This window comes from Juglans microcarpa x Juglans regia, chromosome 2S (genome assembly GCF_004785595.1).
Source record: "Juglans microcarpa x Juglans regia isolate MS1-56 chromosome 2S, Jm3101_v1.0, whole genome shotgun sequence".
NCBI classification, from domain to species: Eukaryota; Viridiplantae; Streptophyta; class Magnoliopsida; order Fagales; family Juglandaceae; genus Juglans; species Juglans microcarpa x Juglans regia.
In genome coordinates, this window is record NC_054597.1 from 33,889,018 (window position 1) to 34,033,196 (window position 144,179).

General features: G+C 35.6%; 8 protein-coding genes, 5 long non-coding RNA genes and 1 pseudogene across 36 annotated transcripts in view; 7 read left to right on the forward strand and 7 right to left on the reverse strand.

Moving 5' to 3' along the window:
- Window positions 1-4,936: 4,936 nt before the first annotated feature.
- On the reverse strand, window positions 4,937-6,928 carry LOC121253209. The gene is made up of 3 exons (XR_005938376.1): window positions 6,673-6,928; window positions 6,411-6,466; window positions 4,937-5,074 (listed from the first exon to the last, which is right to left on the reverse strand). It is a non-coding gene; the product is annotated as an uncharacterized LOC121253209 (long non-coding RNA).
- Window positions 6,929-8,647: 1,719 nt separating this feature from the next.
- On the reverse strand, window positions 8,648-14,111 carry LOC121253210 (protein-tyrosine-phosphatase IBR5). The gene is made up of 6 exons (XM_041153165.1): window positions 13,739-14,111; window positions 13,303-13,578; window positions 11,629-11,728; window positions 10,417-10,474; window positions 10,082-10,188; window positions 8,648-9,208 (listed from the first exon to the last, which is right to left on the reverse strand). Exons 2-6 carry the CDS (start codon window positions 13,537-13,539, stop codon window positions 8,910-8,912), a joined length of 801 nt encoding a protein of 266 aa, XP_041009099.1. The 5' UTR covers window positions 13,540-13,578; window positions 13,739-14,111; the 3' UTR covers window positions 8,648-8,909.
- Window positions 14,112-15,664: 1,553 nt separating this feature from the next.
- LOC121253211 (3-oxoacyl-[acyl-carrier-protein] synthase, mitochondrial) lies at window positions 15,665-21,281 on the forward strand. Of its 3 annotated transcripts, none has more exons than XM_041153166.1 (14): window positions 15,666-15,978; window positions 16,304-16,533; window positions 17,144-17,251; window positions 17,340-17,411; window positions 17,563-17,649; window positions 17,836-17,987; window positions 18,283-18,363; window positions 18,458-18,491; window positions 18,616-18,682; window positions 18,760-18,836; window positions 19,397-19,457; window positions 19,570-19,652; window positions 20,283-20,354; window positions 20,741-21,281. In XM_041153166.1, the coding sequence occupies exons 1-14, from the start codon at window positions 15,825-15,827 to the stop codon at window positions 20,903-20,905; spliced, it is 1,443 nt and encodes a 480-aa protein (XP_041009100.1). In that variant the 5' UTR covers window positions 15,666-15,824; the 3' UTR covers window positions 20,906-21,281. The 3 variants fall into 3 exon arrangements, 2 of the variants coding, with proteins under 2 accessions (XP_041009100.1, XP_041009101.1); XM_041153167.1 differs by having other exon boundaries at window positions 15,837-15,978; window positions 16,239-16,533; XR_005938377.1 differs by lacking the exon at window positions 19,397-19,457 and having other exon boundaries at window positions 15,665-15,978; window positions 20,741-20,810.
- Window positions 21,282-22,815: 1,534 nt separating this feature from the next.
- Window positions 22,816-25,608, forward strand: LOC121253593 (annotated as a pseudogene).
- A 4,487-nt stretch (window positions 25,609-30,095) lies between these two features.
- Window positions 30,096-31,675, forward strand: LOC121253213 (eukaryotic translation initiation factor 1A-like). Its single transcript, XM_041153168.1, has 2 exons — window positions 30,096-30,245; window positions 31,020-31,675. The coding sequence occupies exon 2, from the start codon at window positions 31,037-31,039 to the stop codon at window positions 31,463-31,465; it is 429 nt and encodes a 142-aa protein (XP_041009102.1). The 5' UTR covers window positions 30,096-30,245; window positions 31,020-31,036; the 3' UTR covers window positions 31,466-31,675.
- Window positions 31,676-33,609: 1,934 nt separating this feature from the next.
- Window positions 33,610-85,112, reverse strand: LOC121253215 (putative receptor like protein 25). 7 transcript variants are annotated; one of them, XM_041153178.1, is made up of 3 exons: window positions 55,682-56,307; window positions 35,045-35,669; window positions 33,610-34,398 (listed from the first exon to the last, which is right to left on the reverse strand). In XM_041153178.1, the coding sequence occupies exon 3, from the start codon at window positions 34,373-34,375 to the stop codon at window positions 33,674-33,676; it is 702 nt and encodes a 233-aa protein (XP_041009112.1). In that variant the 5' UTR covers window positions 34,376-34,398; window positions 35,045-35,669; window positions 55,682-56,307; the 3' UTR covers window positions 33,610-33,673. The 7 variants fall into 7 exon arrangements, with proteins under 7 accessions (XP_041009112.1, XP_041009107.1, XP_041009113.1 ...); XM_041153173.1 differs by having other exon boundaries at window positions 35,045-35,664; window positions 55,667-56,307; XM_041153176.1 differs by lacking the exons at window positions 33,610-34,398; window positions 35,045-35,669 and adding exons at window positions 49,300-49,480; window positions 55,041-55,294 and having other exon boundaries at window positions 55,439-56,311.
- On the forward strand, window positions 46,970-62,815 carry LOC121251718. Its single transcript, XR_005938099.1, has 3 exons — window positions 46,970-47,165; window positions 55,324-55,326; window positions 62,781-62,815. It is a non-coding gene; the product is annotated as an uncharacterized LOC121251718 (long non-coding RNA).
- LOC121251716 lies at window positions 47,821-48,589 on the forward strand. The gene is made up of 3 exons (XR_005938097.1): window positions 47,821-48,061; window positions 48,156-48,235; window positions 48,335-48,589. It is a non-coding gene; the product is annotated as an uncharacterized LOC121251716 (long non-coding RNA).
- Window positions 50,997-51,842, reverse strand: LOC121253219. Its single transcript, XR_005938378.1, has 3 exons — window positions 51,751-51,842; window positions 51,513-51,674; window positions 50,997-51,247 (listed from the first exon to the last, which is right to left on the reverse strand). It is a non-coding gene; the product is annotated as an uncharacterized LOC121253219 (long non-coding RNA).
- Window positions 52,619-86,256, reverse strand: LOC121253214 (receptor-like protein 32). Of its 2 annotated transcripts, XM_041153170.1 has the most exons (4): window positions 83,946-86,256; window positions 75,144-75,432; window positions 59,618-59,720; window positions 52,619-52,686 (listed from the first exon to the last, which is right to left on the reverse strand). In XM_041153170.1, the coding sequence occupies exons 1-3, from the start codon at window positions 86,192-86,194 to the stop codon at window positions 59,706-59,708; spliced, it is 2,553 nt and encodes an 850-aa protein (XP_041009104.1). In that variant the 5' UTR covers window positions 86,195-86,256; the 3' UTR covers window positions 52,619-52,686; window positions 59,618-59,705. The 2 variants fall into 2 exon arrangements, with proteins under 2 accessions (XP_041009104.1, XP_041009103.1); XM_041153169.1 differs by lacking the exons at window positions 52,619-52,686; window positions 59,618-59,720 and having other exon boundaries at window positions 74,997-75,432; window positions 83,946-86,255.
- LOC121253218 (vesicle-associated protein 1-3-like) lies at window positions 78,899-82,768 on the reverse strand. Of its 6 annotated transcripts, XM_041153191.1 has the most exons (7): window positions 82,607-82,768; window positions 82,456-82,521; window positions 81,946-82,027; window positions 81,687-81,802; window positions 81,432-81,593; window positions 79,839-79,931; window positions 79,218-79,398 (listed from the first exon to the last, which is right to left on the reverse strand). In XM_041153191.1, the coding sequence occupies exons 1-5, from the start codon at window positions 82,625-82,627 to the stop codon at window positions 81,498-81,500; spliced, it is 381 nt and encodes a 126-aa protein (XP_041009125.1). In that variant the 5' UTR covers window positions 82,628-82,768; the 3' UTR covers window positions 79,218-79,398; window positions 79,839-79,931; window positions 81,432-81,497. The 6 variants fall into 6 exon arrangements, with proteins under 6 accessions (XP_041009124.1, XP_041009125.1, XP_041009126.1 ...); XM_041153192.1 differs by lacking the exon at window positions 79,839-79,931; XM_041153194.1 differs by lacking the exon at window positions 79,839-79,931 and having other exon boundaries at window positions 81,932-82,027.
- Window positions 86,257-90,095: 3,839 nt separating the features above from the next.
- LOC121251717 lies at window positions 90,096-114,385 on the reverse strand. Its single transcript, XR_005938098.1, has 4 exons — window positions 114,368-114,385; window positions 112,773-112,777; window positions 95,567-95,571; window positions 90,096-90,390 (listed from the first exon to the last, which is right to left on the reverse strand). It is a non-coding gene; the product is annotated as an uncharacterized LOC121251717 (long non-coding RNA).
- LOC121253216 (putative glycine-rich cell wall structural protein 1) lies at window positions 108,211-110,189 on the forward strand. 9 transcript variants are annotated; one of them, XM_041153183.1, is made up of 5 exons: window positions 108,220-108,400; window positions 108,756-108,923; window positions 109,321-109,470; window positions 109,522-109,658; window positions 109,728-110,189. In XM_041153183.1, the coding sequence occupies exons 1-5, from the start codon at window positions 108,301-108,303 to the stop codon at window positions 109,905-109,907; spliced, it is 735 nt and encodes a 244-aa protein (XP_041009117.1). In that variant the 5' UTR covers window positions 108,220-108,300; the 3' UTR covers window positions 109,908-110,189. The 9 variants fall into 9 exon arrangements, with proteins under 9 accessions (XP_041009115.1, XP_041009114.1, XP_041009116.1 ...); XM_041153184.1 differs by having other exon boundaries at window positions 109,755-110,189; XM_041153185.1 differs by having other exon boundaries at window positions 109,522-109,593; window positions 109,656-110,189.
- A 27,544-nt stretch (window positions 114,386-141,929) lies between the features above and the next one.
- Window positions 141,930-144,179, forward strand: part of LOC121251721 (growth hormone-regulated TBC protein 1-like) — a 5,436-nt gene continuing 3,186 nt past the window's right edge. Inside the window, exons 1-2 of one of the 2 annotated variants that reach the window (XM_041151056.1) lie at window positions 141,930-142,848; window positions 144,105-144,179. The exon at window positions 144,105-144,179 is cut by the window's right edge and continues 42 nt beyond it. In XM_041151056.1, coding sequence (XP_041006990.1) covers window positions 142,366-142,848; window positions 144,105-144,179 — 558 coding nt within the window. In that variant the 5' untranslated portion in view covers window positions 141,930-142,365. The remainder of the gene's footprint in view (window positions 142,849-144,104) is intronic. The other variant, XM_041151057.1, reaches the window with a different exon arrangement.

The following is a 144,179-nucleotide window of genomic DNA, read 5'->3' on the forward strand; positions in this document are numbered from 1 at the left end:
AGAAATTTAAATAATGAACAATAATTAAGAAAACACATTAAATCAACAGTTAAAAATTTTAAAATAATTCTACGTAAATCATCTAAAATTTAAAACAATAAAGCCCATAACCTTGAGAAATGCAATAATTCATTAGTCAAAATACACGTAAATACGGGGTATCACATATAAAATCTAGAAAATTCCATAAAATATTAATTCATTTACTCAACCAAAATATCTATATTCATTCATAGGGATAATAAAGAAATTCTCAATAACGTAAATTAAAAACTCTCCAAAGACTCAAAAATATCCTTAACTCATCAATTCAAAATAACGGAAAATAAATTAATTTACTAACTACGATTCTCAAATAAACACTTGTACCCTCAGTCACTTATTCCACTACGATCATCTAAAACTTTTTACTCTTAGTTTCTAGCTGAACCATCAAAATTATCTGAAAAATATTAGGAGATAAATGGTGAGTTATCAACAACTCAGTAAGTAGAAAACATATACTAGTGTGTAAACATGAGCATTTATCAGAATTCAGAATGCTGAACAAAATATTTTCTTTCAGAATGTAGAATCAAAATACTTATTTTCAGAATGCAAAATCATAACATATTACCAAAATATAAGAGCGAAACTTCCAGAAAACATTCTTATGCAAAATTTCATTTGGCAGAGTATAACTGAACATATTCATCTCATCTTATCATATCAAAACAAAGACCATGTTTAACTCTCATGGTAGGTTTGTGCAAACCCCAGTAGCTAACCGAGTAAAAACAGAATGTGAATCTTCCCATAATTCATTCTCGAAACCCCAAGTGTGCACATAGGAAAGATCACGTAGAAAACCACTTTGTTTCCAAAGTGGGTACACCAGAAACAGAAAAGTTGGTACCAACCCGAACAGATGCTACAGTTTTACATCAATGGTAAGGTCAGAACGGAACAGAGACAGAAACAGAATGTTATGTCAGAAGTTTTCAAAAATCACATCATATCATATCAGAGTACAAAACATTTTTAGAACAAAACAGAATCAGATCACAAAAACATAATTTATGCACAAAATTACATATTCTCTCTTTTCTGCACAGTTCAAAAAATAGAATGTCAAAAATAAGCTCATGTCTACACCAGTCATGCAAGAAAAATGTTTTATTCTTAAACAGAATCTCATGAGTAATGCAGAATAAATAACTGAGGCAATTCAAATTCTTTTCATAACAAAATATGCATACTTCTCAAAAATCAACCTCGGCCCATTTTATTTTTATGCAAAGTCTAGCTTACGAACCCCGCTTACCTAAACTTCTTAGCTTTTTTTCAGAATTTTCCTCAAAAATGCCAAACAATAATTAATCGTCACCTATAAAATAATCACGTACTTCTTGTAAATTTCCAATTAATCACGTATTTCGATATTTAAGCCTAAACTTCTAAAATAACCTATTTAATTCCTCAAAACCTAAAATTTCATAACTTAAAATTATATCATCACTTCCTAAAATCATGAATGTCCATTAAATAACTCCAACTATGATATAAAAATCTAATCTATTTACTATCAAAATCAAATTATAAAATTTAATACTAAATAATATAATTATAACAAAATATTTTAAATTATACATAAAAAATTTAATAAACTAGATCATAATAAAAACAATACACCATTATTGCTTACTTACCTTTGAAAGAAACAATTTAAATCACTTATAAAAATTTCTGTATTTAAGACTTTTTAGAAAATTATAAAATAAAAATGATGCTCACCTTTACATACTAAAAATTAAAACTGACTAACATGACTTGTAATTAAAAGGGTAACATTGCAATTATAACTCAAAATATTTACTAAACCTACGGAAGTTTATAGGAGCTTAACACTATACTAGAAACAAGGCAGCGTTGTTGTGGCTGGAGAGTAACGGAGGACTTATCGAGAGATGGGGAGCACGACGACAGCGAGCTGGGCGGTTGTCTACGGTGGTGAGAACGGTAGCAAGACACTAGTTAGAGAGAGAGTGATGAGAGAGAGAGAGAGAGGAACCTCACGTAGAAAAAGAGAGAGAGACGGAAAGAGATGAAGTGGAGAGTGGGTGAGTTCGGTGGTAGCTTACTGAGTGGAGAGCGACGGACTTAGATGGAGTGCAGCACCCGGCGATGCTCTTTGTGCGGTGGTAATGTCGTGGAAAAGGTTGGCGGCGTAGGGTAGCAGGTTGGTTGCACACAATGGGGAAGACTACTTCCTCTGTTTCAGGGGTAAAAAACAAAGTATTTTGTGGGTGTGTTTCCTTCAACAGTTGGGTGACAGTGGTGCTGGTCTGGGCAATGGTTTACGTGGGGTGAATGAACCGGAGTGACAAGGTGGTGCGACTGGGTGATCCGTGGCCGAGCTGGGGGGTGTTGCACTACTGGGCTTCGTGTGGGAAGGATGTTCCCAATGGCGAACGACTGTTGCTGCTGTTCTCCCATGGTGATTGAACGTGGAGGCTTGCCGAATGAGTGGTTTCTCGGGTGTGGTGGTGAAAGGCAGCGTTGTGGAGGATCTCAGCACTTTGGGGTGGTTTCCATTTGACTGAGTGCACACGGGCTTTGGTTTTTCTGATGCAGCAACGCCACAGAAAGTGACGCCAAGTTTCGTCTCGGGCTGGCTAGTTTGTGGCAGTGGAGTGGTGGTTGAGTTGCGGCAGCAAGTGCTTGGGTAGTTTCTACAAGCATGGGATAATATATGTGTGTATATATATGGGTGATGGAAACCCTAAGGGAAACACTGAGATGAAGAAACGTGCATGCCAAGAACGTGAGGAATAACTCTAGGGGAGAAAATAGACGGAAAAAGAAACGTGCGCGGAAAGGGCTGAAAAGAGAGGGAAAAAAAAAACTTCTCACGAATTAGGCTTTTTCCGTGAATTATTGGTCCCGACTCAAAAAAAAATACTACAACTTTTCTTATAAATTTTCTTAGCACATAAAAACTCGATATCCACCAAAAATGAATTCTAGGCCCGTACTCTCTTCTAAAAAAGTTTTATTCATGATTCCGAATGGGCTTTTCATGTCTATACCCCCCAAAAATTTTAAAAAGCAAGCCTAGTTGGAACGGGTGTTACAGAAAGTCCAAGTGTATGCATGGTGGGTCGTTCATTGATACTATCATCGTCATGATCATTTCCCCAAAAATTAACTAGTAAATCATTCTAATGAGGTCGATCGGTGTTCATGATGTAACTTCTAAAGTAAAAATTTGTTCAATTGGTAATATGCGTTGGGAATTTTCCTATATTTGCACCATTCTAGCATACTACAACAAATAATGATTTTTTCCAAGAGTGATAGTTATGGGAAAAAGTATATCTTTAGTGGAAAAAAAATTTTTCCCACCAATTTGTTCCGTGGGAGACTCGTGGCATATAATAGGTAGAGAAAGAGTTTTCTTCTACCAAACCACAAGTTCATGGGAAAAACTTTCTTTTTCCCACGACATTTGTGCCTGTTAAAACTTTTTTTCTTCGTGACAAATAAAGTCTCATCTGGTATAATATGGTGGGAAATAACATCATTTTTCATGGGAAAGAGGTTGTGGCAAAAACTTTTTACCCATGACATATCTTCATGGAAAAATTTGTCTTTAGTATTTCCGATAAATACTTTCTTGGGAAATATATATTTTCCACAAAGTATTTCGTTAGAAATACTTATTTACGAGGAATTCTTATCGTGGGAAATAATCACTTCCCGCAAAAAAAAAAAAAAAAACGTATTTGCCACGAGTTTCATTCGCAGCAAATGCTAAAAGATTTCAGAAAAAAAAATTAAAAATTGTAAATTAAGGAAATGATCTTAACAAAGTCTAATATATGCTAAAATAAATATATCCGAACCTTGGAGATCCAAATTCACACTTATAATAATTTTTTAAAAAAATGTAACATTGTGCTAACATTTACAAAAAAAATTTCTAATGAGAACCCAAGAGAGGAAACTGCCCATACAAGTTATACACATACACCACACATACAACACACAACCTTAAAACATTGTAAGTTAAAATTCATGACTCCACAAAACCACAACCATACAATCTATTCAAACTTTATAAGATCAATATACAATCCATTCAAAACACTCATTTGTTTTTACAAGCTTCATCCATATCCAGAACATTTAATATACACAAATTTGTCTATTAAACCAACATCATCATCATACTTTACAAACTCACTACAACTCCATCACTTAATCCCAACACTTCAAAACAATTCATTTTCATCCCAACTTCATTCCATGCTCAAACATCAACACACGTAAAGCCACTCCATTCCATCCACTCCATTGCAATCCAAATAGGCTATCGCCCAACTAACAAAAAAAAATCCACTTTAGAACCAACGACATATTATAACTAACCAAAATAACTACATTTAATTAAAATGTGTTTATAATTAAACTATCTTTACTTTAATTAATCAATGAAAAAATGCATAAAAGTTCTAAACTAAGCCCCAAATCAAAGTGATATATCTAGTTTCCAGGTTAAAATGATGGTAAAAATGAGAGTTTTCAGTAGTTGTGTCAACAATGGGACAGAATGCAATCTTTGTGGTCAAGATAGTGTTGCCAGATCTTGTAAACATCAAAGCAGCTTGCAGTAAAATAATTAAAAAAGATCCTAAAGGTAGAATGAGATACGACAAGATGAATAAAATACTGAATTATAAATATAGTATTGACCTTAACCCTTTAAGTAGTGAACCGATGACTTAAGCCTTTATTGAAACTTGAAAGACACAATGATTATACTTATTTAGATCACCAGACATCAGATCAGGTATTTAGCTGTAACTTAAGAAACATAAAAGTTCCACAAACCCACCCTCCCCCCCCGGCGCAAAAAAAAAAAAAAAACCACCCCCAAAAAATAAAAACAAAAACAAATAAAAGATACAAAAACCTTACAGAAGTGGGATTACAGGAAAAAAAAGGGTAGAAAACATACAGTTTGAAATACAGAACATGGAACTGCAGCATAAAACTGCTTGTCCGCAATTAGCTTTGCAATATGAGCTGGAACCTAAGCCAAAGTTTCAAGTACAGAACATGGAAATTTTTTAGAATCACCAAACTGTGAAATCCAGAAAAATTAAAAGAGAATAATTGTAGTGCTAGTTTATAAATGATGAAGTCATAGTACAAGTACTTTTGTTTCCATTTTCTAAGAAAAGGTTGGAACAAGTGAGTAAGGGCACATCATAGCATGCAAAAATGTGTGCATACCAATACATCTACTTATATATACATGCCTACATCTAGATATGAATAAGAAGGGCAACTATAACTCAAGTGCAAAAAGATCCAAGCACAAAGGTGTAGGCATAGCGTTTTAAAGCGTGGGATGGAAATTAGGTGATTGAAAATTTATAAGAATATGGTATTATCTGAAAGCTGAAAATAGGTATCGACAAATTTGATCTAAGAGGGAACAACTTGGTGACGCAACGTTACTGACTCAATCTCATCTTCACGATCTTTCGATGTCAAAATATGGACAACATGAGGTAATGAATCAAAGCATGCTGCAGCCCAACTCTCATCTATTCTTGCAAGCTCTTCCCTCAAATACTGCAATTTATTGTAATAGAAAACAAGGACAATGAGAAGAAGAAACAAGCAAATATGTCCAACACAACTTATATAAATAAGGTTCAACATTACACTTGGTCAGACAGTATCTAGCACATAATCCCTGAATTTCAAAATAGGACTGTCATACCAGTTGTTACAGTCGTTAAAACAAGACTACTATGCACCATAATCATAGAGATAGTATTAAGTTAAATCAAAACTAGAATTATGTCAGTGAAACATTCTCCACTTGACATTATTAGTGTTCCCAACATCAGTGTTCCCCATAAAAAAGGTTATAGCAATAATCATTTTAATTATTTACTATATAAGAACAAAATTATATGAGTAGGATATACATGAGTATATCGAAGTCATAACTATACAAAATTATATTACAAAGCTTTAAATGCAGGTATTAGATTACCTATGTGGTTGGCAGCTTGATGGATCTTCTAGTTCATTTTGCCTCTTGAACACCAACTCATTCATCTTTGTGGCTTTTAGAACACTCAATCGTTCAACTTCTAGCTCACCAAGAAATAGTATATAAAGCAACACTAAAAGTTCCATAGTATCGTCTTAATCTTACGCAATTTCATCAAAAGGGAAGTAAAGGACTGGACTGTTAAGGTGTTAGTAGTAAATATGGTAATCTAGAATTTGTTAGCAAATGAAAGTTATAAATTACTTTTATCATGGCAAAGTGCAAGCATCCAAAAGAAACAATGGCACTCTACACAAAACAGATATAATAAAGAACTAGAGAATCAGAGAACACATACCTCTGGAATGTTGTGCAGGGCAATGGCAAGGCCAAATTGACACCAACACGAAGACCCTGTAAAAGAAGCATGACAATGTTCATAAACACCCAATTCCTGTGAAACGACACAGCATTTTAACTCAATGGTTCAAGAGCACACATAAATATACATATTCTATCACCTAACACTTGAGTTCAATACAACCCATCACACAAAATTTAATCATCTAAACCTCATATTACATTCAATATGCATAAAATCTTAAAAATCTAACACTTACAAATACGTGGGAAAAATGTTGAGCAAGGGCTGTTTGGAGGGGCTGAGAGAGGCGTTAGGGTTGGGGGTGTCGAGTGCTCAGCATAGAAGAAAGGGAGTGGCGGAGAGGTGGGCTTTTGGCAGCGGATCTAGGTGGTGGAGACCCGTGAGAGAAAGAGGGAGTTATGAGGAAGGGAGAGATCGTGGGGGAGCTGGGGGATGAATGGAGGGAGCCTGGGAGAGGCTGTCAGTGTCGTCGACAATGAATGACAGTGGCTTGGGTGTGAATTGCAACAGCGATGTGGAGAAGCCAAGAGAGAAGGAGGCTCGTTTCGGGGGAGGAGGAGAGAGATAGAGAGGCGTAGTGGGGAGGCTGGGTTCGGTGAGCGGTGGTCGCTAGCGAGGTGGTGGTGGTGCGGCGCTACAATGGTGGCCGGAGGCTGGGCTGTGGCCAAAGGAGAAGAGAGGGAAGAAGGGAGGGATTCTGTCGATTGCAAGGGGGAGGGAGGAGAGAGGGAAAAGAGAAGTGAGGGGGGAAAGAGAGTGGGGTTTTAATTTAGGCGCTTTATCTTTGGTCTTCAAATTGGTATGACGGTGAAGATTAAACTAATTTGCAGCGATAAAATGTCGTTGTAAATTTCTCGCTGCAAAATCCTCCCCCCCCCAACAAATTACCCACCGTGTAATCTGATGGTAAAAGGTTTTTTTTTTTTTTTTTCCACGAACAATTTTCATGAGAAAAGACCATATTTAATTTTATTATTATTTTCGGCAGGTATTCATCGCCGCAAAATTAATAATGTCACTACAAATACTACTAACCCAAAATTAAAAAAACGTTTGGCAAGCAAGATTATTTTCGGCAATGCATTATTGTCGAAAATAGCTAACAATTTTGTCACAAAAAACGAATAACCCATGTTTCTGGAAAGTTTATTTGCGGCAATTTTTTATCACCGCAAAAAAAATTTATGTCGTGGCAAAAAGCTATTTCCCACAAAGTTTTACTTGCCGGAGTGATTTTGTGGCAAAAAGCTTGACGAACACTGCTGGTGTCATCAACATACTATTTGCCACGATCTTATATCTTGGGAAAAGAATTCGTGAGAAAAGCCTATATTTGTTATAGTGGCGCAGCTTAATTCCCAGCATTGCATTCATGAACATCAATCACCAATTACCCAAGCAGCTTGACGTCCACCACGCAATCTTTTATTTATATGCCACCGTAAAACCTAACTCATGTGATAACAAATGCCTAGCGCAATGGAAAGCTAAAGAACACATGCATGACAATTATTCTGAGAATTTAAAAGAACTCATTTTGAGAAATCTAGAGAAAGAAAGATAACACTTATTTCGTACAAAACAAATACCAAAGTATATAAAATATATATATATATATATATTGCATTTTTTTTCTTTTTTTCCACAAGCAAGATCATTCATTCTAACGAAGGTAGGTCTAGCAAGACCACTGGAATTCGAACTAGTTATGGGGATCTCACGAAGCTCTGTCGGAGTACTTTCCTTACGATACACTGCGATTTTTATGTTTTTCTTCCCTTCAGATATTGCTCTTGTTTTTACTCTAGCAGACCCCTAGCTCATCCGTTCGTCCCCCGTCCACAGCCCACTGCCCCACAGCCGGATGGAAAAAAGAATAAAAAAAAAAATCAAACAAAAGAAAAAACACAACAGAATACAAAATCACACAAAATGGGCCTCTTTTCCCACGAACTCAATAGCCAACTGGACGGCATTTGGAATACAGGCTTTGAAAATGGGCCTCTTTTCCCAGATGGAAAAGTCGTTCCCTTCACGCATGTAGCTCTCCACACGGATGACTGCAGGTGCCTTCTGCACTTGGAATATAGAAGCAGACCAGCATCCAGCCAAGCGGCTCACTCTGACTTATACGTACAAAAGAACAGGAAAAAAAATAAAAATATAGAAGCAAAATGAAAGAAATATAATTCGACATGGCACTATGGATATCAGGAGAAGATAGATATACCCTCTTGTATCACTTGTATAATATTAGCAATGAGATCAGATCATTGCAATTTTGAAAATTAGACTGGAGAAGACAAGGCATCCACAATTTGCGAACATGTCAAATCTTACAAACAAAAACATTCGCGTATTTTACTCCCACTTTACATCCACGTGTTAAGAAGAAACTCATATGTCAGGGCAGGCTGATTTAACTTCTGACCAAGCTTGGCTTCATCTCGCAAAGGATAGAAGAAAAGAAAATCAAGAACCATCCATTTGAATATCACTCCCGTTTGGGTTCAGTGTACTATCATTATTCTTTTGAATCTGGCTAGCTCCAAAAGTAAATTCGTGTGGAGGAATGTCTAAAGGAGGACGAGTAAAGATGGAGGTAGCACCAACATTGCTGAAAGCGGGAATGGCAACCGGATCGTTAATCTTTGGGAAGCCAAAGCTAAATGAAGGCAAACCGGCTGGTGCAAAGACTGATGGGACTGGGTTGCCAATACCAATTGATCCAAAGATCTTCTGCTCGTACTCCTGCAGTTGCTGGTATACAGCTACATTAAGAAACAAATAAATGAAAGTTAGAGATACAGAAGACAGCTCATTCATTCTCCCACCAAGCTTTACAGATTGAGATCTTTCAAGAACACTTCATCACAGCATCAGAAAAGAACAGCTACCCATGCAAGTGCAGCCTTGCACAATGAAATTATTGAGAAGTTAAACCTTTTTATATTTTATCTTTTTTATAAGTAAGATGATGCTCATTTCATACGAACTTGGTTAAAGTGGGATAATTTACACTCTGGATTAAAGGAAGAAAATGACAGCTTATTTACCGGAATGCAACCAAATTGGATATTACGGCCCATCCAGCAATTTCGTATGCTAAAACATTAACAATACATGGAATTTAATAGTGTGTCCTGTGATGGGGGCTATCCTCCAGTAAGTAACCACTTTGTTATTTTGGAGAACTTTAGTGACCACAAGAAAATCCCCTTCTAGGATAGAATGTGGTGATCATCCGAGGGTGCGGTGCATGGGACCGGGATTTACTCTGTAGGAGTAGGTCCAAAAGGCCCTACCTTGGAGAGGTTCCCCGACATCAAAAAAAAAAAAAAAAAAATGTGGTGATCCGCCTTTCTCCTTCTAAAAGTTGAAGCTTTTAAAATGTACTCAAGTTGCATGCTGATACAAATCCATGTAGGAACGAAAGAAAACAAGAAGCTTAAGAAAAGATGGAAAAAGAGAAAAATGGAAGTTGAAACTCTGGGTTTCAGGCTTCAACCCATCCACTTTGCGATATGCCAAACTGCTAAAATATTCCAATTTGATATTTCATTAAACAAATTATCTTCCAAATAAATCAATGTAGGTAAGCAACTTACTGAATATTCTGACAACACAGAAACAAATGTGCATACCTTCAGATAATTCAACAGATGGTCTCCGCTCTTTCACCCACTGATAACTTTGGGCAAGTCTCCATCCTTTGGACTTCATTAAGTAGGCTATTACAATAGCTGGTGACCTGTCAGAAAAAAGAATTGACACTCAGAAAAAAGTATTTCGAGAAATCTAAATCATCTCATATGGAGGCTCTGTGATGACATATTTGTAGCATTCTATATGCATTTATGGGTGGCTGGCAGGTGTTGCAATACGTGCTTTATGTATGTCAGCCTTTGACCTATGTGTGTGCCCGGGGCACCGGGGTGGGGAGAGAGAGAGATAGAGACCCAAAATTTTTTGCATCTACCTATTTTTTCCAGACATGCAATGCACCAAAACACGAGCTTTGTCCCTTTCACATTGCTCTGCAAAATCAACCATGTAAACTCAAACTGCAACTGAACTGAGGATATCAAAGGCATTTGTGGTATAATTGAAACAATCCAACAGCAGTTAACCTTCCATAAATCAGTCAGTCACTTAGTCTTATTAATTTAAGCTTGCTTAAATTTGCTTATCTAAACTCCACAGGTTAATCATACTAGACAACTCGATATAATCTCTTTACTTACAAAAAAAAACCGTAATAGACAACTCATTGTTTTTCAATACAGCTCTGTGCTATCAAGAACATTTGAGAACTGTAATCTCATTTTTACCAATCTAAGAGGTATAAGAATCGAAGGGCTTTTCTCTCTTATCAATCTAAGTACAAATGGCTCCAATGGAGGAAATAAATCACCAGGAGATATAACTTGGACGAGATGACCAACTTGATGGTAAGAAGAGAACTCGGCAAAGTGTGTACCTAACCCCCCAAAATGCATATAGTAGCCCAAATAAGAAAAAAAATCAATGATAGTGTTTTGAAGGTCGGAATAAAGGATGCATTGAATGTGACGTCTAGGATTACAATGGAATTGATAATGGCTTCATCATTTTTTTTGATTGACTAGCTTCATCAATTCATTTTGGCATCTGGCTCCAAGAACAGAGGGGAATGCTCTCAAGATTGAACAAGATATGAGGATCTTTTTCTCTTTTCTTCAGGGATAAATTAAACCTAAATTCTGGAAGATGCATAGAAAACAAGCAAAGCAAATGCCAGCTGCCAATGTATTTATGGTACCAAATCTAAAAACATTATAACAAGTGCACACCATTAAAAGCACTCATTAGGCATATCTGAGCAAAGCAAGGCCTCACAAATTAAGCTACAACCTGCTATTCATCATTTTTTGATAGGTACAACCTGCTATTTATTCTTACTTATTAATATTAAAAGGAAGCTTATAAAGCATTCATCTTTCTCATCTCCCCTAATTAGGTGTTTTCTCTAGTATATTTCCTTGGGTGCGCTACTATACGCTACAAAATTCTTACTTGCCAAAAAACTATATAAATAAAACAACTACCAGTGAAAAAAGCTCTAATTACAGCACAATAACAGACAACCGTCTAAAAACAGCAAGTGAACCAACAAATATATAGTCATCATGAACTAGAAAGCAAAACACACCTAAAAATTGAATTGCATTATCGAAAGGCAAAGTCTTGTCGTCCTGGAGGCAGTGATAGGTGAACGAGTTCTTGTAGAGATTTTGACAGGCAGGTACCGTCTGCATACATACAGAAAACAAAGGATAATATAAGAATCTCAGCCTTTTATTATACAAGATCACCTAGATAATAGTAGGCATCGCTCAAGTACATGGTCATACACAAGAGAAATGCCTAGTTAGAATTTGAAACCAATACAAGTCGAGGGTTAGTCCATTTAAATCTATAAGGATCGCCCAAAGGAACAAAGTTTCATAGAAGAAAGTTGAGTTCATCTAATGTTTTTTTTTTATAAGTTGAGTTCATCTAATGTTAGCTCACAATCTTCAGAGTTTCCATCGTTCCTTTTCCTCCAGATACATACTAGACAAATGAGAGCCATCTTCCACACGGCTACAATCTGTATAATATCATATAATCCTTTCCAGGTAGCACGGAGGTCTACCTAGAAAGGATTATGATTACCCTCCTAGGCATTACCCAAGCTAAAGCCAAAATTCCTACAAGAGATAAATTTAGTTCAGATTTTTTTTTAAACATCCAAACAAAAGTTAAAAAAAAAAAAAAAAAAAAGGAAATCCAACCTTCTCTAAGAGTCTATTTTGAGACACAACTCAACAGAAGTAATATGATATGCAATATATTAATTGTACTATTAATTTCTTCTCAAGTAGAAAATAACTATCTGTTGTGAAAATATCTAAGGACCTACTTATCCCAACCTCTTGAGTTTGAATAATAAATGATCATGTGACATTTAGTTCTAAGCAAAGCCAGATTTGTAGTAAATGTAGTTTAGGATAACCTCATTTAACTTCATTTAGCGGTCGCACAGTACCTGTAGCTCCCATACCATCTCAGTTGCTTCTCCAGTCTTGTCCTAAATTCGTGCTGTTATTTACTTCTTTATATATCACTTGTTCATCTAACATAAGGTCAGCCATCTCTGTACAATGGACATATTATTTCTTAGTCCACAAACTTTCATTATTACAACGCATGGATACCTAGTAGCTCTCTCAGAAACTTTTATTTGTCTTCATTAACTATGTGTGATCATGCGATACTCTCAACAGCATTTCTCAATACCATATGTCACTCTAGAATGATGATTGATGATTGATCAAACCCATGCATCCATCCCTCTACAACTCCACATATCTTTATCCCACAAATCTGGATGGAAACGGAAATCATAACACCAACAAACAACGGAAGCATTGGACCTCTCCCCTACACAATCATCCAGGGCACTACAAAGTGCACAAAACCACGCTACACTCAATGTCAAGGCTAAATCCATTCCATCATAAGTAATTTCCAGCATTATTTATGAAATTAGTGCACAATCTTGTTTGGAGCCCCACATTATGAAAGTCATTAAACACAATAAATATATTACAGAGAACATATTCAGAAGCCCTCCAACATTAAACGAGTCTCCCATTAAATTACAAAGCAGCTTCCTAGTGTGGGCGTGAAGACTACCAGAACCAAATTCAATCCCAAATCACAAATTCAATCAATTAAGTGATAATTATCCTACAACAATCAATAGACTACTATTACTAGCATTCAAAGCAACCAAAACATCATAATCATGATTGAAAATTTTAGAATACCAATAACTTACATTGAGAACACGAGAGATTCCCTGAGTCTTGAGAAGTTCGGACCTCGAGGCGTTGTCATAGCTACCTAAATACAGAAACTCGGGCAAGATCTCCGATGGAAAGGCGCTAACTTGAACCGAAGTTTTCTCTGAGGTAGCCGGAATCCGGTGGCCACAAACCCCACAGACCTCTCCTTCTTCATATTTATGATAATGGCCACAAACCCCACAAGGGTTCTCTCTCTCCCTCTTCCTCATAGCCCCACAAAAAGCAAAATTTGATTGAGGGAAAAGCTTCTAAATCACAAAACAAGAAACACCCAGATGAATAAAACGCTTCTAACTAAGAAAACAATGAATACACCGAGATCAAATAACAGATAACAAGGAATAAACCAATAAGGAACTGGATAAAGTGCGTAAAAAATTGAATAGGGTTTCATATATTGATGCTTGCCTAAGTTTGCAAACGGAGAGGCTCAAATAGAGGGGCCAGTAATGCGAAGCTGCTTCTTGTTCTCCTTCTCCAATCAGATTCTGCACTTGGATTTGTCTTCTTTTTTTTTTGGGTGGGGGGTTGAGGTGGAACTTACGAGCTAAGAGATCGAGCAAGTATTTATTTATCTTTCCTCGGTTGAAAGACGAGATTTATAAGAAGCTACAGAGTAAGGGCACAGATATAATATTCATCAGATGGATCAGAGCTCAACTGAGCTATATTTGCTATCAGAAACTTAAAAGATGGGTTTCCTTTGTTGGATTCTTTCGATGGGCACTGTGATAATGAACAGCGCAGGTTTCCTTGTCATGTCGTTGATCGCATAGGACTTGCTGTTTGCTACTTGGTAGTACCCTTTTATGTCTACACCCCCATAATTAGCCAATCATTGAGTGCCACACCGTAATACCATCCTATGACCTCCAGTCATATCCAGTCACAATAGGGCATGTGGCAATTCAAAAAACTTAGAAAGTAAATGGGCTAATTTCATAATTAATACATGGTTTTATGTTTTAGAAAATTTTTAAATTTTTTCCATATTAATTTATTAATCTTAAAGGGCTTGTAATTGAATACATTAATCTCCCGCTAGAAACCTCAAACCTTAATATGTCACATCAATCAATAAAAACCTTGATATGAGACATAATGATGCCATATGACAATTTTATAATTAGTTTTTTTAACAGCAGATTAATAAAGATATCAATTACGAGTATTTTAAAATTTATATATTAATGTTATGATAGTTTATAAAGATTATGGCCTTTATTTGTCAAAAAAAAAAAAAAGACATGATAACCCAAATCTGCTTTTATAATTAACCCAAAAATAAATTAACTTTAAAATAAATTTAAAAATAAACTCTTTATTGTTGTTGTGTTGTAGACTGTAGTAGTATTACGTATAGGAGCTTAAGTGGTAAGAGCCATATCGGTAATTGGCAAACATGGGACTTTCAATGGGGATTTGAATTTTAATATTTTTTTTTTTTAGTTGAAATTTATACATAATTTCATAATATTTTATGAGTTTTTCAATTAATATGAAATATTCAAAAAAACTGTATCAATTTATCTATTCTTTCTCTATATTATTAAAATATTTTTTGATCTCAATTTTTATTTATTTTAAATATTTTTTCCTAACTAAAGTTAAATTTGTAATATTTTCAAATCTCTTAAAATTTTTCATATTTCAATACGATTGCAATATCTCTTTGTTGTCAAAAGTAATATCATTTTATAAAAATATTTTTATTTTAAAACATAGTTATATAAATGACTATAAAATAGTTGTACGTATATCATTACTCTAAAACTAATTGTATCATCAATTTGCCATAAAATTATATTTAAAAATTTGAGTGTTAGTCCTTATAATATATAGTCTATATTATATTGATAGATAATTAATGACCTATCTCGTGTAAGAAAATATCTAATTATTTGATAATTCATAATAATTTGATATTAATGCTAAAATAATCTAAATAGTTAAACTTAAGGAGGAGTATATATACTTTATGCATTACATAGTATTATTTATAATATACACGTTGGATTAATACTCTTCCTTTTATTGTACATCATGTGTAGTAAGTACGTAGTGTAGAGTCAAAGTTGAAGAAGAACGAGTCAACATTAAATTAAAACATATAAGAAGAAGATGTAAGTTTGAAATTATTATTCATAGGTTTTGTAACAATTTTAATATAAATAAACATTTCAGGCCAAACGAGCACTGAATGCTTTTGTAACAGTTCTTTGCGTTTAATTTATTAGTGACAATGAAGCGGCGTCGTATATGTCGATGTCGACTTTTTTGGGAAATATTAAAACGACGACGGTTTAGAGGTAGACGCAGATGCTCTTAATTTTTCTCCATCATAGAGAGGAGAACAATCCAAAGCCGCAGCAGTTTCGCAGTTTCTGTCCTCCTCTCTCTCTCTCTCTCTCTGAAGTCAGTGACTCGGTGCTTGTGAAACAGAAGGTTTCGGTCTCATCAGTTTCGGATTGATATCTAAAGGTCTTCGGAAACCATGGCTGGCCCTTCTTCTCCTTGGCATAAACTTCTCATTCCTTCTCGTTTCCACTTCATTCGGCGCTTTTCTTCTTCTTCGTCTTCTTCTTCCGGTGGTCTCGGAGCTTTCGATTCCCCTCCTGTTGTTCATTCTCGGAGAGTGGTTGTTACCGGTAACCTCTCTCTCTCTCTCTCTCTCTCTCTCTCTCTCTCTCGCGCGCGCACACGCTAGATACTGAAGCTTGTAATTTGTATATGTATGTGTTTATACGTATATTCTACAAATGCATAGATACACTTACAGCGGCATATCTGCACTGCAGCCTTCAAGATTCTATCTTTGTTTTTGGTTTTTATGTTTTAATTTCTGCAGTTAATTTTTAAGTACTTATTGCACTCCAGTGTTAATTTTAGGTGCTTCTTGCATTCGCAGGTGTTTTCCATTTTTTGATAAGATAAAAATCAAAATTTAATAGCCGTGGGACCTGGTTTCTTCAGGTTTAGGCATGGTGACTCCGCTTGGATGTGGAGTGGAAACTACGTGGAAGAATCTGGTAGAGGGGGGTTGTGGAATAAGGGCAATAACACCTGAAGACATCAAGATGAATTCATTTGATAGGGAGACCCAGCTGCATACATTTGATCAGCTGACATCGAAAGTTGCCGCAATCGTGCCTTGTGGAAGTAACCCGGGTGAATTCATTGAGGATTTGTGGCTTAATCCTAAGGTAAATATTATCCTGTCATTTATATTGCCTTGTTCTTGTTGTTCAGTATTTGCTTTGTGTTACTTTTTCGGGGAATTTTTTCGATGTGGCGGTTTTTTTTTTTTAAAGCTTGTAGTGCTTGCTTAATTCATCAAGGAGGTGCAGAAATTAGGGAGTTCGTGCGATCTTTTGGAATGTAAATTTCTTCAATTTATGGTAGGCATGAAAAGAAAACGGTGTGATATTGGTGGTGCTAAATTCAAAGTGAAAACTTTTCTCTATTCTCAGTTTACTTTTGAGGGTGACATATGAGGGATCACATTGAAATCTCCGGGAGGATGCATCGTTTCTTGTGCTTTTGCCTAAAGTAGAGTTTTTTGCAATCAAATCTTGGGCGGGTTGTTGGGAAAGGGTGCATTTCTTTACTTTTGGCCGGTGGCTGACTAAACTCTTCTCTGTTCTATTACTTTGGAATGATCTGCTTTGAGTCACACTGATGTTGGATGTCTTTGGTTTGGTCATAAAAAATGACTACTAATTACTTGTCCCTTATTGTTTACCTATTCATGCTGGAATATCTAATCTATTCCATTTTAGAGACCTTTTGTATGATTATGACAATAATTCTCAGGAGCATCGATCAATCGCAAGGTTTATAGGCTATGCACTGTGTGCTGCTGATGAAGCCCTAAAAGATGCAAAATGGGTACCCTCTGAGCAGGAACAAAAGGAAAGAACGGTATGTACTCTTCATATGCACATAAAACATGACAGTTTTACTTCTTGCTTTGATGATATGCCCTTTTTTTTAACTTGAAGAACACCAGGGAGTCTCTATTGGTGGGGGAACTGGAAGCATCAGTGATGTATTGGATGCAGCACAAATGATTTGTGAAAAGGTTTGTTTCTTACTACACTTTCGTGATATTTAACTGCCCTTGGATAATGTTTGTCAGCCTTAGTTTCTCCTGATGTTCTCAATTGTAGGCTGGAAGTAGCCTAACCTTGCATGTTTTTTTTTTTTGGTTTTTTTTTTTCCTGTTAATGCAGCGCCTTCGTCGACTTAGTCCATTTTTCATCCCACGAATATTGATCAACATGGCATCTGGTCATGTGAGCATGAAATATGGATTCCAGGTGCGCAGACAACTTTGATAACAGAGATATATTTTTTCATCCCACGGATATCGATAAACATGGCATACTCTTGTCGTGTTGGTCCATTTCCACTTCTCCCCTCCAATTTCTCTAACCAGTGATATTCATGTTCTTCCACAACTGAATAAAAGATATAATTATATATGATCTTGTTTCTGAGTATAGGGACCAAACCATGCTGCAGTGACTGCTTGTGCCACTGGGGCACATTCTATTGGAGATGCTGCAAGGATGATTCAATTTGGAGATTCGGATGTTATGTTGGCTGGAGGCACAGAGTCTAGCATTGATGCTTTATCAATAGCGGGATTTTGCAGGTGATTCCTACATTAAATCTTATGTCTTACCTAAACCTACGCACCTTGGAAATTTCTTCGATGTTTGTGGTTTGGTTAGAATAATCAGGCTGCAGATGAAGACAGTAGATAAACCATCTACCCTTTTTTTTTTTTTTTTTTCCTTTACTTGACATGTGAGCCCCATGAATTTATATGAAAAGAAAATGAGGAAGGGCTTTATTCTAGCCTAGCAAGGACTGTTAATTCAGCTTTTTTTTTTTTTTTTGGCATTTAAGTAATACCATGTTATTTTAACTTTTCTTTTCAATTCCAGGTCAAGGGCTTTGACTACAAAGTACAATTCTGCCCCACAGGAAGCTTCACGACCTTTTGATTGTGGTCGAGATGGGTTTGTGTAAGCAGTTACACAGCAGACCTGATGTTCAAATATGTGCTTTTATTGTTTTATTGTTGTTGCATTTAGCTTTTAGCTGTCATATTGATCCCAGGATAGGAGAAGGATCTGGAGTCTTGGTGTTGGAAGTGAGTTGAAACATCTACTTTCCGTTTCTTTTCCCTTTCCCCTTTTTGTTTCTATCTTTATTGGCTGTACTTTTCACTGTATTTGTTATTGATTGGTACTACCCTCTTTTTTTCCTTAATGTAGGAACTTGAGCATGCAAAAAAGCGAGGAGCAAAAATTTATGCAGAGCTTCGTGGCTATGGGATGTCAGGTCGTTTACATGAACATGATAACTTGCAAATATATTATGTTAATACTTCATTGGTTTCTGAAGAAAATGATGTTTAGGTGATGCATATCACATAACACAACCGCATACTGATGGAAGAGGTGCCATTCTAGCCATGAATCGTGCCTTAAGACAGGTATCAAGATAATTAATTCCTTCTAAGGGTTTATCTATCCTACATTAACAATTAGCATGTATATGACATTCTTTTATATGAGTATTCTGTCATTAGCAGTTGTGCAAGTGATATCAGTGGATGAAAAATGGTGTACCTAGTAAAAACATTATGTCTGTTCCGCTCTTCATGACAGTAACACATCAAATGAACCAGTGATTTGAATCTAGGAATTAATTGTGTAACAGTTTTAACTGTCCAAATCTTGTGCAATAGATTTCACACGAGAACAGAAAATTAAGACAGTGGATGTTTGGTCATAATGGTGCAGGGCTGAATTATTTTGCATGCAACTTCATTGCTGTTTCACTATTTTCATTTTGTTGTCTTCTTAGTGTCACACTTGAAAATGGTTCTTTTGTGTGTTGATCTGGTAGATGTGCTCAACAATATGTTTTTTGTCAAGTTAATTTTTATGTGAGCATGCAATAAAAGATCATTTCTGTTTGTTACTGATTATATAAAAAAAAAAAAGATCATTGCTGTTTGTTATGATGTTCTTGCTTTTTGATTACTTGCAGTCCGGTCTTCATCCTAATCAAGTTGATTATTTAAATGCCCATGCTACATCTACACCTTTAGGTAAATAATTTGGACCTTAACCATTGCCTACATTCTAATTTGTGAAGCTGGCTTGAAATATTGGCTCAAACTGATGCATATGTGGCCCATTCACTGAAAATCTCTTATTCAGGTGATGCGGTTGAAGCCACTGCTATCAAGACCATATTCTCAGAACATGCAGGATCAGGTTATTTGGCCATATCCTCCACAAAGGTAAATTAGGTACTTCCAACCAGATTGATAATCCTGAAGATGAAGTAACATATTCTTACACAACTTATGAAGCTTCGGCTTACATTGCTGAATGTCATGGGAACAATTATACTTCATAACCCACACATGACATCCAATCATCCTGTCAGATTACTTATGTGTTCAGGAGGTTTGTCGGCCTTTGCTAGACGAGATTTATCCTGCCATATGTGTCCACAGAGGAAATGACATACTCTGGAGTCAGGAGATGATTATAGAAGTAGGAAACCTTCAGTGCTACATGAGTCTCTGCTTGCCATCCATCAAGGAATGGCCTTTCTAATAGTTTCTCACTTTCATGGAAGCTTTTGTGTTTAAGCTTGTGATGATTTTCTGTGTGGAACCTTTCTTTGCTAGATATACTTCTTTTGCAAATTTGGAACTTGTTAGCCTCTGACATCTTTACTTTTAAATTATCCTGAAATGAGAGAATATTTTTTCTGTTCATTATGGTGCTTTGTGTATCTATGCATAATATGTTCGTCTATTATTAATTGGTTATCTAACTTATCTTACTGACTGGCTTGCCCACCCCCCCCCCCCCCCCCCTCCTCCTTATGGTGGCTGACTGTCTGTGACTTTTAATTTCAGGGTGCCATAGGTCATCTCCTTGGAGCAGCTGGAGCTGTTGAAGCGATTTTTGCAGTTTTAGCCATACACCATGTGAGTAATTGCAGTTTTATTGCTTCCTGTAATTGAAGTGGAAATTCTATATCTATGACTATAATATGTTTGCCTCATTGATTGTATTGAGCTTTCTTCAAAACTGATGATGACTAGGCCATCATAAGGTTCCCTGCTTGAACATGAATTCAGAAGGAATCAAGACAATGTTTTTTTCCCCCAATCAAGCAATTCGAATTTTGTGGGGGCCAAATTCTCACAGAAGATATAATACTTGAATAAAAGAAAAAGAATTGTGGGGATTTCCTCAAAACAGCAGCTTAGAAATATTTAACTCTCAGAGCTTTCTTGACATGCAAGTTGGTTATCAGCTTTTGCTATAATTGTGTTTTCAGCCATGACTAAAAGGGTGTGTTCCATTGCAGGGAATGGCACCATTAACTCTTAATCTTACTAAACCAGATCCCATATTTAATGATGCTTTCATGCCTTTGACTTCTTCAAAGAAAATGCCAATTAGAGCAGCATTGTCAAACTCTTTTGGCTTTGGAGGAACAAATGCATCTCTGCTGTTCACTTCCGCAACATAGAACAACTTCAAACGTGTCTTTCTCCAAATGCATCCACACTTTCAGAAATTACCCAAGGGTTATCATGGCAGAGGTTTTCTTTTTCAGTAAGATTTTTGTGTCTCCCTTGACTTGTTACTGTTATTCTGTTCTATACGGTTCACATTTAGGAACCTGTAGTGATTTTGTAATGCCGATTGGTCTAGCTTGGTTGTAAACTTGTATGGCCTGGATGGGTTTGCAGAGAGAAGTATTAATTCTGGCATTTTGAGATACACCAATAGAGACTAGAGAGAGGGAGGGGGGGACCTTAATAAACATGTTGTTTTTTAGTTCCCTGAGAAGTAGGGGATCCAAAGCCGACCAATTATCAATGTGACATTCAGAAATTTTTCCATATTTGTCATGGAAGATAGCTGTCTTTCTCTGATGATGTTAGAACTTACAAGATAAAATGAGCAATTGCAAGTGAGATTTATATTTTTTTTACTTGCCCAAAAAATTAAAAAAAATATATTTTTTGGAAGAGAAAGAATAAGATCACTCTTGCAATTATCGCATCCAAAAAAAAAAAAATCTGTAATTAAGAGAGTATTATTATATTCAAAATTTAGGGTTTAGAGTCAAAAAAGAGAAACATACAAAATAACTCGTACGGTAATTATTGAGTACGACCAAAATGCCAGATGCTTAACCTCACTTGAAATAGAGAACAATTCTTCTACGTACAGGCGAGTTGGCGCATGAAATACGATGCGTCAACACCGGTTTTATTAAAAAATGAAAAGAAAGAATAAAAACACAATGAAGAAAGAAGATGTTCTGTACGCAGAACAACTAACTGGAGAAACCCGTAGTCTCCCTCTTTCAGTGATTGCAATGTGCAAAATCAAATACAGTGTTCGTGGTTTCTCTGTTCCTCTGTCAGTGTTCTTCATAGATCTTGAAAGTTGGACCACCTCCAACCAAAGTGTCAGATCCTTCTTTCCCAACCCAGATTTGAAGGTCAGCTGCTTTAATCAATTATGAACTGCATGCTTTAAAGTATAGGTTATGGATAGCATAGAAGAAAAAGTTTAAATTCAGACCATTTCGTGAAAACAAAATATGGAAAGAAAAATAAAAAGTATTAGACTCCTTTTTCTTCAACGGTCCAAAATATAATGCTCATTCCAAAATATTGATTCAGTCTAGATTGAGTCCTATACCCATTTTTTCAGTCTATACCCATTACATTTTTTGCCTTTTTCTTCAAATGAATTTTATAGATTTAGTCTAAATTCAATCCATTCATTTCCATTTTTTCTTTCTCATAGAATGCCCATTTGGAGAGTTTTACATTCATCACGTGAAAAATGAAAAGGATATGTTTGGATAAATGATTTAAAAGGAGTGTATCTTGACATCAGTTTCTGATTTAAAAGAATGGAACTATCATTCACTTGTAGAGTTGTTTGCTATTGTTGAAGAGGAGAGACGGGAAATTAGGATTAGGAATTGAAGGAGAAGGCTCCTATACAAATTTAAAATGCACTGTTTGGAAAATAATGAAACGAACCGTCTCATTTTAGTTTATCTCTCTCCGCGTTAACCCACGAATTCCTCTCCCGCCCATTCATTGAAACCCCGCGTTTAATTTTCCATTTCATGTCCATTTCATGATCAAATTGCAAAATTTATTTGAGCAGAGTGAGAATTGGCAGCGAAGAAGACAGTAAAAATGTACTCGTTGATGGGGCTAGCTGTTTGACGGAAATGAGAGAATTGTATAGCAAAAAGACGGAATTTCTCTTTCAAGTTTCAAGTGGGCACATCTTCTGATGGTGCTACACAATATAAGGGCGCGGATGCCACCGGACATGTGTAATGAATGCTAGCTTTTATTATTTTTGAGTGGTTTTAAGCAGCATTAAGATCAGCATTAAGATGGCATGCAAGGACTGGAAGTAGAGGAAGTGGATTCCAAGACAGTAGGAACTATTCGTAAGCTTCATGCAGTTTGTATCCCATCCCCATTTCAAAGCCACATAAAGGCCATGCTAAATTCACAAAGCCTCTCCATTTTAAAGCTTTTCACATAACCTTTGTGAAGACAGATCAGTTCAACCACCAGCATTTTCAGATATCTGGGGGTCCAAACTTCTTAGATGGCTTACCGGACTTTCAATTTGAAACCATTCCAGACGTCCTCCCTCCACCGTATTCCAACTCCACCCAAGACTCCTGTTCTCTCTGTGAGTCCACTACGAGAAACTTCTAATTGGCTCCATTTTCTGACTTGCTTGTGAAGCTCAACACTAATATCGCAACTACAAACAAGGCTAATAATCCTCCAGTAACCTGCCTTTCACTCATGTCACTGTTGCTCAAGTGCTCGGGATCCCAATCGTAATGCTCTTCACAATCTATGCTTGCAGCTTAATGGATGTTATGCAATTTACTGCTCTCAGGGACAATGGGTTTACACCACTCAAAGGTTCAACAAAAACCGCCGCGATCTACTGAAATATTCTTGCATTAGTTATTACGAAGATTGATAGTATGTCAAGTTCTCGAGCTAAAAACATTATTTTCTTTGTTGCAGATGAATGCTATCTCACAAATCGGTATCATCTGGACACAATTATTATTACGGAATGATATACCAATGGATCAAAACCTCAAACTTAGCAAAGATGATGGCGATCCTCTCTCAGATTCACTCCCTTATCGGCGCTTAGTTGGTAGACTCCTCTATCTCACCATCACTCGAGCCAATTTATGGCAGCACCTACGACGACACACCTACATGCTGCTCATCAAGTCTTACAGTACATTAAAAATGCTCCTAGGCAAGGCCTTCTTTTCTCTTCCCATTCTTCACTTATTCTTCGTGCATACTCAGACTTGGATTGGGCCTTTGGCCCAAACTCACGTCGCTCAGTTATAGGATTTTGTATATTTTTTGGACAATCACTCATCTCATGGCAATCAAAAAAACAGGCAGTCGTCTCTCACTCCTCCGCTGAGGCCGAGTATATGGCCATGGCAACAACTTCATGTGAATTGCAGTGGTTATCTTATATACTTCAAGATTTGCACCTCTCCATTTCTCTTCCAATAGATATATATGTACTTTGACAATCAAGTCGCGCTCCACATAGCCAAGAATCCGGTTTTTCACAAGCGCACCAAACATATCGAGATGCTTTGTCATCCCATCCGTGACAAAATACAAACTGGTTTCCTATGGACTTGCTCCATTCATTCTTCTTCTCAGCTTGCGGATATATTCACAAAAGCCCTTCCATCCTCACAATTTTTATTTTTGTTATCCAAGACAGGAATAGAAAATATCTATTCTCCAACTTGTAGGGGATATTATGGAATAATATACCAACTGCTACACTGCCAAACGCCCCAAAGAATATGCAACAGAATTCTCAACAAACTTTCAGCAAATAATTTGTTATTTGTATATTCGTTTAGGGATATTTCAATACTTTTTCATTACATAGCTTAGTCGATTCTTTCTATAAATTCATTACTGTACAACATAGAGAAGCAAATAATTAATACACAGAATTCATCATTCCCTTCCTTGCTCTGTTTCCTTTCCATTTACGCTGATCTCAGAACCGCTCAGCATCATTTTTGCCAATTCTGACAATTATAGACTGGATTCTGGGTATGAGAGACATATATTCGACTGAGGGATCTTCCAGCCACTTTTCGAACCACAGACCCAAACGATGTTGTCTTCAAAGAAGCAGTAGATAGAGATCGTGAAGCTTCAACAATCGTTATTCACACATTTGATGTGTTAGAGCAAAAAGTTTTGGGTGCTCTCTCCACTTATTTTTCTCATGTATATGCCATTGGCCTTCAACAACTTCTACTGATCAATTACTCACTCACTCACTCAATCAACCCCTAAGGTCAATTGGGAATAGTTTAGGGAAAGAAGAAACCGATTGTCTCCATTGGCTTAACTCTAAGGCTCTCGACTCAGTGGTGTATGTGAATTTTGGCAGCGTCACCGTTATGACATCGAAGCAGTTGACTGAGCTTGCTTGGGGGCATGCAAATAGCAAGCACATGTTCGTATGGATAATTAGGCCTAATTTACTTGTTGGTGAATAAACGATTAATTTAAAAGAGTGTCAAATAGCAAATTTGCAACCCGAGCCCTTGGCAGAAACAAAAGAAAGAGGCCTAATAGCTGGTTGGTGCCCACAAGAAGTGCTGAACCACCCCTCAGCTGGAGGGTTCTTGACACACTACGGCTGGAATTCATTGAAAGCATTTGTGCAAGAGTACCGATGCTTTGTTTGCCTTGCGATTTCGATCAGCAAACAAACTGCAAGTATATATACTTGTGATGAATGGGGCATTGGCATGGAGCTTGACAATGATATCAAGAGAGAGGCATTGGAGAAGCTTGTGAGAGAATTGATGGAGGGTGACAAGAGTCGGGAAATGAATAAAAAGGCAATGGAGTGGAAAAAATTGGCCGAGGCGTCCATTGATTCTGATCATCAAGGTTCTTCATCCATCTACTTCAACAGCGTAATTGGTGAATGAGTTGCTTTTATCAAAAGGCTAGATGTTTCAAGAAAGTGACCATAACAAAAGAGTGTCAAGGTTTAGTCTTCATCCATTCATATATGACTTTCTTCAAAACCTTGTGCACTTGTACTCCACAAGCCCTTTGCTGTAAAAACCAAGGTCGAAAATTAATGAGATCAAGGTGTTGAAAAATAATGCAATAATGTAATCAAAACCAAAGGAAATAGAATAATTACCCTCACAAAGGTTTGAAGGGTCTTTCTTGAAGGTTTGCTTTTCTGACATGTGGCGCTCCCGGCTCCTATTTACAGAAACTAGGCGATTGAGACGCCAGGATGATGACAACATGGTCACGCATCCCAGCGATAGTGCCAAGTGTGTGTACATGTAACAGTGTACAATAAACAACGCAGCAGATAAATTAAATAAGTTAACTAAGTACCAGAATATTTTTATACAAATTAACATAAGTAAAATGATTAAATAGAGTTATACAATTATTACAAATAAAAATATAATACAAAGCCAAATACGAATACGAGTGTTCCCAAATCATGCCTCAGGCGGAGCCGAATCCTCAGGGTCACCCTCAGCTTCAACTGCATCAAAATCTGCGTTACCATAAAATGGTACCGCAGGTAAGTATAAACCAAACAACCACGAGATAAAAATATATTAATGCAACCAACATGCATGCATATGATGAAATATGCGTCAGACCCAAAATATCATTTTCCTAGAAAATGGATTTTTTCCAACACATGCCAAAATCTCATTTTGGCCCAAAAATAATAATTCATCATTTTTCTAGAAAATGACTCACACAAAACCCTTTTATCCATAACACGTTATTTTTCCAGAAAATAGCCTATTAACCAATTTTACCTTATGCACCATGATCTCCCCTTAGGGATCATCCGCACACCCTGACTCTCATCGTCACACTATGGGTAACGACCATGCGAGTGACTTCATAACGAACGATGCCCAGTTCCGCGCCCAGCGCGTTCGTGGCCAAGCATCCTCTAACCCTAGCCAGCAGAGGGGCCACGGAGTCAACACGAAAGCGTTACCATCCCGTCCGATCCCGTTGTTGCCCAGCAACAACCCAGGGGACGTCACTCAGTATATTCCGCTCCCGAGTGACTAGAGGAGCTCCACCGAGATAATGCCCTATCTCGGCTTGGGGTCATGATACGTACGCACCCAAAAATCATTTAACACATGAAAACCCAATTTTTAATAAACATATGAACATGAATGCAATTAAACGAAAACTCAGTTTCATTTACAAACATGATGATGCTTGCAAATATGCCATGTACATGAAACGACGCCTTAACCAACAACCAACAACTCACAGCACAACCAAACACACAAATAACTCCATCCTCCAATCCATCCGACCTCCTTACTCCTCGGACTCAGTCTGGCATAACCAACCAGTTCACAATAAAATGAGTTAGTGCAAAAAATATATTTAAATCACGATAGTTTTTTAGAAAAATACTTACAGTGCTATATAATAATTTTCAAAAGATCACGGAGCTGCAAGAAGTGGCAACACAGCAACAAAACAGTGCCAAATGCACTGTGGCCGTGGGTCTCAAAACCCACTTTTGAACCGGGTCAAACTAAAACCCGATATTGATATGGTAGGGCTTAGGGATGTCAGTGAAGCTAATGGTGGTGGTGGTTGGCCGTGGGTGGCGGCGTAGAAGGCGATTGAAGGCTAAAATACCCAAAACGAAAATATTGATGGTGGGGCTTCACCGGTGGCGGATCAGGGCTGAGGATGGATGCATTAAGTTGCTATAAGGTCGAGGATGATATGGTAAAAAGATGGTAGCCGGAGGTGGCGCGACGGTGGCACGAGAACACAAGGAAGGCTGCAGCTTGATGCCTTGCGTGGAGGAGAATGGGGGAACGAGAGGAGCTAGAATTTGGGAGGTGGGGTCGCCGGCCGGTAGAGAAGCGAACGGTAGGGGCGGTGACGGACACGAGCGGCGCACGGCGGTGCTGTGGCTGGAGGAGAAAAACAGACGGGGGAGAGAAGAAAGGGGGTGACGCGCGCGAGGAGAGAGAAAGGAGAAAAAGAAATGGAGGAAAAAAGAAAAGGAGAAGAAAAGAAAAAGGGAAAAAGAAAAAGAGAAAGAAATGAGGTCCAATCCTCACATCTTGGGTAAAAAAAAAAAAGATCCAACGAAAAAAATTTCAAAACAGCAAGTTAAATAAAATAATTTAAACGTAGTGATTAAATTAAAATAATATAATTAAACCCAACAATAATGTAATTTAAAATAAAGAGAAATTTAAATGCATAACAATAATTAATATTAAGGAAACATATCAAATTAATTTTCACAAATTAAAAATCATAAAAATAAACCCACTAAAAAAATCCGACAAATTAGAAACAAGAGAATCAAATTTTAAATTAATAAAAATAATCCTTTAATTAAAAATACACTAAAATATGGGGTGTTACATGACAAGTGTTAAAACTTGGGATTGTGGAACGAGTTTGGCAAACGATACTGTGACTTTTGGAAAGTTTTTAGATATCAAAAATGCTATTTTACCCACTTAATTTATCCCCTCATTTTGACACCTCATATATTTTAATTTTTTTCTTTACTTAATAGTTAAGAAAGTGACTATTAGTGTATTGATATTTCTTTTCTATATTTTTTTAAAATATTTTAAAATGATAAAAAAATATAAATGAAAAAATGAAAAAGAAAAGAAAATGCCAAATTGGCTTAGTGGTCAAATAGAGTGGTGCTAATCAGGTGGCATAGTAGCACTGCTCTTTTAGATATATGAGTACTTGTCAAAAGCTATCCTTTTGAAAGGTTGAAAACTACCATGTTTTAAAGATCCCAATCTTAAAACAAAGCTCTCTATTGAGCTTACTTTGGACGGTACTAAAGCCTCATTTGGATTGAGATATGAGATAAGATGATTTATAAATAGTAGTGAGATTTGTGAGTTAAAATTTATAAATAGTAGTGAGATTAGATCATCTCTCAATCCAAACTAGCTCTAACTGTTCGGCCCTTCAAATTTGAAAATCCATGCATTCAAAGATCCGCATCTTAAACAGAAACAAATGTCTGCAACAAGACACTACCTCCCAAACAGCATTGGCTCAATTGTTAGGTAATTTGCTTAACGTTGCGTTTGAGTAGTGATCTTTGATATTCTATGAATAATAGTAAAAAAATAATGATAAAATATTAAAAAGTAGTGAATAGTAAAAAGTAATGATAAAATAATAAATAGTAGTAGATTGTTCTGAAAAGACTCCACTACCCAAATAAAGCCTAGCACCCACTACTCAAGGTCTCTTAAGAAAAAATATTAATGGCCTCTATTAAAGGTTAAAAGTCCTAAAATTTCTTAAGAAATTATATTGATTTTAAAATTATTTAGGAAATAATATTAGAAAGCCTCCAAGAAAGAGTTTTTCTAAAAAAGAAATTAGAAAGACTATTAAGAAATAAAAACTTCTAAGAAAACTATTTCTGATTATTGATTATACATAATTTATTAACTTTATTAGTTTATATAAGAGAAAATTGTTAGTTTAATTAAGAAAAACTAAATGAAGACAAACGGAAGCAATTACAATAGTTAGTATGTAATTGTTAAGAAAAAAAATAAAAATTTGTAGTATTTATATTTAACATAATAGTTGATTACCTTATTGTGTTGGAATTCAAAAAACATTCTAAAATTCTCTCCTTAAGCCTTAATTTAAATTGAGCTGCCCTTGCTCCCAAACTTCATACAAATGAGGCTAGTAGAATTCTTTTATATATATGTACTTTCAGAATAATTTTACTTATCATTCCCACACTTTCAGAATATTGTACTTTTAATTTTTTTTTTCATTTTTTCTATAACAATTATGTGGCATATAGATGATAAGTAGAACAACTCAATTAGTTTAACAATAATAAAATAATAAAAAATAATTTTAAAATATGTAAAATATGTGGTGTGGGATGATAAATAGAATCCCTCATATTTTCACACAAAATGTGATTCGTCAACTTTTCATCATTTTTCATTGAATGATTGAAGAATTATTGAATTATCTTTTAATATCACTTCAGATAATGATAAAAAAAAATGATAACTAAAAGGATTGAGAAAAGCATATCTCCTATATATAAATATAATATACTGTATAGGGAAAATAAAGTAATTTTAGGATTAAGGATTAAGTAATTTTAGGGAAAATAAATGCTGCCAATAGGTCAAGATTATATTTTTAATTAGTAAAATGAATGCTGTAGTTTTATTAACGATTTCGCATTAAGGCTTAAGCTCATGTTGAAGTTCTATCATCTTTTGATCACATAAAATTAGTTGACATGATCTCAACTTATCTCTCTATTATTTATTATTATTCATAAATTTTAAATCATAAATTTTATTATTATTTATAAATCATCTCATCTCATCTCATCTCATCTCATCTCATTTCTGAATCCAAATGAAACCTAATGGACTTTCTACGGCTCAGTGGCCCGGCATGAAACCGTATGGGCAAAAAACAATCAAACGGGTCAGTTTCAACTGTCAAGACGAGTAATCCAATCTTTGAGGCTCATGGCCCGATCTTATTTTGGGCAAACAAGCCTCAAATCTTTGTTCCGATTAGGGCTTATCTATCGCTGCATGGCCCAACCGACTTGACTCGACCTTTGTGGTACAAAAAGAAGCTAGGGTCTGAAGCACAGGGCATTCAGATTGATTTCGATCAACTTCCCTGATAATCACGAAGCATAGTCGTCATACAAAGGTACGCTCTTTTGCCTCCTCAATTATTGGTATTTTTCTTATTTTATTTTTATTTTATATAATTATTAAATTCTAAAATTCTAGGGTTAGTTTCTTGCGTAGCCTGCGTGGATGATTTTTGTTGAAATTTCGGGTTATTCTTTGTTTTTGTTCTCTTTTCGGTGTTATTTAATATTTATTGCTAGTTCTGGTTATTAGTTTGTACTGATGTTGTTTGATGAAGCTAGGTTGTTTGGTTGTCTGATTTTTCAGACGCGCTGTTATTAATTATTATTATTTGGATTACAGTTCTGGTTAGATGTGATTAGGGTTGTTTATGATTAAATTATCGGATTTTTTGCTGTGTGTCCCTGTGGGCTTTGGATTTTTGAGGTTTGGGAGCTTGATATAGTAATTTTGTTCTCAACTTTTCAGAAAAATAAATAGTTGATTTGTTCGGGTATTTCTTTCTTCTTCTTTTTTTTTTTTTTTTTTTTTTTTTTTTTTTTTTTTTTTTGTGTTGAAGAACACTGGAGCCACTTTGTATAAATTTTTTACTTTAAATTTTCTATTGAAGGAGTCTTTTTGGGTGGGTTCGTACTGATTCTGATTTTTCACTGGTAAATTCGTGTTATTCATTACTTTTGTATATCTGGTTTGTGCTAGTGTATGTCTATTTTATTATTTAATGTGGGAAAGATAAATATTAATCAATGAATATGCCAAAAAGATAAATATTCATATGTGATTGGTCGTATTTAGCCAGTTTGCATTACAAATTCTGCTCTGGTTGCAGCTACAGAGTCAGCAGCCATGCCGAAGAACAAGGGAAAGGGAGGAAAGAACAGGAAGAGGGGAAAGAATGAAGCAGATGATGAAAAGCGTGAGCTTGTGTTCAAGGAAGACGGGCAGGAGTATGCCCAAGTGCTTCGCATGCTGGGAAATGGCCGGTGTGAAGCTATGTGCATTGATGGCACGAAGCGTCTTTGCCATATCCGAGGCAAGATGCACAAGAAGGTCTGGATTGCAGCCGGTGATATAATCCTCGTTGGTCTTCGTGACTACCAGGATGACAAGGCTGATGTGATCCTCAAGTACATGCCTGATGAGGCTAGGCTCCTGAAGGCCTATGGTGAGCTTCCTGAGAACACACGTCTCAATGAAGGCATCATTGATGATGAGGATGATGGTGGTGGCGATGATTATATTGAGTTTGAGGACGAAGATATCGATAAAATATAGGGTTTCGGAATTACTTCTGTATGGATTTTATCTTTAGTTCTTGAGAGTTATTGTTATTGACTGTATTACATGACTATGAATTGCACTTTGTACTTGTAAAAAAAAAGAAAAAAATGAATTGCACTTTGTAAGTTTGGATTTTCAGGTGGTGAATCGGTTGCATTCCATTTAACACCTGTTATTACTAATGAATGGCTGTTATGTTTTCCTCTTCTGATGTACTGCTCTGTTGGCGTTGATGCTCCTTTTTGGTTTGAGTTCTTCTGAATGATTATGATGCTGCTTCTGCATGAGGGAGTGTATTCGATTCTTTTGATTAATATTTTTATAGAGTTAGCAACTTGGGATTTTGAACGTGCATTTGTCTTCTCAGGGTGCATCAGGCAGATATGTTGAGTTGTTCTGCTCTAGTTGCTGACAACTGCTCTCTCTGAAAGAAAACTCCTTTTAGCTATAGGCCAACCAAATCCTCGCCACTATACAAGGAAGGGAAAGCTGTGGCTCCCACTCCTTTGAGTGACTCGAATGTGTCCATCGTCGTCCTCTACACAAATGTCTAAAGAGCGAATTTTGGACAAGATAGGTAGGAGAGACAAGGTTAATAATCAATCTCGGAATACATGGGCTGTCCTCACTCAAATATGGAAGAATGACTTGGATTCTGGCAGTCTCTTGATACCGTCATTCCAACTCCTGAGATGTCTCTGTTCTTATGACCACGAGTACAGAGATTGGCACTGCTGTTGTTGCAGTTATGCAATACAAAAATTACACTTTGAAGGTTGCATTATAGAGATCTTAAGAACAAACCTTCTGTAAATTTGGATGAGTAGATTATATATGTGGTGGATGCATTTGGATATAATTAATGAAGTTAAAGGCCACCCTTTTTTATCTCCTCAAGATCAACATTCCCATTAGAAATATGATCAAAACTGCATGAATAGGAAATCGTAGGCACGAGTATCCTCATCTATCTAGATCAAGCTTCACGTTGATGCCAAAGTGGATCCACAAGGCGTGTACAATGTTGCCTTTACTTGTTTGTGCTTTCTCATCCCCCTAATATGCATTAAAACGATTTTCAGATGACCAGGGGAAGACTTTGCTTGCCTTTGTCAGATCAGGAGCGTATCGGTGACACCCGACGACAACAAAATTTAATCAATGGTTATTTGCTGCTTAATCAACTGTGTTAGTTGCTCGATTAAAGCATGATCCACATCTAGCTACTTGCTAATTGAGATAATGATTGTATCCACCATCACGATTTTGAAAATTTTCACCAATTAATAACTGTGAACATTGCTAACTACGTTCACACATTTTATTCCAATCTTGTCTGAGACTTGCGTGTATAGTTAAATTTATTAAATCAAAAATATTATATCTAATAAAGTTAGCATATCTTAGGCTATTGTAAAGACCTATAACCTTTAAAAGGATGCCAATGTTAAAATTTTGGAGAAATGATATTTGCAGTTGTGGAGTGCGCAAGTAACACGAAATCTCTTTGCAAAATATGAATAAATACGGGATCCACATAAAAAAAATTAATTTTTTAATAGTGGATCTCACTCTTTTTCAAAACAATTGTACTACAATTATGCATTCCACGACTGCATATAGCATTACTCAAAATTTTGATCTCCAAAATTTAGTTGAGTGTCTTGATTCTCTCATTCCTCCTAATGAGGAAAAAAAACCTTATAAACTTTGTTTTTTGATTATAAAGAAGCACCAAAACTCTATATAATGTAACAAAGTAATTCTAGCCACCGAGAGTAGCAATTTGTAGATTTTTCAAAAAATTATAAATAATGGGGCGAGAGAGTGGATGGCTCTTAAAAATTAGACCCTATTGCTGGTCTAAAATGAACAATACTACCCTTGCATAATCTTAATTTACTATTGAATATTCCAATAGATAGCAATACATTGCCAATGCAACAACTAAAAGGCATTGCGTAATTTCCTTTCATGTAATTGAAGGTTTAGCATCCTTAACTTATCTTTCTAGATTATCTGATAATAGAAAAACTTCTACTTGGAGAACATGAACTTTTGGATAAAGCAAATATGCAAAAATGTTGAGCTTTGTGTAGATTGACTGCCAATTCCATCCAATAAGATAACAATAATGCTAGAAAGCATAAATGATACATTTGTATCTTTTTGAAAACATATTACATGACTATGTTTTATTTACTACTTCCTACGATTCACCTGAAGATTCACCCGGCTTATTCGAGTTTGGCGTTGCTTCTTGCCAAAAATCTTGATGAGCCAATCTTGCTTTCTGGTTGTCACAATGTGCCCGATAACAACTCCAAATACGAATCCACATCCATATCCCAACACAACTACTTTCCAACCAAATTCAAAGAACAATTTTGGACTCCGATTCTCTTCAAAGGTTGAAGGTGGAGGTGTTGAAATGTCAGAATCTCCACAGCTCTTGGACAATGGCCTTCCACACAATCCTCGATTATCTTCGAATGAAGTATTTGGAAATGTTCCAAACTGTTGCCCCTGTGGTATAGGTCCAGTGAGGCAATTATGTGACACAGTAAAGTTTGAAAGGAAATTGAGCTGGACTAATTCAGGAGGTATCTTTCCAAACAACTTGTTTTGAGAAAGGTCTAATGATTCTAGCTGTGTCAAGTTCGCAAAGGATGATGGGATATGACCAGTGAAAGCATTATTGGAAAGGTTCAGCACACGAAGTCCTTCTAGATTCCCCAGTATTTCAGGAATATCTCCTTCAAATCTGTTGCATGAGAAATCTATGACTATGAGGCCATCTTGGATCTTCTTATACTCCAACTCCACACCTTTTATCGTTATTATAATTGAATAGTAGACCCTGTCACCCATGTATTGTAAATTCTTTGCACCAACGGACTTCATGGCATCCCATTGTGCGAAGTATCCCGCAGATAGATTCCCAGACAAATGGTTGTGAGAGAGGTCAATGATACACAAATTGGAGAATGTGTAATTTGTTTCCAGACTCCTTATTGCACCGTGGAAGCCATTAGAATGGAGATCAAGAATCTTCAAGTGTTGAAGAGTTCTCAACCAAAAGGGAGAGGTATCATTGATTTGATTGTCGCTAACACGAAGATACTCTAGCTCAGTACAGTTGGCCAAAGATCTTGGCAAACGACCCTGTAACTGGTTTTGACTTAAGTCAATCATATTTAACCTGCATCCTTTTGCCCATGTTTTTGGGATGGTGCTGCCGAAGTTGTTACTTCGTAGTCGTAGCACTGACAAAGATTGACTCAAGTTGCCTATACATGGATGAATCATGCCACTCAAATTGTTATAGGACAAATCAAGCACTTCAGGTGAACTCATATTGCAAATAAATGGTGAAATCCTTCCGATGAAAGAATTACTGCTGGCGAAATAAGCCACTAGGGATGGTGGTGGAATTGGGAGCGATCCATGCATCATGTTATTATCAAGGTAAAAAGATTCTAGAATTGCCCCTGGGATAATTGCCAGAGAATTTTCAAAGCCAGTGAGGAAATTGTCAGAAAGGGAGAAATATTGAAGAGATTCTTTACTTACATTATGCATCCATTTGGGTATCAAGCCTTGGAGATTGCTGCCTTCTAGATCAAGCGAAAACAATTTACTTTGGTTTCGTAATATATCTGGGAACTTGGTTAAGTACTTGAGATGAGCCAATCCTAAAAAATAAAATTGTGGAAGAATGTCGTTTGAACTAGCTCTGGTGAGCCACGACAAATCGTTGAATGAGTTTTGTGAAAGGTCTAGGTAAGTGAGTTGGGTAAGGTTACTGAACGAATTTGGGATGGTTCCTGAAAAATTACAATTGGAAATTGACAAGGTAGTTAAGGAATTAAGGTTTCCAATTGAAACTGGTAGATTACCAGAGAAATTTGTGCTGGCAAGAAATAAAGACTCGAGAGGAGAGTTTGTGTGAAATTCGGGCAAATGACCTGTGAGATCTTCGTTGGCTGAAACATATAGCTCCTGTAGGTGTGGTAGGTGAAATATTTTGGTTGGGAATTGCCCATACAGTCCGCAGTTAACCAGATAAAGAGTCTGTAAAGATGATATATTTGCCAGGCTTTCAGGTACAGTGGAAGATGTGTTGATACCATTAAACACAAGTGTTTCAAGGTTGGTTAAATTTTGCACTAAACTTGTCAGACTTTCGGTATATAAACTATAACCATCCAAATAAAATAGCATAAGAAAAGACAACTTGGATAGGTATTGAATTTCAGAGGGGATTTGTCCTGAAAAGTGGGAGTAGGAAAGGTCGAGATATGTTAGGCTTGAAAGATTACCAATCTCAGATGGGATTTGGGAGTGATTGAAGTCATTATCAGCAAGAGTAAGCTCTTGAAGATGAAGAAGGCGGAAGAGACTACTGTTGGAGGTGATAGAACCAAAGAGACAACTCCTACTAAGGTTGAGGGCGATGACATGACCCGTGTCTTGGTTGCATTCAACCCCATCCCAAGCACAACAATTGGTATTGTTTCCATCTATTCTCCATGAAGCAACCTTAGGATATTTGCAAAAAGAGTTGTTTTGTATGATAAAACTATCCTTGAATTGCATCAGAGCTACCCTCTCTTCTTGATGGCAAAGTGGAAGCTGGTTATAAGACAAAGAGAGAGGGAGTAAGCAGAGAAGGAGGCATGCGATCAAAGGGAAAAGCAGGCGCATGAATATGAAGTGATGATAGGAATAGATGTCCATAACTTTTTTAAAAATGTCTTGCACAATATATGTTTAGACAGATGAGGAAAGAGGGAGCGAGGGGCTTAACTTTATAGACCGACCCAATACAAGAAGACAAGATGCACGTGAATGACGACTACCATGATCTCTCAATTATTGTAGAAAAATATATAATGTGGAAATTAAATAAATATCAATGGTGACAATTAATTGCGATGTTGGATGAGATTGCAATCCTTGTTGTAAATATATCTATGAAAAAGCGAAATATATATATATAGTGTATGGCTCTAATTTTTATTGTTATTTATTAAAATTCTTGGCATTCCACGCGATGGATGTTTAAGTGAGAATTAATGGCCACCAAAATAATGACAGAAGAAGACAAATAGACATGCAAGCTACCAAAATATTGAATGGCTCTGTTTTTTTTCAACTGCAATGCTTTTTAAAATAAGAGTAATTCTTATTGTGGACTGCTCTTGCAGGCCTAAATGAAACGGCAGTGTTTCATTAAGTTTCGGTCCCCTTCTTCCTGGAGAGAGAAAAATCCTCCCTTCCTCAGATCACAGAAAGAAAACCCCATCGCCCCATCACGCTTGCCCTCCAAAGCATCAAGATCCAGGAGGAACTCACGCTCTCTCAAATCTTTCTCTCTCTGTGAGAATTCGAAATCCAGTTGAAGTGAAACTGCCATGGTAACTGCATGCTATGACTTTGTCGATGAATGGCTACAATCAAAAGTCTTTAATATGTTGGTGAAAAAGTTGGTATACATTCAGGGACTAACTTGTTGGTATACATCTTGTCGGTGAAAAACTCTTTAATTTGTCGAAAAACTTGTATGTGTAGGTTGAAACCAGAAGAACATCGTGTCAAATACAAGTAGAATACATTTAAATTGTTCCTTTACATGTGGTCAAGTTTTTTTCATTCTCTTTCTTTTGGCCGAGTCACAAATGCTTTACATAAGTCACAAATGAGTAAATGAGAAATCTGCACTCTACTTGTTTGTAAAAATTTGTGAATGGGTTCCATACGGTTATTTATTGGACTTGGAACAATACCACTAGCCACTATAGAGAAGTTCAACAAGATGGTAAGCTCTCATTTGTGTAGTTTCTTGTTGAGAGTAGTGATGGATTTTAGGGCCTCTCTCTTCAAAACTCTTTATATGTTTAATTTTCATCAGTTCCACTGTGTTGATTCTGCTGAAAACACTTTATATCTGAGTGTCAGCTCAAGATAGTGCAAGCTTTCCTTCTTATTTAAAGTGTATGCCTTTCTGTTTTTCTTCACCTCCTTAGTCAGGTGCTCCTCTGTCCCAAGTGGAGCATGAAACCCCAAGTTTTGGTGCATCAGAGATGACTCCAAACTTGGTTGTCTTGGCTGATTTTCTGGCCTTAACTTACTCTATCAACTATTACTTAGAGGGTAGCAGGAAGAGTCCTGTTATGTGACAAACTCATGCTAGGAAACTTTTGAGTCGGGTTTATTGCTTCGATCTCTAATTGCAGAGGAATGTTTGCCACTGATGGTAAGGTTGAAGATAGAATGCTAGGAGACTTGTAAAAAAAAGAATGCTAGGAGATGATATTCTGGATGGTTGAAGATTCAAGATAGTATAAATGCAAGAGGTAGGATTTAAAATCCAGGGAGAACTTGGGGATGTTTTTATCGGTTATATATATATATATATAAATATATATATAGGTAGTCAAGATTTTGTATTCATAGGAAAAGGAGGCATAGCCCAAGTACACGGGATGTTTTGATTAGGTTTTATCAACTATTCTTAAGCACAAATCATGGATTTATTCTTTTGACCAAATAAATGGCTATTGTCTACTTCAAGTTATATTGAATATTGAGACTTGCTCTGAAATGATCTCAGCATTCTATCGGTAGAGCTAAATCAGTCCTGAGCTTTAAGCTTATATACATGACGCCCTCGAATGTGTTGATAAAATTAGTCCTTTTCATGGAGGAGAAGATTGCCGCGACAGTGGGGCGATTGGCAGTGGGGGACCTAGATGCACGGCACAGAGAGGGAGAGGGAAATCCAAATGAGTTTTAAAAATATAAAAAAAAAATGTATAAAAAAAACCAAATGGCCTAATCAGAAAACTCTCTCAGGCTACTACGCCTGATCTATGGGGGTTGAAGTACCGTCGAAAAAATAATTATGGAAACCGGAAGTCAAGGAAACATTATATATTTGACTTGAAAGAAAGATTGGGACTAAATTTTCTTATAAATAAATTGGAAGTGTAAAGCATTATAAACTTTCTCATAAACATTATAAACCGCTGAATTTTTTTTTTTTTTTTTTTTTTTTTTTTAATCTTGGAATTGAGTATGAACTCATGATACGAATAGGTGTCCATAACTTTTTAAAATAATGACAATTAATGGCCACCAAAATAATGACAGAAGAAGACAAAAAACTCACCATAAATAATGGTACCAAATTAATTAGCCTATAAATGCATATAAAGAGATCTCCAACAATATCAATTGCCTTGCATGTCACCTTAAAATCATGTCCTCTCATCCTGCTAATTGTCCTAGCTAGCTAGATTACCATGTAGAAGAATCATCAGTTTTAGAGGGAGCCATATGATCACATATACACAACTAATAAAGCGTAATTATCAAGATATATTATACGCTCAATTAAATACGTTGCCATATATATGATCACATATAATTTTATTTGCATGTATAAGCACCATTAATGATGGAACTTGCAAAATTGGATAAATAGACACATCTTTTTGTTTCACCCACTTGAAAATCAACATGTAATGCATTCAAATTAGTTTTTTATTTTTATTTTGTTATTTATTCAAAATTGGATAAATAGACACGCGATCGATGGATGTTTAACTGACAATTAATGCCCACCAAAATAATGACAGAAGAAGACAAATAGACTTGCAAGCTACCAAAATATTGTATGGCTCTGTTTTTTTCAACTGCAATGTTTTTTAAAATAATTGAGAGCCCCTTAACTCAAACTTCTTTGCTTGAAAAGCAATTTTTATTTCTAATTTTTTTTATTCTTGCGAGATTAAAAAAAAAAAAGGAAAATGATTAGGCTATTAAGAGGTGATTTTGAGAATTTTTTTGTATCCCCACAGGGCCACATCATGTACATAATACATTCAGAGGCAGTCTCAAAATTAATGTGTAAAGCAAATTAGCTACCCAGTGTTTTTCTCTTTCTTTCTCGAGAAAAGAAATATATATTGTAAATTGTACAATTGTTGCGTAATCTCTTTGAAAAAAAGTGAATAAAATATGAGACCCACATGAAAATAATTAATTTTTTAATAATTGACTTCACTTTTTTTTAAAGTGATTATGCGACATTTACGCATTTTCAGTTATATATAAAATTACTCTTATTAAAAAGATCATATTCAAACCTATAACATACGTTCAAACCATCGCTTTAACTCTTTTCTTACGTGGATGACTCTATTATGGTTGACTTAAATATATATATCACGACTATTCTTGATTGAGTGTGATATATAGAAGACTTGAGGATTTAATTAGGTACGTGAATTTATAATCGGTGGGCTCTACCCTGCATATCAACTTATTGCTAGACTTTCTTGGTAGCATCTGTGGTAGAAAATTGCCACTCACGGTGAGGAAAAAGATTTTGAAAGCCAACGAATTAGTAGGCAAGAACCATCAGTCTTGGTACCCTACATCATGCACATTTAGGAGTGGCAATTTGAAAATCAACATGTAAAGCAAATTAGTTCAATCCATTTCTTTCTTTCACTTTGAAAATTGAATGCAACGTGTAATGCATTCAATTCTGGTATACTGTGTACTAAAAAGATATTCAAACACATACCATACGATCAAACCATCGCTCTTCTTTTCTTACGTGTATGACTATATATTATGGTAGACTCAAATTATATCAAGACTAATAATTCTTGATTGAGTGTGATATATAGAAGACTTAAAGATTTTTAAGTAGACTTCTTGCTCTTAATAACAAACGTCTCTATTTCTCTTTGATTTTTATTCATTTTTAATATATTATCATATTTACGTCACATTTTTATAAGTTTGACACTTTCTTATATTATCCTCGGATTATCTTTTTTTTAAAAAAAAAAAAAAATAAATTTAAAATTGATGAAAAATACTACCTTATCATAATAAGATAAAAATGAAAAATGATGATGTATTTTTTAGAATCTGATGAAGGAGGATCCTATTCAGCGAGTCAGATGATGCTGAGCTGTTAGATTCCACGTTGATGGTGCTGAATTACCTTTAGAGGGCAGATTAGCTCAAGTACAGCAGGAAACAATTATATTTCCTTGATTTAGGGAAATTTTGAGCGCGTGCCGGTATTTTGGCCATAACTTTGGTTATGGGTATCCGAATTGTGCATATGACCCAAATTCGTAGCACACACGTCATGGTCACCCAATTAAGTTTGGTGTGCATTATTTTCGAGGCCAAAATCAGTTGTTTTCCCCTTCAAATCTCAATTTTTAGATTTTTTTTGTCTTTTATGGTAATATTTTATTTATCGTTTATGAAGTGATTTTAAACCCCTTTTTGGTCGATTTTTGGCAGATTGCTTATTTATTTCCGTATTTATTTTTGGTGTGTTTATTGGGATTTTGCTATTTTTGGAAAAATTCTAATAGTTTCGAATTATAGCTATTACAGTTCAGCTTATGGGTGGATTTCGACATTCTTGAGTTTTGATAATTTTGAATAGAACATCAAAATTGTTTTCTCTGTGTTTATGAGAAAACTATCCTTGAAATGTGGTAGAAACGTGCCACTCACGGTCTGGAAAAATATCACTTTATAAAATCCAACAAATTAATGGCATAGGACTCAAAAAGTCGGCTTTGATACATTAGTTGGGGATAAAAGAACGGTTTAAATTAAATTATATAATAAGAGAAAGTGCAAAGTTAGCAGGGATCGCCCAATGAATGGAGAAACTCTAATAAGGAGGGATATTTTGGAGATCAGAGGGCCACATTTGCATGTACATATATAATACATTCAGAGGTAGTCTGAAAATCAATGTGTAAAGCAAATTGGCTATCCCCCGTTTTTCCCTTTCTTTCATGAGAAAAGATACTGTGCAATCGCCGTATAATCACTTTAAAAAAAGTAAATAAAATATGAGACGTACATGAAACAATTAATTTTTTTAATAATAGATCTCACTCTTTTTCAAAACGAGTACGCGGCATTTACGCACTTTATGATTGTATGTAAAATTACTATTCTTTCTTTTACTAATTCAATTTTCAACTTATACTATTTGACGGAATTTGTTATGCTAATTGGAATATTGGTGCTTCTAATTTTTCTTAGCAAGTTTGGCTAAAGGCTCTCTAACTGTCGTGGAATATTGTTAATATGCCAAGACAACAAAGAAAAATGAGAGATTGATATAATGCAAAAAAATCACCATAAATAGTGGTACCAAATTAATTAGCCTAAATGCATATAAAGAGATCTCCAACAATATCAATTGCCTTGCATGTCGCCTTAAAATCATGTCCTCTCATCCTGCTTGTCCTAGCTAGCTAGATTACCATGTAGAAGAATCATCAATATTAGATTATAATGATGTTTGCGATGACACTTTCTATTATCTTATAAATTTCATCATATATATATATTTTTTTATAAGTTTGACACTTTCTATTATATTTTAATAAATAAATAAATAAATACGAATTAACAATAATAATGAAATACAATTTGCCCATCAAATTAATGGCCGTTGTTCCTCCTTTGAGTAATGTGAAAATCATTACAAAAGAAGAGGATAATGATATTAATTGGGAATTTCTTGGTAGCATCTGAGGTAGAAAATTGCCACTCACGATGAGGAAAAAGACTTTGGAAGACAACGAATTAGTAGGCAAGACCCATCGGTCTTCGTACGTACTCCACATCATGCACATTTAGGAGAGGCAATTTGAAAATCAACATGTAAAGCAAATGGTCTTCGTTCAAACCATTTCTTTCTTTCACTTTGAAAATTGAATGCAACGTGTAATGCATTCAATTTTGGTATATCATGTACTAAAAGGATATTCTAACCCATACCGTACGTTCAAACCATTGCTCTTCTTTTCTTACGTGTATGACTAGAGATTCTGGTAGACTCAAATTATATCAAGACTATTAATTCTTGATTGAGTGTGATATATAGAAGACTTGAAGATTCTTAGATAGACTTCTCTCTCTTAATAACAAACGTCTCTATTTCTCTTTGATTTTTATTCACTACAAAAAAAATGGGTTTTTGTGGCGACACTAAATCGTAGGGAAAAACTTGAAAATCACCACAAATAAGTATTCCTGGAAACTTTTTTCAGTCATAGGATGACATCTGTTAAAGTGTATATATCACTGTATTATGACAGGTGCATTTGGTAATGAGATGAGATGAAGAATGATCAAAATCTTTCATAATTTTCTTGGGAAACATCACTTTAATATAAAAGACTAAAATTTTCAATTTTTTCATCTAATCATTACTTAATCATTATTCAAATACAAATCAATATAAATTTTATAAACTTCAAAATAAAACACAAAAATCAATACAACTTTTTCAAATTTCGAATCAATACATTTATTTTTCTTTAACGAGAAATATACACAAGAACTTATTTTCTCTTGCGTGGATGACTTTATTACAAAGAAGAAGGGGTCATACATTAATATATGTCTTTTGCATTTTCAATTAATATTTTATCTTTCTATCCTTCAGTCGAGGTATTGGTCTTTTGTAGTTGTGTTTGCTTTGAGAATGAGTAGGTCGGATTCAGTCCTTTTTAAACAAGCATTAATAATTAGTTTGGCCAAAGACGCATGCAGGGCTTCATAGCTGATCATGTCTTTTTGTCGTTGCTAATTATTCTAAACTCATCCATTTTTCTGTTCTTCTCATTACGTGGGTATTATATGCTTACCAATATGCTGCAATGTAATTATATATTTCAGAAACTATCAGATTGAGAGATGGAGAGGTAGAACGGCGTTTTACCTATGGAGTGGGCTTTATCGAATTGAAATTATTCAATCGCCATAGCATGTTCTATCTATGGAGAACATAATAATGAACAAGAAATAATAAAAATTGTTTCCATCCAATGATTCAAACCTTTGACTTGGGGAGGATAATTTCCAAGGCCAAGACCTTACCACTTGGGCCAACTCCTAAGAGTTCACAATATTACATGCATTATATATATTCACAGAAGTCCAAAAGAAAAAAGTTTATAATTAGTCGATTTTATAGGGAGTAAAGAATAGTTCACAATCTGCATTAAACTGACCATTCGTTTCATATTCATATATAAATCAGATGTTAGCATACATGTTTTCATGTACTATACCAAAAGGCAACATTCATTTCAACACAGTGGGAAAAAGAATGATATGATCCTAAGAATGAGATTGACTAATTAAAGATATCATTATTGATAATAGGTCCAATTTCAATGAGAGTAAACCATGTATTAACTGTGGTAGTCACAATCAGCAATCATCACAATTTTCCCATTGAATGAAGTGCCCCGCTCACAATTTTCATGAGGTTGTCAAAACCATATGACTCAGATGAAATTAGAAGACATAAATGTCCTACTAATATATGGACACCTAGTACCACCATTTACTACCTTTATAATTCTAGCTTCTTGCCACTTTGTCTCAACATCTGAGGACATTCTACAATGAACCTCGAGAAAGTATCAAGCAGACAACATGTCTGCCCTGGAGAATGATAGCTATCAACAAATGGTTATATATATATTAGCAATACCAATTAAGTGACAACCAACCACGTATTCAGAAGGAAACTACCTTGAATACCACGTATTTATCTGTTTTATTGGTCAATTGTATATAACACGAACTCTGTTTCTTCAATTCAACTTTGCCATCACGTGTCAACAAAAAAAGAAGACCCAAGTTTTAAGAATTTCTGAATTCTAAAAGCTGCATCTCCAAATAAAGTTTATAGAATCACACAACATACAACTCTGTGGGGATTTTTGTCAATTCCCTTTGTATCTTTAGTCAATAGAAGTGATTACAATTGAATGAGCATGCCACATTTTTTATTTGAAGCCAAAAATGCACTTAAGCACTACTTACATCTTAAGAAATGCTAGTTCATTCGTGCCTGCTGAGTTCTTGAGCAGCATCCTATATAATATGTAGCAGCAATCTGTTTAGAGAGTTCCACACCCTGATTACATGAAAACCATTACCATGAATGGAACCAAACATTACCATCAAGGTGTAGAGAGCAACTAATGGGGAAAAAAGCACACCTGTGCAGTTGTCACAGGCATCAATCCAGGGTGATGAGCCAAATAGTGCTTATCATCATCACGGAGATCAACTTGTGCATTATAAACCACATTAATTACAGAATTTAGTTAGTCAACATAACAATCAAAAGATGAATGCCACTACTAATGAGAAAGCTATTACAAAGGCATCTGCCCCTTTGTAGCTCAATGGTCTTAATCTATTGTAATCCTCTTGCCGTATGAATTTCAGTGAACACAGATAAAAAATTAACAAACTTGCCCAGTTTGCCAAACCTATTTAATAGTAAAAACAAATCTATATGTGCAAACTCAAGGATCAATTCAAGACACAAGAAAAAAAACACAGCAGATAAATGATGAAGCTAAATGCGCAATTATAGGCATCAAAAAAAATTTTTAATAGTGGATCTCACTCTTTTTCAAAACAATTGCGCTACATATGTGCATTCCACGATTGTATGTACTATTACTCAAAATTTTGATCTCCTAAATTTATTTGAGTGTCGTGATTCTCTCATTTCTCCTAGTGAGGAAAAAAACCATATAAACTTTGTTTGACTGTAGAGAAGCACCAAAACTATATAATGTAACAAAGTAATTCTAGCCACCAAGAGCAGCAACTTGTAGATTTTTCAAAAACTTAACAATACCCTTGCGGAATCTTAATTTACTAATGAATATTCCAATAGATAGCAATACATTGCCAATGCAACAACTAAAAGGCAATATTGTGTAATTTTCTTTCATGAAATTGAGGGTTTAGTATCCTTAACTTATCCTTCCAGATTATCTGATAATAGAAAAACTTCTACTTGGGGAAGATGAACTTTTGGATAAAGCAAATATGCAAAAATGTTGAGCTTTGTGTAGATTGACTGCCAATTCCATCCAATAAGATACAATAATGCTAGAAAGCATAAATGATACATTTATATCTTTTTGAAAACATATTACATGACTATGTTTCATTTACTACTTCCTACGGTTCACCCGACGATTCACCCGGCTTATTCGAGTTTGGTGTTGCTTCTTGCCAAAAATCTTGATGAGCCAATCTTGCTTTCTGGTTGTCCCAATGTGCCCGATAACAACTCCAAATTCGAATCCACATCCACATCCCATCACAACTACTTTCCAACGAAATTCAAAGAACAATTTTGGACCTTGATTCTCTTCAAAGGTTGAAGGTGGAGGTGTTGAAATGTCAGAATCTCCACAGATTTTGGACAATGGCCTTCCACACAGTCCTCGGTTATCTTCAAATGAGGTATTTGGAAATGTTCCAAAGTGTTTATAGGTCCAGTGAGGCAATTATGTGACACATTAAATTTTGAAAGGAAATTAAGCTGGACTAATTCAGGAGGTATCTTTCCGAACAACTTGTTTTGAGAAAAGTCTAATGATTCTAGCCAATAAATTAAATAAATGGTTTCAGATTTATATCCTATGGGAGATAAAAGAAAATTAATAGGGGACTGTGAGGTGAAGTATGGTGACTTATTCCACTTCTCATGGTGGCCTAAATCATAGTTCCACAAGTGACAAGTAACAAGAATAGAGGACAAGTAAAGATCACAGAAGATCAAGCTGAAATGAAGGCATGCATGTGACAAGTATGCAGCTGAGTTTTATGTTTTCCTTTGATGTTTCCCACTACCATTTGGTGAAACTATAAGCTTCTAATGTCTCTTGTTCTATCATGGCTAACAAATAAAGTGCTGATGATGAAAACTAAAGGAAATTAACAAGGCTGAAGTATAAAAAGTAGATCTGAAAGGTATAAAATGCTTAATGCAGCAAGCATTGATTCCCTCTGTTTTCACTTGCTTCTAATGTTAAAAGCTCTTAAATCTGCAGCTATAACTAAAGATTTATCATATAATATGCTTATTTTTAGCTAAGTGAAATAGGATCTTCACTTAATGCAATAAGAAAGAGTGAAGGGCTTAACTTTATAGACCCAATTAATGCAAGAAGAAGAAGATCAAGAGGAATCCTCCAGCTTCACCCGAGATCTACGTGAATGATGAGTACGTACGCCATGATCCTTTCAATTATTGTGAAAAATGATGAGTACCCGACATGCTGCTAAAGTGGTCGGCTAAATTGTCAATAGATGCAATAATAATGAAATACAAATGGTCATCCTTCCTCCTTTGATTGTGAAAATCATTAGCAAAGAAGAGGAAACTACATGCAAATTTATTGATAGCATCTATATATGTGGTAAAATCCTGCCACTCACGTCAGCGAGGAAAAAGATCACTTTGACATCCAATAAATTAATGGCATAGGACTAAAAAAGTCGGCTTTTTAGGTTATAATATTTATAAAAAAACGGTTTATTTTAAAAAATAAATAATAAAAGTTGATTAGAAATACTATCTCATCATAGTAGGATTAAAATGAAATGGTGATGTACTTTGTAATCTTTATATATATATATATATATATATATATATATAAACAGAGTACAAATTAACAATAATAATGAAATACAAATTTGCCCATCAAATTAATGGCCGTTGTTCCTCCTTTGAGTACTGTGAAAATCATTACAAAAGAAGAGGATCGTGATATTACTTGGGAATTTCTGTAAAGCATCTGTGGTGAAAATTGCCACTCACGGTGAGGAAAAAGACTTTGAAAGCCAACAAATTAGTAGGCAAGACCCATCGGTCTTCAATTAATATCTTCTAGTGTCGCAAACACCCATTTACTTTGTTAGTTTAGATGGCCTATATATGGGATTTTTGGCTATTCTGTTTTGCTTTGCAGTCTCAAGTTTTGGTATCATGGCTTTAATTTTTTTTTTTTTGTTAAAAACAAACCCAAACTTTCCATTTATGAATCAACCAATACAGAGTTTATCCTGTAATACAACACTGTGCATTTCTACTGAACCACTTTCTATCCAAACTCTTTCCTCCTTTACAGTAAAAGAAAACTTTGCACGAAAAATCAGCAACTTTGTTACTTTCCCTATATGTATGTTGTGCCATCCAATCTGGTCTACTGTAAAGAGCCCTTTTAATATCTTCTATCAACTGACCATGCATCCCATTTGGCTTTGACAAAGCTCTCCCTTGGTGCCTTCCATCTGGCTTCCCTTCTCACTACTGCATTGCCCTCAACCACACTTGTTGGATGGACCTGAGCTTGTTGGAACTCTTCTAAGCTTCCTTTTGCCAGCGTGAAAATCACATCAGGACCAAATAACTTCTTTTCAAAAACTAGTGCATTTTGCCTCAACCAAATTTGAACCTTATTGTATACGGTTCTTAACTTTGTAATCATTTAATGTTGTTTTTAGTCATATATGGAGGTCCAATTTTGGTATACAGAGTGAGTTCATGTTTATGTTGGGTAGAAGATGTAGCTTTCTTTTTGTCAATTTAATAAGCAAAAGAAGATGGCCATTGATATCCTCCTACTGATTTAGCATCTTATTTCAAAAGGTTTGGGCTAGTCTATTGCTGCAGTGATGGTCCATGATAACTTCCAGGTGAGTTACTCTCTTTTGCATCTTATCTTTTGCAAAATGGAACCGAATATGTGCATACTCATGTCTGAATAATATCTATCATTTATGTTGTCAGTTTAGATGGCCTTTAGACAAAATCTTTCTCGATCTGGGAAGATGGCATGCATCACTAGGTAATGGTTTTCATAAGAGTGAGTGAGTATCTTCGACTAGGACAATGATAAGTCTGGTTTGTAGGGCTCTTCATATTCATTACCTAAGTCTTCACAGTTGACTTATAATTTGTTTTTGCAGGGATACATTTTGAGCATTAAGGTAGCTGCATTCACAAGAGTTCCAGCATACTCCAGTTCTGTGATGGAAGGCAGTTGTTTCGTCATGGTTGAAATTGAAATGGCAACCACCAACAGAATACACCAAATATTACTGGACAGGAGCAAAAGATCCAGTGATGGTATATGTTACTTTCAGATAACTAGTGTTTATTACTTCAGTTCATAGCTCATGATGTTGTTATATGGAACTTGTGATAAAAGAGATAGCCTGTTTATAATATCAGCATTTTTTTGTTGACTGGTGTATACCAAGAATAATTACCTGGGATTGATAAAAGTCATTGATGTTGGTGGAAGATATCAGTCCCTTTTTGTTAAAAACACTTGACTGGTTGCATTTTTATAATTTTTTTCTTAATATGAAAATTTTACATCTTTATATCTTTTCGAGTAGAACCAAAAGGCGTTTAAAACGAAAAAGAATTAAAACGTCATGAACTTAAGTTGGTATGCTTACTGATGGTGCTTTTATGGAATATAAAGATGATTGGCTCAATGGTTTATTTTTTCCTGAGTTCTTGGATAAATTATCTATTGCAGCTTTATCCATATAGCTTGCTGGAGGATTTTTACCATATACATGATTGAGTTTGAAATATTGTAAATGCACAGTTAGTATTAAGGGAGATATATGTCAGGATTTCTTTACTTTGATTGCTGTCAATTGATTTGTTGTATTGGATAAGGCTACTGTTGCTGAGGCAAATGTTTGTGCTATCTTTTCAAGTCGTTATCAGCCCTCTGAAATGTGTTAAGTGTAGAGGATACCGTAGGAATTGTTCATCTGAGCAGGATCAGGTTGAGCTGTCTAATACGTGAATGCGAATGAAGCTATCTGGAGATTTAATTTGGAGCCAAGTCGTTATGAGCAGTTCAGTTCATTAGTAAAAGTGGCTCACCTGTCCTCGTCACCAACAAAATCGAAGGAGATAGAGCATTCTCTGCTAGTACTGAACTGCTCATAACTTTTTTATGCTCAGAAATTACACGCAGTGGTAAAATACAGCTCTGTCCTGAACTCTCACCCTCATTTCTTCCATTTTCTTGATCCACAGCTCTTGGACTACTCACAATAACATCATCCTCACAAACATCAAAACAACCTCTGCATCAAAAGAAACAGTTGCTTCAGTGAAGTATGAATTGCATCATGTGACAAAAATCAGACTGCTAAATTTATTATCCTCTAAAATAGGGGACTGTGGTGCTCAGCCCTAAAGAGTTACCCAGTTTGTTTGTGTATGACTCTGAAGTAGCATTAATCAAATGCTTAATAAATGTAGGATGGACACACTTTGTTTATCTGTCTTCAAATCTATACCCTAAGATCAACTCTAATTATTAATTTAAGATTCACATTCACCCATGATATTATTATTCCAATAATTAATGGTTTTCAAACAAAAGTGTTGTTTCTTGTCCGTGGGGTGATGAAGAAAGAAACAAATCATAAAAGCTAAGGCTTAATTCCCATTTGATTTGGGGAGAGACCTTAGGCAAAAATATTGCAAAGCAAATAATTTAAGAACAAATTAAGCTACTCACCAGAGAGATGGCATGAAATGAACACCATTCGGATTACTAAAATAGGGGACCGTGAGGTGGCGTATGGTGACTTATTCCACTTCTCATGGTGGCCTAAATCATAGTTCTACAAGTGACAAGTGACAAGAATAGAGGACAAGTAAAGATCATATAAGATCAATCTGAAATGAAGGTATGCATGTGACAAGTATGCAGCTGAGTTATATGTTTTCCTTTGACGTTTCCCACTGCCATTTGTTGAAACTATAAGCTTCTAATGTCACTTGTTCTATCATGGCTAACAAATAAAGTGATGATGATGAAAACTAAAGGAAATTAGCAAGGCTGAAGTATAAAAAGTAGATATAAAAGGTATAAAATGCTTACTGCAGCAAGCATTGATTCCCTCTGTTTTCACTTGCTTCTAATGTTAAAAGCTCTTAAATCTGCAGCTATAACTAAAGATTTATCATATAAAATGCTTATTTTTAGCTAAGTGAAATAGGATCTTCACTTAGCTAAAAAAATCCAATGAAGTGGATGACACCCAGAGAGACAGACCGGGCTACCGCCTTCAATATTTCACAGGAGATGCTTTTCCCAGCACAATTAAGACAAAAAGAGGCTGATTGAAGAAGTATAGTTTCCTAGAATAGCTCCTAACCACAATAAAAACTCTTTTACTAAAATGTCACCAAATCAATATCTGTTTGGTTGAAGGTTCCAACACCCACCTGCTAGGTCCTAAGTTCAAAAGCAAAATTTCTGTTTATGCTGGACCAGGCACAAATACAATGTTAAATGTGTTAGACCAACTGGAAATCCCACGCTTGTACCCGAGCTCCTCCACTTTCCAACTCTGTAGCAGCAGCACGATCACCTCCAGAACCAGCGTGATCTGCTTCCTTGATTTCCTCTTTTCCTTGTATCATGCAAAAAAGTCTTCCTTCCATCTTTGTATATTTCCATATTTATTCTTGTAAATCTGTAACCTCTCATAGACAGTATTATTTAAATCAAATGAAGATGAAGGAGAGCTTAAGTTGGCCTCTCTGTTTCCACCCATTTCAATTAAGTTTATAGATTCTCACAAAATGGTAGTCACAATCAGCAATCATCACAATTTTCCCTTCAAATGAAGTGCCCCACTCACAATTTTCATGAGGTTGTCAAAACCCTATGACTCAGATGAAATTAGAAGACATAAATGTCTTATTAATATAAGGACACCTAGTACGAACCACCATTTACTACCTTTATAATGCTAGCTTCTTGCCACTTTGTCTCAACATCTAAGGACATTCTACAATGAACCTCGAGAAAGTATCAAGCAGACAACATGTCTGCCCTGGAGAATGATAGCTATCAACAAATGGTTATATCTATATTGGCAATACCATTTAAGCGACAACCAACCATGGAGAAAGGAAAATATAAACTGAAGCGTTAACTGATCTTGATACCTAAGTTTACAACATATAAAAATATACCAAACCAAAAGAAGACCAAATTGGCTGTCAGTGTCTCCATCAAAACTTTTGGAACATTTTTGAAAAAAATGTAAAGGGAAACAAAAGGAATAAATTTCAATAAGGCAGACCGAAAACACTTACAGCATCAAACAATAACCGATTTTGATACCCATTCTCAAGCACTGATGATCTGGGAGGAGAACCTTCTTAAGATTCTTCAGGGACAGGTGATGGGGGATTTGCAGGAATGTAAATGACCCTTAACTTAAACTCTTCCACAACCTTACCATCCTCTTTGTTAAGCTAAAAAACCAGCACACTTCATCTGGGTCCAAACACAGAACATCCATAAAGAAAGGGAGCGAGGAAGCCTTCACACCATTTCCTGGGTAATGTCTTTTGCGGTTGCACCATCCAGTGCAACAACACTTTGAAGTAGAAATTTGTCCTTCCATTGCAAATCAGGGGGTGCCTCTTTTGGAGCTTGCATTGTAACTTCCAGAATACATGCCAACAAAATTAGATGGATAGAGATAATTTATAACTCTTAGAACCTAGCTATAAGAATAAGTTACAAGTAAGTATTTAAAAAAATGGCATAAAGAACCACTAACTAAAGTTACAATTAAGTATTTACCGGTAACATTGCGTGCGGTTCGAGGCAAAAGGACACCAACATTGGGACAAACACGATATTTTTTGGGTTGGTTGTTTTAACCTAATCAATAGCAGGAAGTAAATTAAACATAATGACTTGATGGTATATCATAGATAAACCAGATAAAATAAACAAAGTGATGAAAATTCAGAAGGAAACTACCTTGAATGCCACATATTTATCTGTTTTATTGGTCAATTGTAAAGAACACAAACTCTGTTTCTTCAATTCAACTTTGCCATCACATGTCAACAAAAAAAAAAAAAGAAGAACCAAGTTTTAAGAATTTCTATGTTCTAAAAGCTGCATCTCCAAATAAAGTTTATAGAATTACACAACTTACAACTCTGTGGGGATTTTAGTCAATTCCATTTGTATCTTTAGTCAATAGAAGTGATTACAATTGAATGAGCATGCCACATTTTTTATTTGAAGCCAAAAATGCACTTAAGCACTACTTACATCTTAATATGTAGCACCAATCAGTTTAGAGAGTTCCACACCCTGATTATATGAAAACCATTACCATGAATGGAACCAAACATTACCATCAAGGTGTAGAGAGCAACTAATGGGGAAAAAAGCACACCTGTGCAGTTGTCGCAGGCATCAATCCAGGGTGATCAGCCAAATAGTGCTTATCATCATCACGGAGATCTACTTGTGCATTATAAACCACATTAATTACAGAATTTAGTTAGTCAACATAACAATCAAAAGATGAATGCCACTATAAATGAGAAGGCTAATACAAAGATTTTCAGGGAATTTCAGATGAAAAATTAACAAACTTTCCCAGTTTGCCAAACCTATTTAATAGTAAAAACAAATCTATATGTGCAAACTCAAGGATCAATTCAAGACACAAGAAAAAAAACACAGCAGATAAATGATGAAGCTAAATGCACGATTATAGGCATCAAAGAAATTATACCAGTCGTGTCCCAGAGACCTAAGATGCAATAATAATGAAATACAATTTGCCTATCAAATGGTTGTCCTTCCTCCTTTGATTGTGAAAATCATTAGGAAAGAAGAGGAAACTACTTGGAAATTTCTTGATAGCATCTATGTGGTAGAAACGTGCCACTCTCGGTGAGGAAAAATATCACTTTCAAATCCCACAAATTAATGGCATAGGACTCAAAAAGTCGGCTTTGACACATTAGTTGGGGATTAAGTTTTTTAGGTTATAATGATCTATAATATTTATAAAAGAACGGTTCAAATTAAATTAGACCCTATTAAAAATTAGCTCTTTCTCTTTGGATGACTCTTAAAAATTAGACACTATTGCTAGCCTAAAATGAACAATACTACCCTTGCGGAATCTTAATTTACTAATGAATACTCCAATAGATAGCAATACATTGCCAATACAATAACTAAAAGGCATTGAGTAATTTCCTTTCATGTAATTGAAGGTTTAGCATCCTTAACTTATCTTTCCAGATTATCTGATAATAGAAAAACTTCTACTTGGAGAACATGAACTTTTGGATAAAGCAAATATGCAAAAATGTTGAGCTTTGTGTAGATTGACTGCCAATTCCATCCAATAAGATAACAATAATGCTAGAAAGCATAAATGATACATTTGTATCTTTTTGAAAACATATTACATGACTATGTTTTATTTACTACTTCCTACGATTCACCTGAAGATTCACCCGGCTTATTCGAGTTTGGCGTTGCTTCTTGCCAAAAATCTTGATGAGCCAATCTTGCTTTCTGGTTGTCACAATGTGCCCGATAACAACTCCAAATACGAATCCACATCCATATCCCAACACAACTACTTTCCAACCAAATTCAAAGAACAATTTTGGACTCCGATTCTCTTCAAAGGTTGAAGGTGGAGGTGTTGAAATGTCAGAATCTCCACAGATCTTGGACAATGGCCTTCCACACAATCCTCGATTATCTTCGAATGAAGTATTTGGAAATGTTCCAAACTGTTGCCCCTGTGGTATAGGTCCAGTGAGGCAATTATGTGACACAGTAAAGTTTGAAAGGAAATTGAGCTGGACTAATTCAGGAGGTATCTTTCCAAACAACTTGTTTTGAGAAAGGTCTAATGATTCTAGTTGTGTCAAGTTCGCAAATGATGATGGGATATGACCAGTGAAAGCATTATTGGAAAGGTTCAGCACACGAAGTCCTTCTAGATTCCCCAATATTTCAGGAATATCTCCTTCAAATTTGTTGCATGAGAAATCTATGACTATGAGGCCATCTTGGATCTTCTTATACTCCAACTCCACACCTTTTATCGTTATTATAATTGAATAGTAGACCATGCCACCCATGTATTGTAAATTCATTGCACCAACGGACTTCATGGCATCCCATTGTGCGAAGTATCCCGCAGATAGATTCCCAGACAAATGGTTGTGAGAGAGGTCAATGATACACAAACTGGAGAATATGTAATTTGTTTCCAGACTCCTTATTGCACCGTGGAAGCCATTAGAATGGAGATCAAGAATCTTCAAGTATTGAAGAGTTCCCAACCAAAAGGGAGAGGTATCATTGATTTGATTGTCGCTAACACGAAGATACTCAAGCTCAGTACAGTTGGCCAAAGATCTTGACAAACGACCCTGTAACTGGTTTTGACTTAAGTCAATCATATTTAAGCAGCATCCTTTTGCCCATGTTTTTGGGATGGTGCGGCCAAAGTTGTTACTTTGTAGTCGTAGCACTAACAAAGTTTGACTCAAGTTGCCTATACATGGATGAATCATGCCACTCAAATTGTTATAGGACAAATCAAGCAGCCAAGATGAACTCATATTGCAAATAAATGGTGAAATCTTTCCGGTGAATGAATTATTACTGACGGAATAAAACCTTAGGGATGGTGGTGGAATTGGAAGCGATCCATGCATCATGTTATTATCAAGGGAAAAATATTCTAGAATTGGCGATGGGATAATTGCCGGAGAATTTTCAAAGCCAGTGAGAAAGTTGTTTGAAAGGTAGAGCCATTGAAGAGATTCTTTACTTACATTATGCATCCATTTGGGTATCAAGCCTTGGAGATTGCTGCCTTCTAGATGTAGTTCTTCCAATTTACTTTGGTTTCGTAATATATCTGGGAACTTGGTTAAGTACTTGAGATGAGCCAATCCTAAATATTCAAATTGTGGAAGAATGTCGTTTGAACTAGCTCTGGTGAGCCACGAAAAATCGTTGAATGAGTTTTGTGAAAGGTCTAGGTAAGTGAGTTGGGTAAGGTTACTGAACGAATTTGGGATGGTTCCTGAAAAATTACAATTCCTAATTGACAAGGTAGTTAAGGAATTAAGGTTTCCAATTGACGCAGGTAGATGATTACCAGAGAAATTTGTGCCGTCAAGTATTAAATACTCGAGAGGAGAGTTTGTGTGAAATTCGGGCAAATGACCTGTGAGATCTTCCTTGGCCGAAACATATAGCTCCTGTAGGTGTGGTAGGTGAAATATTCTGGTTGGAAATTGCCCATACAATCCGCAGTTAACCAGATATAGACTCTGTAAAGAAGATAAATTTGCCAGGCTTTCAGGTACAGTGGAAGATATGTTGATATCAAGAAACCCAAGCACTTGAAGGTTTGTTAAATTTTGCAATAAACTTGTCAGACTTAATTTGGTATATAAATCATTATAACCATCAAAAGAAGAAGACAACCAAAGATAAGACAACTTGGATAGGTATTGAATTTCAGAGGGGATTTGTCCTGAAAAGTAGGAGTAGACGAGGTCTAGATGTGTTAGGCTTGAAAGATTACCAATCTCAGATGGGATTTGGGAGTGATTGAAGTCATTATAAGAAAGAGTAAGGTTTTGAAGATGAAGAAGGCGGAAGAGACTACTGTTGGAGGTGATAGAACCAAAGAGACAACTCATACTAAGGTTGAGGGCGATGACATGACCCGTGTCTTGGTTGCATTCAACCCCATCCCAAGCACAACAATTGGTATTGTTTCCATCTATTCTCCATGAAGCAACCTTAGGATAGTATCCATATAAAGGGTAGTTTTTTATGATAAAACTATCCTTGAATTGCATCAGAGCTACCCTCTCTTCTTGATGGCAAAGTGGAAGCTGATTATAAGACAAAGAGAGAGGGAGTAAGCAGAGAAGGAGGCATGCGATCAAAGGGAAAAGCAGGCGCATGAATATGAAGTGATGATAGGAATAGATGTCCATAACTTTTTTAAAAATGTCTTGCACAATATATGTTTAGACAGATGAGGAAAGAGGGAGCGAGGGGCTTAACTTTATAGACCGACCCAATACAAGAAGACAAGATGCACGTGAATGACGACTACCATGATCTCTCAATTATTGTAGAAAAATATATAATGTGGAAATTAAATAAATATCAATGGTGACAATTAATTGCGATGTTGGATGAGATTGCAATCCTTGTTGTAAATATATCTATGAAAAAGCGAAATATATATATATAGTGTATGGCTCTAATTTTTATTGTTATTTATTAAAATTCTTGGCATTCCACGCGATGGATGTTTAAGTGAGAATTAATGGCCACCAAAATAATGACAGAAGAAGACAAATAGACATGCAAGCTACCAAAATATTGAATGGCTCTGTTTTTTTTCAACTGCAATGCTTTTTAAAATAAGAGTAATTCTTATTGTGGACTGCTCTTGCAGGCCTAAATGAAACGGCAGTGTTTCATTAAGTTTCGGTCCCCTTCTTCCTGGAGAGAGAAAAATCCCTCCCTTCCTCAGATCACAGAAAGAAAAACCCCATCGCCCCATCACGCTTGCCCTCCAAAGCATCAAGATCCAGGAGGAACTCACGCTCTCTCAAATCTTTCTCTCTCTGTGAGAATTCGAAATCCAGTTGAAGTGAAACTGCCATGGCAACTGCATGCTATGACTTTGTCGATGAATGGCTACAATCAAAAGTCTTTAATATGTTGGTGAAAAAGTTGGTATACATTCAGGGACTAACTTGTTGGTATACATCTTGTCGGTGAAAAACTCTTTAATTTGTCGAAAAACTTGTATGTGTAGGTTGAAACCAGAAGAACATCGTGTCAAATACAAGTAGAATACATTTAAATTGTTCCTTTACATGTGGTCAAGTTTTTTTCATTCTCTTTCTTTTGGCCGAGTCACAAATGCTTTACATAAGTCACAAATGAGTAAATGAGAAATCTGCACTCTACTTGTTTGTAAAAATTTGTGAATGGGTTCCATACGGTTATTTATTGGACTTGGAACAATACCACTAGCCACTATAGAGAAGTTCAACAAGATGGTAAGCTCTCATTTGTGTAGTTTCTTGTTGAGAGTAGTGATGGATTTTAAGGCCTCTCTCTTCAAAACTCTTTATATGTTTAATTTTCATCTGTTCCACTGTGTTGATTCTGCTGAAAACACTTTATATCTGAGTGTCAGCTCAAGATAGTGCAAGCTTTCCTTCTTATTTAAAGTGTATGCCTTTCTGTTTTTCTTCACCTCCTTAGTCAGGTGCTCCTCTGTCCCAAGTGGAGCATGAAACCCCAAGTTTTGGTGCATCAGAGATGACTCCAAACTTGGTTGTCTTGGCTGATTTTCTGGCCTTAACTTACTCTATCAACTATTACTTAGAGGGTAGCAGGAAGAGTCCTGTTATGTGACAAACTCATGCTAGGAAACTTTTGAGTCGGGTTTATTGCTTCGATCTCTAATTGCAGAGGAATGTTTGCCACTGATGGTAAGGTTGAAGATAGAATGCTAGGAGACATGTAAAAAAAAGAATGCTAGGAGATGATATTCTGGATGGTTGAAGATTCAAGATAGTATAAATGCAAGAGGTAGGATTTAAAATCCAGGGAGAACTTGGGGATGTTTTTATCGGTTATATATATATATATATATATAAATATATATATAGGTAGTCAAGATTTTGTATTCATAGGAAAAGGAGGCATAGCCCAAGTACACGGGATGTTTTGATTAGGTTTTATCAACTATTCTTAAGCACAAATCATGGATTTATTCTTTTGACCAAATAAATGGCTATTGTCTACTTCTATTTATGCACGATACGCGTAAGTCTGGTTATCTGCTTACTTCAAGTTATATTGAATATTGAGACTTGCTCTGAAATGATCTCAGCATTCTATCGGTAGAGCTAAATCAGTCCTGAGCTTTAGCTTATATACATGACGCCCTAGATTGTGTTGATAAAATTAGCCCTTTTCATGGAGGAGAAGATTGCCGCGACAGTGGGCCAATTGACAGTGGAGATGCACGGCACAGAGAGGGAGAGGGAAATCCAAATGAGTTTTAAAAATATAAAAAACAATGTATAAAAAAAACCAAATGGCCTAATCAGAAAACTCTCTCAGGCTACTACGCCTGATCTATGGGGGTTGAAGTACCGTCGAAAAAATAATTATGCAAACCGGAAGTCAAGGAAACATTATATATTTGACTGAAAAGAAAGATTGGGACTAAATTTTCTTATAAATAAATTGGAAGTGTAAAGCATTATAAATTTTCTCATAAACATTATAAACCGCCGAATTTTTTTTTTTTTTTTTTTTTAATCTTGGAATTGAGTATGAACTCATGATACGAATAGGTGTCCATAACTTTTTAAAATGCCTTTATAGACCCAATTAATGCAAGAAGAAGAAGATCAAGAGGAATCCTCCAGCTTCACCCGAGATCTACGTGAATGATGAGTACGTACGTCATGATCCTTTCAATTATTGTGGAAAATGATGAGTACCCGACATGCTGCTAAAGTGGTCGGCTAAATTGTCAATAGATGCAATAATAATGAAATACAAATGGTCGTCCTTCCTCCTTTGATTGTGAAAATCATTAGGAAAGAAAGAAGAGGAAACTACTTGAAAATTTCTGTGTCATAGAAACAGATTAATGGCATGTACATATATAATACACATTAGTACTCAAAAAGTCGGCTTTGACACATTAGTTGGGGATTAAGTTTTTTAGGTTATGATCTATAGTATTTATAAAAGAACGGTTTAAATTAAATTTATATATAATAAAAAGAAAGTGTAAAGCTAGCAGGGATTGCCCAACGAATGGAGAAGCTCTAATAAGGAGGGATATTTTGGAGATCACAGAGAGGCGAGAACCATATTATTTAGCCTCCGTACCCCACAGGGCCACATTTGCATGTACATATATAATACATTCAGAGGTAGTCTGAAAATCAATGTGTAAAGCAAATTGGCTATCCTGCATTTTCCCATTTCTTTTTTGAGAAAAGATATTATGCAATCGCCATATAATCGCTTTAAAAAAAGTAAATAAAATATGAGACGTACATGAAAACAATTAATTTTTTTAATAATAGATCCCACTATTTTTCAAAGCGATTACGCGGCATTTACGCACTTCATCATTGTATGTAAAATTACTATTCTTTCTTTTACTAATTCAATTTTCAACTTATACTATTTGACGGAATTTGTTATGCTAATTGGAATATTGGTGCTTCTAATTTTTCTTAGCAAGTTTGGCTAAAGGCTCTCTAACTGTCGTGGAATATTGTTAATATGCCAAGACAACAAAGAAAACTGAGAGATTGATATAATGCAAAAAACTCACCATAAATAATGGTACCAAATTAATTAGCCTATAAATGCATATAAAGAGATCTCCAACAATATCAATTGCCTTGCATGTCACCTTAAAATCATGTCCTCTCATCCTGCTAATTGTCCTAGCTAGCTAGATTACCATGTAGAAGAATCATCAGTTTTAGAGGGAGCCATATGATCACATATACACAACTAATAAAGCGTAATTATCAAGATATATTATACGCTCAATTAAATACGTTGCCATATATATGATCACATATAATTTTATTTGCATGTATAAGCACCATTAATGATGGAACTTGCAAAATTGGATAAATAGACACATCTTTTTGTTTCACCCACTTGAAAATCAACATGTAATGCATTCAAATTAGTTTTTTATTTTTATTTTGTTATTTATTCAAAATTGGATAAATAGACACGCGATCGATGGATGTTTAACTGACAATTAATGGCCACCAAAATAATGACAGAAGAAGACAAATAGACTTGCAAGCTACCAAAATATTGTATGGCTCTGTTTTTCTCAACTGCAATGTTTTTTAAAATAATTGAGAGCCCCTTAACTCAAACTTCTTTGCTTGAAAAGCAATTTTTATTTCTAATTTTTTTTATTCTTGCGAGATTAAAAAAAAAAGGAAAATGATTAGGCTATTAAGAGGTGATTTTGAGAATTTTTTTGTATCCCCACAGGGCCACATCATGTACATAATACATTCAGAGGCAGTCTCAAAATCAATGTGTAAAGTAAATTAGCTACCCAGTGTTTTTCTCTTTCTTTTTTGAAAAAAAAATATTTATAATTGTGAATTGTACAACTGTCGCGTAATCTCTTTGAAAAAAAATAAATAAAATATAAAACTCACATGAAAATAATTAATTTTTTAATAATAGACTTCATTCTTTTCTAAAGCGATTATGCGGTGCTTATACACTTCACAGTTGTATATAAAATTACTCTTATTAAAAAAATCATATTCAAACCCCATACGATACGTTCAAACCATAGCTTTAACTCTTTTCTTACGTAAATGACTCTATTATGGTTGACTTAAATATATATATCACAACTATTCTTGATTGAGTGTGATATATAGAAGACTTGAAGATTTAATTAGGTGCGTGAATTTATAATCGGTAGGCTCTACCCTGCATATCAACTTATTGCTAGACTTTCTTGATAGCATCTGTGGTAGAAAATTGCCACTCACGGTGAGGAAAAAGACTTTGGAAGACAACGAATTAGTAGGCAAGAACCATCAGTCTTGGTACCCTACATCATGCACATTTAGGAGTGGCAATTTGAAAATCAACATGTAAAGCAAATTAGTTCAATCCATTTCTTTCTTTCACTTTGAAAATTGAATGCAACGTGTAATGCATTCAATTTTGGTATACCGTGTACTAAAAAGATATTCAAACACATACCATACGATCAAACCATCTCTCTTCTTTTCTTACGTGTATGACTATATATTATGGTAGACTCAAATTATATCAAGACTAATAATTCTTGATTGAGTGTGATATATAGAAGACTTAAAGATTTTTAAGTAGACTTCTCGCTCTTAATAACAAACGTCTCTATTTCTCTTTGATTTTTATTCACTACAAAAAAAAAGGGGTTTTTGTGGCGACACTAAATCGTAGGGAAAAACCTGAAAATCGCCACAAATAAATATTCTTGGAAAATTTTTTCAGTCATAGGATGGCATCTGTTAAAGTGTATATATCACTATATTATGACAGAGGTGCATTTGATAATGAGATGAGATGAAGAATGATCAAAATCTTTCATAATTTTCTTGGGACTCATCACTCTAATATAAAAGATTAAAATTTTTAATTTTTTCATCTAATCATTACTTAATCATTATCGAAATACAAATCAATATAAATTTTATAAACTTCAAAATAAAACACAAAAATCAATACAACTTTTTCAAATTTCAAATCAATACATTCATTTTTCTTTAAAGAGAAATATACACAAAAACTTATTTTCCTTTACTTCTTTGATCCTCTGTTTTCTCCCGATATTTTGCCCCAATTCATACACAATACCTCATATTCTTGGATTAAATTTTGATGAAGTTTAGCATCGATCATGAGGATAAGATCGATTTGGAAATTCAGTTTAGCATCATCCACATCTAGCTACTTGCTAACTGAAATGATTGCATTCACCATCATGATTTTGAAAACTTTCACCAAAGAATAACTCTAAACACTGCTAACTACGTCCACACATTTTATTCTAATATATATATTGTCCGACACCTGCATATAATATAGTTAAGTAACTTAAATTTAACAAGTGAAAAACATCATATCTAATTAATAAGGTTAGCATATCTTAGGACATTGAAAAGAAATAAAACCTCTTTAAAGAATGTCAATGTTAAAATTCTGATCTACAAAATTTATGTGGTAGAAACGCGTGCCACTCACGATGAGGAAAAAGATCACTTTATATATATATATATATATATATATATATATATATATATAAAGCAATTTTTTTCTAATTTTTTTTATTCTTGCGAGATTAAAAAAAAAGGAAAATGATTAGGCTATTAAGAGGTGATTTTGAGAAATTTTTTGTATCCCCACAGGGCCACATCATGTACATAATACGTTCAAAGGCAGTCTCAAAATCAATGTGTAAAACAAATTGACTACCCCGCATTTTCACTTTCTTTCTCGAGAAAAGAAATTTACATTGTAAATTGTATAACTGTTGCGTAATCGCTTTGAAAAAAAGTGAATAAAATATGAGACCTACATGAAAATAATTAATTTTTTAATAATTGACTTCACTTTTTTTTAAAGTGATTATGCGACATTTACGCACTTTACAGTTATATATAAAATTACTCTTATTAAAAAGATCATATTCAAACCCATACCATACGTTCAAACCATCGCTTTAACTCTTTTCTTACGTAGATGACTCTATTATGGTTGACTTAAATATATATATCACGACTATTCTTGATTGAGTGTGATATATAGAAGACTTGAGGATTTAATTAGGTACGTGAATTTATAATCGGTGGGCTCTACCCTGCATATCAACTTATTGCTAGACTTTCTTGGTAGCATCTGTGGTAGAAAATTGCCACTCACGGTGAGGAAAAAGACTTTGAAAGCCAACAAATAGGCAGGAACCATCAATCTTCGTACCCCACATCATGCACATTTAGGAGTACTGGCAATTTGAAAATCAACATGTAAAGCAAATAGGCTACCCCACGTCTTCCCCTTTCTTTCTTTCATTTTGAAAATTGAATGCAATGTATAATAATGCATTGAATTTTGGTATACCGTGTACTAAAATGATATTCAAACCCATACCATACGTTCAAACCACAGCTCTTCTTTTCTTACGTGTATGACTCTATTATGGTAGACTTAAGGGAAGGTTTTGATAGTGAGTTGAGATGAGATGAGATGAGATGAGTTGAGAATAAAGTTGAGAATAAAGTTGAAAGTTGAATAAAATATTATTAAAATATTAATATCATGACTATTAATTCTTGATTGATTGTGATATATAGATCAAGACTTGAAGATTTATATCGGAAGGTGGTCACTACCATGGATATATATATATTAACTAGTTGCTAGATTTCTCACTCTTAATAAACATCTTTGATCTTTCTCTTTGATTTTTATTAATGTTTAATATATATATATATATATATATATATTTATAGCTTGTCTTATAGCAAAGAAGAACGGGTATATAAACTTGTGTTATGTCATATTCATGAAAGCCATGAAAGTCCATTTACTTCATTTCATAAAATGGGAATAAAAATCCAATTTTTATCTAGGCAAGTAATATTCCTAGCTAATTAATGAGAGTAAAGAGAGATCAGTGAGATCGTTCCAAACAAATCGTTATAATTGGATTTAAAGCTGGGATTAATATTAGTGCTTCTAATTTTTCTTAATTAGCAAGTTTAGCTAATTAAAGGCTCTCTAATTGTACAAATCCTTTTCAGTTTTAAAGGTTTCAAATGATGCAGATGGGAAGAACCTGTGCAGGTGGATATCACCTCCTTCTAATTTTCTGAAACTCAAAGTTGACGGGACGGTCTTTCCAGAGTACAACAAGGCTGGAATTGGAATGGTTCTACGTGATAGCAAGGGCAAGGTGGTGATGGCAGCAACTGTCGTTGAATCTACAGTGAATGAACCATCTACCATTGAGTTACTTGCTATATTTCAGGGACTACAAATGTGCCTTCCATTAGGCATCTCAAAATTAATTGTTGAGTCTAACTGTTTGTTGATTGTGCAATAATTAAAAGTTGCCCAGGAGTCATTATCTTTTAATGGTAATTTGAGTATGGAGGTAAAGAGTCTAATGTGCCTTTTCCAGGAAGTAATAGTTCAGCATGTACATCGGGAAGGTAATGGAGTGGCTCATTGTTTAGCTAGGTACGTATGGAATATATTGAATGTTCAGATGTGGTGGGGTGCTATCCCTGAGTTTGCTGATCAGGCCATGTGGTTTGATCATGCTGTTATGTAAGGTTGCTTCATGTTATTGAAATGAAATTGTTCTGTTTATCAAAAAAAAAAAAAAATTGTTGTTGAATGTTGTGCCAAGACAATAAAGAAAAATGATATTTTCATTTTTGGTTTTTTGAGTACGTACCGATCACACTCTGATCTCTAATGGAGACTGCTGCATGTATATCTTCAACAAATGAAATTTGGGCAGGCCAGCCGCCTCCTTGCCCTATCACTAGCAATTAGTTTTCATAGATAATGAAAATACAACACTCAGATATCTGAGAATCTTGTTTGACTTTATAAGTAACTCAAATTAATTTATTAGTTCCTTTATTTTTCAAAAATCCCAAAATCAAAGATCAAAATCAGCTAGCTAAAACAATGAGAAAGACTATATATACAAGTATATATCCAATCCTAAGTAAAAGAAATTAAGATAATAAAAGCCATGAAAAAAAAAGAAAAAAAGAAAAATTAAACACCAATGTAATCATGGAATGGCTAAGACAAATCAACCACAAAATTTGCACGACGAAAAACCAAATTGGTGCATGACATATATGGTGCATGGTGTGGATAACTGGCAGGTTACTCATCACATATTTATAATTAGTTACTCATCACTTTTCAAGTCCTATAAATCGCCGCTATTGACTTTTCTCAACGATTTATACATCGCTGTATGTTCGACAGTATTATCCCTCCACTTCTGATCTACTCTAACGAAAGCCAAAAATAACAGCTAAAAGTTTATCTTTTCTGGTGATTTTTTTCACCACAAATTCCAAATAAAATGATGCAAATACCAATTTGGTTTGCCTATTAAATCACCAGAAAAACTTTTGCGGCGAATTATAGTCGTCACAAATACTCTAAAAATGGCCGGTAATTAGGAGGTCTATCCCAACGGCCTAATTGAATCGCTGAAAAAGACTATTTGAGTTTATGCGACAAAATAAATTTATTTGTGGAGAATTGTACTCGCCGAAAATACTTTTTAAGAAAATAAAAAAAATGCACAAAACAGAATACATGAAAAATATAATACACATCCAAATTATATTCACTATGAAATTTCTAGATGGCCACACAAAGCTCAAGCTAATTGCAATTTAGCATTTATATCAAACAATAATTAAGAACTACTACATAAAAAAAAAAAACACCCAAACAAGAGAGTGAAATTGGAGAATAAAATAAAAAGTACCTTGATTTAATATTCATAGCACTACTTTGCCGCTGCAAGACTGCAATGTGCCTGTAGTAATACTCTCAATTAGAGTTATGCAACTTCTTACAACTCCACGGAAAAAAGTAACATTCTTACAACATTCTTGGAAGCTATAAATGTTACCTTTAGAGAAAAGCACTAACATCAAGTAACAACAAGTTTGACTCAAAATCCAGGTGCCAAAGCCTTGGCTAGCATTTGCTGGTTAAGGTAGAAACAACATGAGTACACCAAAAAGCAAAATAAATTACGGATAAACAAAGAAGATGACAATCACCACATAAATACAAGCAGATCCAAAGAAAAAAAAAAGAAGAAGAAAGAAGCTGAAAGAAAAAAGAAACACCATGCCCATAGGCATGTTTAAATAGGCATTCCATGGTCCTCCATTTACAGCTCTCAAACCCATGAGAAACAGAAACTGATGGATAAAAGGGGTCCTCCATTTCGGTGCAAATTACATTGCTTTACCCAACAACAAATTCACAAACCAATAACACATTTTGACACCTATATCAAACCATTGAAGACAAACTTAATACAAATTGGAATAAGAATGGGCAAATTTTGCAGACAGTGTTGTTGTAGTTGATATCCATTGGATTACGAGTCTTTGTAGTGTTTCTTTAACAACTTTGAATGCATGAAAACTCAACAATAAAAGCACTTCCATAAAGGCTTGATGCAAATTAGTATTCCATTTTAGATGTTTATGTCAGTGGAGGGTTGTTAAGTTTGAAGTTTCTGCTATGGTACTTTACTGTTACACCCTGCAACTCTTCTTGCTAAATGACGTGGAACAAGATCAACCTAAAAATGATTGCAATTAGAAATGAAGTTTTCAAGGACAACAAATTACATCCAGCAGACAAGATCAACCAGTAAACCCCACCACGAGTTTGTGTTACCTCACCCTCATTTGCGTGAACCTCCATTCTCTCTACCTACATATAAAATTAGATCATACTGTAAATATATATTTTTTATTGGCAGACCATACTGTAAATAATTAAGCAGAAAATAAGTGCAGAAAACAAGCAAATACTCTATTCCCCTGCAATAGAATCAATACTTTCTACAAAACTTGGCTTTAAAATTGAAATAATTTAGATGTCACCCTGAACATGCACACATCAAGACAAGCTACAAATAATTATAAAATTTGAACATATAGATAGTCATTCAGGATCCATTTTAACGGTTTGAATCTAAAATAACGATGCATAAACATACATCCATCAAAATTCTATTCAATGAGTGGTGGAAAAGAAGAGCAAAAATTAGTTGCAACCCCAACTATTTTGGAATGCACTGCCCAAAATCGTCGACCACATGTAAACGTTTCAGCAAGAACGAAACACAACAATCAATAAGCAGAAAGTTAGGGTGAAAATTTGATAAGAACAAAGTTACTATGTCAACAATAATGTATAAGAGACATTGCTACACATAGGATCAGTACTAAATTTAAACTTCTTCTCATATCAGGCAAAAAACTATATACGTACTTTAGCCAACTCCAAAAGAGAATTCATGAGAGTAGAGACTAGATAGCTTAAAGCGATATTGGAAAACTTTCTCTCTCTTGTGTTTGGAGAAAAGATATGCTTCACTTTCAGATGCACGAAATTAATTCTCATTCCTGTACACATTGTGATAATTTTTCTCGTTGAAACTGATGATCTTGCTAGTGCAAGTTTGAGTTGGTTATGATGGGATTCTCTAAAGAGGTGAGGATTGAATCGAAATTATTCATTCTTAGCAATGAAGGTGGGTTATTTCATATAATAAAAAGGGGGTGGAGCAGGAAGCAGGAACTACTGGTGGAACATAGAACTATGCAATGGATGGTCAAGGCGTTGGAGGTCTGCTTCAGTGGGGAGAAGGAGTTTTACATCTCCATCAGAGAGGGTTATTGCAGTTATCTTGCACAGAGATGCTCCAATAGCCGAGGTTATTTTTTGAGGGTGGCAAAATATAAGGAGGGGGGAAGGAAAAACTTCATCATCATTCTGGAAGGGGAGAGGGGGAGAGGGTGGAAAAGGTTGAAGGAGGTGATGGGGGAGATGTTGCAGGTGAGGAGAGCAAAGGGTGCTCCTACTGTCGGTACTCAGGTGAGGTTGAAGGTGGCGATGGCATAGTCGTACAAGGAGGCACTTGCAGTGTATGGGTAGCGAGAAGGGGACTGGAACTCTGACAGACGCATGCCTCGAGCTCCACTAGGTGTACGTTTTGCAGATGGTGGCAAGGAGATGGAGAGGGATGTGCGCTGGGTGATGGACATCTTGCAGAGCCAAATATGGTATTTGCAGAAGGAACTTGGGGAGTTGAGGGTAATGGTCGGGTGTAATAAGGATAAAGGCATTCACAAGGAGATGGAGAATGAGGGGTCGGGCTTGTTATTGAATTCTCATCAGCCCAGCGTGAAGGGTTTGGCCCACTAGAGTAATAAAAATGTGGGTTCTATTTGGAGGAAGGTTGGGCCGAAAGGGAAGTTTACGAGCTCACAGCCTTTGGGCCTTCCAACTGTAGGGTTGGACAGAAATAAGGTTGGGCCCCAACACAGGGCCCGTTTGGCTAGAGAAAGCCCTAGGGCTTCACTCGTCGATAATGTCTGGTGAGCAGTTACCAGAGACCACGGCATGTCTGCCGCCATCACAGGAGGAGCCGTTGGGGTGTCAACAGAAAGTGCCGATGATGACGGTGGCACTCTCCGACGATGATCCTCAGGTCTGGGGTGCTCAGAATGAAGGCTTGGGTGTCGCGATGGTTGTTGCGACGTGTGGGGGTGGGTTTTCTCCATCGTTCGAGCAACAGATAGCGCCGATAAAAGAAGGGGAGGGGAGAGGGACACCGGCGAATCACTCTGAGGGTTTTCTTCTGGACTCCGAGGTGGACGTGAGGGATGAGGAGATTTTGGATTCTGAGATGGGTTTGTCCCAATATGATTATGTTGAAGGGGTGATTTCAGATAAGAAAATACACTAGCTTTGAGTGATCATTTAGGTTTGACAGAAACCTTGGCGGTGGAGGAGACTCGAGATTTTCTGGGGGTTAGCAAGGATCCGACCCCTTTGAATTTTCTGTTCCCATCCTAGTCCGAAGTCTCAAACTGGGTTTTTGATAAGGTTATAGAAATACAGAAAATTGTGGGAGTGGAATATGAAGGATACGAAGATCAATTTATGGCCTTGCTAACGGCCATCAAAGCGGGGCACAAACAACATCGAAAGAATGCTTTGAAAAAATAGCGGGAGCTTAAAAGGTTGACATGGTCTCTGAACACTAAGGGTAGCTCTAGTAGGGGCAAGCCGAAAGGGAAGCGGCTGGCCTTTTCTCCATAAAGCCCAAAATTGTGTCGTGGAATGTCCGTGGGCTCAAGGAGGCTAATAAACGTCTTTAGATAAGAAACTTGCTTCGTGAATAGAAGGCAGAAATTGTGTGTTTACAGGAGACTAAGTTGAAGTTGATCAATAGGGGAATTGTGAGAAGTTTGTGAAGTACACCTCATGTGGACTGGGTTTATTTAGCTTCTGATGGGGTGTCAGGAGGAGTGGTTGTGATGTGGGATCGAAGGGTGGTGGAGAAAATCGAGGAGTTTATAGGGAGATACAAGGTCGCATGCTCTTTTAAGAGTGTCAGATAATTTTTTATGGACTTTTGCAGGCATTTACGGTCCAAATCTAGACAACATCAGAGTAGGTTTGTGGGAAGAACTGGCCAGGATTCACAGTTGGTGGAACCTCCCATGGTGTATAGGGGAGATTTTAATGTCACTAGATTTCCAAGTGAGTCTTCCGGTAATAGAAGAGGGCGGCTAGCTATGATAGAGTTCTCTGAGTGCATCTCGGATTTGAGTTTGGTAGATTTGCCATTAGTTGGTGGCTTCCTCACGTGGGCTAATAATCAAACTTGGTCACGAATGGATCACTTTCTCATTTCTCCTGCGTGGGAGAGCCACTTTCCAGATGTTTGGCAAAAGAGTTTGCCACGTATTAGTTCGGACCATTGGCCTATCATGCTTGATTGTGGTGGTATCCAAGGCGGTCAAAGGTATTTTAAATTCAAAAATATGTGGTTAAAAGTTGAAGGCTTCGTTGAAAGAGTAAGACAGTGGTGATCTTCGTACCAGTTCCAGGGTTCTCCTAGTTTTGTCCTTGCAAGTAAATTGAAAGCACTAAAAAGAGATTTGAAACTATGGAATGTGCAATCTTTTGGTGATGTAGGGGCAAACAAGAGAGGTAAATTGAAGGAGATTCAGGAAATTGAGAGGATTCAAGAGGCTAGACCCCTTAACCAAGATGAAGTAGCTCGAAAGTCATTGTTGGGTGAGGAGCTTGAGAGAATTATCCTGCTAGAAAAGATTTCTTAGCGTAAAAAATTAAGAGCCTTGTGGCTCAAGGAAGGAGACCGAAGCACCAAGTTCTTTCATTGTGTTTCAAATTCTCATAGGAGGAACAATAATATTGAGATGCTGAAGATTGATAGTGTGGAGTGTAGAGAAGAACAAGTTATTCAAGATCACATAGTTAGTTTCTATGAGCAACTCCTAACTGAACCAATGTGTTGGCGGCTGTCCCTTGATGGTTTGGTTTTTGACGCCATTGGAACGAGTGATGTATCTCAGTTGAAGAGGGCTTTTGAGGAAGAGGAGGTGGGGGAAGTGGTGCGGAAAATGGCCAAGGATAAGGCGTCGGGGCCAGATGGCTTCTCCATGGGATTCTTCCAAGATTGTTGGGATGTTCACGGTCGAGCCCACGACCCACGCCGCATGCATACTCTGCTCGTAAGCCTCTCTAGTCTCTCCACTTCACTTGTTAAATTGTTAAGCCCCTTACATAGTAAATTACATATGTGACCCAGTGTTTATTAATAATGATGATATTTTTGTGATAATACTAAGAGAAATTAGATGTGTGGCTGTTGGAGATATTTTAAAGTTTAATCACATGATCATTTGGAGAAATTATGTAGAAATCAAAATATTTTGGGGAGAGTCGATATTTTTAGGGTTCTGAGAATTGTTAGACATTAAGGAAAAATATAGAATTTTATATCTCAAATTTTAATTACGAAGTATGTGTTTAATTGGAAATTTACGCAGGTTATGTGATTATTTTATAGGTGACGATTAATATTTGCTTGTCACTGTGGTGAGAAAGCTCTAAAAAGCTAAAGAGTTCAGGTAAGTGGAGTTCATATATATACTAAATTTCACATAAAAGAAATGAACTATGGTTTATTTTGAAAAATATGCATGTTTTGTTATGAAAAAAAATTTGAAATAATCTCAGTTATTCGTTCTGCATTACTCACGAAATTTGTATGAAAGATAAAAGTATTTGGGCCATAACTTTGGTTATGGGTATCCGAATTGTGCATATGCCCAAATTCGTAGCACACATGTCATGGTCACCCAATTAAGTTTGGTGTGCATTATTTTCGAGGCCAAAATCAGTTGTTTTCCCCTTCGAATCTCAATTTTTAGATATTTTTTGTCTTTTATGGTAATATTTCATTTATCGTTTAGGAAGTGATTTTAAACCCCTTTTTGGTCGATTTTTGGCAGATTGCTTATTTATTTCCGTATTTATTTTTGGTGTGTTTATTGGGATTTTGCTATTTTTGGAAAAATTCTAATATTTTCGAATTATAGCTATTACAGTTCAGCTTGTGGGTGGATTTCGACATTCTTGAGTTTTGATAATTTTGAATAGAACATCAAAATTGTTTTCTATGTGTTTATGAGAAAACTATCCTTGAAATGTGGTAGAAACGTGCCACTCACGGTGTGAAAAAATATCACTTTATAAAATCCAACAAATTAATGGCATAGGACTCAAAAAGTCGGCTTTGATACATTAGTTGGGGATAAAAGAACGGTTTAAATTAAATTATATAATAAGAGAAAGTGCAAAGTTAGCAGGGATCGCCCAATGAATGGAGAAACTCTAATAAGGAGGGATATTTTGGAGATCAGAGGGCCACATTTGCATGTACATATATAATACATTCAGAGGTAGTCTGAAAATCAATGTGTAAAGTAAATTGGCTATCCTGCGTTTTCCCATTTCTTTCATGAGAAAAGATACTGTGCAATCGTCATATAATCGCTTTAAAAAGGTAAATAAAATATGAGACGTACATGAAATAATTAATTTTTTTAATAATAGATCTCACTTTTTTTCAAAACGAGTACGCGGCATTTACGCACTTTATGATTGTATGTAAAATTACTATTCTTTCTTTTACTAATTCAATTTTCAACTTATACTATTTGACGGAATTTGTTATGCTAATTGGAATATTGGTGCTTCTAATTTTTCTTAGCAAGTTTGGCTAAAGGCTCTCTAACTGTCGTGGAATGTTAATATGCCAAGACAACAAAGAAAAATGAGAGATTGATATAATGCAAAAAACTCACCATAAATAGTATCTGAGGTAGAAAATTGCCACTCACGATGAGGAAAAAGACTTTGGAAGACAACGAATTAGTAGGCAAGACCCATCGGTCTTCGTACGTACTCCACATCATGCACATTTAGGAGAGGCAATTTGAAAATCAACATGTAAAGCAAATGGTCTTCGTTCAAACCATTTCTTTCTTTCACTTTGAAAATTGAATGCAACGTGTAATGCATTCAATTTTGGTATATCATGTACTAAAAAGATATTCTAACCCATTACGTACGTTCAAACCATTGCTCTTCTTTTCTTACGTGTATGACTAGAGATTCTGGTAGACTCAAATTATATCAAGACTATTAATTCTTGATTGAGTGTGATATATAGAAGACTTGAAGATTCTTAGGTAGACTTCTCTCTCTTAATAACAAACGTCTCTATTTCTCTTTGATTTTTATTCACTACAAAAAAAAGGGTTTTTTTGGCGACACTAAATCATAGGGAAAAACTTGAAAATCGCCACAAATAAGTATTCCTGAGAAATTTTTTCAGTCATAGGATGACATCTGTTAAAGTGTATATATCACTGTATTATGACAGAGGTGCGTTTGATAATGAGATGAGATGAAGAATGATCAAAATCTTTCATAATTTTCTTGGGAAACATCACTCTAATATAAAAGACTAAAATTTTTAATTTTTTCATCTAATCATTACTTAATCATTATCCAAATACAAATCAATATAAATTTTATAAACTTCAAAATAAAACACAAAAATCAATACAATTTTTTCAAATTTTAAATCAATACATTCATTTTTCTTTAAAGAGAAATATACACAAAAACTTATTTTCTCTTGCGTGGATGACTTTATTACAAAGAAGAAGGGGTCATACATTAATATATGTCTTTTGCATTTTCAATTAATATTTTATCTTTCTATCCTTCAGTCGAGGTATTGGTCTTTTGTAGTTGTGTTTGCTTTGAGAATGAGTAGGTCGGATTCAGTCCTTTTTAAACAAGCATTAATAATTAGTTTGGCCAAAGACGCATGCAGGGCTTCATAGCTGATCATGTCTTTTTGTCGTTGCTAATTATTCTAAACTCATCCATTTTTCTGTTCTTCTCATTACGTGGGTATTATATGCTTACCAATATGCTGCAATGTAATTATATATTTCAGAAACTATCAGATTGAGAGATGGAGAGGTAGAACGGCGTTTTACCTATGGAGTGGGCTTTATCGAATTGAAATTATTCAATCGCCATAGCATGTTCTATCTATGGAGAACATAATAATGAACAAGAAATAATAAATATTGTTTCCATCCAATGATTCAAACCTTTGACTTGGGGAGGATAATTTCCAAGGCCAAGACCTTACCACTTGGGCCAACTCCTAAGAGTTCACAATAATATTACATGCATTATATATATTCACAGAAGTCCAAGAGAAAAATAACTTCAAAATCCAAACATCTTTATAATTAGTCCATTTTATAGGGAGTAAAGAATAGTTCACAATCTGCATTAAACTGACCATTCGTTTCATATTCATATATAAATCAGATGTTAGCAGACATGTTTTCATGTACTATACCAAAAGGCAACATTCATTTCAACACAGTGGGGAAAAGAATGATATGATCCTAAGAATGAGATTGACTAATCAAAGATATCATTATTGATAATAGGTCCAATTTCAATGAGAGTAAACCATGTATTAACTGTGGTAGCCACTTTGTCTCAACATCTGAGGACATTCTACAATGAACCTCGAGAAAGTATCAAGCAGACAACATGTCTGCCCTGGAGAATGATAGCTATCAACAAATGGTTATATATATATTAGCAATACCAATTAAGTGACAACCAACCACGTATTCAGAAGGAAACTACCTTGAATACCACGTATTTATCTGTTTTATTGGTCAATTGTATAGAACACGAACTCTGTTTCTTCAATTCAACTTTGCCATCACGTGTCAACAAAAAAAGAAGACCCAAGTTTTAAGAATTTCTGAATTCTAAAAGCTGCATCTCCAAATAAAGTTTATAGAATCACACAACTTACAACTCTGGGGGGATTTTTGTCAATTCCCTTTGTATCTTTAGTCAATAGAAGTGATTACAATTGAATGAGCATGCCACATTTTTTATTTGAAGCCAAAAATGCACTTAAGCACTACTTACATCTTAAGAAATGCTAGTTCATTCGTGCCTGCTGAGTTCTTGAGCTGCATCCTATATAATATGTAGCAGCAATCTGTTTAGAGAGTTCCACACCCTGATTACATGAAAAACATTACCATGAATGGAACCAAACATTACCATCAAGGTGTAGAGAGCAACTAATGGGGAAAAAAGCACACCTGTGCAGTTGTCACAGGCATCAATCCAGGGTGATGAGCCAAATAGTGCTTATCATCATCACGGAGATCAACTTGTGCATTATAAACCACATTAATTACAGAATTTAGTTAGTCAACATAACAATCAAAAGATGAATGCCACTACTAATGAGAAAGCTATTACAAAGGCATCTGCCCCTTTGTAGCTCAATGGTCTTAATCTATTGTAATCCTCTTGCCGTATGAATTTCAGTGAACACAGATAAAAAATTAACAAACTTGCCCAGTTTGCCAAACCTATTTAATAGTAAAAACAAATCTATATGTGCAAACTCAAGGATCAATTCAAGACACAAGAAAAAAAACACAGCAGATAAATGATGAAACTAAATGCGCAATTATAGGCATCAAAAAAAATTTTTAATAGTGGATCTCTCTCTTTTTCAAAACAATTGCGCTACATATGTGCATTCCACGATTGTATGTACTATTACTCAAAATTTTGATCTCCTAAATTTATTTGAGTGTCGTGATTCTCTCATTTCTCCTAGTGAGGAAAAAAACCATATAAAATTTGTTTGACGGTAGAGAAGCACCAAAACTATATAATGTAACAAAGTAATTCTAGCCACCAAGAGCAGCAACTTGTAGATTTTTCAAAAACTTAACAATACCCTTGCGGAATCTTAATTTACTAATGAATATTCCAATAGATAGCAATACATGGCCAATGCAACAACTAAAAGGCAATATTGTGTAATTTTCTTTCATGAAATTGAGGGTTTAGTATCCTTAACTTATCCTTCCAGATTATCTGATAATAGAAAAACTTCTACTTGGGGAAGATGAACTTTTGGATAAAGCAAATATGCAAAAATGTTGAGCTTTGTGTAGATTGACTGCCAATTCCATCCAATAAGATACAATAATGCTAGAAAGCATAAATGATACATTTATATCTTTTTGAAAACATATTACATGACTATGTTTCATTTACTACTTCCTACGGTTCACCCGACGATTCACCCGGCTTATTCGAGTTTGGTGTTGCTTCTTGCCAAAAATCTTGATGAGCCAATCTTGCTTTCTGGTTGTCCCAATGTGCCCGATAACAACTCCAAATACGAATCCACATCCACATCCCATCACAACTACTTTCCAACGAAATTCAAAGAACAATTTTGGACCTTGATTCTCTTCAAAGGTTGAAGGTGGAGGTGTTGAAATGTCAGAATCTCCACAGATTTTGGACAATGGCCTTCCACACAGTCCTCGGTTATCTTCAAATGAGGTATTTGGAAATGTTCCAAAGTGTTTATAGGTCCAGTGAGGCAATTATGTGACACATTAAATTTTGAAAGGAAATTAAGCTGGGCTAATTCAGGAGGTATCTTTCCGAACAACTTGTTTTGAGAAAAGTCTAATGATTCTAGCCAATAAATTAAATAAATGGTTTCAGATTTATATCCTATGGGAGATAAAAGAAATTAATTGGGGACTGTGAGGTGAAGTATGGTGACTTATTCCACTTCTCATGGTGGCCTAAATCATAGTTCCACAAGTGACAAGTAACAAGAATAGAGGACAAGTAAAGATCACAGAAGATCAAGCTGAAATGAAGGCATGCACGTGACAAGTATGCAGCTGAGTTTTATGTTTTCCTTTGATGTTTCCCACTACCATTTGGTGAAACTATAAGCTTCTAATGTCTCTTGTTCTATCATGGCTAACAAATAAAGTGATGATGATGAAAACTAAAGGAAATTAGCAAGGCTGAAGTATAAAAAGTAGATCTGAAAGGTATAAAATGCTTAATGCAGCAAGCATTGATTCCCTCTGTTTTCACTTGCTTCTAATGTTAAAAGCTCTTAAATCTGCAGCTATAACTAAAGATTTATCATATAATATGCTTATTTTTAGCTAAGTGAAATAGGATCTTCACTTAATGCAATAAGAAAGAGTGAAGGGCTTAACTTTATAGACCCAATTAATGCAAGAAGAAGAAGAAGATCAAGAGGAATCCTCCAGCTTCACCCGAGATCTACGTGAATGATGAGTACGTACGCCATGATCCTTTCAATTATTGTGAAAAATGATGAGTACCCGACATGCTGCTAAAGTGGTCGGCTAAATTGTCAATAGATGCAATAATAATGAAATACAAATGGTCGTCCTTCCTCCTTTGATTGTGAAAATCATTAGCAAAGAAGAGGAAACTACATGCAAATTTATTGATAGCATCTATATATGTGGTAGAATCCTGCCACTCACGTCAGCGAGGAAAAAGATCACTTTGACATCCAATAAATTAATGGTATAGGACTCAAAAAGTCGGCTTTTTAGGTTATAATATTTATAAAAGAATGGTTTATTTTAAAAAATAAATAATAAAAGTTGATTAGAAATACTATCTCATCATAGTAGGATTAAAATGAAATGGTGATGTACTTTGTAATCTTTCTATATATATATATATATATATATATATATAAACAGAGTACAAATTAACAATAATAATGAAATACAAATTTGCCCATCAAATTAATGGCAATTGTTCCTCCTTTGAGTACTGTGAAAATCATTACAAAAGAAGAGGATCATGATATTACTTGGGAATTTCTGTAAAGCATCTGTGGTGAAAATTGCCACTCACGGTGAGGAAAAAGACTTTGAAAGCCAACAAATTAGTAGGCAAGACCCATCGGTCTTCAATTAATATCTTCTAGTGTCGCAAACACCCATTTACTTTGTTAGTTTAGATGGCCTATATATGGGATTTTTGGCTATTCTGTTTTGCTTTGCAGTCTCAAGTTTTGGTATCATGGCTTTAATTTTTTTTTTGTTAAAAACAAACCCAAACTTTCCATTTATGAATCAACCAATACAGAGTTTATCCTGTAATACAACACTCTGCATTTCTACTGAACCACTTTCTATCCAAACTCTTTCCTCCTTTACAGTAAAAGAAAACTTTGCAAGAAAAATCAGCAACTTTGTTACTTTCCCTATATGTATGTTGTGCCATCCAATCTGGTCTACTGTAAAGAGCCCTTTTAATATCTTCTATCAACTGACCATGCATCCCATTTGGCTTTGACAAAGCTCTACCTTGGTGCCTTCCATCTGGCTTCCCTTCTCACTACTGCATTGCCGTCAACCACACTTGATGGACCTGAGCTTGTTGGAACTCTTCTAAGCTTCCTTTTGCCAGCATGAAAATCACATCAGGACCAAATAACTTCTTTTCAAAAAATAGTGCATTTCGCCTCAACCAAATTTGAACCTCATTGCATACGGTCCTTAACTTTGTTATCATTTAATGTTGTTTCTAGTCATATATGGAGGTCCGATTTTGGTATACAGAGTGAGTTCATGTTTATGTTGGGTAGAAGATGTAGCTTTCTTTTTGTCAATTTAATAAGCAACAGAAGATGGCCATTGATATCCTCCTACTGATTTAGCATCTTATTTCAAAATGTTTGAGCTAGTCTACTGCTGCAGTGATGGTCCATGTTAACTTCCAGGTGAGTTACTCTCTTTTGCATCTTATCTTTTACAAAATGGAACCGAATATGTGCATACTCATGTCTGAATAATATCTATCATTTATGTTGTCAGTTTAGATGGCCTTTAGACAAAATCTTTCTCGATCTGGGAAGATGGCATGCATCACTAGGTAATGGTTTTCATAAGAGTGAGTGAGTATCTTCGACTAGGACAATGATAAGTCTGGTTTGTAGGGCTCTTCATATTCATTACCTAAGTCTTCACAGTTGACTTATAATTTGTTTTTGCAGGGATACGTTTTGAGCATTAAGGTAGCTGCATTCACAAGAGTTCCAACATACTCTAGTTCTGTGATGGAAGGCAATTGTTTCGTCATGGTTGAAATTGAAATGGCAACCACCAACAGAATACACCAAATATTACTAGACAGGAGCAAAAGATCCTGTGATGGTATATGTTACTTTCATATAACTAGTGTTTATTACTTGAGTTCATAGCTCATGATGTTGTTATATGGAACTTGTGATAAAAAAGATAGCCTGTTTATAATATCAGCATTTTTTTGTTGACTAGTGTATACCAAGAATAATTACCTGGGATTAATAAAAGTCACTGATGTTGGTGGAAGATATCAGTCCCTTTTTGTTAAAAACACTTGACTGGTTGCATTTTTATAATTTTTTTCTTAATATGAAAAGTTTACATCTTTATATCTTTTCGAGTAGAACCAAAAGGCGTTTGAAACGAAAAAGAATTAAAACGTCATGAACTTAAGTAATTATTTATTTCAATTTAAAATGAGGATTGTGCACCGTCAGTTGGTATGCTTACTGATGGTGCTTTTATGGAATATAAAGATGATTGGCTCAATGGTTTATTTTTTCCCGAGTTCTTGGATAAATTATCTATTGCAGCTTTATCCATATAGCTTGCTGGAGGATTTTACCATATACATGATTAATGAGTTTGAAATATTGTACATCCACAGTTAGTACTAAGGGAGATATATGTCAGGATTTCTTTACTTTAATTTGATCGCTGTCAATTGATTTGATGTATTGGATATGGCTACTGTTGCTGAGGCAAATGTTTGTGCTATCTTTTCAGGTCGTTATCAGCCCTCTGAAATGTGTTAAGAGTAGAGGATACCGTAGGAATTGTTCATCTAAGCAGATCAGGTTGAGTTGTCTAATACATGAATGCGAATGAAGCTATCTGGAGATTTAATTTGGAGCATATGCAGTAATACCAGATAAGTAATGTAGTATTAAAAGCTTCATAGCATCTTTGATTGCATATAGGGCTGAGTTAAATGCAAGAAAATTGCAACAATACAAAACGTAATTCAAGCATCTATACAGCTCCACACAACCCATCTATCAAGCAAGGAAAGTGAAAACATGAAGAGTTTGACAAAAAACGTAATTCATATAGCAACAATACAAAACCATACACAAAGATTGTAGTAACACTGCAGGTATATATTATGAACAGCAACAGAAGAAGAAGAGCAACGACAATAATATCAAAGTTCCAAGGTTTTAAAAGTGGCTCACCTGTCCTCGTCACCAACAAAATCGAAGGAGATAGAGCATTCTCTGCTAGTACTGAACTGCTCATAACTTTTTTATGCTCAGAAATTACACGCTGTGGTAAAATACAGCTCTGTCCTGAACTCTCACCCTCATTTCTTCCATTTTCTTGATCCACAGCTCTTGGACTACTCACAATAACATCATCCTCACAAACATCAAAACAACCTCTGCATCAAAAGAAACAGTTGCTTCAGTGAAGTATGAATTGCATCATGTGACAAAAATCAGACTGCTAAATTTATTATCCTCTAAAATAGGGGACTGTGGTGCTCAGCCCTTAAGAGTTACCCAGTTTGTTTGTGTATGACTCTGAAGTAGCATTAATCAAATGCTTAATAAATGTAGGATGGACACACTTTGTTTATCTGTCTTCAAATCTATACCCTAAGATCAACTCTAATTATTAATTTAAGATTCACATTCACCCATGATATTATTATTCCAATAATTAATGGTTTTCAAACAAAAGTGTTGTTTCTTGTCCGTGGGGTGATGAAGAAAGAAACAAATCATAAAAGCTAAGGCTTAATTCCCATTTGATTTGGGGAGAGACCTTAGGCAAAAATATTGCAAAGCAAATAATTTAAGAACAAATTAAGCTGCTCACCAGAGAGATGGCATGAAATGAACACCATTCGGATTACTAAAATAGGGGACCGTGAGGTGGCGTATGGTGACTTATTCCACTTCTCATGGTGGCCTAAATCATAGTTCTACAAGCGACAAGTGACAAGAATAGAGGACAAGTAAAGATCAAAGAAGATCAAGCTGAAATGAAGGTATGCGTGTGACAAGTATGCAGCTGAGTTTTATGTTTTCCTTTGACGTTTCCCACTACCATTTGGTGAAACTATAAGCTTCTAATGTCTCTTGTTCTATCATGGCTAACAAATAAAGTGATGATGATGAAAACTAAAGGAAATTAGCGAGGCTGAAGTATAAAAAGTAGATATAAAAGGTATAAAATGCTTACTGCAGCAAGCATTGATTCCCTCTGTTTTCACTTGCTTCTAATGTTAAAAGCTCTTAAATCTGCAGCTATAACTAAAGATTTATCATATAAAATGCTTATTTTTAGCTAAGTGAAATAGGATCTTCACTTAGCTAAAAAAATCCCATGAAGTGGATGACACCCAGAGAGACAGACCGGGCTACCGCCTTCAATATTTCACAGGAGATGCCTTTCCCAGCACAATTAAGACAAAAAGAGCCTGGTTGAAGAAGTATAGTTTCCTAGAATAGCTCCTAACCACAATAAAAACTCTTTTACTAAAATGTCACCAAATCAATATCTGTTTGGTTGAAGGTTCCAACACCCACCTGCTAGGTCCTAAGTTCAAAAGCAAAATTTCTGTTTATGCAGGACCAGGCACAAATGCAATGTTAAATGTGTTAGACCAACTGGAAATCCCACGCTTGTAGCCGAGACTCCTCCACTTTCCAACTCTGTAGCAGCAGCACGATCACCTCCAGAACCAGCGTGATCTGCTTCCTTGATTTCCTCTTTTCCTTGTATCATGCAAAAAAGTCTTCCTTCCATCTTTGTATATTTCCATATTTATTCTTGTAAAGCTGTAATCTCTCATAGACAGTATTATTTAAATCAAATGAAGATGAAGGAGAGCTTAAGTTGGCCTCTCTGTTTCCACCCATTTCAATTAAGTTTATAGATTCTCACAAAATGGTAGTCACAATCAGCAATCATCACAATTTTCCCTTCAAATGAAGTGCCCCATTCACAATTTTCATGAGGTTGTCAAAACCCTATGACTCAGAAGAAATTAGAAGACATAAATGTCTTATTAATATAAGGACACCTAGTACGTACCACCATTTACTACCTTTATAAAGCTAGCTTCTTGCCACTTTGTCTCAACATCTAAGGACATTCTACAATGAACCTCGAGAAAGTATCAAGCAGACAACATGTCTGCCCTGGAGAATGATAGCTATCAACAAATGGTTATATATATATTGGCAATACCATTTAAGCGACAACCAACCATGGAGAAAGGAAAATATAAACTGAAGCGTTAACTGATCTTGATACCTAAGTTTACAACATATAAAAATATACCAAACCAAAAGAAAACCAAATTGGCTGTCAGTGTCTCCATCAAAACTTTTGGAACATTTTTGAAAAAAATGTAAAGGGAAACAAAAGGAATAAATTTCAATAAGGCAGACCGAAAACACTTACAGCATCAAACAATAACTGATTTTGATGCCCATTCTCAAGCACTGATGATCTGGGAGGAGAACCTTCTTAAGATTCTTCAGGGACAGGTGATGGGGGATTTGCAGGAATGTAAATGACCCTTAACTTAAACTCTTCCACAACCTTACCATCCTCTTTGTTAAGCTAAAAAACCAGCACACTTCATCTGAGTCCATGAAAGAAAAAACTCGAAACACAGAACAGCCATAAAGAAGGGGAGCGAGGAAGCCTTCACACCGTTTCCTGGGTAATGTCTTTTGTGGTTGCACCATCCAGTGCAACAACACTTTGAAGTAGAAATTTGTCCTTCCACTGCAAATCAGGGGGTGCCTCTTTTGGAGCTTGCATTGTAACTTCCAGAATACATGCCAACAAAATTAGATGGATAGAGATAATTTATAACTCTTAGAACCTAGCTATAAGAATAAGTTACAAGTAAGTATTTAAAAAAAATGGCATAAAGAACCACTAACTAAAGTTACAATTAAGTATTTACCGGTAACATTGCGTGCGGTTCGAGGCAAAAGGACACCAACATTGGGACAGACACAATATTTTTTGGGGTTGGTTGTTTTAACCTAATCAATAGCAGGAAGTAAATTAAACATAATGACTTGATGGTATATCATAGATAAACCAGATAAAATAAACAAAGTGATGAAAATTCAGAAGGAAACTACCTTGAATGCCACATATTTATCTGTTTTATTGGTCAATTGTAAAGAACACAAACACTGTTTCTTCAATTCAACTTTGCCATCACATGTCAACAAAAAAAAGAAGAAGAACCAAGTTTTAAGAATTTCCGAGTTCTAAAAGCTGCATCTTCAAATAAAGTTTATAGAATCACACAACTTACAACTCTGTGGGGATTTTGGTCAATTCCCTTTGTATCTTTAGTCAGTAGAAGTGATTACAATTGAATGAGCATGCCACATTTTTTATTTGAAGCCAAAAATGCACTTAAGCACTACTTACATCTTAAGAAATGCTAGTTCATTCATACCTGCTGAGTTCTTGAGCTGCATTCTATATAATATGTAGCACCAATCTGTTTAGAGAGTTCCACACCCTGATTATATGAAAACCATTACCATGAATGGAACCAAACATTACCATCAAGGTGTAGAGAGCAACTAATGGGGAAAAAAGCACACTTGTGCAGTTGTCACAGGCATCAATCCAGGGTGATCAGCCAAATAGTGCTTATCATCATCACAGAGATCTACTTGTGCATTATAAACCACATTAATTACAGAATTTAGTTAGTCAACATAACAATCAAAAGATGAATGCCACTACTAATGAGAAGGCTAATACAAAGATTTTCAGGGAATTTCAGATGAAAAATTAACAAACTTTCCCAGTTTGCCAAACCTATTTAATAGTAAAAACAAATCTATATGTACAAACTCAAGTATCAATTCAAGACACAAGAAATAAAACACAGCAGATAAATGATGAAGCTAAATGCGCGATTATAGGCATCAAAGAAATTATACCAGTCGTGTCCCAGAGACCTAAGATGCAATAATAATGAAATACAATTTGCCTATCAAATGGTTGTCCTTCCTCCTTTGATTGTGAAAATCATTAGGAAAGAAGAGGAAACTACTTGGAAATTTCTTGATAGCATCTATGTGGTAGAAACGTGCCACTCACGGTGAGGAAAAATATCACTTTCAAATCCCACAAATTAATGGCATAGGACTCAAAAAGTCGGCTTTGACACATTAGTTGGGGATTAAGTTTTTTTAGGTTATAATGATCTATAATATTTATAAAAGAACGGTTTAAATTAAATTAGACCCTATTAAAAATTAGCTCTTTCTCTTTGGATGGCTCTTAAAAATTAGACACTATTGCTAGTCTAAAATGAACAATACTACCCTTGCGGAATCTTAATTTACTAATGAATATTCTAATAGATAGCAATACATTGCCAATACAATAACGAAAAGGCATTGTATAAGAGTTTAGTACCCTTAACTTATCGTTCCAAATTATCTGATAATAGAAAAACTTCTAGTTGGAGAACTTGAACTTTCGGATAAAGCAAATATGCAAAAATGTTGAGCTTTGTGTAGATTGACTTCCAATTCCATCCAATAAGATACAATAATGCTAGAAAGCATAAGTGATACATTTATATCTTTCTAAAAACATATTACATGACTATGTTTCATTTACTACTTCCTACGATTCACCCGACAATTAACCTGGCTTATTCGAGTTTGGTGTTGCTTCTTGCCAAAAATCTTGATGAGCCAATCTTGCTTTCTGGTTGTCACAATGTGCTCGATAACAACTCCAAATACGAATCCACATCCATATCCCATCACAACTACTTTCCAACCAAATTCAAAGAATAATTTTGGACTCTGATTCTTTTCAAAGGTTGAAGGTGGAGGTGTTGAAATGTCAGAATCTCCACAGATTTTGGACAATGGCCTTCCACACAATCCTCGATTATCTTCGAATGAAGTATTTAGAAATGTTCCAAACTGTTGCCCCTGTGGTATAGGTCCAGTGAGGCAATTATGTGACACATTAAATTTTGAAAGGAAATTGAGCTGGACTAATTCAGGAGGTATCTGTCCGAACAACTTGTTTTGAGAAAGGTCTAATGATTCTAGCTGTGTCAAGTTCGCAAAGGATGATGGGATATGACCAGTGAAAGCATTATTGGAAAGGTTCAGGGCATGAAGTCCTTCTAGATTCCCCAGTATTTCAGGAATATCTCCTTCAAATCTGTTGCATGAGAAATCTATGACTGTGAGGCCATCTTGGATCTTCTTATACTCCAACTCCACACCTTTTATCGTTATTATAATTGAATAGTCGACCGAGCTGATATCATCCAAGTATTTTAAATTCTTTGCCACAACAGATTTCATGGCATCCCATTGTGCGAAGTATCCCGCAGGCAGATTCCCAGAAAAATAGTTGTGAGAGACGTCAATGATACGCAAATTGGGGAATGTGTAATTTGTTTCCGGACTCCTTATTGCACCGTGGAAGCCATTAGAATGGAGAATAAGAATCTTTAGCTGTTGAAGAGTTTCCAACCAAAAGGGATCGGTATCATTGAATTGATTGCGCCCAACATGAAGATACTCAAGCTCAGTACAGTTGGCCAAAGATCTTGGCAAATGACCCTGTAACTGGTTTTCACTTAAATCAATCATGTTTATGCTGCATCCTTTTGCCCATGCTTTTGGGATGGTGTGGCCAAAGTTGTTGCTTCGCAGTACTAGCGCTGACAAAGATTTACTCAAGTTGCCTATACATGGATGAATCATGCCACTCAAATAGTTATGGGACAAATCAAGCACTTCAGGTAAACTCATATTGCAAATAAATGGTGAAATCCTTCCGGTGAAAGAATTACTGCAGACGAAATAAGCCACTAGGGATGGTGGTGGAATTGGGAGCGATCCATGCATCGTGTTATTCTTAAGGTCAAAATATACTAGATTTGGCCATGGGATAATTGCCGGAGAATTTTCAAAGCCAGTGAGAAAGTTGTTAGAAAGGTAGAAATATTGAAGAGATTCTTTACTTACATTATGCATCCATTTGGGTATCAAGCCTTGGAGATTGCTGCCTTCTAGATCTAGCCACCACAATTTACTTTGGTTTCGTAATATATCTGGGAACTTGGTTAAGTACTTGAGATGAGCCAATCCTAAATATTCAAATTGTGGAAGAATGTCGTTTGAACTAGCTCTGGTGAGCCACGACAAATCGTTGAATGAGTTTTGTGAAAGGTCTAGGTAAGTGAGTTGGGTAAGGTTACTGAACGAATTTGGGATGGTTCCTGAAAAATTACAATTTCCAATTGAGAAGTAAGTTAAGGAATTAAGGTTTCCAATTGAAGCAGGCAGATTACCAGAGAAATTTGTGTTGTCAAGTTCTAAACCTTCGAGAGGAGAGTTTGTGTGAAATTCGGGCAAATGACCTGTGAGATCTTCATTGTTTGAAATAGATAGGCCCTGTAGGTGTGGTAGCTGAAATATTCTGGTTGGGAATCGCCCATACAGTCCGCAGTCAGTCAGAACTAGAATCTGTAAAGAAGATAAATTTGCCAGGCTTTCAAGTACAGTGGAGGATATGTTGATACCATAAAACCCAAGCACTTTAAGGTTTGTTAAATTTTGTAATAAACTTGTCTGACTTAATTTGGTATATAAATCATTATAAGCATCAAAAGAAGAAGACAGCCGAAGATAAGACAACTTGGATAGGTATTGAATTTCAGAGGGGATTTGTCCTGAAAAGTGGGAGTGGAAGAGGTCGAGATGTGTTAGGCTTGAAAGATTACCAATCTCAGATGGGATTTGGGAGTGATTGAAGTCATTATAAGAAAGAGTAAGGTTTTGAAGATGAAGAAGGCGGAAGAGACTACTGTTGGAGGTGATAGAACCATAGAGACAACTCCTACTAAGGTTGAGGGCGATGACATGACCCGTGTCTTGGTTGCATTCAACCCCATCCCAAGCACAACAATGGGTATTGTTTCCATCTATTCCCCATGATGCAACCTTAGGATATTCCCCATAAAAAGAGTTGTTTTGTATGATAAAACTATCCTTGAATTGCATCAGAGCTACCCTCTCTTCTTGATGGCAAAGTGGAAGCTGATTATAAGACAAAGAGAGAGGGAGTAAGCAGAGAAGGAGGCATGCGATCAAAGGGAAAAGCAGGCGCATGAATATGAAGTGATGATAGGAATAGATGTCCATAACTTTTTTAAAAATGTCTTGCACAATATATGTTTAGACAGATGAGGAAAGAGGGAGTGAAGGGCTTAACTTTATAGACCCAATGCAAGAATTAGAAGATGAAGAATCCTCCTTCACCCGAGATCTACGTGAATGATGCGTACCAGACATGCTGCTAAAGTGGTCGGCCAAATTATCAAAAGATGCAATAATAGTGAAATACAATTTGCCTATCAAATGGTCGTCCTTCCTCCTTTGATTGTGAAAATCGTTAGGAAAGAGGAGGAAACTACTTGGAAATTTCTTGATAGCATCTATGTGGCAGAAACGTACCGCTCATGGTGTGGAAGAAGATCACTTTGAAATCCAACAAATTAATGGCATAGGACTCAAAACGTCGGCTTTCACACATTAGTTGGGGATTAAGTTTTTTAAGTTATAATTTTCTATAGTATTTATAAAAGAAGGGTTTAAATTAAATTATATAATGAAAAGAAAGTGCAAAGTTAGCAGCGATCGTCCAACGAATGGAGAAGCTCTAATAAGGAGGGATATTTTGGAGACCAGAGAGAGGCGAGAACCATATATAGCCTTCGTACCCCCACAGGGCCACATCATGTACATAATACGTTCAGAGGCAGTCTCAAAATCAATGTGTAAAACAAATTGACTACCCCGCATTTTCCCTTTCTTTCTCGAGAAAAGAAATTTACATTGTAAATTGTATAACTGTTGCGTAATCGCTTTGAAAAAAAGTGAATAAAATATGAGACCCACATAAAAATAATTAATTTTTTAATAATTGACTTCACTTTTTTTTAAAGTGATTATATGACATTTACGCACTTTACAATTATATATAAACTTACTCTTATTGAAAAGATCATATTCAAACCCATACCATACGTTCAAACCATCGCTTTAACTCTTTTCTTACGTGGATGACTCTATTATGGTTGACTTAAATATATATATATCACGACTATTCTTGATTGAGTGTGATATATAGAAGACTTGAGGATTTAATTAGGTACGTAAATTTATAATCGGTGGGCCCTACCCTGCATATCAACTTATTGCTAGACTTTCTTGGTAGCATCTGTGGTAGAAAATTGCCACTCACGGTGAGGAAAAAGACTTTGAAAGCCAGCAAATAGGCAGGAACCATCAATCTTCGTACCCCACATCATGCACATTTAGGAGTACTGGCAATTTGAAAATCAACATGTAAAGCAAATAGGCTACCCCACGTCTTCCCCTTTCTTTCTTTCATTTTGAAAATTGAATGCAATGTATAATAATGCATTGAATTTTGGTATACCGTGTACTAAAATGATATTCAAACCCATACCATACGTTCAAACCATAGCTCTTCTTTTCTTACGTGTATGACTCTATTATGGTAGACTTAAGGGAAGGTTTTGATAGTGAGTTAAGATGAGATGAGTTGAGAATAAAGTTGAGAATAAAATTAAAAGTTGAATAAAATATTATTAGAATATTAATATCAAGACTATTAATTCTTGATTGATTGTGATATATAGATCAAGACTTGAAGATTTATATCGGAAGGTGGTCACTACCATGGATATATATATATATATATATATATATTAACTTGTTGCTAGACTTCTCACTCTTAATAAACATCTTTGATCTTTCTCTTTGATTTTTATTAATGTTTAATATATATATATTTATAGCTTGTCTTATAGCAAAGAAGAACGGGTATATAAACTTGTGTTATGTCATATTCATGAAAGCCATGAAAGTCCATTTACTTCATTTCATAAAATGGGAATAAAAATCCAATTTTTATCTAGGCAAGTAATATTCCTAGCTAATTAATGAGAGTAAAGAGAGATCAGTGAGATCGTTCCAAACAAATCGTTATAATTGGATTTAAAGCTGGGATTAATATTGGTGCTTCTAATTTTTCTTAATTAGCAAGTTTAGCTAATTAAAGGCTCTCTAATTGTACAAATCCTTTTCAGTTTTAAAGGTTTCAAATGATGCAGATGGGAAGAACCTGTGCAGGTGGATATCACCTCCTTCTGATTTTCTGAAACTCAATGTTGACGGGACGGTCTTTCCAGAGTACAACAAGGCTGGAATTGGATTGGTTCTACGTGATAGCAAGGGCAAGGTGGTGATGGCAGCAACTATCGTTGAATCTACAGTGAATGAACCATCTACCATTGAGTTACTTGCTGTATTTCAGGGACTACAAATGTGCCTTCTATTAGGCATCCCAAAATTAATTGTTGAGTCTGACTGTTTGTTGATTGTGCAATAATTAAAAGTTGCCCAAGAGTCATTATCTTTTAATGGTAATTTGAGTATGGAGGTAAAGAGTCTTGTGCCTTTTCCAGGAAGTAATAGTTGAGCATGTACATCGGGAAGGTAATGGAGTGGCTCATTGTTTAGCTAGCTACGTATGGAATATATTGGATGTTCAGATGTGGTGGGGTGCTATCCCTGAGTTTGCTGATCAGGCCATGTGGTTTGATCATGCTGTTATTGAAATGAAATTGTTCTGTTTATCAAAAAAAAAAAAAAAATTGTTGAATGTTGTGCCAAGACAATAAAGAAAAATGATATTTTCATTTTTGGTTTTTTGAGTACGTACCGATCACACTCTGATCTCTAATGGAGACTGCTGCATGTAGATCTTCAACAAATGAAATTTGGGCAGGCCAGCCGCCTCCTTGCCCTATCACTAGCAATTAGTTTTCATAGATAATGAAAATACAACACTCAGATATCTGAGAATCTTGTTTGACATTATAAGTAACTCAAATTAATTTATTAGTTCCTTTATTTTTCAAAATTCCCAAAATCAAAGATCAAAATCAGCTAGCTAAAACAATGAGAAAGACTATATATACAAGTATATATCCAATCCTAAGTAAAAGAAATTAAGATAATAAAAGCCATGAAAAAAAAAGAAAAATTAAACACCAATGTAATCATGGAATGGCTAAGACAAATCAACCACAAAATTTGCACGACGAAAAACCAAATTGGTGCATGACATATATGGTGCATGGTGTGGATAACTGGCAGGTTACTAATCACATATTTATAATTAGTTACTCATCACTTTTCAAGTCCTATAAATCGTCGCTATTGACTTTTCTCAGCGATTTATATATCGCTGTATGTTCGACAGTATTATCCCTCCACTTCTGATCTACTCTAACGGAAGCCAAAAATAGCAGCTAAAAGTTTATCTTTTGTAGTGATATTTTTCACCACAAATTCCAAATAAAATGATGCAAATACCAATTTGGTTTGCCTATTAAATCACCAGAAAAACTTTTGCGGCGAATTATAGTCGTCACAAATACTCTAAAAATGGCCGATAATGAGGAGGTCTATCCCAACCGCCTAATTGAATCGCTAAAAAAGACTATTTGAGTTTATGCGACAAAATAAATTTATTTGTGGCGAATTGTACTCGCCGGAAATACTTTTTAAGAAAATAAAAAAAATGCACAAAACAGAATACATGAAAAATATAATACACATCCAAATTATATTCACTATGAAATTTCTGGATGGCCACACAAAGCTCAAGCTAATTGCAATTTAGCATTTATATCAAACAATAATTAAGAACTACTACATAAAAAAAAACACCCAAACAAGAGTGTGAAATTGGAGAATAAAATAAAAAGTACCTTGATTTAATATTCATAGCACTACTTTGCCGCTGCAAGACTGCAATGTGCCTGTAGTAATACTCTCAATTAGAGTTATGCAACTTCTTACAACTCCACGGAAAAAAGTAACATTCTTACAACATCCTTGAAAGCTATAAATGTTACCTTTAGAGAAAAGCACTAACATCAAGCAACAAGAAGTTTGACTCAAAATCCAAGTGCTAAAGCCTTGGCTAGCATTTGCTGGTTAAGGTAGAAACAACATGAGTACACCAAAAAGCAAAAGAAATTACGGATAAACAAAGAAGATGACAATCACCACATAAATACAAGCAGATCCAAAGAAAAAAATAAGAAGAAGAAAGAAGCTGAAAGAAAAAAGAAACACCCTGCCCATAGGCATATTTAAATAGGCATTCCATGGTCCTCCATTTACAGCTCTCAAACCCATGAGAAACAGAAACTGATGGATAAAAGGGCTCTTCCATTTCGGTGCAAATTACATTGCTTTACCCAACAACAAATTCACAAACCAATAACACATTTTGACACCTATATCAAACCATTGAAGACAAACTTAACACAAATTGGAATAAGAATAGGCAAATTTTGCAGACAGTGCTGTTGTAGTTGATATCCATTGGATTAAGAGTCTTTGTAGTGTTTCTTTAACAACTTTGAATGCATGAAAACTCAACAATAAAAGCACTTCCATAAAGGCTTGATGCAAATTAGTATTCCATTTTAGATGTTTATGTCAGTGGAGGGTTGTTAAGTTTGAAGTTTCTGCTATGGTACTTTACTGTTACACCCTTCAACTCTTCTTGCTAAATGACGTGGAACAAGATCAACCTAAAAATGATTGCAATTAGAAATGAAGTTTTCAAGGACAACAAATTACATCCAGCAGACAAGATCAACCAGTAAACCCCACCACGAGTTTGTGTTAGCCCACCCTCATTTGCGTGAACCTCCATTCTCTCTACCTGCATATAAAATTAGATCATACTGTAAATATATATTTTTTATTGGCAAACCATACTGTAAATAATTAAGCAGAAAATAAGTGCAGAAAACAAGCAAATACTCTATTCCCCTGCAATAGAATCAATACTTTCTACAAAACTTGGCTTTAAAATTGAAATAATTTAGATGTCACCCTGAACATGCACACATCAAGACAAGCTACAAATAATTATAAAATTTGAACATATAGATAGTCATTCAGGATCCATTTTAACGGTTTGAATCTAAAATAACGATGCATAAACATACATCCATCAAAATTCTATTCAATGAGTGGTGGAAAAGAAGAGCAAAAATTAGTTGCAACCCCAACTATTTTGGAATGCACTGCCCAAAATCGTCGACCACATGTAAACGATTCAGCAAGAACGAAACACAACAATCAATAAGCAGAAAGTTAGGGTGAAAATTTGATAAGAACAAAGTTACTATGTCAACAATAATGTATAAGAGACATTGCTACACATAGGATCAGTACTAAATTTAAACTTCTTCTCATATCAGGCAAAAAACTATATACGTACTTTAGCCAACTCCAAAAGAGAATTCATGAGAGTAGAGACTAGATAGCTTAAAGCGATATTGGAAAACTTTCTCTCTCTTGTGTTTGGAGAAAAGATATGCTTTACTTTCAGATGCACGAAATTAATTCTCATTCCTGTACACATTGTGATAATTTTTCTCGTTGAAACTGATGATCTTGCTAGTGCAAGTTTGAGTTGGTTATGATGGGATTCTTTAAAGAGGTGAGGATTGAATCGAAATTATTCATTCTTAGCAATGAAGGTGGGTTATTTCGTATAATAAAGAGGGGGTGGAGCAGGAAGCAGGAACTACTGGTGGAACATAGAACTGTGCAATGGCTGGTCAAGGCGTTGGAGGTCTGCTTCAGTGGGGAGAAGGAGTTTTACATCTCCATCAGAGAGGGTTATTACAGTTATCTTGCACAGAGATGCTCCAATAGCCGAGGTTATTTTTTTAGGGTGGCAAAATATAAGGAGGGGGGAAGGAAAAACTTCATCATCATTCTGGAAGGGGAGAGGGTGGAAAAGGTTGAAGGAGGCGTTGGGGGAGATGTTGCACGTGAGGAGAGCAAAGGGTGCTCCTACTGTCGGTACTCAGGTGACGCTGAAGGTGGCGACGACACAGTCGTACAAGGAGGCACTTGCAGCGTATGGGTAGCGAGAAGGGGACTGGAACTCTGACAGACGCATGCCTCGAGCTCCACTAGGTGTACGTTTTGCAGATGGTGGCAAGGAGATGGAGAGGGATGTGCGCTGGGTGATGGACATCTTGCAGAGCCAAATATGGTATTTGCAGAAGGAACTTGGGGAGTTGAAGGTAATGGTCGGGTGTAATAAGGATAAAGGCATTCACAAGGAGATGCAGAATGAGGGGTCGGGCTTGTTATTGAATTCTCATCAGCCCAGCGTGAAGGGTTTGGCCCACTAGAGTAATAAAAATGTGGGTTCTATTTGGAGGAAGGTTGGGCCGAAAGGGAAGTTTACGAGCTCATAGCCTTTGGGCCTTCCAACTGTAGGGTTAGACAGAACTAAGGTTGGGCCCCAGCACAGGGCCCGTTTGGCTAGAGAAAGCCCTAGGGCTTCACCCGTCGATGTGTCTGGTGAGCAGTTACCAGAGACCACGGCATGTTTGCCGCCATCGCAGGAGGAGCCGTCGGGGGGTCAACAGAAAGTGCCGCTGATTCGGTGGCACTCTCCGACGACGATCCTCAGGTCTGGGGTGCTCATAATGAAGGCTTGGGTGTCGCGATGGTTGTTGCGACGTGTGAGGGTGGGTTTTCTCCATCGTTCGAGCAACAGATAGCGCCGATAAAAGAAAGGGAGGGGAGAGGGACACCGGCGAATCACTCTGAGGGTTTTCTTGTGGACTCCGAGGTGGACGTGAGGGATGAGGAGATTTTGGATTCTGAGATGGGTTTGTCCCAATATGATTATGTTGAAGGGGTGATTTCAGATAAGAAAATACACTAGCTTTGAGTGATCATTTAGGTTTGACAGAAACCTCGGCGGTGGAGGAGACTCGAGATTTTCCAGGGGTTAGCAAGGATCCGATCCCTTTGAATTTTCTGTTCCCATCCTAGTCCGAAGTCTCAAACTGGGTTTTTGATAAGGTTATAGAAATACAGAAAAGTGTGGGAGTGGAATATGAAGGATACGAAGATCAATTTATGGCCTTGCTAACGGCCATCAAAGCGGGGCACAAACAACATCGACAGAATGCTTTGAAAAAACAGCGGGAGCTTAAAAGGTTGACATGGTCTCTGAACACTGAGGGTAGCTCTAGTAGGGGCAAGCCGAAAGGGAAGGGGCTGGCCTTTTCTCCATAAAGCCCAAAATTGTGTCGTGGAATGTCCGTGGGCTCAACGAGGCTAATAAACGTCTTCAGATAAGAAACTTGCTTTGTGAATAGAAGGCAGAAATTGTGTGTTTACAGGAGACTAAGTTGAAGTTGATCAATAGGGGAATTGTGAGAAGTTTTTGAAGTAGATCTCATGTGGACTGGGTTTATTTAGCTTCTGATGGGGTGTCAGGAGGAGTGGTTGTGATGTGGGATCGAAGGGTGGTGGAGAAAATCGAGGAGTTTATAGGGAGATACAAGGTCGCATGCTCTTTTAAGAGTGTCAGATAATTTTTTATGGGCTTTTGCAGGCGTTTACAGTCCAAATCTAGACAACATCAGAGTAGGTTTGTGGGAAGAACTGGCCGGGATTCACAGTTGGTGGAACCTCCCATGGTGTATAGGGGAGATTTTAATGCCACTAGATTTCCAAGTGAGTCTTCCGGTAATAGAAGAGGGCGGCTAGCTATGATAGAGTTCTCTGAGTGCATCTCGGGTTTGAGTTTGGTAGATTTGCCATTAGTTGGTGGCTTCCTCACGTGGGCTAATAATCAAACTTGGTCACGAATGGATCACTTTCTCATTTCTCCTGCGTGGGAGAGCCACTTTCCAGATGTTTGGCAAAAGCGTTTGCCACGTATTAGTTCGGACCATTGGCCTATCATGCTTGATTGTGGTGGTATCCAAGGCGGTCAAAGGTATTTTAAATTCAAAAATATGTGGTTAAAAGTTGAAGGCTTTATTGAAAGAGTAAGACAGTGGTGATCTTCGTACCAGTTCCAGGGTTCTCCTAGTTTTGTCCTTGCAAGTAAATTGAAAGCACTAAAAAGAGATTTGAAACTATGGAATGTGCAATCTTTTGGTGATGTAGGGGCAAACAAGAGAGGTAAATTGAAGGAGATTCAGGAAATTGAGAGGATTCAAGAGGCTAGACCCCTTAATCAAGATGAAGCAGCTCGAAAGTCATTGTTGGGTGAGGAGCTTGAGAGAATTATCCTGCTAGAAAAGATTTCTTGGTGTAAAAAATTAAGAGCCTTGTGGCTCAAGGAAGGAGACCGAAGCACCAAGTTCTTTCATTGTGTTGCATATTCTCATAGGAGGAACAATAACATTGAGATGCTGAAGATTGATAGTGTGGAGTGTAGAGAAGAACAAGTTATTCAAGATCACATAGTTAGTTTCTATGAGCAACTCCTAACTGAACCAATGTGTTGGCGGCTGTCCCTTAATGGTTTGGTTTTTGACGCCATTGGAACGAGTGATGTATCTCAGTTGGAGAGGGCTTTTGAGGAAGAGGAGGTGGGGGAAGTGGTGCGGAAAATGGCCAAGGATAAGGCGTCTGGGCCAGATGGCTTCTCCATGGGATTCTTCCAAGATTGTTGGGATGTTCACGGTCGAGCCCACGACTCACGCCGCATGCATACTCTGCTCTTAAGCCTCTCTAGTCTCTCCACTTCACTTGTTAAATTGTTAAGCCCCTTACATAGTAAATTACATATGTGACCCAGTGTTTATTAATAATGATGATATTTTTGTGATAATACTAAGAGAAATTAGATGTGTGGCTGTTGGAGATATTTTAAAGTTTAATCACATGATCATTTGGAGAAATTATGTAGAAATCAAAATATTTTGGGGAGAGTCGATATTTTTAGGGTTCCGAGAATTGTTAGACATTAAGGAAAAATATAGAATTTTATATCTCAAATTTTAATTACGAAGTATGTGTTTAATTGGAAATTTACACAGGTTATGTGATTATTTTATAGGTGACGATTAATATTTGCTTGTCATTGTGGTGAGAAAGCTCTAAAAAGCTAAAAAGTTCAGGTAAGTGGGGTTCATATATATATTAAATTTCACATAAAAGAAATGAACTAAGGTTTATTTTGAAAAATATGCATGTTTTGTTATGAAAAAAAATTTGAAATAACCTCAGTTATTTGTTCTGCATTACTCACGAAATTTGTATGAAAGATAAAAGTATTTTTTTATGACTGGTATAAGCATGAGCAAATTTTTGGCATTCTACTTCTGAACTATGTAAAAAGAGCGAATATGAAATTTATGAAAATTTGGGCATGCAATGCAAAGATGTTCTAAATCTATTTTTGAATATGTGAAATGATCTGAACCTGTTTCCGTACTCTATTTTGATATAATGTGGCATCTGAAAACCTTGGCATGAATTTCTGATTATGTATCTGAATATAATCTGGTTTCGATGTGCTTTTGTTCTGTTTCCGTTAAGGCCCTGTGTGGCGCCCTCGACCCCACATGTTATTTTTGTAGAGTTCGTGACACCGGGATGATGACCACACGGATCACGCACCCCAACGACCAATGCTCAAAGTGTGTACAACATACAATAAATGTACAGTATAATATTCACAGCGAAGAAAAATAAAAGGGTCTTTCTTTATTAAGTACCAGAATTGTTCAAAAAGCAGTAAAATAACTTTACAAAAATTTTACAGTCTTCCGTCAGATAATTTAAAGAAAACAAATAACATAAGGGAAACAAGTCCCAAAAAGCTGAACAACATAACAGCGACTTAAGCTTCTGGCGGAGTCGGTCCTTCAGGTTCATACTCGGGCTCTGCGTCAAACTCTACGACACCATAAAACGGAACCGTAGGGTAAACACCATTATGAGATTATGACATCTCAGCAAGTAATTAACCAAACATCTAAGAGATTTAAATCATATTTATACAAACACATGTTCCCATACGGACAGAATAACAACCCACATTCATTTTTCCCAAAAATACTATTTTTATACTTACACCAAAAAAATCCCATTTTTTTGTCCCAATCATATTTATTATGAAATTTACGAATGCACCACGGTCTCCCCTATGGACCGTCCGCACATCTTGGCTCACTTCGTCACATCACGGGTAACGTCCGTGCATGAGACTTCGTAACGAGCGATGCCCAGTTCCGCACCCAGCGCGTACATGGTCAAGCATTCTCTAACCTCGTCAGCCAAAGGTCACGGAATCAGTACGAGAGCGTTACCGTCTCGTCCGTTCCTGTCGTCGCCCTGCTACAACTCAGAGGACGTCACGTCAGTCTGTTATGCTCCCGAGTGACCAGAGGAGCTCCACCGAGATAATGCTCCATCTCGGCTTGGGGTCATGATACACATGCACCTACGCCATTAATAACAATAGTCTCAATTTTAACAGACAACGTGACATCACAGCACAATTTATTATAAACGATAAATATGCATTGCAACAGTTTATTGGAATAAATATTAAATATTTCATTTACAATAAAATAAACCTTCATTTATAATTATACAGTTTCACAAATACACGCGTAATCCCGTTCATTAATCCGGCCCAAGGCCCAAATCCAACAACTCCAATTTTAACAAACCCAACACTTCAACGGCTCAAGGCCCAATTTCTAACAAAACCAACAGTTCAATAATTTACAAAGAACAACAGTTATAAAGTCAATTTAAATCACTTGATTTACGATGGAAAATTACATACACACGATGATGGGTATTACTGAAAGATCACTCAAGGACGTTGCTCAAGGCGACGGCTCAACGGAACAGTGCCCAAAAATTGGGTTTTATCACACGGCAACAACAACCCAAGCGATCAATTTTTCCCTCAATTAAAACAAAACCAAGCACAACAACAAAAATCGAAGCTTTCGGATTTAATCATCCAAACTCACAAATTTCAGATTTGCAACTCTCGGATTCAATCATCCAAACTCACCAATTTCAGATTTGCAACTCTCGGATTCAATCACCCAAACTCACAAATTTCAGATTTGCAGCTCTCGGCAAACCATACAACACTCGGGTTCATCCCAAAAATTCACAGATCAACACACAAAGTAGAAAGAGGTGAAATGGCTTGAAAGAGAGAAAGAGGATGAGGATCTCGAAAATTAATCTGAGGAACCCGTGGACTATAAATAGACCAACAATGGCGGTTTTGAGGAGTTGTGTGTCGCACGGGTAGAGAAGATGAAAACGGCATCAAGCCGTGGAGGAGTGAGATGCATTCGCGCGGACATGTGGAGCAGCGGCAACAACAGCACATTCGGAGCCCATGCCCAGCGCCACCGAGATGCTTATGGAAGAATGAGGTGGTGGCGTGGGGATCGGCAGCAGCTGCGTGGAGGAAGGGAGAAGAAATTTGCAGAAGAAAGGAGAAGGAAGGAGGAGGACTCGCACGGTGCAAGGGAGAAAGGGATGAAACCCAAAGCCATCCCTCCAAAATGACGCCGTTTCAGAAAGTGAGAGCTTAGTCTCACGGGCCGCGCTTCGCACATGGTTTGGGCCCTTGCTGGGCTGGGCTGGAACCGGCTCACCAACACACACACCCATGGCCCACAGCAAAAATACACATACACACACAGCCCAAAATAATAATACTACAATAAAATTACACAAAAATTACTAACACATATATAAAATAATAAATAAAGAAATTAAAATCCCAACATACCAAAAATAATTAAAAATAATAAAATAACCCAATAATATAATTTAAATAATTTAAAACCCATAAAATAGGGATCTCACACCCTGTCACTGGTATAATAATGGTATATTGCCCCGCCACGGGTATAATGGTAGTTTATAATCCTACCACGTGGGTTAAAAATGGTATACAGATCTGCCACGGGTATAGTAGTGGTATACGGTCCCGCCACGGATATAATAGTGGTATACGGCTCTGTCATGGGTATAATAGTGGCACACTGCCCCCTCCATGAGTATAATGGTGGTTTATAACCCTACTACGGGACCTAAACATGGTATACGGCCCAGTCACGGGTATAATGATGGTTTATAACCTTACCACGGGGGTTAAATATAATCTCTGTGCCAATGCGATGCTTTGATCCGATATGAATATGACGTCTCAGTTTATGATATGCCAAAAGATTTTTGAATAATAATGTTTTTGAAAGTTTCGCTATGATATTTTGATAACATGTTTCGATTCTGCATTCTGAAAATAAATGTTTTGATTCTGCATTTTGAAAGTAAATATTTTGTTCTGCATTCTGAACTCTGTAAATGCTCATATTTACATACTAGCATATGTTCTCTGCTTACTGAATTATTAATAACTCACCCCTTATCTCCACAATTTTTTTTTCAGATAATTTGAATATTTTAGCTAAAGATCAAGATAATGGAGCATGGATGACATGATTTAAGCATAGTGGATTAAGTGTAGAAGGTTTCTATGAGTATTGACGAATTCTATTAAGTAATTTTGCCGTGTTTTGATTACTCGGTATTTTGGGAAGTTGATTATATTCAAGTAGTTGGTTTGAAATAATAATTTTTATATGGTATTGAGAATTTGGAGTCTATAAATATATTGTTGGAATGTGAGTTTAAGTGATAGGGAGTAACTCTCTGACCCCATCCGGGACCGGGGCTTTACAAATGATGTTGCTGCATATGAAGTAACATTTTATTTAAGTTCTTCACTTGCAAATTAATTACTTAATATTATATATACGCCATTTCAGTTAATATGATTAGAGATAATAAGATCTAAGAAATTTTATGTATTTCTTTTCAATTCTTTTGTCAGGATGCATGGGCTCTATATAATTCTTGTTTTATGATTGTGCGGAAGGAAGAGGCAAGTGAGAAAAGGCCCATATATATATATACACACTAGGTGGGAGCAACGTGCAAAGCACGTTTACCTAGTTTTAAGAAATGATTATTTCTAAAAATTAATATATATTTTATAAAAATGATTGATATCACTTAATAATTTAAGGTATAGTGGAGAAAATCTCAATCTTATTGCTTAAGTTACCAATATAATTATTGTTAACTTGGCGTTATCACCACCTTAAAATAATGATTTAAGCCTTGCAAATCTCAATGGCTGGTTGGATTACATGAATAATTTCGTCAATAAGTTAATTGGTGGGCCTATAATAATAGTATAGGTATATCTGATAGACTCCAATAATACATATATTAATATTTGTGAAGTCATGTTCCAGATGATCTCAAAACATTCTCACCTTCATTATGGCGATTGAATATAGAAAAAGCAGTTTCGTTAATTAACAGTCATCTTCACTTTTTAGGTAAAATTACATAGATCAGATAGCTCTCAAGGAATAGAAATCTCTTATTCAAACGTTGATCGGAAAATTGCCAGATAATTAAATTTGGTGCCTCTGAGCAAGAAGCTTGCATTGCAAAGTCATTGAAACAACTAATGACACATTGTTGAATCTCAAGCCTAATGCTTCTAAGGTATTCACTGTTGATAGCAGCAGCCCTGGCTTCCCTGCACAGCAAATCTCAATCCTTGTATCCAAATTCCCCCTCTCCACATCAAACTGCCAAGAGGCAACGCGTGGAATTACCACATTCAGACTTTTGGTAAGTAATTCATGTTTGACATCAATTTTGAGGATCTTGCTGAGTAAAGCGAGCAGAGTTCTTACCTTCGGTGAATTTCTAACCAAGACTTCATTTGGTTTTACATTCTTGAAAATGCCCGTAATGTTTGAACTCCCTTGATCAATTTCTAGCTGCAAACTGTTGATTTTCTCTAGGAGTTCTTTCATGTACTCTATAGTATCTCCAAGTATAGACGTCCTGTCCATCTTTCAATTCAAAATCCAAACAAAGCACATCAGATTCCATATAAATATGAACCGCATATTCTAAGAATGTTGTAATCCAAGTAATTAGAAACAGACTCCATGATTTCTTTCTTTTTTTGTAGACAATCGGCCAAGGCCCGAAAGTTTTGTCAGAATTTGTTTTAAGTAGTACTCAAAATGGTTTTGTTTGCTGCAATTTGAGCAAATTACCATATGGAATCTGAATTCAGCGAATGCCATATAGCAGCGTCGATCCGGCCAATTTAATTACCAGACTATCGTTTTCTTGCAGACTTGAGTAAAGGAGAACTGACAGTACGTAATTGTCTGAACATGCAATATGAAAAGACCAAAGACGATAAGGAAGAAATTAGAAGAAGACGAAGAAAATAAATGGATAAAACAGATAGAGTCGTCCAGTAGTATGCATGCATAATAATCGATGATCTCCTTGGAAATTATAGTTTTCCCCCTATGAAGCCAGACCAAAATATATATATATATATAATCATCGATGAAACATATATATATATATATATATATATATATATATATATATGAGAAACCATACAAGCTGCAATGATACCCTAAACTATCAATTTTCAGAATCACCTCCCAAGCAACCAAAAATCCTTGGAAATTATAGTTTTCCGCCTTACGAAGCTAGACCAAAATATATATATATTTATATTTAAATCGTTTTCCGTTAGCCTCAAACAAAGCACGAGCTAGTGAGCCTCTGTTTTAGGAGGCCAAAAACAGAGTCAACCGTTGCACCTCCGTTGCCAACGACTGAAGCTTCCCAGCCACTTGCCGTCATGCACCATAGCCCAGTCGTGAGACACTGCCCAAGTCGATCACCATTACACTGTCGTAAGCTTTTGTATCTTCCTCCCGTGTTCTCTCTTTCTCTCACTCTATTTCTGTAAACTTGTAAAAAAATTGTCTTTCAACTGGGTTTTTGTTAGAATCGACCTCGAATAATACACACAAAAAAAAACTTGCCTCAGTCCGTCTTTGTACCAAAAATTTATGATGATGAAAGAAAGAAACGGCAGGCATAGCAACCTTAACTTGAGACGACACGCAGACTTCTTATAAACAGTAAAAAAAACTTGCCTCAGTCCGTTTGTGTACCAAAAATTTATGATGATGAAAGAAATAAATGGCACGCATAGTAAACCTGGTGATTCTTGGCCACTTCGAAACCGTTGGTGGAGGAGACGTTTGGTCTTCCAACATGTTGCAGATCATCGGTGAAGTTGAAGGGTCAATATATCTGTGGTATATTCAACAGGCATTCCAGTAACTCTTCACACTGCTTTTAATTTTACTATACAAACGGGATTAAGGGGAGTTAATGAAATACAGGAAAAGTTAACAGAAAAACAAAGAAATCTGGTAGAACAAGTATTTCCGTTAGATAGCCACTTTATATATATATAAAAGAAGATATACATATATATATTATATATATATATATATGTCTTTCTTTTATCTAATGAAATTTGGGCCTCCTCCTTGCCAATCTACAACGTCCCGGCCTATTGAAAATACAAAACTCAAATGACGAATTAATAAATTAATAGACATTTAATAAATTAATAGACACATTATTATTTATTTATTAATTTTGATCTAATATTTCCGGAACCAATTAATTTACATAAAATTAATATGGCAAATAACAGTACTACTGCACATATATGAGCCAAACTAAAATACCTTTCCTTCTATGTTAATTAGATGACATTTTAACTCTTCTAATTTTTTATTTTTTATTTTTTTATCTTTTGGTCAACATGATAATTCCACTTCTACGCATGGAATATTGCGTACGTCTCAATGCATGAATATCCGCATGTACGTTAAAATGCATGACTAGTACTGTTCAAAGTAAATGCCGTCGATTAAGTGTAGCCACGTACACATGCAGTCTGAGCCGTGACAATTAATTCACATATAAATTATTACAGACTGATATGCACATGTAAGACTCGATCAGCAAGATGAATATATATATATATATAGGAAAAAACTATTCTTACAGAAGATTTTTATCCAAATCTTCTACCGAAATTTCTTTTAATTTTTTTTAACTTAATGATTAAGTAAATATTTTTAAATGAATAGGTGATTTTTTTTATTTTTAAAAAATATCTAAATACTTTAAAAAATGGTGAAAGAAAAAGTTAAAAAAATAAAAAAAAAATGTTGAACTGTTCGGTTAAAAATTTCGATAGAAATTTTATGTGGACGTAGCAACGTCATATATATATATATATATATATATATATATATATCAATATCCTTTCTTTATCTCCTGCTTATGAATTCTCATTAATTATTACCAGCTTGATGCAATTTAATATTGCTAGATCTAATATTATATAATTTTGTCCTTTCCTTAACGGGTAAGGTGCGAGTGCTTTCTTCTTGAAGGTAAGGCAGTGGAGGTAGGTTTGGATAGATAACAGAACAGATCTTTAGTTAACTATTTAGTAAACATGGCAGAAGAATTGTCAAGCTTGGGGGCAAACTTTAACCTAACAGAGGCTGAGAGGGAAGATGTTTTCTTTACTGAAGAAGAGACCAAACGTGCAGACCTGAAAGCACACAGATGCCTCCCGTTATTCATCCTAATGAAAAAGAACCTCAACAAAGAAGTTTTTAAAGCAACTATGACTAAGATATGGAATCTCGAAGGAAGTATAGTTTTTCATGAAGTGGAACACCATAGATACCTAGTGGAATTTCAGAAATCTGTGGACATAGAATGTGAATTAAAGGGTAGGCCTTAGTCCTTTGATAAGCACTTAATATGCATACAACCATTCGACAACAGCAACTCTCCCAGTGAAGTTCTTTTTACGCATGAACCATTTTGAATTCAATTATATTTTTTATCTCTTGCAGCTATGACAATAGAAGAGGGGAAAGAATTGGATCTTCATTAAGTGATAATTTAGCTGTGGATGTGGATGAGGAAGGAGTAGGATAGGGAAAATACCTTTGAATTAGGATGAACATGGTCATAACTCAACCTCTTCCAAGAGGGAAACTAATTCGAATTGATGGTAAACAAAACTGGATTGATTTCAAATATGAGAGGCTCCCTTTATTCTACTTTCAGTGTGGAGCAATTTAGCATGTTCATAAAGGTTGTTTAGTGGAAAAAAATAGATTGATAAACAAGGGAATTGTTACATCTCAATATGACCAATGGTTGAGAGCTACAACTTTTAATTTAATAGGTACGGGTGATAAAAGAGAACGGGAAAAGGGGAACAAAATTATAAAAGATCAACAAGGAAATATAGAGGGACCAAGTAGCAGGAGTCATATGTCAAAATAGATGACTCATGTACACACTGAGGATGTCCCTCTTGATTTCTCTTCTAAGCAACAACCTGAGAACCTATCCCAAGTTACTGAACCAACAAACAAGGGGAAACAAATTGAACAGATGGAGTTGATAGATCAAGAAAATCATGATGATATATAGAAGCAACTTCCTCAAGAGGATGATCACCAAAAAACAACCCTTTCTTCACATAAAGAAAACAATACCAATAATAACTTGGTGGAAAAGGTGATTAGCATCCAAGAATTTGGGTTGGAAAAGAAGGGCCAGAGCTATTAAACTGCCACAGGAGATGGATTGTGGAGAATCCAACCAAGCTGTTTTTAGCACAAGAAAGAGAGTTTATAACAAATAGATGAATGAAGACCAGCATAGAATTTCAAACAAGGCTAAAGAGGGGCTCAATCTTGAAAAGAGCATAAATTAGGAAAATGAGGTTGAGGTTGTTGTGCAGCCCCACCAACAGCTATGAAATGCATGTCATGGAACTGTAAAGGGTTTGGGAACCCTCGAACAGTTAATGAGGTTCAGTTTATGTTGAAGCAAAAGCTCCCACAAATCTTCTTTCTTATTTAAACTAAAAGCACAAGAGAGAGGATTGAGATCAAAAGGAATAAATTAAGATTTGATAGAAGTTTTGTCGTAGATAATAAAGGTACCAAAGGGGGATTGACAATGATGTGGAAGTCTAATCTTGACATTGAGGTGGAAAATTACACATGTTCTCATATCTTTGTCAAAATTTTACTTGCTCAGAGGGGAAAGATTTGGACACTTACAGGATTTTATGGAGATCTAGTTACTACCAAGGGAGAAGGGAGCTGGCAACTTTTGAGGATGTTACAACCAAAGGATAATGGACCATGGCTATGCATGGGAGATTTCAATGAACTTCTCTATTAGCATGAAAAGTATGGAGGAACAATAAGACCTTCATCTCAAATGGAAGCCTTCAGACAAGTTATGCAAGATACTGACTTGAACAACATGGGGTATACTGATACAAAATTTAAGTGGTCAAATAATAGAGAAGGTTCTGACTTTACAAAAGAAAGGCTTGACAGGGTTTTAGCTAACTCTACCTGCATAAAGATGTTTTAAACAATTTCAGTCTCAACATCAGCAACATGTTCTTCTGATCATAGTTCTCTGTTAACACAGTTGAACACACAAACAACACTTGTTAATAGAAGACATAGAATATTTAGATATGAGCTCAGTTGGGGCTTAACAATTCATGCAAGGATCAGATTAAAGAGGCATGGATAGTAAATGATACAGTTGACAAATCCATGACATCATTAACCCATAGGCTCAAAAGATGCAAAGACTGTTTGATAAACTGGAACAGAAATCAAGAGAGGAACATAAATCAAGACATTGAAATCCTTATGAGCAACATTAAACAAATGAAAGAGATGAATACAGGTGGTACCCAGGAAGAAATAAAACAGCTCCAGCAACAAGTAAATATGAAATTGAAGCAAGAGGAAGTCAAATGGAAATAAAGATTAAAACGGAAATGGCTGACAGAAAGAGATAGGAACACAAGATATTTTCACAGCTGTGCTACTCAAAGGAGAAAAAACAATGTCATAAACAAGTTCACTGATGAGGCAGGCATTTAACATGCTTCTCCAGATTGCATCAATAAGACATTTCAGGATTTCTTCTCTTTTTTATACACAACTTTTCAGCCATCAGGTCAACAGCAATGTTTGGCATCCATTCCATATATGATTTCAGATGAGATGAATCTCAACTTAATTAAAGACTTTGAGATTTCAGAAGTTCATGAAGCATTGCATCACATGAATCCCATGAGTTCACCAAGACCAAATGGTTTTTTAGCTGGATTTTATCAACAAAATTGGGAATCGACAAGTAAAGATCTTTGTGATTCTATCACACTGGCATTAAACACAAAACAAATGGGACAAAGTCATAAATGAGACTTTATAGTCTTAATCCCAAAAACAAAAAATCCCAAAAATGTTACACAATTTCGACCCATCAGCTTGTGTAATGTTTTATATAAAGTCATGGCAAAGGACCTAGACAACAGATTAAAGAAGATATTGCCTTACATTATTTCTCCAACACAAAGTGGATTTGTTTAAGGGAGGCTAATAGTAGACAATCTAATAGTAGCTTTTGAAGCCTTACACACTATGTAATGTAAAATGAAAGGAAAGTAAGGCTATATGGCCCTTAAGATGGATATGAGCAAGGCCTATGATAGGCTAGAGTGGAGTTTTATTGAAAGGGTGATGAAGAAAATGGGTTTTCAAAGGAGATGAACAGATCTTATTCTGAAATGTGTAACTTCAGTTTCATATTCTATTCTAATCAATGGAATAGCACAACCTAACTTTACTCCATCTCGAGGCATCAGACAAGGTGACTCTTTATCACCATACTTACTATGCTCAGAAGCACTAATTTAGATGCTTAACAAAGCAGCAAGTGAAGGTCAGATAACAGGTCTTCCATTAGCAAGGAACCAACTTCACTTAAATCATCTATTTTTTGCAGATGATAGTCTACTTTTTTGCAAGGCATCATCTCTGAATGGAGCAGGCTACTTCATCTCTTAGGCCTCTATGAATTAGCATCTGGCCAGAGATTGAATAAGGAGAAAACTTCTATATTTTTCAGCAAGAACACTGCAAGCTCAACCAAAGATAGCATTACTTGTGTAGCAGGGGTCAAAACTACAAATTCATGTGAAAAGTATCTTGGTCTACCTAATTTGATAGGGAAATCAAGGAATCAAGGTTTTAGAGAAATCTTAGACAAAGTTAGAGCTAAATTGAGTAATTGGCAGCTGAAATTGTTATCACAGGTAGGAAGGGAAGTCTTGATAAAATCAGTGCGACAAGCCGTACCAACTTATGCAATGGGAGTCTTCAAATTTCCAAAAGGATTGCTGCGACAACTTAACAGACTTCTGACAGGTTACTAATGGGGTCAAACCAATTAAGAGAGAAAGATAAGTTGGTTAAGTTGGTCTCAAATGGGAATGTCAAAATGTAGAGGGGGATTAGGATTCTGTGACTTTGAATGCTTTAATCTTGCATTGCTTGCAAAACAAGGTTGAAGGATTCTCAAATATCCTAATTCCCTAGTTTATAAGGTTTTGCAAACAAAATACTTTCCTAACTCAGAATTCTTGAAGGCAAAACTGGGCACTCCTCCTTCATTCATATAGAGGAGCATCTTATCTGCTGGAGACTTATTGCAACAAGGTTTAATTTGGAGAATTGGTAATGGTAGCTCAGTTAGAATCTGGTCAGACCCTTGGCTTCCTCAACCCAATTTGTTCAAGTCTCAAAGTGGCATAAATCTATTGGAAAAAGATGTAAAAGTGGAAACACTTATACATGAAGATACTAGAGAATGGAATGTCCCTTTAATCAAAGCAGTCTTTAACACTCAAGAAGTTGATCTAATCACCCAGATTCCTATTAGCTGTTGCAGACAACAAGACCAATTAATGTGGAGAGGAACAACATATGAGGATTTTACAGTAAGGAGTGCATATCATATTCAGATGGATTTGTAAGCTAGGAAGCAAGCTGAAACATCTTATAAACTATTCCCAAGTGACAGCTGGTCCAAACTGTGGAAACTTCCTATTCCACTAGCTTTTAAAAACTTTTTGTGGATGGCTTGCAGAAATATTTTGCCAACTAAAATTAACTTATGTAAAAGGAAAATTTTGAAAGATTTAACTTGTCCAATGTGCCTTCAACAACCAGAGACAGTAGAACACATTTTGTGGAACTGTGTATCAGCTGTAGTGCCTCATCCAGAAAGATATAGAAGAGTCAGACAACTCAAACTAATTTCAACCAATCATGCAAGAAATGCAGAACAAGCTCGACAAGGAAGAAATGATGGAGTTAATATTGACACTTTGGAACTTATGGTGGAGAAGGAATGAATTGATTTTTAGGAACATCTTCATTGAACCAAAACAAGTGATACGCAGAGTAAATCAAATGAGGACTGACTTAGAAGATTCAAATTTCAGAGATCGCAACCATATCATACCAGATAATACTAGCAAAATTATATGGGAATGTCCTCCACATGGTTATTGTAAGATAAACTGGGATGTTGCAATAGCCTCAAGCTCGTGTAAAATAGGTCTAGAAGCAGCTGTTAGGGATGAGCAAGGGAATTTTTTGGCAACACTGAGGAAGAAGATGACTTCCATCCAAGAACCCTTAATAGCAAAAGCAATGGCAACTCTTACGGCAGTCATTTTTGGTATTGAACTTGGCATGCCAAATGTTGTAATGGAACGAGATTCACAGTTAGTGGTTCAGGCAATACAAAAGAAGCATCAACAGAACAACTACTTTGGAATGCTCATTACATACATCAAAGTTTTAATCAATAGATTCAGTTCTTGTTACTTTAAGCATGTAAACATAGAAGCCAACTTCATTGCACATATGTTGGGGAAAATTGCTTTAACAGTGACAGAGAGTGTAATCAAATTGGAGAAAACTCCAATCTGTATTCAGCCCGTGTTTTAACACAGTTTATCAATGGATGAGTTCTTTTCAAAAAAAAAAAATATATTGCTAGATCTGTTTCAAGTTCCCGCGGTCTGAACAACACTAGAAGCTTAGGATGATCAGGACAATTAGATCGAGTTCAAAATTCAGTTTGTCTGACTCAAAAGAAAACCAAAAAAGATATGATCATTAGTAGTACTACATGCAGAACTCGCCAAACTGACTTGCCACTTGCCACCATTTCACCCTCTCGCTGAGCTCATCCTCAACACATGTCAATCAAGCTGGTGTTTCATGACTACTTATAATTAACAACATTAATGCAGCGACAGCCAACTAAGTTCTGCATGCATGGGTTCATGTTACGACACCACATTTATGCGTTGTGTCTTATACTCTTTACAGGTGCTGATCTATATATGTATGTCGTCTTTTAGTATTCCTCCAGCACTATAAGTAGTGGCCATGGAAAATGCTGCTTACTCTTCAAACTCCGGTCGGCAATTTCTGAGAACCATTAATTGATCCAACAAAAAAAATCCAGATAAAATGAATTCCAAAACTTGTATATTCTTCGGCTTTCTCCTTGCAGTTGTTCTTCTCATCTCTTCGGCTGTAGTGGCAGAGCCATCCAACGATGAGAACAAACGTTAGTATACCCATTGCCATCTTGTTTATTATCTTAGAATCTAAATTGATCGGTTTCTTGGAAATCTAAACATGCATGCCGGAGTTGAGCAATATGCAGCTATAATATTATTTACTTCCATCAAGGTAGGTCATGTGTAAACCTTCCAAAATGGGCGCATTTCATATGCTTTGATCAGAATTGCAAGAAACATTCTTATTATGTCGACATCTTTTAATATATATATATATATATATATATATATATATATATATATATATATATTGTTAAATATATATAACACATGGTAGGTGCATGTATATATGTTGGATTAGTCATCGGGGACAATTCACATATAATTTCTTAAAATCTGCAGTGGAGGCGGCGGCAGAGGGAACAAACCAAGTAGAAAATGCAAAGTACTATGGATGCAGAAAGTACTGTTATCGCTATGGCCACCATGGATATCCCATAAGATACTGTTGCTACCAGCCTGGCGACTCTCCTCACACCAAAACTACTGATGAAGCCATCTCTAAACAAGGTTCGTATTGGGATCCCATGTACATGATTTGTTCCTCTTTTTTCTTCGCTAAATATTGTTACCATTATTAATTTCATCCTAATTTACTCCCTTTGCTTGCCGAATTGGGTAATTATTTCATCTCGATGAGGCACTTCTTTTACGTATTTTAATTTATTGTTTCCTAGCTACTTTACATGGTTTCAAGAGGATTCCTTTTTTTTTTTTTTTTTTTTTTTGACATGCATGCCTTACGTTAATAACATTAATAAAGAACCGTGGTACGTAGGGGGAAAGCTTTTTGTTTTTCCTTTGAACTCCTGTACATAGAAATTAAAATCGCATTCAATTACCTGAATACAAAATTACAACCAGCTTGACTCGTACTTCTAATTGTGCACAATGCAATTTATTGCAGAAGAACCAAACCCGGTAGATGATACGATGGATGCCGGACATGGAGGAGGCCATAAAGGAGGCGGAACAGGGGGCAAGGGAGGCGGAGGCAGTGGAGGTGGAAAGGGAGGAGGTGGCAGCGGAGGTGGAAAGGGAGGCAGCAGCAGTGGAGGTGGCGGTGGGAGCAAGGGTGGAGGAGGTAGTGGCGGCGGCAAGGGTGGAGGTGGTAGTGGTAGTACCGGTGGCAAGGGAGGAAGTGGCAGTGGAGGTGGAAAGGGAGACAGCAGCGGTGGAGGTGGCGGTGGCGGTGGGGCAAGGGTGGAGGAGGTAGTGGCGGTGGCAAGGGTGGGGGTGGAGGTGGTAGTGGTAGTACTGGTGGCAAGGGAGGTGGGGGCAGCGGAGGTGGAAAGGGAGGCAGCAGCGGTGGAGGCGGTGGTGGCAAGGGTGGAGGAGGAGGTGGTAGTGGAAAAGGTGGAGGAGGTGGCAAGGGAGGAGGAGGAGGAGGAGGAGGAGGTGGTGGTGGATCAGGAAACAATATTAATTGAGTTAATAATAGTGGGACATGAAGTAGTAGTGGCTGTGGAGGCAAGTCATGAATCCAAGCCGTAAAAGTAGTAGAGCCTGAAAATATGCACCTAGCTATATATATGGCTCGAGTAAAAACGCGTATATATAAATTACATCATGTATATGCAGGAGTTTGAAGAGTTGATAAATAAATTGCATGCAGTACCCCCAACGGGTTTTATGTTACAAAACATGCATGCCTGCCTTCCTTCAGGCCGATCATGATCACCTAAAGTACTCAACATGAGTACTTGTACGTAGCATGTGTGAAAACTTGTAAAATCATGTCATGACAATGAATAATAATAAATTCTGTGTCTTCAACCGGCCGGAATCAAGCTGATCCCATATATGTCCCCCCAGCTAGCTCATGTACATGTGTTTCTTGAATTGACCTGGTTTTTATTCCTCTCATGTACGTATATGGAGTACGTACTTCAACAATAAAGCTAGCTCTGCATGGATTTCAGACGTTCCAAATGGTGTATATAATATATGAAATGAGTATAGGGCAAAGGGCAGGATCATATGATCTAGATCCATCGGTCCTTTATATATATATATATATATATATATAATCGAACTAATTTTCCATATTAATTTTGTTTCTAATTTTTGCTCGATCGGAAGCAAAAGTAGTTCTACTTAATTTAATTTTGGACTTTGGCTGTCGTATCGTTTGGATAGAAAGATAAAAGTCATGACTAATTTGTTTGTAGGTAAAATGTCTTGATGAGGACATGATTCGCTCTAACCACTCCATTTTTGGAAGATTATATTAATCAATCCTGATCTCGAATATCGATCTGTTTAATTAATTTCTCAACTTCATCAAGGTGGCATGCATGGGATATATCTATTCCAAGTAGGGGTGGGCAGCAGGGCCCCGCCCCCGCTGCCCCGCCCGGCTTCCGCCCCGCCCTCGTATGGGCGGGCGGGCTAACCCACTCCGCCCATGCGGGGGCGGGGTCCCCCGCCCCGCATAGAGAGGGTATAGCGGGGGCGGGGGGCGGGATGACCCCAGCGGGGCCCCGCCTCCACCCCACATTAAAAAAAAAATTTATTTATATATATTAAATAAATATATTGTATATAGATATACACAATTTATAAAAGACTTAAAATTATATTCAAGTCATTGGATTGTTTTGGCCTCCTAGGCCAATCTTTATATAGGAGGCCAAGGCAATACAATAGTCATCCTTAAGCAATGTGGGATGACTATTGTATTGCCTTGGCCTCCTATATAAAGATTGGCCTAGGAGGCCAAATCAATCCAAAATCTAACTCTAATGAGTTTAAATTTTTTTATATTTATAAATTTTAATTTATTATTTAAAATATATTATAATTTTGGTCTAAAAAAATATTTTTAGACCAAAAAAAAATTTTTTTTAACATAATGGCGGGGGGCCAGGCAGATGGGGGTTTTTCCCCCGCCCCCCGGCACCGGGGCGGGGGGGAAATCCCCAACCCCGCATGGTGCGGGGCGGGGTGCGGGGAAGGGCACCCCCGCCCCGCACCATGCGGGTAGCAGGCCTAATTCCAAGTTTGCAGTACTCTATATAAAATATTTATAAATAAATTCAAAGGGGGAAACGTACGGTCGATCGACTATTTTACCAATTAAGTTATAAGGTCAAATAACCTGCAATTAGGGTCCCAACTCCCAACCCCTCTCCTCCAAATTAAGCCCCATCAAAACAAGATCATTTTTCTCCATTGTTAAGATTCGAGTCGTGTCGTCGATCGTGATGATCTATCATCCAACTAGAAACCTTGTCGTTTTCGCCGTTTTATCATGCACTACATGAGTACTCATGTTGGTTACCCCACAGCTTGATGTTCCAATTAATAATTAGCCTCCATGCATCCACCTTAAAATTAATGTACTTTTTTCTTTTCTTTTCTGTATTCCTTGAAAGCACAAAAAATTTCGGTTACAATTTATTCCATCTTCGTCATCCGATTGATCATTATTATGTACATGATGATCAAACATCATCATCATGATTAGTACTATTATAATTATCACCAACATGACTTTAATGCATGCAACCACATGTACTCTTTATTTTTGCAACCAAACAATTGTAGATGGACTTCTTTCATCCAATTAATTAGAGGCCATAGAAGTGGTGGTGATTCAAACCCTAATCATCAACAAATTAATTAAGTACTACGTACTTTTTTTTGCACAAAATTTCAATTTATTGAGACATGATAAGGTTAAAACTTTGATTTGTCCTAGCTGCTCGTTATTTTCACGAACTATTAATTAAAGGACCCCGGCGGCCAACCACCAAAGCAGCGCGCATGGACAAATCAATCTACTATTACCAAGTATTTTGTCAACAATTATATATATAGGACCACATAATGTATAGCATTGTGCTAAACGGACTCATGTTGTCATGTTTTCTTAACTAATTAATCTGTTGAATGTGGTTTGATTCCTGTTAAAAAAGCATCACTCTAGGTTGTTCGCTCAAGCCAAGCACTTGGCACTCGAGCGAAGCAACAAACAGATTGTTGGATCCACATTTGCTCAACAGTCAACTTGAGCGGGACCTTTACAAATTGTTTGCTCGACTCTCGCTTGACACTTAGCTCAAGCGAGTTCCAACCCTAATGTTCACTCGAGCCTCACTCGACATTTCGCTTAAGCGAATGTTCATAAAATAGGGTTTCACGCCGTTTCAGTATAAATATATATTTATTTTCATTGTATTTTACTTTTGAGCAATCAGAAGTATTTATTTTCAGTAGTCATTGTATTTCTTTTGAATATAAATACATATTTATTTACTTTTGAGAGAAAAAAAAAATCATTTTGTGAGATTTCTGAGAGTTCATTAGGTGTATTGGGACTCTGGAATTGAGGATTTTATGATTGATCTCTTGTACTTCATCTTTGTTGATAGTGAATTCATTGAGATTGACCCTACTAGTGGACGTAGGCTACTCTAAGCCGAACCACTTAAATTTTGGCGTTCTGTGTTATGTGCGTGATTGTTGATTTTCTTTTATTTTGCTTCTTCTTTTATTCTTCAAATTAGCCATTGGTAACCAGTTAATTCCAACATAATCCATGAAAAGTACCTAAGATTTGACTTATCCATGGCATCATCATGGTATAAATAGTTTTTCAATGGAGCAATACCCCAAATACTAAGTATTGTTGTGGCTTAAATTCGTAGAATTGGATCATGATCATTATTTGTCAAAATTCAGTGATCGTGCCATGCACACCGATGAAAAGGGTGAGAATTAATTTAAGTCCCAAATCATGCATCAATAATTAAGTCCACATGAACTTTAACTCGATTGAATATTATTGTTCCATCAACTTAATTTGGTCTAAACTCAAATACGAATTAATCGAGCTCGATCGACGTTTATATTATTATGCGAGTAATTGAATTTCATGTGAATATGTAAGAATTAAACATATCATATATTAAAAAGATCCTCAATTGGAGGGTTCTTTTCAGATTCATGTGTACGTATAACTTAATCATGTCATACACTTCGACTAGGAGAAACGAGTGTACATACAAGTAATACTTTGTGACGCCCCGACCCTCACGTAGAAAATTCGGGAATCGAGACGCCTGGATAATGATAATACGGTCACGTATTTCAAAAATAAGTACCAGGTGTGTGTACATGCAATAGGGTACAACAAAATCGAAGTAGCAGATAATTTAAATAAGTCGACTAAGTAGCATAATTGTTTAATACAAATTCACTTAAAACAAAACGTTTTAAAGAGTCATACAATTATCCCATAAAAAACATAATAATTCCAAAAATACATAATTCAACAAGCGGGAAACAAATCCTAAACACGGGCGAGTGATCCCAAATCACTCCTCCAGCAGAGCAAAATCCTCAAGTTCATCATCAGCATCTGCAACAAAATCTGCGATACCATAAATTAAACAGTACCGCAGAGTATTGAATATCGTGAGATTATGAGTCTCAGCAAGTAATCAACCAAGCAGCCCAAGAGATAAAAATGAATTAATACAATCAACAATTATGCATGCATATGATGAAATATGCATTAGACTCGTAACATCATTTTCTCCGAAAATGAATATTTTCTAACACACGTCAAAATCTCATTTTGGCCTAAAAATATATCCAAAAAATCATTTCCCGCCATTTTCCCTGAAAATGGCCTAAAACCATAATCCATCATTTTCCCAAAAAATGATTCACACAAAATTACTTTATCCAACACACGTCATTTTTCCAGAAAATAGCCCAATAATTCATTTTAACCGTATGCACCATGATCTCCCCTAGGGACCATCCGCACACCCTGACTCCCTTCATCACACCACGGGTGACGACCGTGTGAGTGACTTCGTAACGAGCGACGCCCAGTTCCGAGCTCAGTGCATTCGTGGCCAAGCATCCTCTAAACCCCGCCAGCAAGAGGGGCCACTAAGTCGACACGAGAGCATTGTTATCCCGTCCAATCCCGTTTCGACCGACGACAACCGAGGGGACGTCACTCAGTATATTCCACTCCCGAATGACGAGAGGAGCACTACCGAGATGATGCCCTATCTCGACTTGAGGTTGTGATACACACGCACCTAAAAACTATTTCTCACATTAAAACTTAATTTTCAAATATACACATGAACATGCATGCAATTTTGTGAAATCTCAGTGTAACATCCCGTATTTTAGTGTATTTTTAATTGAATGATTATTTTTATTAATTTAAATATTGGTTCTCTTGTTTTAAATTTATCGGATTTTTAGTTGGTTTATTTTTATGATTTTTAATTTGTAAAAACTATTTTGATATGTTTTCTTAATATTAATTATTGTTATACATTTAAATTGCTCTTCATTTTAAATTAATTTATTGTTGGATTTAATTATGTTATTTTCATTTAATCACTAGGTTTAAATTGTTTTATTTGACTTGCTGTTTTGAAATATTTTTCGTTGGATCATTTGTGTGACCCAAGATGTGAAGATTGGACCTCATTTCTTTCCCTCTCTTTTTCTTTTTACTTTTTTCTTTTCCTCTTTTTCTTTTTTTCTTTTCTTTTTCTCCTCATTTTCTTTTCTCCTATCTCTCTCTCTTCTCTCCCTTGCGCGAGCCCCTCTCTTTTCCCAGTCCGTGCGCCATCCACCCTGCGCCGCCCATGTGCGTCACTGCCCCTCCCAACCTCTTCCCCTCTAGCCGGTGACCACCCCCCCTCTGTTCCCAGCCCCTCTCGCGCTGCCAATCTCCTCCATGCACAACTTCAAGTCGCGGCCACATTTCGTTCCAGCGTCGTTGTCGCACCACCATTGGCCGTCATCTTTTCACTACACCATTATCGATCTCCCAGCTACCTAACCCATTCATCCTCAGCTCCGATCCACCACCGGTGAAGTCCATCCAACTCCATTTTCGTTTTGGACTTCAACTGCCCTCTATGTCGCCACCCACAGCCAACCACCACCACCATTATCTTCACCGACATTCCTAAGTCATTCCCTAGTAATCTCAAGTCTTCGTTTGTCCTCGTTCAAAATCAAGTATTTTGAGACCAATGGCCATAGTGCATTTTGCACTGTTACGTTGCCGTGCCGCCACTTCTAGCACATTTGTGGTCCTTCAAAAATTATATTATAGCACTGTAAGTACTTTCCCAAAGAACTTTCCTGATTTAAATGTATTTTTACACTAACTCATTTTTACTGTGATTTTGTTGGTTGTGTCAGACTGAGTCCGAGGAGTAAGGGGGTCGGATGGATTGGAGGATGGAGTTGTTTGTGTGATTGGATCATGTTGTGATTTATTGGTCGTTGGATATTGTGTTGTTTCATGTACATTGCATATTTGTACGCATGTTTATGTTTATAAATGAAAACTGGGTTTTCGCATAATTGCAGACATGTTTATGTATATATTTGAAAACTGGATTTTCATGTGAGAAACGGTTTTTGGGTGCATGTGTATCACGACCCCAAGTCGAGATGAGGCATTATCTCGATGGAGCTCCTCTGGTCACTCTGGAGCGGAATATACTGAGTGACGTCGCCTGGGTTGTCGCTGGGCGACAACGGGATCGAACGGGATGGTAACGCTCTCGTGTCGACTCCGTAGCCCCTCTGCCAATAGGGGCTAAAGGATGCTTAGCCACGAACACGCTGGGCGCGGAACTAGGCATCGCTTGTTATGAAGTCACTCACACGGTCGTTACCCGTGGTGTGACGAAAGGAGCCAAGGTGTGCGGATGATCCCTAGGGGAGATCATGGTGCATACGGTTAAAAATGATTATTTGTTTTGGACCATTTCTTAGAAAAATAGTGGATTATTGATTTGGGTCATTTTCAAGAAAAATGGCTGGAAAATGTTTTAAGGAAATATTTTGGGCCAAATGAGATTTTGGCATGCGTTGGAGGAAAAATGTTATTTTGAGACTAATGTATATTTCATCATATGCATACATAATTGTTGGTTGCATTAATGCATTTTTATTCTCGAGGATTGTTTAGATTATACTTACCTACAGTACCGTTTTATGGTAACGCAGATTTCAATGCAGATGATACTAAGGGTGAGCCGGAGGATTCGGCTCCGCCCGAGGAATGATATGGGATCACTCGTTTTTATATTTTGAACTTGTATTATATTTTATTTTGGGATAACTGTATAACTATTTTTAAACGTTTTACTTATGTAAATTTGTATTAAAAAATTCTGGTACTTAATTGATTTATTTTAATTATCCACTGCGTTGTTTATTGTATATTGTTACATGTACACATACTTGGCACTATCTTTGGGATGCGTGACTATATTGTCATCATACAGACATCTCGATTCCCGAGTTTCAGTACATGGGGGTTGGGGGCGTCACACCCAGTTTTCATTTACAAGCATGAACATGCGTGCAATTATGCATTGTACATGACATGACACAAATATCCAATAACTAACAAATCCCGGCATAATCCAATCACACAACAACTCCATCCTCCAATCCAACCGACCCCCTTACTCCTCGAATTCAGTCCGATACAACCAAATTAGTTCACAATAAATATGAGTTAGCGTAAAAATACATTTAAATCTCAAAAGTTCTTTAAAAATATACTTATAGCCCTATAATATAATTTTTGAAGGATCACGAAGGTGCTATAAGTTGTGGCACAGCAATGCAACAGTGCAAAATGGACAAGGGCCGTGGGTCTCAAAAACCCAACTTTTGAATGGAGACAAACGAAGACTTGAGATGACTAGGTAAGGGCTTAGGGGTGTTGATGAAGCTATTGGTGGTGGTGGTGGTGGTTGGCCGTGGGTGGCGGCGTGGGCGACGGTTGGAGGCTAAAACACCAAAATCGAAAATGGGGATGGAGTGGCTTCAAGGGTGGCGGATTGGGGCAAAGGTTGGGTGGTTTAGGTAGCTAAAGGGTCGATGGTGGTGTGGTGAAAAAATGGTGGCCAATGGTGACGCAATGGCGGCGCTGGAACGAAAGATAGCCGCAGCTTGAAGCCATGCGTGGAGGCTAACGGCAGCAAAGGAGGAGCTAAAAATGGAGTGGGATGGTGATGGCCGGTGGGGAGGAGAATGGGAGGGGCGGTGATAGCGACAGATGGCGCACAGCAGTGCTGTGGGCAGACAAAAAAAAACAAACAGGGGAAATGGGAGGGTTGTCGCGCGTGGGAGGAGAAAGATGTAGTGGAAAAGAGAAAAAAGAAAATAATGAAAAAAAGAAGAGGAGAAAGAAAATTGGGAAAAGAAAAAGTGAGGGAAAGAAATTAGGTTCAATTCTCAAAACTTGGGTCACAAAATTAATCCAATGAAAAGAATTTCAAAACAATAGGTTGGATAAAATAACTTAAATGCAGTGACTAGCTAAAATAAAATAATAATAAAAATCCAACACAATAATTTTAAAGCCCACAAACAAACTAATTTAAATCAAAGAGCATCTTAAATGCAAAACAATAATTAATATTAAGAAAGCATATCAAAATAAATTTCACAATTTAAAATACTCATTCAATTAAAATACACTAAAATACGAGGTATCACGTACTCAATATTTAAGTCATGATCATCATGATCATATGTTGACCCCAAAATGCCCACATATTTTGGTACTTTATCCAATTTAATTTAAAATATCTATTATAAATTAAGCACCACCACAACACCATTTAATTTAATTTGTCCAGAAACCCAAGTGTGTGAGTTTGACACTATCGTGGTCAAAAAAAAATTAATCATCAGTGTCATGTCCAAATTATTAATTCTTCGATCCTGTCTATCTTTCCATTTTCAACATTTTCGTTAATTCTCAAATATTTCTTTTTTTTTCCTCAGCAAAAAAAAAAAAATGAGGCAGGGGCGATCAGCATAGCAACTCTCACTGGGCATGATCATAGGAGCTCTTATTTGCTATGAAATGTCTAGTTTGAGCCATAACTACTACCCCAAGGGCGAGCCTATCACCACAGCATTCCTAAAGCATCCAACTGGTTCAAAGTTCGGCCCATCCCATGACCCAAAGGTCAAGCTTTACTATTATAAGTGGTTTCAACTTATGTCCTGACTCGAACTCCTGATCTCAAAGCCATGAAATATCAACTCATACCAACTATGCTATCACCCTGATGGTTCTCAAATATTTCATTTACAAGAGAGTAAGATATCAATATTGACTTGACCTAACTTCAATATATTTATACCCTATAATTAATTAGTTCGAACAGAATACGTGTACATGAATGCTTAATTAGATGCTGAACAGTGAAATCATATATATGGCATGATCAAGCTGTAATTAACCACATGATGACTAGTTGCTCATCAATAAACGACCTAAATTATCAATATATATATATGGCCCCAGCATGCATGCATGCATGCCATCATTGACAGGGCCATTCTACTGTTCCACCATTATTATTCCCACCAATTATATATTCCCATCAAAATTTTAATTCAAAGTTAACATTGAATTATCGCAATTTTCAGGCCTGGGAGGTATATATCGCAATTTTCCCAATTAATATACAATATTAGGTATTACCCCCAACAATATTAAATATATATAAATATATATATATATATATATCTAAATATCAACTATATTTGTCCCATATATAATACATCCTAAAATTAATGTTGTTTTCTGATCAGAACTTGGCTTTACATTGTTGATCCCTAAATTAAGGCTACTGCATGGGTTAATATTAATTTGTTGAGGCAAAAATAAATAATAATAATAACACCAACAAACATTCACAGTGCTAAAGTCATTTTGGTCAATTTATTGGGCCCTAAAATCATTGACTGTTGTTGCTGGTTTTGGGGGGTGTGAAGACAAAGAGAACACCCCAACGTGTGAAACAAAAAGCAAGCCCTCTTGTTGTTGGCCCACCCACCCGTTGAGAAAATTAATCCCTCTTTTAAATACTACATTTAACGGGAAATCATGCTCGTCAATCATCTTCTTGGGAACACCTTTCATCTTCCTCCTCCCTCTCTCTCTCTCCCTTTTTATATTCTTCCTCTGTACTGAATCCTACACACACAGCACTCAGCAGATTCTATTCTATCACTTGTGGTCTGGTCTCTCTTTTCTTCTTCTTCGGTGTTGGAAGCAACGAGGAGCAGAAAGTTATGAAGATCAAGAAGAAGAAACATGGTGATCTTCCATACATGATGACATGGCCAAATTATAACATGATCTTCTGAGAGGTGTTTTAATTTGGAACTCGTTTGTTGGTTTCTCTCGTCAACACCCGTATGGGATTTGCTTATGAGGAGCTTGTTTCCGGTGAAGAATTCATCGGATGAAAATCCGGCGGCGTACATGGGAAAGCCAGGCATTTTGTTCTTGTTCTTGTTTTCTCGTTACTTTATTCTTAATTTACGTCTCCTTTTTTTTGGGTTTCAAATATGGAAATGGGGATAAAGAGAAAATAGTTATGGGAAAAAAAAACAGATCATGTGAAATGTTCAGCTTATAAGAACTTTGGTGGACATTAATTCACAGAAAAGAAATGGCTGGTTTTTCCAGGTCTATCTCAGATAGTTTCTGATGAATTTGTACTCTTCTTCCACTCTTTTAGCATCATAAATTTCATGAATATAATTTGCTGCCAAAGGAGAATATAACCTTAGCTCGTTAATTTACTTCGTCGAAGGAAAACAAATAAAACACCGGCCATCTCATGGCAATATAAATTTAGTACTTACTCATTTATTAATTTACGAGTTATATATATATATATATATATATATATATATATACATACACACACATACATATGTATATATATATATACATGATTCAATGATATAATTAAGGATATCTAGCTACAAAAAAACTACTTATTTATGATCAGTTATTTTCTACGAAAATAATTATTTTATTTTAAAATGAATTTATTTTCATTATAAATAATCATTTTTGTCGATCTCATATTCTAGAAGCATGCATGTTGTCAATTAGTACGTCTAGCATTAATAGTTATATATTAACCCTTAAACCATCATAATTTTATGTTTTTTGATTAATCTAAATTAAGCTTAATTTCAATCCGGAGTGTGTTTTCTTTTTTTTAACCCATGTCCTACATTATTGGTTGGTAACGTGTCTAATTAATTAACCAAATGACAATTTCAAACATCCACGTACATGTTTCAATTGATTTGTACCTGATCTACGTACCGGCCACCACCGTTGTAATTAATTGATTAGCATATATATTAATTAAAAGAGTAATAGAGTAATTTAATTAACGAACTTAATTGGTTGGTATTAGCGTAAGATCATTAATTATAAATGTGCCTAGCGAACTCTCCTGCCTTGTTTTTCTTAGTTAGTAGGTACGATCGATATATTTTCAAAGATCAGTTAGGTAGCTTGGAGCTCTTGAATTTGATAGAAGAGTTTTGTTATTTATCATTACTACATGCTATATACACACTATATTTATTTTGATTTTTTATTTTTTATTTTTTTATTTTTTTATTTTATTCTTTTTAAATTAATTGAATTATTCTACTTATCATCTATATACCACATATTTGATAAGAGAAAAAAATTAAAAAATTATGTTCGGCATATGGTATGAGGTTGATGAGTAGAATTTTTCATATATAATAATATTCATAGCATCTAATTAAAGCTTAATAAAACTAAAATAACTCCTTATAATCATGTACATATATATTCAACAAACCATATATAATTTGATTCCTTTTAATAGTACTTGAAAAAAACATGTGATCATCTTAATTCGTGAATGGGTTGAATAATCGATGAACATGTGAACATGACCCATTAATTATATAGATCTGCCAAAATGTAGTAGGTTCATTTTGAGGCAAAAGGATCAAATTTTCCATGAAAACAGAGTTGACATTATTTTCGTGTTTAGAAGTCCGATATCGTTTTGCGTCCCACCAAAAGTTTAGGTTGCCGGTGTCGTTTGCGCTTTTTGTTGTCTGCGTGTTGTCTACGCACGCACGCATGCATGCACCCTGGCTAGCTGTGACAGTTTATTGTAAGTACTTTTCCTTGCATGTGTAGTAATTATTAGGTTATATATAGATATAGATATAGATATAGATATAAATAGGGCAGCTTATAATCGGGAATAAACGATTTGTTTTGTAAACCGTGTCGGGAGATCAGACGCTAGCGCTCTTTCAAAATTACACGCCTTGCATTGCGCCCGAGGGTGAATTGCATGTTGACTTTCTTTCATTACTAGTGCTTTAATTAATTATCATGTCTTTCTTCCAACTCCTACTTTAATCTTCTTTCAGTTCTCTGCGTGTGTTTGGTTTTTTTTTTTTTTTTTTTCCTTTTATCATGTGCATGTTGTAATTTGTTGTTCTCTCTCTCTCTAGCTTCCTCTTGTAAATTAAAATGGATTAACATGCTCACTTCATAAATTCTATTGTTGGTGTTATTAATGCTTCCCATCATGACCTAAACTCTTCTATTTTTTGTTCTTTTTTGTTGAAAAGTACTGTTTGGTATTTAAAAAGAATTAAAAAAAATTTATAAAAAAAATTAACATAATATATATTAGATGATCATCCACTTTATATTTTAAAATAGAAAAGACATTTACAATCTGATGTATATATTAATATATTAAGCCCCATGATTAGTTTATAAACCAAATTTTTTTATAATCCTTTTTATAAATCAAACTTACTTTTGATCTCGTCTATATATAAGTTATTGCTGATACTGTAATAAATCAGAGAAATGGAGTTCTGGGTACTAGAAAACAGAGAAGCAAATGCCGATGAAGAAGAAGAAACAATCGGGTTTTCTCCAAAATTGTGTACTGTTCATTCAAGAAGATGTTGAAATATATATAGCAAAATAATATAACTGCCTAACAACTTGCTCTAATAATCTTATGACATGTGTAAAATGTAAATACAAAGGAAATGCAAGTGAAATGTAATTAAATACATGTAGTTGTGTCTAAACTACAAGTCATTTGTCCAGTGTCTTCTAACCCCCCCCCCCCCCCCGGCGCAAGATGGAGAGTAGAGATTGACTACTCCCATCTTGGAGAGATGTGAGTACAGCAAATAAGAAGGTAAAGCTTTTAGTAAAAATGTCAGCCAACTGAGTATTAGAAGACACATGAGCAGTAGAGATAATCCCAGCTTGAATTTGATCTCGAATAAGGTGGCAATCAAGCTCAATATGCTTAGTCCTTTCATGGAAGACCGGGTTGGCAGCAATGTGAAGCGCGGCTTGATTGTCACGGTGTAGAAGAGCAGCTTGAGTATGTGAAACACCAAGATCTTGAAGCAAATACCGAAGCCAAAGTAATTCAGAACAAGTAGTGGCCATGGACCTGTATTCAACTTCAGCTGAAGATCTGGAAACTACATTTTGTTTCTTGGATTTCCAAGAAATCAGTGAATTACCAAGAAAGATGCAATAACCTGTGGTTGACCTACGAGAATCCGGGCAAGAGGCCCAATCTGAATCACAATATGCACGAAGTTGAAAAGTGGATAATGAAGAAAGTAAAACTCCTTGTCCAGGCGCTGCTTTAATGTATCTTAAAACCTTGTAAGCTGCTGCCAAATGACTAGAGGAGGGTTTATCCATGAATTGACTCAACAACTGCTCAACAAAAGATAGGTCTGGCCGAGAGATAGTCAAGTATAAGAGCCGGCCAATCAATCTCCTACAAGTGCATGGTTCTTTGAGTGGAACTCCCTCTGTTTTGCTGAGTTTAAAATTTTGATCAAGAGGAAGTTTAAGTGGGGTACAACCAAGCATTCCTGAATCTGCCAAAATATCTAAGGCATATTTCTTTTGAGAAATGTGAATGCCTTTGGACGATCTAGCAATCTCTAAGCCAAAAAAGTATTGAAGACAGCCAAAGTCTTTAATTTTGAACTTATGATGAAGGAAAGTTCTAATGGAATCAATAGAAGCTTGAGAATCACTAGCAAGTAATATATCATCCACATAGACTAATAAGACAATGAAAGAAGGACCATCTTGCTTTGTGAATAAGCTATAATCAGCTTTTGATTGGATAAACCCATATTCAAGAAGGGATATGGTAAGTTTGAAATTCCATTGTCTCGATGCTTGTTTGAGGCCATAAAGGCTCTTAAGCAATTTACAAACTTGGTGTGGCTGCCCCTTAGTATATCCGGGTGGTTTCTTCATATAAATTTCTTCTTGCAAATCACCATTGAGGAAGGCATTGTTCACATCAAAATGATGCAAATGCCATCCTTCGATGGCAGCAATGGCAAAGAGATCTCTCACAGTGACGAGCTTAGCAACTGGGGAGAAGGTCTCATGAAAGTCTATGCCCTCTATTTGTGTGTACCCTTTGGCTACTAATCTAGCCTTAAGTCTCTCAACAGTTCCATCAGACTTAAATTTAATTTTGCAAACATACTTACAATCAATGGCTTCTTTTCCATGGGGTAACTCAGTGAGTGTCCAGGTCTGGTTATTTTCCAGTGCTTCAATCTCAGCTTCCATTGCCTTACACCAACCATGATCCTTCAAAGCTTGTTTGTAAGAGTGGGGCTCGGTTTGGACAAAAATAGAAGTAGTAAAGGCTAGAAAATTTGGACTGAATTTATGATAAGATAAGCAATTTGTTAAGGGAAAAGACTTACCACTAATAGCAGTTGCATCTCGAGAAACTGATTGTGCAGGGGGATCAAGCATGATTTGAGAACAGTGATAGTCCTTGAGGTACTGTGGTGTTGTTCGAATTCTAGTAGACCTCCTAAGTGTAGGAAGAGAATTATTTTGAGGGGTGGGTGAAGTGGAGGAACTAGTAGGGAGTGGTGGGGATGGGATTAGAGTATGGGATGATGTAGAAGGTGCAGGATGTAGAGGAGAAGATGAGAAAAAGAGTGGCTGTGGAAGGCGGGTCAGAAATAGGTGTAAAACAGTGGGGGTAAAAAATAGGTGAAGATGACTATGAAGGAGAAGTGGATGAGAGTTGTGATGTTTGGTGGAAAGGGAAAATTGACTCATGAAAATTTACATCTCTTGAAATGAAAATGGTGTGTGTGGATAGATCCAATAATTTGTAGCCTTTGGTGCCAAAATGGTAGCCTAGAAAAACACACCTACGGCCTCTAGGATCAAATTTTTTTCGAGCATGTAGGAGAGTGGCTGCAAAGTATAAGGAGCCAAAAACCTTCATGTGAGCATATTGGGGTTTTTTATTAAAAAACAAAATCTCAAATTGAGTCTTATTTTGTAAAATGGGAGTAGGAAGCCGATTTATGATATATGTGGCTGTTAAAATACAGTCACTCTAGTACGTAAGAGGCAAATTAGATTGGAACCGCAGTGCTCTAGCCACATTTAGCAAGTGTTGATGCTTCCTCTCAACAATGCCATTTTGTTGAGGGATTTGCACACAACTCTTATGATGAATTATGCCTTTTTCACTAAAAAAATTGGTCATACAGAACTCAGCACCATTGTCACTTCTTGAGATTTTAATTTTGAGTCCAAATTGTGTTTCCACCAAGTTATAGAAGGAAGTAATGCAGGTTTTGGTTTCAGCTTTGGAATTAAGTAAGTAAACCCAAGTGGATCGAGAGAAATCATCCACAATGGTTAAGAAATAACGTGAGCCATCATATGCAATAGTGGAATGTGGGTTCCATAAGTCACAATGGATTAATTCAAAAATCTTAGATGAAGTATGCTCACTATTGGGAAAAGATAATCTGTGGAACTTGGCAAATGGATAAACAGCACCAGGATTTTCATTAATATCAGTGAAATACTTGCTTACAATAGGATCAGAAATCATTCTTAACCTAGAAAGTAATAAATGGCCTAGGCGAAAATGCCATAGGTCAGGTTGTTTAACATTATTGATCATAGAGGTGTGTACAGTAAAAGGTGTGTGAATTGAAAGAGAGTGAGCTAGGGCTGAAGGAGAAATGTTTGAACAGATGAAATGGTATAAACCATGCTTGAGCTCACCCTTTCCAATCATTTTCCAAGAATGCAGGTCCTATATGAAGCAGTATTTAAAGAAAAACAGCAAGCAACAAGTTAGGCTATGAGTCAACTTAGTTGCAGAAATTAAATTGAAATAGAAAGATGGGATGCAGAGAACATCCTTTAAAATGATGGTATTGGTTAATTGAATATTACTAATATGTGTTACAGGAGCGAAGCTTCCATTTGGAAGTTTAATGGAGTAGGCAACAACGGAAGAAATGGTTGTAAAGAATGTAGTGCTGCAAACCATATGGTCTGTAGCACCTGTGTCCAATATCCAACTCGAGGAACAATGAATCGAGGTGCTCTGTGTGTGTGTAGAAAGACAAGAATATATACCAAACATTTGTGAAGCAGGAATAGAAGAGGAATGAGGATGAGATGGTGATGCCGAGTGGAAAACAGAGGCTGCTATTGAAGAATCCTTGGGTTGTAACAATGACATCAGCTACTGGTATTGATGTTTGGTCAAACCAATCCTGTCGTCACTAGAATCATTCACATCAGAAACAGCAGAGTATGAAGTCTGATTGGCAAGTATGACAGAAGAGGGCTGCTGCTTGGCGTGTAACTTATGGCCGGGTGGATAACCATTTAATTTGTAGCATTTCTCAACAGAATGGCCAGTAAGGTTACAGTGGGCGCAAACTGGAGCAACAACATTGCCAAGTTTAAAACAGTTTTCCATCAAGTGGCCAGAAATCTTACAATAAGTGCAATATGGCCAATCCTTCTTGGAGTTAGGGTTTTGTTTGGGCGGGTATTTGGATGAAGGAAAAGAACAGCAAGGGCCATGGTCTGAGTAGAAGGAACAACAGAGGTCAGTTGAGAATGTCGTTCTTGTTGTTGTATTAAGGAAAACACCTTGGTAACAGGTGGAGAGGATCCATTAACATGATTTGGTCTCTGATGGGGGAATATGATTCATTAAGTCCCATTAGAAACTGAAGAACACAGTCCCTCTGATGAAGATCCATAAGAGTTTTCGAAATACCACAAGTGCATATAGGAAAAGGATCGTAAATGGAAAGCTCATCTCATAGTGATTTCAACTTACCATAATAGATACTTACAGAATCATGTTCTTGAAGAAGACTGGCTAAATCCTTCTTCAACTGAAAAATTCGTAGACCGTTTTGCTGGAAAAAACGATCGGATAAGTCCTGCCAAATCTCCTTAGCATCATCAACAAAGACAACAAATGATTTATGAGAAGGGCTAATGGAGTTCTGGATCCAGGAAATTAGCATATCGTTGCACCTTTCCCAAAGATCAAGTAAAGGATCTGTAGGGGAGGTAGGTTTCAACAGGGTACCCGAAATGAAGTCAAGCTTACTCATTGCTCGAAGAGCACGGTGCATGGCTCTAGACCATGTGGCATAGTTGTCGGTGGTTAGAAGTTCAAGAACAAGGGTAATGGCCGAATTATCACCATGATCAAGACGGAAAGGGTTTGAAGGATCGGTGAGATTGAGATATGAGAGAAGTTTATTCGTGTTTAGGTGAGAATTAGGGTTTGTGAAAATTGGTGGAGGTTCAGGAGTCGGGGTTAGAGGTGTTGTGTTTTCCATCAGAAGTGCTTCTCAATAGCTACTGATACCATGTAACAAACCAGAGAAATGGAGTTCTGGGCACTAGAAAACAGAGAAGCAAATGCCGACAAAGAAGAAGAAACAATCGGGTTTTCCCCAAAATTGTGTATTGTTCATTCAAGAAGAGGTTGAAATATATACAGCAAAATAATATAATTGCCTAACAACTTGCTCTAATAATCTTATGACATGTGTAAAATGTAAATACAAAAGAAATGCAAGTGAAATGTAATTAAATACATGTAGTTGTGTCTAAACTACAAGTCGTTTGTTCAGTGTCTTCTAACAGATACCCACGGAGAAGGTTGATAATAGATTACGTGTACAAACTGAGTTTGGTTAATTAATGTGTTACTTTCACGTTGTAAGATCATGTACATATAAGATGCAAAAGAACAATGCCAACATATATATATATATATATATACACATACACACACATGATTGTGACTCAAGCTTTGAATGTACGTAGTGTGTGTACGTGTGTGTCTATATATATATATATATAATTTGATAGCTAATCAAATTAATAAGAAACTTACAAAAAACAAATGTGAGGTATTTATAAATAGTCATCGTGGAATATTCGTCCCGATCTATATAATCATAATTATTCCGTTTAGCTCAACTTATAATGAAATATATGAAATTAATTATAAAATTAATTAATATATATAGTGGAAAAGGATAAGCCCAAGATATGTGTGCTTCTTGTTTTTAGGTCTCAGCTGGTGCGCCCATGTGAGTGCAAAACAGAAACATTGAAACAGGGAAAGTGGAAGATGGAGAGTAATAAAGATTGAAACTAGCTTGTTTATTTCAACATAATTACCTGCATGCATGTTAACATCTTTAGTTCTGAGTCTAGCCAGACAAGTGATCTAGGATGAGCCTACTTTGCGAGGTAAAACGTACATACGTATGCATGCCTACAGGGACTCAGGCTGCAGGAGAGTTTATCTTTATCTGAGATATGCTTGCTGAAGACGAATGATCAAGTAGTATGTACTCTCACCAAGAACATAATTAAGCATTAATATTCTATGTCGATGGATAGAATAAATATCATGTGTAAACCTAGAAATGAAATCATGTAATATATATATATACATATATATATATATATGTATATAGTTCTACGTACAATTACAAGTGTGCACCAATTAGTGTCATTTTCTCGATCCCTTCGCTGTCATGCAGTCACTACATCAAATATCAGTTATTCCTGTGAGGGACAGTGGTTGAAACAAGTGTAAGTTAAGTGAGAACAAACTTTTTTCCATCAATTTTTGTGGTGGGACACTCGTGGTATATAATTCATGACAAATAATAATTTACCCACCAAAATATTATTTCATGGGAAAAGCTATCTTTTTGCCACGACACGCCATTAATGTGGCAATAACTGTTTTATTTCGTGGCAAATTTTGTTGCCAACCAGACTATTGTGGTGACAAATAGGCCATTTATCTATGGAACCGATAGTCAAAAAAACTCATTATCCATGAGCCGTTTTGTTGCAACTTTAGTGGCATAAAGTTTTTTTTCACATAATATTACGTCTTGACAAAAGAGTTTTTGGGTTTGTTACTGTAGCATTGCCCAAATATTATAGAGCTATTTTATAATAAGTATATGAAACTAGTTCAACTTGATCATGATTATTTACCATTAGTCATATTGACTTAATAGTACAATATTCTACATATGGGTTTATTCTAGGGATAATATAGTCATACATGCAGTAAAGCATGCAGTAAGTACCACATTTTATTCTTGAAGCTAATCATATGTGATAGTGTCATGTCATGAGGTGCCACCATTGTGGATAGTTTGAGAATGGTCAACTTTTCACTTTCACTTCCATGTACATAATTTTACTACCATTCTTTTTTTTATTACTATATATTTCAGTACCATAGCCTACTTTGCAATGGTCTTGCTCCTGCTTAATGGTACAACAATGACAACAATACTGTCACCTCAGTTTTCATACATTCATGCATTATTTGTCTGTTTTTTTTCAATAATTAAAAGATTCGAAAATGACTTTCATAGATGTTTACAAGACCATAAGACTTAGAAGTTTGTGTATCCAATCCAACAATTTTGCATTTAGGAAATGTTTTTTTTCAAATAATTATTTGTAATTATGTTATCGAATTGGATAGATCAACATACAGAGAGACAGACTTGATATTAAATGATCATGTCCGATCTACATTGCCTGAAAATTCCTACAAGCTAGGGTAATATTAAGCAAAAATCTAATCATCCCTATACAACACATATATTGTTTATTTTTTACCTTTTTATTTTTTTCCTTTAACAGGCAAGTGTGTGGAGTATAGATGATAAATAGAAGTATTTCTTTAATTTAGGAAGAATAAGGAAACATTTCTCATCAAATCTAGTGTGCGGAGTAGGCAATTGGATATAAGGGTTTTGCCTATCTTTATTAATAATATTATCGTTTACTTACCAAAAAACAAAAATTAAGGGCTCCGATATTAAATATTGTAGACTAGTACATCTAGTGTCTATTTCTCTAAAAAAAACAAATAGACCATTAAGAGTGGTTAAGCAATTCCTAAGTGTTTATTAATTTGAGTTGACATAACATGATTAGTTTCTTATCATCGTTAGAAACATTTTTCTAAAAGGATTACCAATCTCTTATCATCATTTTATTGTTGAAATAATTTATATTGTTGTTATGTTTTGGGATAACCTTAAGTGGATGGAAGCCATGTGGGTTTCCCCTATATATTGCCTTTTAGATTAAACTATTAGTAAAGCATTGTTGTTGTTTTCATCATTATAATTAGTATGGTGGTGTCTTGCATGACCTGTTTTATGGTGAATGACAATGAATATAAATCTGAGAATAATTTCATATTCTTGGATTTAAGACTGACGACACATTCCAAGAGTTAGGGGATTAATTTCTTGAGAAACCTTGGGGTTGGATGAGTTTGAAGGGACTAGATGCAACCTTTTATCTATAGAGATTGTGGTTACTAGGTTTCAATGATTCATACTAGGATTTGGAGTCCTAGTTTAGCCAAGAATTACTAATGGCTTAATTTCTCGAAGCTTTCTCGTTTAAATAGGATACATATGTTATTTGGAAAATTATGCAACTTGAAATCCTAAACCTGCTAGGATTCTGTGTTAAACTTTGTAATAATATAGGAGTATGTTTCTAACATTATGGGTCTTGTGGGCAAGCATGAGTTGGGAGTAAAAGTTTTGATGTTAAAGCAACAACTTGGCTACGGTTTTAGGAGCAAGGAGGTCGCCTCCTGTTTGGTGGCTTCATTAAGACTTAGAATTAAATCTCAGTTATATCTAAAATCTTCACAGTCCAGTAAATGTCCAAAGAGGTAATTGACGAAAAGAAATCTTTGGTCCTTCATGATTCAAACGTATTATTAAATCTTTAATCATCAGATTAGAGATTCATGCCCCTTGCCCACTAACATTACACAAACATACCATTAGAATAGATTGTCACAGATTTTACACAAAAATCTATATCCTAGCAAACATTACAAAAAGTTAGGCACAGCCATAACCTAGAAAAAATCCACAACAATTTTACACAAACATATGGGCCAAAAGTTTACACAGAATCACATTTGCTATATTCAACATTTTCACTATCAAATTACAGAGACTGGCTTGCAGTCGCACGACGAGAGGAAGAGATAATCGCTAAGCCACGGGGGGTGCCGGGTGGGGGGGGGGGGGGGAGGCGGGGGTGCAAGAAAGAAAATGAAGTTTCTTTGGAAGATGAGATTGTCGTGAGGGGAGGGGGGGGAGATGGGGTTTTTATATAATAATCTTTTGCAGTGAGAAACGGTCACCGCAATTAGAAACTAGGTCGCCGAGAAAAAAAGTAAACAACAACAAAGAAATATTTGTGAGCATCACTTTTTGGTAGAAAGCAATTTTACTCGACAAAAAAGTTTTTTCCGATGACCAAAAAATGTTCTAGACATTTTTGCATTCCATAATATAAACTCAATGCAAAAACTGGTTTTCTCATGGTAAAAAGATTTTTCACACAAATATTTATCCACCACGATCATCTCGTAGAAAAAAATCAGTTTTTATTCCCACTAGGAATTTTCGTGTCAACAGCCCACTTTTTGCCACGACCATATACCGCAGAAAAAGAACTCATGGCAAAAGCCCTTATTTGTTGTAGTGAGTTTGTTATCTGATCAATATATATGTTGGATAAGTCATAATTAAGTTAATATCATCATCATCCAATAAATTTGAATAGATTAAGTACTTAAACTTGTAAATCAAAACCTACAATTGGCACTTTTTATTTTATATTTTACTTTTCTTTTAGATTTGGTATATGGAAATGTAAACCTAAAAATGAAATCATGAGCAGGAGTAGTTCTGATATGTTTGATATGGGAAGGAACATTGACTGGTTTCAGTAACTTGTCATGAATTAATTAGTAGAATTTGTTTTATTTTTTCTTAATTTTAGCTTTCATTTCTTTTGACACAATTATATATAATTGTTGGAATGGTTGCTTGATTTCTGTTTAAAACATCATTTCAGAGATTTAGTTTGACTGTGGCTCGAGTCAAGGTGAACTTCAGATAGATTGTTCGCTTGACATCTGCTTGACAATCCATTCGAGCGAATGCTTAATAAACCTAGTTCTCATGTCGTTTTATATATAAACGTATTTTTTTGAAAAGTTAGAGTTGCGACCAGTATACAGAAAAAAGAAAAAATTTATTTTGTGAGATTCTTGAGAGCTCATTGGGTCTATTAAGACTTTGGGATTGAGAACTTATGTGATTGCTCTCTTGTACTCCATTTTTGTGATAGTAAATTCCTTGAGATCGATTCCGCTAGTGGATGTAGGCTATTGTTCAAGCCAAACCACTTAAATGTTGGTGTTATTTGTGTGATTGTCGAATTTTTGTTATTTGCTTCTGCTAATCTATTTTAAAGTCATATCTAGATATTCAATTAATCCCAAAAAATTGGTATCGGAGCACCAGGCTCTGTGGAAGATCTTTGTTCTTGAGAGATGGCTTCAGTGAAGTTTGATTTAGAGAAGTTTGATAGTCAAAATGGTTTTAGCATGTGGCGTATCAAAATGAGGGCCTTGTTATTAGGGTTGTAAAAGTATCAGTTCGGACTGGACTGATAGTCTTATTGGTTGGTCTCGGGGTGTGTTTTTTTGGACTGGACTAGACCAAGACCAACCGAATGTATATATATAATTAAATATTATATATAATATATTATTTTATATAATAGTTGTATAAGTTAATTTTGTAATTTTATTGACCATATATACAATGAATTTATTTAATATTCATTAACCATATATAAAATGTTAAAAATATCACTTTTAATTCTACTAATTTAATTAATTTTTTGTATTAATTTTTCTGTCAAAAAAAGAAAAAAAAATATTCATAGATCGACCGAACCGATAGCTAATGGTTCGGTCTGGTAGCTAATGGTTCGGTCTGGCAAAAATCATGGATCAAAATTTTCGATCCATGACCCCCGACCGGACTAGACGGATTACATCCCTACTTGTTATGACAATAAGGGTTGGCGAAACTCTTGGAGAAGAGGGTGTCGGATGATCCTTCTACATCAACAAAGAAAAATGAAGAAAAAAAACGCATGGTGCGATTTTGTTATCTCCTTCTGATGGCTTTTTGTGGGAAGTGGCCGAGGAAGAGACCACTGTGGGTCTTTAGAGGAAATTGGAGAGTTTGTATTAAGAAGAAATCACTGAGAGCACTCTCATTGAATTAGCTAAAACTTAAATCCAATAAGAATTTAGCTATTGAACCATAAAATATATCACATTAGAATAGCTATATTCCAAATATTTAGAATATAGCTATAGTAACTTCTAAAGTTATTTCCAAATTTGAAAGATACTGTTTATTTATCAAATTCATTTTATATCATTTGTTTCTCTCTCCCGATATCTCCATCAACGTCTTTCTAGTTTCTATTTTTAATCCATAATTTAATTAGAATATGATTACTAATTAATATATAATATTATGAATAGTAAGATATGATAAAATAAAATAATTTCATAATTAAAAAAATTAAAATATTTTTGAAATTGATATATTAATTTGAGTTAGTGATATATTAATTTAATAAGAATATGATAAAATAATTTCAATAAATTATTTTACTAATAATTTTTTAATTATTAGTAATGAATAACTAATAATCATATTTTATCATATTCTTATTAAATTAATATGATAAAATATTTTATTAGTTAATAATTAAAAATTAATATTTTTAAAATTATTAGTTATTCATTACTATATAATAAATAATAAATTAATTATTAGTTATTCATTAGTTATATAAATAATAAATTATTAGTTATTCATTACTATATAATAAATATGATAAAATAAAATAAATTAATAATTAAAAAATTAAATATTTTTAAAATTGTTCGTTATTCATTATTATATAATAAATAAATGTATAATCTAACGTGGAGATTTAATGTGAATAATTAAAATTAAATTCATCTTATATTATTTTATTATTATATAATGAAAAAATAGTTATTCTAATGTAGAGATTTATGTGAATGGAATAGCTAAAAGTCAAATTTCTCTTACATTCATAAAAAATATCCTTTAACTTTAGCTAATCCAATGAAAGTGCTCTCACCGATCATTTGTATCTGAAGCAATGGTGTTACACTCTCTGAATGAAGGAAGGCACTCTTATGTCCGATCATCTAGATGAGTTTAACAAAATTATTATGGATCTAAGGAACATTGAAATTAAACTTGACGAGAAAGATCAAGTTTAAATTTTGTTGTGTTTGTTATTTTATAACTTTGTGAACTCGGTGTTGTATGGTAGAGATACCTTCTTCTTGGCAGATGAAAAATCTGTTTTGAATTTTAAAGAGTTGAGAACAAAATTGGGTGTACAAGGCACAGATAATCAAGCCGATAGCTTGTTTGTGACATGTTCCTCTGGTGGTAGATCTGGTTGAAGAGGTTCATATCAGGGTGGAAGTAAGTCCAGGGGCAACTCTAGATTGTAAGAAAATTGATTAAACAAGTCTAATAGATGTGCAGAGAAAAGAGAAAATTGATTATAAGAAAAAGTTGATTCTTGATGTAAAAACTCGACGGAACAAAACTTACATGATTTCGGAGGCGGCTGAGAGATTTGAGAAGGCTTTCAAGCGGATGGAGAATGAGAACTATAATTTCCTCTCTTACTTTAATGATGGACACATGGGGCCTCCTAAAGCTGAGGAGTGGGAGACAGTACGGGTTTTTATAAAAAAATTTAAATATTTTATGATGCCATTACGAGATTTTCTAGGTCATTATATGTCACAGTCAATACCACTTTTTTGGTGATTTGTATGCTCGAAAAAGAGTTGATTAGTCTGAGTGAGAGTGATAATAGCTATTTGATGAAGCATGAGAATGAAATATGATAAGTATTGGGGTTCATTAGATAGGATGAATTTGTTAATGTTGATTGCAGTTGTGTTTGATCCACATAGTAAGTTAGGGTTTCTTACTTTCCACTTGAAAAAAATTCATGATGAGATTTGTGCTGAAGAATTGGTGTCGAATGTGAGACAATTATTAGCAGATTTGTACACGGAGTATCATGTTACTTTTGGTTCTACCTCCACTAGTCGAGAACATGATCCCCTTTCGACATCTACAATCATAAAAGATGGTGAATACAATCTTGAGTAACAATTGTTTTATGAGTGGTATCAAGCATCTTTCGCCACTGGATCTACAGTTGCCAAATTAGAGGTGGACCGGTATTTATTAAATGGTTGTGAGGCACTGAGTCCATCTTTTAACTTGTTGATTTGGTGAAAAATTAATGAGTCTAACCATCCTATATTTGCGAGGCTTGCACGAGACTTATTGGTCATGCCTATTTCTACGGTTGCATCGAAGTCAGCATTTAGTATAGGAGGTCGTGTACTTGATCATTTTTGGAGTTCATTGGCTCTGAGAACTGTTGAGGCGCTTATTTGTGCTCAGAATTGGTTGCAACATCCGTCAACAAAAATTGATATCCGAGAGTCCATGGTTAATATGGAAAGTTTTGTAGTAGAATCTGGTAATGTTTTCCTCATTCAATATTCATTTACTTTTATAAATTAATTTTAGTCTTTTTCATTATTTAAATTCGATGTTTTAATCTTATTAATGTTTCTATATAAAGTTGCGAGTACAATCAGGCGTTACAACTATTGAAGATCAAGAATTATTGCAATTTATTCATCTTATGTTTTTTAGTTGCAGTATTGTTTTGGACAATTTGTTTTTATTTGTAATGTGTATCAAACATTTAGTAGAGTTTTTATTTTTTTAAGTTATCTAGTAATTAGTATAGTAGTAAATACTTAGTAGTTACTTACTAGTTCATTACTATTTTACTATTGTTAATTAATTTGTTCAACCTAAGACTAACATTACAAATGATATTAAAATTAAAATGAATTTGAATATTTAAAATGTGTTTTAAAAACTCAGCAAATTAAAATTTTAAATCAACTAAAAAAAAGTCTAAAAAGATCTTGATTGAGCCAAAGAAAAAGATGTTGAATTAGGCAAAAAAAAAAGGGCTAAAGAAATGGCTCAAACTGACCGATATCGGTTTCACCCCTCTATATCGGTCGGTTTCAGCTAATTTTTTCAGTGAAAAAAATATCAGTCGGTCGGTTTTGGTTTTGGGCTAAAATTGAATTGATCGGTTCATTCTTACTACTCATCATTCATATACCACACATTTGGTAAGAAAAAAAAAATTGTGTGGTGTGTGGTGTGTGGATGATGAATAGAATGTTTTATGAATATATGAAATGGCTCAAGGATCACACGGTTTCTCCAACACTTTTTCAACATAAAAATGGATTACTATGTTTATATTAATCTAAATAGTAGGAGATGTTGTCACTTAAACTTGTCATTGTGCTTGATTAATTATACTATTCGCCATATATAGTACCAGGTCACCCATTTTATTTTTTGCCAATTGCCACGATGTCTGATCCTCATAACTTGGGCAATTGGAAATTTAGAAATGTCATGTTCATGTCACTTAAACGTGACCAAGACATGAGCTATTTATTTCCTAGCTAGATAGTTTATAATAATAGTTATAACAGCCAAATTGATATATGGTAAACCATGCAGTGCCCATGACTCCATAAATATATATATATATATATATAGTTTATTATAATAATAACCAATTAAGCAATTAAGTTGTGTTTCCACATTTTAAATGATCACGAGAAATCCTCCCAATGATCCTTGTAAAAACAACATAATGGGCAATAGTTGAACACTTTTAGGTAACAAACAATATTAATGACATGACAGGGCTATATCAAAAATTGAATTTAATTAATAGAAATGATATTTACAATTTTTTATTGTACAGTTTTCGTATATTTCATTTGAAAAATGTGAGTAAATATGAAACCTACATAAAAAAAAATATTTTTTTAATGGTGCTACTATTTTTTTTAAAGAGAGTACGCGATAATTGTACACTCCAAAATTATATATAGTATTATTTTATAATTAAATTGTTGTCAATAATATTTTGTTTTTACCATATGAATTATATAACCCAAAGTGGGTCACACAACCAATTCATAACAATGAAATAGTCACTAATAAGGAGCTAAATACGTAATTCACAGAAGGTACAAAAAAATTATTTTTATACGATTTTTTTGAAAAAAATAAAATTAAAAATGAAGGCCGGCCCCGCAAGAGTGTGGATGTTGTTTTGCCCATGGCCTCTACTTCACAATTCACATGCACCAAAGTGTGAAGGTCTGTTCACTCAATTGCCTTAATTCACAAATGTAATGATTGTAGCACTTGCACTTGGTACATGAATCATGTAAGAAAATTGTAATGAACTTTGCTTAACTTATACGAACGGATGATATATATATATATATATATATAACTTTGCTTAACTTATACGAACGGATGATATATATATATATGAGAAATGATAGTTGCAATCGTGAGTATACAAATACCGTGTAATCATTTTGAAAAAAAATAAATAAATACGACATCTACATGAGAAAATATTAATTTTTTAATAGTAAACTCTATTCTTTTTTAAAACGACTATACGATATTTATACACTCCATAATTATATACAACATTACTATATATATATATATATATATATTAAGAGATCAGAAAATAAAAGTAGTATTTAGAAGGTGGTCAAGGTTTTAGGTAGGTTTGTGGGTAGCTAACAAGCTTTTTTTTTTATCTTTTTTTTTTTTTATGAGAAGGGTAGCTAACAAGTTAAATTAAAGGGACACCGTCAAAATTGTCAAACATGGTCTCAATCATGCATCACATGATCCGTGATCCAAAAATGATTCATGATTACCTCCATTAGCGGATTGGGGTTGTTTTCCACTCTACTTTTATCAGCTTAGAAATATCATTCACGGACAAAATCATAAACTACGTACCTACCACTTCCGGAGGTTTCGGTGCTTATCTAAAACCATTATGATTTTTGCTACATTCATTTATATTTACGTATTTTTTATAAATTTTATTGATGTGATTAATTAAAATATTTATTTTATATTAAAAAAAATATACAACCAATCACATTAATAGAATATACAAAAAATATATAAAAATGACTGTACATAAAAATTTTTTAAAAAAAATTATAAAGTTAAAAAAGTATTAGAATATAATTTTTAAATATAATTTTTATTTTGAGATTTGAAAAAATTGAATTGTTTTTTATATTTTGTTTAGAAGTTTGAGAAATTTATAATGATTAGATAATTGATTAGATGAAAAAATTAAAAAAATTGAATTTGAAATATGTTTGTGTTTAAATGATATTTAGATGTTGAGATAAGATAAAATGAAATGAGATGATTTAAAATATTTATGAACATGCCTAAGATGTTAACAAGTAGTAAATAACAGTTTATAATCTGGATTTTAAACTAGAATATCAATGATATAGATTTTTCTATTTTTTTTGTCTCATACAAAAATGTAAGAAAAAAAAATAAAGGAAAAAGGAAATAGCAATTAATATGCTTCTTTTTACTAAAGATCCAAATTAAATGTTTTCGATTCTCTTCAATTTCTTATTTAAAGGAAAGAGAAGTTCAACATGCCGTGTACCAGAACCTCTCTCTCTCTCTCTCTCTCGTAAAAAACCTCTTGGTTCTATCTAAACTCTCCTAAACTCAGACCAAATAAGGAAGGATCGTCGTTCGGATTTTTCTAGCCGTTGCCTTTCTACACACACTCCACTGGGATGATGCCCAGCCGCTGATCTTCAAGACTACCAAATTCGACGCCCATCGGAATTGAGTGTAGTCCGCACACGCGGGTCGGAGTTTCTTGATCCGTCGGCGCGTGGCCATCACTTGCCTTCAAGGAGACCTTTGCCGACACCACGCTTGGCTTCTATGGACTCCATAACTCTAGGGCTTCCAAGATTGACCATCGGTTTTCCTCCCCGAGTGACCAGTGCCCTGCACGAGCCTCTGCCGACACATCTTGCACTGTTCATCAATTTTGTTTTTATGTTTCTCTATTTGTTCCATTTTCAGTGTTTTGCTGGTGTTTGTTTATCTATTTTTCTGTTCTTTTATTGACCTGAGTGAGGTGTTGTACTTTTGGATTGGACGCAATCTGGGGTAAGAGCTAGTCGAGAGTGGTGGGGGATGTCATGGCTGGAGATCGTACGACCAGTGCTTGCACGTAGGTGCTACCTATGCAGTGGAGGATGTTTTGTTCGCGCGTGAGCTGGGTGCTTCTATCGTCAGGGCTCGAGATGCCGATACTTGCAGTAGGCGTGACGTCCGGGGTCACACCAGTGCTTGTGATTCTATAGTTTAGTTGTTAGTTAGTAGTTAGTAGTTGTTTAATTGTTAATAGGTTTTATTTGTAGTTTTTTTTTTTTGTCTATTTTAGTTTTAATAAAATAGAAATATGCTATTGAATTTAGTGTCCATATCTGTATCCCATACTTTTCATCTCTGGGAGAACAGAGTGAGCCTTCAAGTTCTATTTTATAAACTGTTTATTCTTTTAAGAGAGAGCTTATTGAGAAGTTAAGATAAAGTCTACTACAAAAAAATTTGTGTATAGAGAAGCCTTAAATTTGATACATAATTTAACCTATAGTCTAAATTTTTTTTATGTATTAATAAGTCATAATTGTAACTTTAATTTATTAATGAAATGTGTCTCCTCCTTTGAAAAAAGAAAAGAGAAAAACATGATATTAATGTTTACGTTCCTGATTTCTTGTGAGTTCCCGAATATCTTGACTTCTAATTTCTTACATCGATGGGACCCACATCCCGGCGGCCGGACCAGTTTCTTGTATTTGCCGGCCCACTACCCAATACCCAAAGAGCGAAGGAGAAATAATATATAGGTTAAAAAAAAAAACCAATGAAGATTTTAATAATCAATGGACTTAAATCCTATAAAACCCCTGTGCTCTTCTCATTGTTTGTTTGTTGGGCACTCGTACGTGAAGGGCACAAGAGCAGCCAGCTCACTACAATTTCGGGATAATAATTTTGTGGGCCCAATAGAGGATTTCGCACCTAACTTAAATCAATTTCTCGCCATTATTTTTATTTATTGGTATAGGATATTCGAGAATAGGAGAATGCTAGGGATACCGCTATCCCGCTGGAGCTTTCACTCCACTTTTTTTTTTTAGTTTTTTTTTCCTTAGTTATTAAGAACATATTGTTTAATAATATTGTGAATTTTTTACTTTTTCTAAAAATATTTGAAAATGTTAAAAAATGATGTGAAAAAAGCTTTAAAAAAAACAAAGAACTTATGTTTTTTCACATATTTTTTAACACTTTTAAATATTTTTAAAAAAAGGAAAAAATTCACAATATTATTAAAGAACGCATTCTTAATCACTAAGTTAAAAAAAAAAAAGAAAACTAAAGACAAAGCATAAAAATTGGAGCGGGAAGATCCAACAGGATCCCCTAGCGGGATCCCAAGCATTTTCTTTCGAGAATAAAGTCACGCTCGATTAATTTTAAGAGTGTACAAAATTTTGAAAAAAAAAAAATCTTTAGAGGGTGCTGCTACATCGAGTGGAGCCATCAACAATTCCCACTGATTGTTAATAGTTACTACTTATTAATTTAGATTTTACTCTTTAGTATGAATAATTATTAATTGTTAGGATGGAGACAGATTTTGGAATTAAAAAATTGAAAAATAGTGAGTTTGTTGTCACTCAAACGAAACTCAAGCCATGAGTTCCCTCAATGTATGCTTGATAGAGGGCTCAAGCAAAACTCAATTCGTGAGTTCGCTTAAGTCTCGCGCGATAGTGATTTTTAGCGAGACACAAATTTTGATATTTGCCTAAGTCACGCTTGGCATTTCGCTCGAGCTAATGTTAATAAATATCAAATAATTTTATTGCACATATATTATTCATACTTACTTGTAATTTAGGTATTTAAAAAAATTACCTAATTATTTTAATTAAGTGTAAATAGTAAAGTATGTATGAATGTATGATGTATTAACTATTTATATATAATAACATAAATTATCACATGATTTATGATTTATTATTAAATGATAGCATATATTATTTTATATTTTATATGATCGATGATAATAAATTAGATGAAAATTATATCATTAACTTATATAATTAGTATATAAAAATAATATATTAAATTCTTAAAAATATTTTTAAAAAATATATATAGGGTTTTGGTCCAATTGATTTATGTCCGGTCCAAAATTTGTAGACCCCGAGACTGGACCAAATATCATCGGTCCATATATTTTGAGATTGAGACCAACCGGCCCATAATTCAGTCCGGTCGATTTTGCCGATCCAGACCGAATTACTTACAACCATAATTAGAGCCTTAAAACTGAAATGAGCATTACACCAAGATAAAACTTTTAGCACTTAAAGCCAACCCTAGGGATCAAACAAGCAATTATAACTTCGAGTGATCAAACTTCGAGTGATCAAACTTCTACCCCTTTCAATGAAGTTTTTACAAAGCATGTATGATATGTAAAAGCTTTCCAATTTCAATATTTACAGCCGGATCAATATTTATGAAAAGCAACTTAAAAATTAAAAAAAAATAAAAAAATTTGTTGAAAAAAAAAACCCACCTATCTTTAAAAGGGAAAAAAAATCACCTCAGATTTTGACTCAGAAATAGATACATTTTTTTTTATCATCATTTTAATTGTATATCTTATTATTGTACGATGACAATTAATCTAAAAAAATAATATAACTTTTCATCTAAAATATATAATTTATCAATAACACTTGTGAATTATTTGAAATAAACTTTTAAATTAACAGTTAAATAGACATGAGCCTTAAACATGATAAAATATAGGAGGAAAAATAGCATTTTCCAACTATTAGCTTCTGCGCCCTATTTGTTTCAGGATTTTTTTTTTCCTCTCTTTTTAAAAGACCTCTATCTTTTATGATTTTATCTTCTATACTATTTCCTTTATTAGTGTTTTTTTCTTTTCTATTTCTCTATTTTTTCCTCCCCCAAAACAATTCAGCCATCCACTTTTCTACGTGTTTTTGAAAGATTCAGTTTCTGGATATTATATTAATAAGATTTGCTATTTATCATCTCTACACATCATATATTTTTTTATTTTTTTTAAATTTATTGAATTTTTTTACTCATCATCTATATAACACATATTTTATAAGAAAAAAAATATAGTGTGTGATATGTGAAAATGATAAATAGAATTTTTTTATATTAATTTTTGTTTGTTTTTCTATTTTCTCATCCTTTTCTTCGATTTCCCTTCTACGTGTCTCTACTAGTGCTTTTGAATATCCAACCTTTTTTTTTTTTCCAAACCCTATTTGCCAAAAACAAAACAAAAATAAAAACGATATCTTTTCTCAACTTCTCTAATTTGGGTTCAACAGAGTGGAAAATTTCAAGCTTTTTTCAGCACCAAAAGGGACTTTCATCATTCATGGCCATGATAGATGCAATGTTTGGGTGACAATTTCTTGTGCCTGACTCTTCTTTCTTCCAATTAAATATGAAACCCACATATTTGAAGAGAACCCAAAATTTCCATCCTCTCTCCCTATCCAATTTCAACCTCTCAGGCTCCTAAAATAGACCAGTTCATGGTTTCGATCTCGTGGGGTTTGCTCATTTGACAAGGTCCTCTCGAAGCCACCACCTCTCTCTGTCTCTCTTTCTCTGTTTACATCTTTTCCCCCCCTTTCTTGATCTATCACTAAAACCCGAACAAATGTACGGAACACAAAGTAAGAGAGACATTGCCTTTGAACTTCAATCTCAAATTCCAATCTTGAGGCCCAGCATCCATGCCAGGAGGGCACACCTAGTTGTAAAGTTCCAAGATCTCTATGGTTTCACAGTAGAGGGGAATGTGGATGATGTCAATGTGTTGAATGAGTTGAGAGAGAAGGTGAGGCAGCAGGGCAGAATTTGGTGGGCATTGGAGGCCAGCAAAGGAGCCAATTGGTACTTGCTGCCTTCTATCTCCGAAGGCCAATCCCTCAAGGCTTCACTTAAGTTATCAGCTTTGGCAAACGCCGTAACTCTAAAGAGGCTCATCAGGAAGGGAATTCCGCCGGTACTCCGGCCCAAGGTGTGGTTTTCTCTTTCTGGGGCGGCTAAGAAGAAATCCACGGTGCCGGAGAGCTATTACAATGACTTGACCAAGGCGGTCGATGGGAAGGTCACCCCGGCGACGAGACAGATTGATCATGTGAGTAAATTGGGCTTTTGTTCATTGCAATTGATCGTTGTGGCAATTGGTAGGATTGGTATATTGGATTTTCTGAATGATGACTGTAGATTGCAGATTTAATGCATATATCGGAATCCCATCTTGTGTGGTCATGTTCTTTTTGAAGGACAAGTAGTTTGCAGTCGATCTAGTACTATATACGTAGATACAGAATCATCACTTTTAGTTTGAGGCTATTTGGTGATCTTAGAGAATAGTTGGGAAGTCTTACTTTGTTGCACTTTGTTGAAACAAATGTATTGCAAGATTTTCGTTCATCTTCTGCTGTAATGTTGGTAAATACATCTCCTGCCATAAAATCTCTTGTTAGTTCATTTGATTGTATGAATCACCAAACTGCGAAGGTATAGTTGCTGCATTCGGCAATTTTTTACTGTTACGATAATAACTTTGGTATCATTTGTCTTGTTCGAGCCAAGATCATGACGTTGCTCTAGCAGAACTAATTGGGGTATTTGATGGTTAGAATTTAGGAATTTTATTTTGGCTATTTGAAAACTTTATTTTGTGCTTGCAAGATTTTGAAGCCTTATCTCTAGAAGACACATCTTTTTCAAAGATGGTGTAAGATGGTGTGTGGATTAGAATCTGTTTCTATATAGGTGCAAAATTTTGCTATGACCTTAAAATGGAGAAAAATTAAACACAGAAAAAAAAAATGATATTCTTGCCTGCTCTTAAATTTAAGTGCTTTTGGAGCCATTGTTGCGTTTTGATAATTGCTTTTGGACTTTTGGCCTTTCCTTTCTTTCTTTATTTCTTTCTTCTGAGTGAACTTTGTTCTGACCTTCTTATTTCTAATCTTGAAGCAATTGCTTCTTGCCCATAATCTCAACTCATCGACTTTGAGGAGAACCATCGAGACTAAAAAAGTTTTCAATGTCTAGAATGTCGTGATTTTGAAGCATCTTATTTGATGTTTCTCATCAACCAGCCTTTTAGTGGTGTTTGAGTACCATGATTGAGGAATTGAGATCGTTGGCTGTAAATTTCTATACATCCAAAGTTCTTTTTTTACTTCTCCAAAAAAAAAAAAAAAAAAAAAAAAATTCTATACATCCGAAGTTTTTTTCTGTGCTTAATTTTTCTCCTGTTGACATTTATATTCAAGGTTGACACAATTGAGAAATGTAAAAGCATACTTTCCAAGGTTTTATGCCATGTTTATATTACTGCTTAATATCTTTTGCTGTTTGTACTTTATATACGTGCAGGACCTACCACGAACTTTCCCTGGTCACCCATGGTTGGACACTCCAGAGGGTCATGCTGCTCTCCGCCGTGTTCTT

What these genes read in the sequence shown, in the direction of transcription:
- LOC121253215 (XM_041153173.1), bottom strand. Translation starts at nt 56,222, where the DNA reads ATGGACATCTATTCCTATCATCACTTCATATTCATGCGCCTGCTTTTC. An exon ending in TGATGGTTATAATGATTTAT is followed by an intron (nt 35,665 to 55,666) that starts ATACCAAATTAA and finishes GTTATAGTTTAT; the next exon opens with ATACCGAAAGTCTGACAAGT. An exon ending in TACCCAAATGGATGCATAAT is followed by an intron (nt 34,399 to 35,044) that starts GTAAGTAAAGAA and finishes ATCTATCTGCGG; the next exon opens with GATACTTCGCACAATGGGAT.
- LOC121253211 (XM_041153166.1), top strand. Translation starts at nt 15,825, where the DNA reads ATGGCTGGCCCTTCTTCTCCTTGGCATAAACTTCTCATTCCTTCTCGT. An exon ending in ATTTGTGGCTTAATCCTAAG is followed by an intron (nt 16,534 to 17,143) that starts GTAAATATTATC and finishes AATAATTCTCAG; the next exon opens with GAGCATCGATCAATCGCAAG. An exon ending in TGCTACATCTACACCTTTAG is followed by an intron (nt 19,458 to 19,569) that starts GTAAATAATTTG and finishes TCTCTTATTCAG; the next exon opens with GTGATGCGGTTGAAGCCACT.
- LOC121253210 (XM_041153165.1), bottom strand. Translation starts at nt 13,539, where the DNA reads ATGAGGAAGAGGGAGAGAGAGAACCCTTGTGGGGTTTGTGGCCATTAT. An exon ending in TGCATGTCTGGAAAAAATAG is followed by an intron (nt 10,189 to 10,416) that starts GTAGATGCAAAA and finishes TTTTTCTGACAG; the next exon opens with GTCACCAGCTATTGTAATAG. An exon ending in ATCTGTTGAATTATCTGAAG is followed by an intron (nt 9,209 to 10,081) that starts GTATGCACATTT and finishes TTCTTAATGTAG; the next exon opens with CTGTATACCAGCAACTGCAG.
- LOC121253218 (XM_041153190.1), bottom strand. Translation starts at nt 81,463, where the DNA reads ATGGGCATCAAAATCAGTTATTGTTTGATGCT. An exon ending in ATCAGTTATTGTTTGATGCT is followed by an intron (nt 79,399 to 81,431) that starts GTAAGTGTTTTC and finishes CTTTTGATGCAG; the next exon opens with AGGTTGTTTTGATGTTTGTG.
- LOC121253213 (XM_041153168.1), top strand. Translation starts at nt 31,037, where the DNA reads ATGCCGAAGAACAAGGGAAAGGGAGGAAAGAACAGGAAGAGGGGAAAG.
- LOC121253216 (XM_041153180.1), top strand. Translation starts at nt 108,301, where the DNA reads ATGAATTCCAAAACTTGTATATTCTTCGGCTTTCTCCTTGCAGTTGTT. An exon ending in ATCCAACGATGAGAACAAAC is followed by an intron (nt 108,401 to 108,755) that starts GTTAGTATACCC and finishes TAAAATCTGCAG; the next exon opens with TGGAGGCGGCGGCAGAGGGA. An exon ending in TGAAGCCATCTCTAAACAAG is followed by an intron (nt 108,924 to 109,320) that starts GTTCGTATTGGG and finishes AATTTATTGCAG; the next exon opens with AAGAACCAAACCCGGTAGAT.
- LOC121253214 (XM_041153169.1), bottom strand. Translation starts at nt 86,194, where the DNA reads ATGGACATCTATTCCTATCATCACTTCATATTCATGCGCCTGCTTTTC. An exon ending in CAGGGGCAACAGTTTGGAAC is followed by an intron (nt 75,433 to 83,945) that starts ATTTCTAAATAC and finishes ACACTTTGGAAC; the next exon opens with ATTTCCAAATACCTCATTTG.